The sequence below is a fragment of the Mesoplodon densirostris genome, chromosome 8, assembly GCF_025265405.1.
Source record: "Mesoplodon densirostris isolate mMesDen1 chromosome 8, mMesDen1 primary haplotype, whole genome shotgun sequence".
NCBI classification, from domain to species: domain Eukaryota; kingdom Metazoa; phylum Chordata; class Mammalia; order Artiodactyla; family Ziphiidae; genus Mesoplodon; species Mesoplodon densirostris.
Genome location: NC_082668.1, coordinates 14,783,125 through 14,903,800, shown reverse-complemented (window position 1 = coordinate 14,903,800; position 120,676 = coordinate 14,783,125). Strand labels below are relative to the sequence as shown.

General features: G+C 43.3%; 2 protein-coding genes and 1 long non-coding RNA gene across 4 annotated transcripts; 2 read left to right on the top strand and 1 right to left on the bottom strand.

Moving 5' to 3' along the window:
- Nucleotides 1–3,041: 3,041 nt before the first annotated feature.
- Nucleotides 3,042–9,601, top strand: MRPL44 (mitochondrial ribosomal protein L44). Its single transcript, XM_060106668.1, has 4 exons — nt 3,042–3,248; nt 5,068–5,536; nt 8,132–8,310; nt 9,134–9,601. The coding sequence occupies exons 1-4, from the start codon at nt 3,070–3,072 to the stop codon at nt 9,303–9,305; spliced, it is 999 nt and encodes a 332-aa protein (XP_059962651.1). The 5' UTR covers nt 3,042–3,069; the 3' UTR covers nt 9,306–9,601.
- An 8,732-nt stretch (nt 9,602–18,333) lies between these two features.
- Nucleotides 18,334–94,573, bottom strand: SERPINE2 (serpin family E member 2). The gene is made up of 9 exons (XM_060107155.1): nt 94,331–94,573; nt 47,659–47,939; nt 44,059–44,286; nt 38,051–38,248; nt 27,205–27,403; nt 24,702–24,802; nt 22,373–22,459; nt 19,919–20,002; nt 18,334–18,968 (listed from the first exon to the last, which is right to left on the bottom strand). Exons 2-9 carry the CDS (start codon nt 47,915–47,917, stop codon nt 18,931–18,933), a joined length of 1,194 nt encoding a protein of 397 aa, XP_059963138.1. The 5' UTR covers nt 47,918–47,939; nt 94,331–94,573; the 3' UTR covers nt 18,334–18,930.
- Nucleotides 94,574–94,684: 111 nt separating this feature from the next.
- On the top strand, nt 94,685–101,261 carry LOC132495362 (uncharacterized). 2 transcript variants are annotated; one of them, XR_009533235.1, is made up of 4 exons: nt 94,685–94,825; nt 95,929–96,073; nt 97,549–97,838; nt 98,620–101,261. It is a non-coding gene; the product is annotated as an uncharacterized LOC132495362 (long non-coding RNA). The 2 variants fall into 2 exon arrangements; XR_009533234.1 differs by lacking the exon at nt 94,685–94,825 and adding an exon at nt 94,901–95,363.
- Nucleotides 101,262–120,676: the final 19,415 nt, after the last annotated feature.

Sequence of the window (120,676 nt, the reverse complement as noted above, 5' to 3'; positions counted from 1 at the left end):
AAGTCTTCACATGGGTTATCTCAATACTGATAACAACCATAAGAGGTGGAGAGATAAGTGCTCTTTTAATCTCATTTTGGAGATGAGAAAACCGAACCATGGAGAAGTTAAGTCACTTGCTTAACAGTCACAAAGCTATGAGAAAGAGAAAAGCAGCCCTAGACCTCTAGGAGCTGGCCTGGTACTGTCAGTCAGACTTGGGTGTTGCTAAGAGCTTCTGGGTGCTCACAGCTGGTTCCTGTGGAACATAAATGTCACTGAACCGAACTTGGGTCCATTAGGCCGCAGCGCAGCAAAGCCAACCTACTGACAGCAGGTTGTGGTGAAGGAAAGTACAGCATTTACTTGCAGGGCACCAAGCAAGGAGAACAGGCAGCTCGTGCTCAAAAGACCCAACTCCCTGATGGCTTTCAGGGAAGGGTTTTTAAAGGCAACATTTGGGGTGCGGGTTGCAGTTTGTGGACTTTCCTCTGGTTGGTTGGTGGTGAGGTAACGGGTTATGTTTCAGAATCTTAAACATCAACCTCTGGTTCCAACTGGTCTGGAGTCTACGTGCTTTTGGTCAGCCTGTAGTCACCATCCTCCACCTGGATGGAGGGGAGGTCTTAGTTTCTGCAGAATACCTCAGAGATATGCATCAGACTGCTATGTCTCTTCCTTGAGAAGGAACAAGGACTATGTTTTATGGCTAAACTATTGTTTAAGCTATCATTACTTTCCTTGCTTGACTGCTATTCCTTTGTTTCTATCTATGTTCCTTCACTCCCCTAATTAGTAACTGAGTCTGCTCTTTGGAACTCAGGGAAGACCTAGTGACTAAAGCCTTTTTCTACCAACAAGAAATTGGGGACATGGAAGGGCTTTTTTGTCCTGCTTGGTTTCAATCCCCCCCTTTTCTTTAGTACTGCTCAATGAGAAACTTTCAATACAGAGACACTTCATTTAACATTATTGTGCTCCAACTAGATTATCAGATCATTTATTAGATTATTTCTCTCAAGTAATGGGATATTGCAAAAATACAGTTCCCTGTGCTTTCTTCCATTCCATTTATTCAATTGATATTCCATGAATTTTCAATACTTCACATTGCAGTGTAATACAAAGACCAATCACAATCCCCTCTCACCTTTTCTTAGAGAACTTGCTTCATCCAGAAATTCATCAGCTTGTTTTGTGATATGTACCAAATCCCTCTTTTCTTCTCTCCCTCCCTATAGGGAACCTTTTTACAAGCTGGAATGAACAGTTCAGATTCCTCCTCTTGAAAAGTTAAGCTAAGAGAACTAAACTGTTGTATGACTTGTCAAATAAAAATAACAGCTAGACAGTAGTTAATAACAGATTTTATTTAGGAACTGTTGCAATGAGGGAAAAGGGACCCCAGCATACAACTGGAATCAATTCCCAATATAGCAGGGACAAGTGGGGATTTGAGGCCAAGGAGCAGGGTGGGTGGTCAGTGGGTGGAAAAGTACTAAGAGGAAACATCAGGGGTAAAGGAGGAGTCTGGCTAAACCAAGTTGACAGAACTCTTGCAGAAGGCAGGCCAGGGTGATCAGACATCACTGGAGGATAGAGAGGCTTATAAGTTTGATTAGATATCAAGGGTGATGAGATAATGAGGATGGGGGAGCCTCTATAAACTGACTTAACAGGATTCTTTCTGAAACTGGGTGATGCAGGCCTGTCAAGTGGGGGACACTGGAACCTAAGATCAAAGCCTTGTTGAGGAGAGGGCTTACGGCAGCCTGACTGAACTTTGGTCAAGGGAGAATCTTTGCCAGATCCTCACATCAGAGATGCTTGAGCTAAGTAGTAACATGTTTGGGTCTGTGTTTCAGGGAGATGAATGTAGGTGAGATGTGTGAGGGAAGAGAGGAAGGTATAAGATTGATTACAATGAAGGCTGATTACACTAACCTCGGAGAGAGGTAGCCTAAGCCATCAGGTAGCTGCTTTCAGTCTGAACTGAAAAAGACTTGGCAACTAGACAAAAGAGGGTGTTTGTGGAAAAAGGAACAACTGAAGACATAGGAGCCCAATCTGGGTGAGGAGGGATTTTAACGCCATTAACAAGTAGAGAGACCACAGAAAGAGGTGCCCCCTTTCAACATCTAGATGTTCTGCACCCAACTCAAAATTGAGAATTCAGGGCTTCCCTGGTGGCGCAGTGGTTGAGAGTCCACCTGCCGATGCGGGGGACGCGGGTTCGTGCCCCAGTCCGGGAAGATCCCACATGCCGCGGCTGGGCCCGTGAGCCATGGCTGCTGAGCCTGAGCGTCCAGAGCCTGTGCTCCGCAACGGGAGAGGCCACAACAGTGAGAGGCCCACTTACCGCAAAAAAAAAAAAAAAAAAAAAAAAAAAAATTGAGAATTCAGACAAGATTTCCCTTGTGATTTAATATTAAATTTAAAATATATATTTACAGTTTGGTAAGAAAGCAATATAATGATATTGCTAAAAAGTGAAAGATTAAAAAAAGACATAAGTCCACTGTTCCCATCTTGATGTGTTTTTTTCCATTCTTTACCTTTTTTTTTCTGTAAAAAAGTTCGTACTTAGTTTTTAAATAAAAATGTTTATTTTGGATAAATCAGTATGTTTTAGCATAGGTGTCCTAAAACGAAGGCTTCTGGAGACATGCCAGGTAAATATTTGCTCATAAATAGCGGCTGGATTGATGGTCTGGAGCTCTAAGACATGTTGATAAGAAGTGTTTTCTTTTTTTGAGAATTTAAGTGTTTTCTTTAAACTAAACGTGAAACAACGTTTTTGTTTTACTTTAATTAGAACGGAAGGAACGAGAGCAACTGACAGGATGAAGAAACTTTTCCAGAAATTCCTGCACCCAAATACCCAGCAGGCCCTGTTCCCCCAAGAGAAATTCCCAGGCGCGCAAAAACACCAACGTTTGCGCATGCGCACTAAAACAGCCCAGTCGTCCCACCCGCCGCTCGCTGGCTCCGCCCCGGCCTCGCTCTCCTACCCCGGTTCCGGGGGAACTGTGTTACCGTGACGCTGGGCCGACTTTCTTCCTTCCGCCGTCCATTGCTTTCTTCTGCGCGATGGCATCCGGTTTGGTGAGGTTGCTGTTGTGGAGGCCTCGCTGCCTCCTGGCACCGGCCGTACCCGCTGTCGCCCCGCCGATTCGGGGAGTGAAGAAGGCATTCCGCGCCGCCTTCCGCTTCCAGAAGGAGTTAGAGCGGTGGCGCCTGCTTCGGTGCCCGCCACCGCCCGTGCGCCGGTAGGAGCCACCTCGGGACGGTGTTGGGGTGGCGGTTGGGGACCCTGGCCTCCCCTCCCCGCAGCTTCGGCCCGGCGGCGGGAAGGATTGCTCGTTGCTAGTGCGCCCCTGGCTTGACCCTAGTTGTGCGATAGGGACACCCGCGGGACGTGGACGCGTGGCCGAGGCAAAGGGAATGATGGATTTCTGCTAAGGGGTTGGGCGCGTGGCTGCCCCCGACGCTTTCGGAACTCCCATTTAGAATCCAAAAGTTGTGGGAAAGTTGTGAGAAATGAGGCCGGCTGGAGGGTAATCTTTATCTGGGCTTGGGTGTTGTAGCCCCTGCTTTGTGATGATGCCTGCGAACTCTTTGGGTACGGACAAGAGGGAAGAAAGCACTCTACAGTATTGCCCTAGCAAGAAAAAAATTACACAATCACAAGTCCACTGTCCAGAGAAAAAGGAAAACGGTTTGGCTTTAGATTTCTGCCGAAATTAATCTTGTTCCAGTAGTAGAAAATCTGGCAGGAGTAGACGGAGATCTTTATAGCTTCAAAAAAGACCTTACTATGCATGAGGTTTTGCACCTTTTTTTCTTTAATAATGTGTCTTTGACATGTAGTTGTGGCTATACAGGTTGATGCACCTCACTCTTTTATGACTCCATTTATGGTTGTTTGAGTTCCATACTGTTGCTATTACAACCGATGAAACAGTGTACATCTGTTAGTTACATTGATGTAGCAGCTTTGAAGTTATTACTCTTTTGGAAATTTAGTATGAAAATTTGATAGGTACTTTAATGTTGCCCTCCAAAAAAAAAGGTCGATCCGGTTTATACACCTACTAGGAGGTGTATACGTGTTCATAGTCCTATATACTTTCAACACAGAATATTAAGTTCTTTCTAAAGAGAAAAATAAAATAATGTTTCTTCTTAATTCACATTTGATTATTGTGAGGTTAGTCACTTTAGGCTTTTATAGTTGGAAGAAACTTTATGGATTGTATAGATTATATACATCGTATGACTTACAACCCATATCTTTATACTTTGCTGCACTTTTTTACTTAAAAGAGTTTTATTTTCGATTTATTGTCTTTATTTTATTTATTTATTTATGTTTGCGGTACACGGGCCTCTCACTGTTGTGGCCTCTCCCGTTGCGGAGCACAGGCTCCAGACGCAGAGGCTCAGCGGCCATGGCTCACGGGCCCAGCCGCTCCACGGCATGTGGGATCTTCCCGAACCGGGATACGAACCCGTGTCCCCTGCATCGGCAGGCGGACTCTCAACCACGGTGCCACCAGGGAAGCCCTATTGTCTTTATTTTTTAAAAGACCTATTAATCATTCTTGAGAATGATGATGAACTTTTAACCTATTTGTAATATTGATACTAGATTATTTAATTGCTAATTTAAATGGTTGCTTTCAAAACTTAAAATAATAAAATACAAGATAAATATAATATACTTACTGTTTATGGGTTGACCCTATGAAATTATAATTTGTATTTCATATCTAAGTATGAAGCGTAGTCCCATTTAGAGCAGAAGTAAAGAACCTAAAAGTTAGGATAATGGCTTAGTCTCTGATGTTGAAGAACCACTTTGATGTGGCATTTGACTCAAAGGGAGAATTAATCTGGCAAAGAACCACAAGTAATCATGAGACATAAGTTTTAATTTTCAGAAAATCAGAGTCTGGAATTTAAATGAAACTCAGTATTTTAAAATCTCCTTTATATAATTAATAAAATTGCATCACAATGAAAAATGTTTGCATCATAGTAACATCTTGTTCTCTTTCCCATCTATCTTCTGTTTTACATTTTCAGTTCAGAGAAGCCCAACTGGGATTACCATGCTGAAGTGCAAGCATTTGGCCATCGGTTACAGGAAACCTTTTCCTTAGATCTTCTCAAAACTGCATTTGTTAATAGCTGCTATATTAAAAGTGAGGAGGCCAGACGCCAAAAACTTGGAATAGAGAAAGAAGCTGTTCTTCTGAACCTTAAAGACAATCAAGAACTATCTGAACAAGGGACATCTTTTTCACGAACCTGCCTCACACAGTTTTTTGAGGATGCATTCTCAGACTTGCCCACTGAAGGCGTTAAAAGTCTAGTTGACTTTCTCACCAGTGAGGAAGTTGTGTGTCACATAGCTAGAAACTTGGCAGTGGAGCAGTTAACGTTGAGTGCAGAGTTCCCAGTCCCCCCAGCTGTGTTAAGGCAGACTTTCTTTGCAGTGATTGGAGTCCTGTTACAGAGCAGCGGACCTGAGAGGACGGCACTTTTCATCAGGGTAGGTGATCGTTAATTGCACACGCTGGGACATGCTTGAGGTAGACAGAAAGAGAAATTTATTTTTGTACTTAATGTCCTTGCTCTGTGACCTTGGCAGGTTACGTGTGAGTTTTTCTCCCTGCCCAAACTGAGAAAGACCTAAAGCTTTTTTATGGTAGTGTCTTAATTATTCCAGTTGTCTCTTACTGAGGGCAGCATCAGAGGTGAATACTAAATTCTGGGTTGTGAGTTCGTAAGCACTGCAAGCCCTGCCTTTAGCTTTACATCCTCAGGTACAAGGGTAGTGCCTACATGGTGGATGCTCAGTAGATGTTTAGTGAGTGAATGAGTCCAAAGACCACTATTGGAGGGGCTAGTATGTTTAGGGAGCACCATGCTTAAGTACTAGCTGCTGTTCTGTTCTTCTAAAGTGATAAAGTCTTAGATTTCTGAGTCCCTATGATGTATACCTAACTCCTTGTTAGCCAGTAGCTTGGCTAATTAAAATACTTAATAAATAATTGGTATGACTTAACTCCAGTGTCCTTTTAGAATTGTTAACTGGGAGAAGTTTCATCCTTTGCTTTTGGATGAAAACAAGAGTTTTTGGTCTTTCTTACATAATGGATAGTCCAGGCAATCACTTCAAGTCACAAAAACAGTCTTGATTCAGACCTTTGAATGTCAGGTGTTTTAAACCAGCATCCCTTACTGTTGGAATCTGTTTATTTAGTTTTGACACTGAGTTTGATCATTTTGATCAAGAAGGATACCTGTATTGACCAACACTCAGACTTCGTTCATAGATGAGACCTGTCTTCCTCCTTCCCCAACCAGGGCTTATAATAGGTAGACTACCTGTTTGCCTTTGGGAAGCAGGTATGTTAAGTGACCCCTCTGGAGTGGGAGCTGAGGGAAAAAAGGAAAGCAGAAGATATTTACTTGATGTCTGTAAACTGGTTTAGTGCTTTCTGAGCCTGATCAGTGTTTAAAACAGACTCTAGTGAGCATTTTGTTCCCTGATGGAACCTTGTAACCAGGTTCCTTTACATGGGTGTTGGCTGTCAGCTTCTAGCGTCCTGGGTGGGATTCCTTTCAAAAGGACATCCCTTCTGTGAGTTCCACGTCGGGTCTTAAGGATTTGTATACCTGTGAGATCAGGTGCAGACTTCCACCCCACCACTGCGGGCAGCTGCTGCCAGCCTGCTGAGCAGGCGTGTGTGTTGGCTGCCAGTTGACTGATCATCACTTGCCTCAGATTCAGAAGCCAGTGGACCCTGTGAAGCCCTCTAGGCTTAAGGTGAAAAGGGAAGCCTCTCCTGCCCCTTCCTCCCCCTGCAATTAAATAGCTTTTTCTAAAGAAATTCTGACAAAATCTTCCCTTGATTTCCATTCTCTCGCTATCACTATAGTTTATGTAGAGGCTAGAACTGCCTAGTTTTGGGTCACCTTTTTGAAATTTCACAGGGTAGTCATGAGACCATTTTGGAAATACTTGTTTATCATATTTTAGTGCCTCTGTTGACAATTCCAATTGTAGATCCTAGTAGAGTCAGATAATTCAGATAACCATTCCTAAGTCAAGAGCTTTGATATCTCCCATAGTAAAACTGACTGCATTGGTGGTGTAGTGGTGAGTGTAGCTGCCTTCCATAGTAGAACTGACAGGTTTGAATTGTCTTATTTCATTCATTTGTCCACCTAATATTTATTGTCTGCTGTGTGCCGGGCACTGTGCTGAGCACTGAAGCCCGAGCTTAGTAGCATTCGATCCTTGCCTTCATGGTCCTACTCACAGCTCATTAGACAGGTAGAGTGGAATATGGGCGGTGCTCCCAGTTATTGTAAGGAGGAGAGGGAGCCCAGGAGGCAACAACTAACTCTAGCAGGGCTGGGGCAGCTTTACGGAAGTGACACCTGCCCCAAGAAGGTCATTCCAGGAAGAAACCTTGAGGATGAGCTTCTGCTCTAGGAACTACAAGTAATTTTGTGTTGGCAGATCATTTTGTATCTGGGGAAATGATGGGAGATGGGTCTGGACCTTTTAGAGCCAGTGTGGGGAAGATCTTTTGAAACTGTGCCTCAGTATTACCATCACTGAGAACGTGGTAGAAATGCAGACTCTCAGGCACCACCTCAGACTGCTAATGAGAATCCCTGGGAGTATGGCCTAGGAATCTGTTTTAACTAGATCTCCAGCTGATCCTTAAGCACCCCAGAATTTGAACAGCACTATTTTTAGCCATGCTGAGGAGTCTGTATTTGATGGGCTAGTAAAGGCTAATGTGGAGACAGCTGGAGAAGCTCTAGGTAGGAGATCTTCATGATCAAATGTGCATTTACTTGTTTATTTTGATTTACAGTATGAATTTCAGGTGTGCAATATAGTGATTCAATATTTTTATAGATTATACTCCACTTAAAGTTATTATAAATTATTGACTATTTCCTGTGCCATACAGTATATCCTTGTGGTTTATTTATTTTATACATAGTAGTTCTTACCTCTTAATCCTGTTAAATTTTTAAATTTCTATAAAAAATATAATTTGAATTATGGCCCTTATTTTCTTTATACTAATTTAAATGTATCAATTGTATTTTTTATATGCAGGACTTCTTAATTACTCAAATGACTGGCAAAGAACTCTTTGAGATTTGGAAGATAATAAATCCCATGGGGCTACTGGTAGAAGAATTGAAGAAAAGGAATATCTCAGCTCCCGAATCTAGACTTACTAGGCAGTCTGGAAGCACCACAGCTTTGCCTGTGTATTTTGTTGGCTTATACTGGTTAGTAAAATTTTAATCTTAACTTCATAATATGGATCGGAAGCCTTCAAAACTGACTTTTCACAATTTCTTAGTATAACCTCTAATTGCATTAAAAGATTTTATAAAAATCTCATTCCCATGGTTATCTAGTCACTACTTCCTTTCCTGCTGGTCATCCTTAGAATAGTAGCTTTTGTTAACCAACTCTTCACTGTAGAATTTCATGGAGTATCTGCTAATCTAAATATTTCTGTAAAAAAATTTTGACTCATAAGTATTACAGATTTAACCCCAATCCACACTTGTAACAGCTTCAGTTGAGCCTAGAACTGGGAAAGAAAAGAAACTAAACGTTGTCCACCAAAAATGTATAATTCACCCATGCTGAGAACATTTTTGGTTTCTTAGTTAACAGTTGACCTGCCTCAAATTGATTTCAGGTGGATTGAAGTATTAAATGTAAACTGTGAATATCTAAGGTAACTAACCAAAATTTAGGTCAATATTTTTCTGATCTTTATGTGATGTAGGACTTTATAGGTATGAAAGCAATGGAAGACATTGCAAAGGAGAAAACTGATAATGTTTTAAGAAGTTTCTTCTTTAGTTTTAATTGAAGTGCAAAGCAAAATGAGATACTCTTGCTTATCAGATTGACAAGCTTTAAACACATCCTTTATCAGCAGTTCATACACTTGCTGGTAGAAAGAAAAAAAAGCGCAATATTTCTGTTACTTTTGGTGAATATCGTTGCCAAAATTAGATCAGGCAAAACTGATGTGTGCACTTTGTTTTATGATGCACCATGTAATTTTAGGCTACTGTTGGGTTGTTTTCCTAGTGATAAAAAGTTGATTGCAGAAGGACCTGGGGAGACAGTGATGGTTGCAGAAGAAGAAGCTGCTTGCGTGGCACTTAGGAAACTCTACGGGTTCACCGAGAATCGCCGGCCCTGGGACTATTCCAAGCCCAAAGAACATGTGAGAGCAGAAAAGACCATCACTGCCAGCTAGCCAGCCAGAGATGTGGCAGCCTGAAATTTGTAAGCAAAACAGCGAGACAAATGTCAAAAGACGTCCAAAGCTGGACATTTTTTAAATTGTAAAGAAGTATAGCTTATTCCTCATACTGAGTTCCTAAAATTAACAAGTATTGATATTTATCAGGTCACTTTTTTTTTCTTTTTAATCATTTTTGTTTTGTCAGAAGTCTTTTGTTATTTTTCTGATAAATTTTAACTAAAGTTCTTGATTTTATTATTGTAAATATTTAACTTGTACAGTTAGGTGTATCTTATTCCCTTCTAGCTTTGAAGTATCATAATTTGAATATATGTTTTATGTGAAGTTTGCTGTAATGCCAATAAAAAGTTACTCTTTAAGTGTTTCATTGTAGCTTAATTTGCTATACCCAGGTTAGTGAACTTTGCTTCCCTAGTATGGATTTAGCTAAAAAGTAATGTGATAACTCTTAACCTTTAGAAATGTAAGGGGCTGATTATAATAATTAGGCATTTACATGAACTCTAGATTCTGTCTAGGTTTAAAATTCTGTATACTAATTAATTTCATAGTTATTCAATATCTATAAAACAAATGAACAGCAGGGAACGTACATTTTATGCTTTTAAAATAAAATCAAAAGCAGCTTAAAATGTTGAAGCTAATGGAAAAGTAAGGTATGTATTTATCAATTAGTATTCCATAATCATCATCATACCTACCATGTACCAAGCACTCTTCTAAGTATTTTATTATAACACGTTTAATTCAGTAGAGGACAAATCTTAAGAGTGTGTCCTGGTTCTTTAATCCTTTGTGTTCAATTCAGTAATCCTTCTGCGAATTCCCTTTGATTTATTTCTTTTCAACTTTTTGGCAACAGTAATAATTTTTAGTTTCATTTTGCCAGTAGTCACTCCCAGAGGTTAACAAGAAAAGTGGGACTTGGGAGTTGAGAATAGAAAAGTGGTAAAATGTTTAAACTGACCGCACTTTTGCCATGAAATCTTTTTTATAAGGGAAGATGAAGGATCTTTGAAACTCCTTTCCTGAGACTGGTTAGGAAAGTGGACTTAATGTTATATGTAAGAGGGCTCACAGCTATGACAGCTAACACAGAGACTGCTTTTGGGGGGAAGTTTGAGAATGACCTAGTTGGCAGAATTAGTAGGCTAAATGTAAACTATGTCACCTTTCTTTTGAGAGTAACTGCAACTCCTAATAATTCAACACAGGGATAGAGGACCAAATCCAGTAGTAAAATGCTACTCTTATGCATATCATCCATGACAAGTAAACCTGACTTGATAAGCATCTCTTTGACACCATAGGAGGAAAGATTATAGAAAGTTTCTGGGACGCAAAAGATGGTACATGTCCTCCAACCACTTACTCATCCAGCATGTGCAAAATGTCAGATTCTAGCTAGAGCAGTGTTCTAATTTTATTTTAGTTGAATATTTTTTTGAAAAGTCTGGAGAACTCAGTTGCAAACTCAGTAATCCTTTTTTTCCCCCCATAAATTTGTGCTGATATTTCTCCTGTTCAGGGCAGTTTGTAGGACCTTAATCTACAAGGTTGGAGGGGAAGTATCCTCAGGTTTTCAAGCTTCTAAACTTGAATGCTTTTAGATTAACTTGTGGAACAAATCTAGCTCTAGTTCATGAAAACTGCTTTGCAAGAGATCCAAATCCCTTGAAAAAGAATGATTTCAACACAATTATAAAGTCTTAGAACCTAAATTAAGTTATACCTTTTAAAAGCACCCATTAAAACATGATGAACTAGAACACAGAAAACAAATAATATGCTTTTGCACTTCTGTGTGAAATAGCTTGAAACTTGGAACCAACCTGGACAACTACTTAATTTGCTGTATGAGAATAAATATTGCATACGTTTGATGCGTGGTCAACAGGAACATGTGGGTCTGAGGGTGTTGCCAAAGGGGGTTTGTACCCAAGAGCATTCAGTGACCATTCGGGGAACTCCTGTTTGACTAAAGTCTAATCCAGGTTGAGAAGACAGTCGTTATGACCATAGGAAGTTGGTGGGATATAAAAGCACTGATACTTAACCTTGGCAGCAGAGAAAGACATTTAAAGTCATTTGCTTTGAAATTCTGACACTCTTTCCCACCCTCCAGTTTCCTAAGCCCAAAATACAATTGCTCCAAAAAGATTCCTTAGCCAAAAATGTTAAGATTGATATCTACAGACTCAATTACACAAGGCTTATTCTTTTTAGTTCATATTATGTTTTTATTATATGCATATGTAAAATAGGCCATATTATTCTCGAAAGTGTTTTATGTGGTCATGAGAAAGTATTACTAGAAACTAGTAAACTATTACCCCAAGTAAGAATGGAACAAATGCGGCTTTTTGTGTTCGGCATGTGTTAGATTTTGGCCACAAGGTGGTGCCCTAACCCTACTTGCAGTGAAGTAATATATAAAATGCTATTATGGGGAACACCATTTTCTCCCTATACAGGAAAGATTGATTACATTTGATTACAGTGAAACATGACTTTTCTAGGCCCCTTACAGCTATAATATTTTATGACTATTTCTGCAGAAGCTAGTTTACCTCTTCCCTCAGGACGTAAAGTTAAGAGTTTCATGTATGAACAATTCATTTCTGATGCCAAGGTATGGATGTTTGAGCTCTTTTATCTTTACTGGAAAGAGGGAGAATTGCAGGGCTGCCATGGATAAAACTTTGAAAAGACTTTTTTTTTCCTCTTCTCTTTTTATGATGGCAGAAAATGCACTGCAGAGGCAAGGGAATCTCGCTGTCCATCTTGACACTTCATAAAACCAGATGTGGATATTCTTCTCATGGGGGGGGGTCCAGCTCACAACATTCCCCAGCTGAGGGTGGCCCCATGCTGCCCACGTCTGCATCCTTAAGCCCACTTTTTCTCTTCCCCTCAGCAGACCCCCGAGTCTTCTCTCAGTTGCTAAAGCCCTCCACCATTGTTGCTAGGCCCTAGAGCTGTGGTTCGCAACTTTGGGTGACTATCAGAGCACTTGAAAGCTACAGTTCTCTCTGTAGGATACCAGGAGTGATGGCTAGATTGAATCGCATCTTGCAAACAGAGAACAATTTTTCCAGGAGAAAATTCATGCAGTCACAAGTCATAATCACAAGCACACACGCTCCCGAAAAAAGAAAGCTGTCTCGGCATCAGTAGTGTCTGCTTTCCACTCAGCGCTCATTTGCTCCTGTTCAGTTATCCGGCTGCCTGTTAGTGCCCACCGATAACAGAAGACTAAGGGTTTTCAGAAAATTTTCTGAGAGAAAAACGATTGAGAAAATTAAATACATTAGCTTATTCCCCCTTCAACTGAGGAAGAACCCCATTAATTTGATTATTCACAGAACACCGTTTTACCATATCTGTTGTACATTAAAATTGCACAGTGAACTAGTGAGTTTGTTTTAATGAGTTTTGCAGGAGAGATGAGTAATGAGGTCATTGTCAGCTAGAGAAGGACATTTCTAGTCAGAGGAGGAAGGGTTTACCTGACTTTCTGATAACACTTCCTCTACATAAATTATTGATATCAGCGCCTCCACAGCAAGAAAACATGTCAGCAAGGGCCAGGAGATACTTACCAGCAGATGTTACAGTTAACAAGACACATACAATTAATCATTAGAGAAATGCAAATCAAAGCTACAATGAGATATCATCTCACACCAGTCAGAATGGCCATCATCAAAAAATCTAGAAACAGTGAATGCTGGAGAGGGTGTGGAGAAAAGGGAACACTCTTGCACTGTTGGTGGGAATGTAAATTGATAGAGCCACTATGGAGAACAGTATGGAGTTTCCTTAAAAAACTACAAATAGAACTACCATATGACCCAGCAATCCCACTGCTGGGCATATACCCTGAGAAAACCATAATTCAAAAAGAGTCATGTACCAAAATGTTCATTGCAGCTCTATTTACAATAGCCCGGAGATGGAAACAACCTAAGCGTCCATCATCCGATGAATGGATAAAGAAGATGTGGCACATATATACAATGGAATATTACTCAGCCATAAAAAGAAATGAAACTGAGCTATTTGTAATGAGGTGGATAGACCTAGAGTCTGTCATACAGAGTGAAGTAAGTCAGAAAGAGAAAGACAAATACCGTATGCTAACACATATATATGGAATTTAAGAAAAAAAATGTCATGAAGAACCTAGGGGTAAAACAGGAAAAAAGACACCGACCTACTTGAGAACGGACTTGAGGATATGGGGAGGGGGAAGGGTAAGCTGTGACAAAGCGAGAGAGAGGCATGGACATATATACACTACCAAACGTAAGGTAGATAGATAGTGGGAAACAGCCGCATACCAAAGGGAGATCAGCTCCGTGCTTTGTGACCGCCTGGAGGGGTGGGATAGGGAGGGTGGGAGGGAGGGAGACGCAAGAGGGAAGGGATAAGGGAACAGATGTATATGTATGACTGATTCACTTTGTTATAAAGCAGAAACTAATACACCATTGTGAAGCAATTATACTCCAATAAAGTTGTAAAAAAAAAAAAAAGACACATACAGTCAAAAATTAGCTGACCATCCACAGATGAACTTGGTAACTTGTTCCAGATGAACTTGGTAACCATTAGTTAGACCCCAGACAACCTGCCCCTAGGACTCAGGTTTTGGTCCTGGGATTGTTTTTTGTCTAGAAAGGACAAGCACAAAAGTCTGCCACCCTTCTCTTTACCTTTGGTAGCTGGGATTTTAAACTGCAGGCAAAGGAGGTATAACATTAAGGGATTAAAAAACTCCTTTCCATTTTACTACCTCATATACAACAATTTAATCTGCGAACAACATACCTGATATCGTGTAGAGGAGTGGTTTCTCACTTAGCAAATTTCTCCTTTAAATCACAACATCTGCATCCTTTTTTCTTCAAGGTTTGGAAGAGGGTCAAAGGGGCAGTTTGGGGAATCTTGAAACAGGGCTTTGGAGCCAGTGGTGTTGTCCACTCTTTGGCCGCCCGAAGTGGACTCTTGGTAGGACACAGTGTCTTTCAGCATTCACGGGAGGTCAAGGACACAGAGGTCGTCCAGCAGCTCACCCAAACCTCACCTCTACCGGGCAGTCACCGCCGACCCCAGTTACTCTGCCGGCTCTGAGCAAATCCCTGCCCTTCCGCCTTCAGTTTCTTAGGTCCCTTAATGTGGAGCACATGTGTCCTTCAGTTTTTTATTTTCAGGAAAACAAAGAGCTGCGGGTACAGAAGCCACTCCCTTGTGTCTTTCCGTAAAGTTCTCTTATGATTGGCATTTTTTTCAGGTCACCTGTCATCATTTCCTTTTTAAAACAAAGACTCGAAGGCCAACAAGACATAGCGCTTTCAACTTATTTGGGTCACTGCCTACTCTTTGTTTTCATTGTGTCTCAGGCAGAATTGAAAGGCCCAGCACTTCCCTGGTGGTCCAGTGGGTAAGACTCTGCACTCCCGATGCAGGGGGCCCGGGTTCGATCCCTGGTCGGGAAACTGATCCCGAATGCATGCCGCAACTAAAAGTTCACATGCTGCAACTTAAGAAGCCTGTCTGCCACAACTAAGACCTGGTGCAGCCAAAATAAGTAAATAAATAAAAATAAATTTAAAAAAAAGAATTGAAAGTCCCCATCTCATTAAGTGTCAAAGGAGTGAGTTTACTGGCTGTTGTCCTCAGCTTTTCCAGAAGTCTACCATATTGTTACTTTAGGGAAATTGCAGCCTGTCTCCTGTCCGAACTCAGTATGACATCTAATCCATGTGTAGATTGTTTGCTCAAATATCTACATAGCAAATAAAGATTCTGACACCCAATTCCAGTGTGTGTGTGTTTTCCCTGCACCAGCTGGGTGTCCTACAATTCAACTCAATTCCGACACTATCTACCCGGAGAGAGTATCCTCAGATTCCATAGGTTAAGGGCTCAGACCGGTAGGACTGCCTCCCACCTCGGATGCCAATTGCAAGCCCAGGTGGTTACCTGTGCTTCTGACCCACTGGCTATAAATCAGAGGTTTCCATGACCCCCTCCTTGGGTTCGATGAATTGGCTAGAGCAGCTCATACAATGCAGAGGAACATCTTATTTACTAGATTACTGGTTTCTTACAAAAGGATATAACTCAGGAACAGCCAAATGGAAGAGACAAATAGGGCAAGGTCTGGGGGAAGGTCAAGGGCAATGAGCATGCCGCTTTCCCTGTATCTCCATGTGTTCAGTTCACCAACCCAGAAGCTCTGCAAACTGTCATTTTGGATTTTCTCAGAGGCCTCATTTCATAAATACGACTGATTAGATCATTGGCCATCGGTGTGAACCCCTAGCCCCTCCCCCTGTCCCAGGAGGTCAGTGGGGGTGGGACTAAAAGTTCCACCCCCTCCAATCACGTGGTTGGGTCTCCTGGCGACCAACCCCCATCCTTGGGAGCAGGAAAAGTTACCTCATTAACATAACAAAAGACCCCTTTTTTGTGTTCCTCGCTTAAGAAATTCCAAAGGTTTTGGGAGTTCTGTGCCAGAAATGGGGATGAAGACCAAATATATAATTCTTATTATAAATCGCAGCAGCACAGCAAACATGATCTTTTACCCCAGTTATGTCATTTCTGTGGCAGTCTCCATATTTTAAATTTATTCGTTTCCCTCAAGTAAAGGAGTTTTCATAAACTTTATCATTTTGAAGACAAGGCCGACAGACCCACTAAGTATATCAAAAGATAAAAGTTGAATTTTAGAAAAACAATAATTTGAGAGGAAGTTTTTCCCTAAGTCCAGAGATTATAAACAGGGTCTAAGAGTCAGCCAGGGTCAGAATCTGGGTGTTGACTGGTAAGTGTAAAAAGTTAATAAACAGAAACTGCAACAGAGTCTGAAGACCAGAAGGGAGAGCTCTCACGCCCTGTGAAGACAGTTGAGTCCAACAGGGAAAACACAGACCCCTCTTCTTTCCCCGCAAGGACTCAGCCAATGGGAAGCCACGAACCCTTTGTTTATCACAGCCGCTCAACTTTCTTTTCTCCTCTCTAAAAGCATTTCCTTCTCTTGCCATGGGGGTGGACTGTATGAGGCTCCCGAAAGTTGCAGACCCCGAATTGTAATTCTCTGCTGATCTCAAATAAACCCATCTTTGCTGGAGAAACAGCTGGCATTCTACATGTTTTAGGTCAACATGAGGAAAGGCTAAAGATGAGTAGGTTGGGAGGATCAAATGAAAAATAGGAGATATATATATATATATATATGAGAACCTTGATATTATGAATTTTCCATGAGATGTTTCCAAGTTTTGTATATCATAAATTTGAAATGTTATAATCTATTGAAGAGGCGTTCAGAAATGGGACCAGATACTTCAAAATTTAATGTGCCCAGTAAAATTTGACTAATTATTTTACTGGGGAACCGACTACCTGTATCATGTAACAGGGCCACTATATTGAAAGGCAAACTCTTCCAGTCCTTTCTGGAATGAGCAGTGCTGGAGTCAAGAGCCCAGGGATCTAGTCTTGACCCTGCAGCCACTTTTTTTTTTTTTTTTTTTTTTTTTTTGCGGTATGCGGGCCTCTCACTGTTGTGGCCTCCCCCGTTGCGGAGCACAGGCTCCGGACGCGCAGGCTCCGGATGCGCAGGCTCAGCGGCCATGGCTCACGGGCCCAGCCGCTCCGCGGCATATGGGATCCTCCCAGACCGGGGCACGAACCCGTATCCCCTGCATCGGCAGGCGGACTCTCAACCACTTGCGCCACCAGGGAGGCCCCCTGCAGCCACTTTTATATCCTCTCTCCTGGACTAATGACCACTTGATCCTACTTCCACATCTTGTAAATACACTTGCAATAGTTAGATACTTTGCTGGCCTAGGATTCTCTCTTTCCCTTCCAAAATCAAGTCACTTTAGGAAAGGACATATTTGTCTTTGTACTGCCTGGTACTTGGTACCCCATAGGTATATAAACGAATGAATGAATGAAGTGTATAATTCTCGAATTACTGCTAACACTACTCCTTTTTTAAACTATTCAAAATAATATAACTGAATGGGATCAGAAAGCTGGAAAACCAGTAAAACTACTTTAGAGGCGTTAATAACTATACTAGCATGTTTGCTAGAATGCAAGTGGCCTCAGGTAACCCTTCAAAATAATTTTTTGGCATTTACTCTTGAATCAGTAAAACAATTGCCCCCTTTCTCCATTCTCTCTTGGTTAACCAAGGTATCCACACTTAAATAGCTGCAAACAGCAAAACTCAGTCCACTTGACGAATAAAAATTACAAATGGCAAACTGGTGGAGAGTTGAACGTGAGGTTTAAATGTATAAAGAGAGACAAACAGAGCTCAAAGGTTAAAAAAAAAAGTTCAAAGTTTTGATAAGAAATATTTTTAAAAGCATTTTGATTTAGATAAGACTACCCAAATCTTTAGGAAATTAGTAAAAAAACAAACAAAAAAACAGGCAAATAAAAAATGGTTCCATTATAATTGAGATGAGTTCTCCAAAAACACAAAAGACCAAAAGCTTGTCATTTCGAAAAACAAAAGCTCCAGCCTATCATCAAAAATGAAACAGTCACTCTTCACTAGGTAACTTCTTTCTGCTCTTGCTGCAAAATCCCTACCTTTGCTGAGAAGCCTCAGCCCTCACCTGAGGAACCACAGCTGACATCAGAGATGGATTTACTGTGACAGTGACTCTCCTGAGTGATCTGTAAACTGGCAAGTGCTGGGGCAGGGAACAGTGTCTGATTGCTAGGTTTAGAGGGAAGGGAAGGCAAGGCCAGGGGTTTCTTGCTGTTTGCCTAAGTGCAAAGGTTTTCTAGAAGAGACTGAGGTATTCTTAAAAGGCTATTTCTTTTGTTGTATTTTCAAATAGCAGAGAAATGGCTTTTTTTTCTTCTACTACTCATAACACTTTATTTTTACTTTGTACAAAATACAAAAATGCAAATCCAAAGAGTACAGAACAGTAGTGACAGGCACACTGCACAACAGCAAACCTTGTCTAGCAAGACATTAGTTTTTTAAACTTTATTTTAGTGAATACATGCATTATATAAAACAACAACAACAACAAAAACACACAAAGAGCCTAGAGATTTCGCTATTTCTATCCCCAAAGTAATTCTTACTATCAAGACTTTGGATGAGACAAAAAAAAAAAAAAATTTAAAAGGCCAATAATATTTTTTTCATATAAAAGTAAGAGCTACCGTAAAATGTCCTTTTTTCCCTCCCATCACACTGATTAATTTTTTTTTTCCTGAAAAGCCACACATATAAACAAAACAAAACAAAGATCCTGAACTGGACAGTAAATACTCAAGAGGGTTGTTGACCTAGGTAACCGCTCAGTAGTTTAAAGAATCTTTTAGACATTTTGAAGCCTTCTATTCACTTCTCAGTACAGTGTTCCAGCCATCTTGCCCTTTTTTCCCTTAACGCCCCCCAGAACAGGAATGCTGCATCATTGAGTCTCTGTTCCTAAGAACTAGTTTTGAAAAAGAAAGTAATGTACAAAAATATTTAACAGAACTATGAAAGATGTAGGAAAGGAGTCTTTTCTTCATAGCAAAGTAGTCTTTGCTTTGCATGGTTCCTTTTATATACTCTTCAAGGTTTGTTTATCTGCCCCATGAATAAAACAGCACCTAGAGAATTAAAAGGAAGCAACACATAATTCTATAAAAAACAATCCTTAAAATAAGATGGAAGGTATATTTAAGGGGAGGTTTCTGGGCTGTGTTTAACCCACTGCTCTTAAGCGGTGCTGTCCAATAGAACTTTCTGCAATGATGGGAATGTGTGTATCTTCATTGTCCAATATGGTAGCCATTGGTCACATGTGCCTATTGAGCCCTTGAAATGTGGCTAGTGTGATTAAGACACTGAATTTTTAATTACATTTCATTTTAACTAATTAAAGTTAAAAAGCTAAGTATCCACATGTGGCTAGAAGCTCCCATATTGGACTGTTTGGCTCGGGAGCACACTAATTATAACAATGAAGATGCAATGAGATAAAAGGATAAGGAACTAGCTTATGTTATTGATTAAAAGCAGAGTAAAAGCTAGACTATGTTAGTTTCTACTCTGTACCAACATGACGACAACGTCTCCACAAAGACAGTCTTAATTATTCTTCATAGCTGTATTAAGAGGTAGGAATTATTGTTATTCTAATTTTAAAGATGAAGCTAAAGGACGGAGCCAACTTTGAACCCATGACTCGTGGAGCTAAGATAGACTGAATGAACAATTCTCAGGTCATAACTGCAGGGTGCCCTTACAAAGGTTGAAGACAGGTAGCTTCCTGCAAAATTTACCTACTGCATTTATAAAAAAAAATCAGTAGACGTCAAAATGCCCCTAAGGGCTGCAGAGCTCTCGAGATGTTAACAAAACAAAACAAAACCTAAAATCCTGTGTTTGAAAAATGCCATCACACTCTGTAAAAACAGCCTGATTTTCCTCTCTCTGCGAGGGGCGTGGTACATTACTGAAAGCATTGGCACTTGTTGACACATGGGACAAGGATGAAAAGCAGCGCTGCTCGAGTTAACTAACAGCTAGCGAAAAACGGAGGAGGAGAATCACTTACCTGTAGGATTATGTCGGATGAAAAATAGAAAAGGTCTGTCTACTATAAACCAGGGAGGCGATGACCTTGCAATCAGAATCGCAGCTGCGGGAGGAAAAGGAAAATGCATTGTACGCCCAGCATGAGACCAGCAAGGCAGCACGTAATTCAAGGCAGGACATGATTCCTGTCCCACAGGCTAGCCATGTACTAACAGGCCCAGTGGTCACCACTGACTGCACACCTGCCACGGGCCAGGCCCTTTCCATCCTTCCTCCTTTAGTCCACACAAGCCCCATCTCCTTTAATAAACATACATACTCCTTGTAGGGTTTTTATTAGGATTAAATGAAACATATTACAGCTCTTAGAACGGTGTTTGCCACTTAATAAACACCCAACGCATATTCACCGTTATTATGAGCTGTTTTTCATTCATACCATCTTCCTAGCTGATGCCTGGTCCCTGGGCCTTTTAGCTTATCCAAATCCTGTATCAAGGACCCACTCACTTCTCATCCATTTTGTCTGTGCCCTCTTGGAGCACATCATTTAGATTGTCCTCTCACTGGCAATGTAGACTACTCATCTGGGACCTATTACCTTATACTGCTGTTCAACTCACCTGGTGTAGACATTGGACTTAGAAAACAAACTTATTTAGGCTTATGATCTTACACATGTTTACTCTGCTGTTTACCAATGGTAGGTTTGATGTATAAGCCAGTGATAAGGCCTTTAGGAGGGTAGATGCCTGGCATAACTGCCCCACGCTTGCTGCAGTGACCCAGTCTTCTTCCTCAATCCCCTGGGAAGCACTAATGACTTGGACTTGATGTTATAAGGGAAACATCAGCAGCTATGCTTGGGTAAACCACTCAACCCAGGGTTATTAAAATTAAATCAACAGTTAGCAAGTGTTATGGACTGAATTGTACCCCCTCAAAACCTGTATACTGAATCCCTAACCCCAAATGTGACTGTATTTTGAGACAGGGCCTTTAAGGAAGTCTTTAAGCTTAAATGAGGCCATGAAGGTAGGGTCCTAATCCAATAGGACTGGTGTCCTTATAAGAAGAGAGGGAGATGCCAGGGATGTGAGCACACAGAGAGAAGGCCATGTGAGGACACAGTGAGAAGGTGGCCGTCTGCAAGCCAAGGAGAGAGGCCTCAGGAGAAAGGAACCCTGCCAACACCTTGATCTTGGAATTCTATTCTCCAGAACTGTGAGAAATAAATTTCTGTTGCTTAAGCCTTCTAGTCTGTGATACCTTGCTATGGCAGCCCTAGCAGACTAATACAGCAGGGCTGGCCTCAAGCGCATGTGACCTGGGCAGTCACAAAAGCCCCACACTCACAATGGCCCTGCACTTGGTTTAGTGCTCTGCTACTGCTGTCTTGAAATTCTTAATACGTTTTGAACAAAGGGCTCCATATTTTCATGTTGCATAGGGCCCTGCATCTTAAGTAGTCAGTCCCGATAGTTATACCAATTGGCAAAAGTGCTCAATAACTTTGTCAAAATTTAGATGTCACTTTCTAGGTCTTTGTTTTAAACCCTATTTTAAAGGAATAAAAATTAAATGTTTATTCTAGAAAGGCAATAAAATGTCTATTTTGAGTATAAATGATACCTTTTAATGACCAGAAATATTTGACCTAGTTACAGATATAGCTAAGATATTCACTTTATGAATTCACAGAGTTTGGCCAGATCTACTCATCCAATCTCATGTGGATAATTAGGGGGTACAAAAACCAACCTAAAATTGTTCTATTTTCTCTAGCTTAATTATATAAGCTATTGAGGAGAAAGCAAATGTGGATGTTCTAATTATCAAGGAAGGCTGCATAGAAATCTTGCTGTAATTCAATAGTTGCTTGTTAATTCTTCACTTTGTCCTTCGTCCAGACCCAATTGGCTATTTTCCTATTAGTAGTTGCTATTATTTTAAGTTTTAATGTGAAGATGGGTCTTTTCTGTCAATAAGAATCCACAATATGTTTCATCCTTCTGAGAGCGGGGTCAGTAAACTACCATCCTTAGGCCAAGTCTGAGGGGCCCTGCTTTTATGAAGAAAGATTTATTGGAATACAGCCACGCCCATTTGCCTGTATAGTCTATGCTGCTTTCACATTGCAAGGGTAGAGTTGAGAAGTTGTGAGCAACCCTGTATAGCTCACAAAGCAGAAACTATATACTATCTAGCTCTTTATAGAAAAAGTTTGCCAACTCCTGTCCTAGAGGAATTTCTACTGAAGTGCTTTCCTTAATGTAACAGACTCTGAGCTTCGTGAATGCAGATCCTCCTAAACTCACCACTGTCTCCCGAGGGTCAATCCACAGTGCCTGGCTAGAAATAGGGCTCAGGATACATTAGTTAAGTTGATGAGTGGACCAGCATATACTTGCTCCCTTCACCAGGACCAGTCCTGCCCAGGGCTTACTTACTTGCTGACCCAGGGCTTACTTACTTGTTGCTGCTGAAGCTTTGGTTCCATCTTCACTGACTTCAATTTTTGCTTTTTGCAAGATGTGAGAAACATGAAGGTTTTCGGACCCTGTTTCCAGAAAATAAAACAAAAACAGCATTTATTTGATATGCAGGCCATCGGGTTAGTGGGGGAAGTAACCTCAAAGCCATGGCAAGTTCCAATTCTTAAAAGGTGTCAGAGGAAGTGACCTCTTACAGTCCTGGTGACCCACATGCCGCAGAGCGGCTGGGTCCGTGAGCCATGGCCGCTGAGCCTGCGCGTCGGGAGCCTGTGCTCCGCAACGGGAGAGGCCACAACAGTGAGAGGCCCGAGTACCGCAAACAAAAAAAAAAAAAAAGAAAAAAAACATTCGGAGCAGAGTTTAGGCGCTCCGGAGGGCCAGGCTCAGAAATGCAGCTGTGCCTCTGGGACCTTCTAGTGAATTCACTTTCCTTCTCAGCAAATCTTACCATTCCAGCAACGCCCACTGGGGTTAGCATTCAAGGAGAATGCAAACAGAAGTTAATGGTGACCTTGATGGGACACAGTTCTGATGCAAATGGAGAAAGTGCTTTTTGGGTCATCTGTACTGATGCTCGGCTCTAATGTGACCAATCATGAATGAGAGGCACGTTTGCAGGGACTACGTCACCTGCACGGTGAAACAGAGCCTCTCAGGAGAATTTCTAGCACCTCGTCCTCCCTCTGAACACCTGTGAACGCCCTGCGACTGCTATCTAGTATTTAAGCTACAAAGCTAATCCTGAAGGGGAAAGGGCAGGTTAAAACAGTGCTTCTCAGGGCTTCCCTGGTGGTGCAGTGGTGAGGAATCCGCCTGCCAGTGCAGGGGACACGGGCTCGAGCCCTGGTCTGGGAAGATCCCACATGCCGCGGAGCAACTGAGTCCGTGCGCCACAACCACTGAGCCTGCGCTCTAGAGCCTGTGAGCCACAACTACTGAGCCCGAGTGCCACAACTACTGAAGCCCGAGCGCCTCGAGCCTGTGCTCCGCAACAAGAGAAGCTGGTGCACTGCAAGGAAGAGTAGCCCCCGCTCGCCACAACTAGAGAAAGCCCACACGTAGCAGTGAAGACCGAATGCAGCCATAAATAAATAAATAAATTTATATTAAAAAAAAAAAACCAAAACAGTGCTTCTCAAACTTCATTGGGATGAGGAATCTTGTTAAAGCAAAGACGCTGATTCAGTAGGTCTGGGTTAGACCCAAAATTGTGAATTTCAAACAAGGTGATGCTAATGCCACTGGATGGGGGAAGAGAGTTTGGTTCAAAAGGGATGAGAGGGCCTCCCTGGTGGCGCAAGTGGTTGAGAGTCCGCCTGCCGATGCAGGGGATACAGGTTCGTGCCCCGGTCTGGGAGGATCCCATATGCCGCGGAGCGGCTGGGCCCGTGAGCCATGGCCGCTGAGCCTGCGCGTCCGGAGCCTGCGCGTCCGGAGCCTGTGCTCCGCAACGGGGGAGGCCACAACAGTGAGAGGCCCGCATACCGCAAAAAAAAAAAAAAAAAAAAAGGGATGAGAGTATCAGAACATCCATGGAGCTTCAGTTTCACCAGGGAAGTCGCCTTAATCCCCAGGACAGGTACTCAGGTGTTCACTAGTAGGCAGCTGAGGTTGGTAATGAACTGTTTCCTTATCACTCAGGAGAAAAACACAACATGGAGCACAAATCATGTTTCAGCCATGCCTTTGGCAGGAGGTGGCTATGCTCTAACTTAAAAAGACAAAGGACCGACCATTCAAATATGACTCTAGGAAAAAATTACATGTACTGGCAACTGAAGGGATATTATACCAGCTGTGTCCTAGATGGTTTGGCAAAGGAAAGCTCTAATCAGACTCCTTTGAATTTATATTATTTCAGATTAACGGGTGATGAGATGCCAAAATACCTATCTGAATATAGTGGTACCTGCTGTTGTTTGGGGGAAGTAAGCATTTGAGAGCTCAAAAATCTTGAGTTTGAAAATTTGAAAATACAGGGGAAACGCTTGCATTTGGAAAATGAGAGACATATCTAACGAAGAGCCAAATTTTTAGGTAACAGAGACAACACATGAAATGCTACTTTAAATGTGTGGGATCACGTGCGCTTCACATGAAATGTACATGTGAAATGTAGGGATGGATGACTTATGCTGATTTAAGTGATGAAGGCTCAACAGCATCATTTGGTGATATATCAGATTAAACCTTGGAGAGTTTTATGGCAGCATATTCCTAATTTTGACCTTTTCTTTCTGAACAAATCAGAGACTCAATTTGTAACATATTCCACAAGTTTAAGAGCAAGTTTTAAACTGAACATACTTGTTATTTTTGCAAAATTTGCCTTTGATGGATCAAACATATCGGTGATGCCAAGGACCTTCAGCGGCTCCTTCAAATCTGTTTGTGCTACAGCTGTGAACCTAGCACGAAAGCAGAAAATAGGGGGAAAATCAATACACTACAAATGATATAAAATGATATAATCAGTGCCAGTGGAAAAAAGGTTTACAAACATATCCTTTTTAAAGTACACTTTGAACATCTATATCTTTAATTTTAATCCCAAGATTTAAGTACCAGGTAAGTAGAGAACAACTCATCTCTCAAACACATACCTGGCAAAATAGCATGGTATCAGCAAGTAGGGGTGTCCTTACCCTCATGGGCAACAGGCTCTCCATTCTAGTCCTAGGAAGATCTACAGAAGCACTTTCTCTTATGCTGATGGGGAGATGCAGGGTTGCAATAGGGAAGAACCTTTGTGTGCTATTACAAGTTAATCATTAAAGGGATGTTGCTTATAAGCTTAAATTACACATAAATGGCCCATCTCTGGGAACCCTGCCTCCCAGGTAATGAGCATTAAGCTAAAATACTTTTGCTTAGCTCACAGTAACTATCCTGACCAGGCCCACCTGTGAATGACTGCAGGAAGGAAGAAATGAACACATCTGCTCTGGAGGCTGATGGGAACCAGGAAATGTTTGACTTTACTCCCTCTCCTTTTAGTATAAAAGAAGCCTGAACTCTAACTCAGGCAGGATGGTTCTTTGGGACACTAGTCCACCATCTTCTCAGTCTGTTGGTTTTCTGAATAAAGTTGCTATTCCTTGATATTGCTTGATTTACTGGTCTGTCATGCAGCGAGAAATACAAGCTTGGACTCGGTAACAGGGTGTTGATGAGTGTCTGGTATTCTGGAATATCTACAGTTCTTCCCCATACTCAACCACAGAGCCATGATCTTGGCTGCTATAAGAGCCACCATACTTACTGGGATCAGGGATGGTCAAAAGAGAGGAAATACATTCCTGCTAGTTCGTGTTGGGATTCTGGAAGCATTTCACCATTATAACAAGGGAAAACATTAGGAATGGTATTCACTTGGGTTTGATATGGATTTCTTGGATATTTGTGGACTATCTGGCATTATAGCTATAGATATGTAAATGTCAGTTATTAAATCTATCATCAGAGGATGTTTTACCAGATTTTATCACATCCTGTGGGAAAGCAGCAAGGCTAAGTGAGCAGATTCTCATCACAGATGGGCTATTATGGTAATTTATATGGTAATTTACCATTATAACTATAATTTATGTACATCACCAGCTTCTTCATTTATGGCAAGCACTGCCTATGTGAAGGCTTATTTTACAACAAAAAGAAATACTCGGGCTTCCCTGGTGGCACAGTGATTGAGAATCTGCCTGCTAATGCAGGGGACACGGGTTCGAGCCCTGGTCTGGGAAGATCCCACATGCCGCGGAGCAACTAAGCCCGTGAGCCACAACTACTGAGCCTGCGCATCTGGAGCCTGTGCTCCGCAACAAGAGAGGCCACGATAGTGAGAGGCCCACGTACCGCAATGAAGAGTGACCCCGGCTTGCCACCACTAGAGAAAGCCCTCGCACAGAAACGAAGACCCAACACAGCCAAAAAAAAAAAAGAAACACTCTTGGGAGAATTACTAATACTCATAAGAATTACTAATACTTATTATGAACGTACTCTTCTGATTACTTAACTCAGTGGCTAGAGAATTAAAAGCTATTAGAACTGGAAGGTGTTGCCACCACCACTGAGGCCTGGGTGGTTTAAAGCCCTGGGTACTGACAAAACAGTAATGTTGAAAAGTTTATAAAAAGGGGACATTCACTGCCTGCTTCACAGATCTGGGCAAAGTATCCTCTGACCTGTTAGAAATTTAGGAATCAGACAGAATTTGGGATTCCTTTCCCCTTGGTTTCAAGTCCTAACAGTTCAGGTTTCATTTATATTATACTTTTAGGGTATAATAGAAAAACTGCCCTAGATACTAATGTAAGAACTCTGCCTGGGTGGCTTCAGAATATTTCCTTATTACCTACCTTTTGGACCTTGACCTTTAGCAACTTCCAGCTAAAACTTAAGTACCTAAAGATGAAACTCCTTATCAAAACTCACGGAGCACTACTAAACTTTACTGTATTTTCAGCATACTATCAGATGATGATATGCATCTGCTTGTCAGTCTTTTGAACAGTGACCTATATTAAAAGCCCTTGTAGTGGCACAAGAGCTGTAGTCTTGGGGAGGCTTAGAGACCAGGCTGCCTTCTTTCCTTCCCCATCGTCACTACCCTGCCATATAAGAGGCACAGGGATTGAAAACCAACTTTTACAAAAGCACAGCCTTGTAGTCCCACCATCCTATTTCTGCAAAATAAGGCAGGTTTCATGATATGTCTATTTCAGCATTCAGCTGTCCAGTATCTGACACAATCACTCCCAGGGATCGAGTAGTCCTGTTGTTTTCTCTTTTAGGGAAAGGGGTTACTTACTTGGGCAGGATGACCTGCACCCTCTTGGGCACCATAGTGCTCATCCAGCTGTCTATGGTCTTGGTGCTGATGTGCGGGATGATGGCCGAAAGTGGGGTGGAGCTCTCTGTCGGCAGCGCAATCAGCATGCTGATGCTTTCCCCATGGTAGGGCAGCTCGATAAAGTTGTACCATAGGTCACTGGGGGTGCTTGTAGACCCTAAAGAAATCAGAGGCAGGTTCAGTGCATCCTTGGTGACTTCCAGAAGGGGCATGAATGGTTGCTGATCTCCAGGGTAGCTTCAGAGGGAAGAGAGCAATTCAGGTTGAGAACTTCCCTATTCTAAAAATAGCTTGCTTAAAAAATCCTCAACAAAATACTAGCAAAGAGAATCCAACAACATATTAAAAGGATCATACACCATGATCAAGTGGGATTTATCCCAGGGATGCAAGGATTCTTCAATATACACAAATCAATCAATGTGATAAACCACACTAACAAACTGAAGAATAAAAACCATAGGATCATATCAATAGATGCAGAAAAAGCTTCTGACAAAATTCAACACCCATTTATGATAAAAACTCTCCAGAAAGTGGGCATAGAGGGAAATTACCTCAACATAATAAAGGCCATACATGACAAACTCACAGCAAGCATTGTTCTTAATGGTGAAAAACTGAAAGCATTTCCTCTAAGATCAGGAAAAAGACAAGGATGTCCACTCTCACCACTATTATTTGACATAGTTTTGGAAGTCCTAGTCAAGGCAATCAGAGAAGAAAAAGAAATAAAAGGAATACAAATTGGAAAAGAAGAAGTAAAACTGTCACTGTTTGCAGATCGTATGATACTATACATAGAGAATCCTAAAGATGCCACCAGAAAACCACGAGAGCTAATCAGTGAATCTGGTAAAGTTGCAGGATACAAAATTAATGCACAGAAATCTCTTGCATTCCTATACAGTAACAATGAAAGATCAGAAAGAGAAATTAAGGAAACACTCCCATTTAGCATTGCAACAAAAGGAATAAAATACCTAGGAATAAACCTACTTAGGGAGACAAAAGACCTGTATGCAGAACACTATAAGACACTGATGAAAGAAATTAAAGATGATACAAACAGATGGAGAGATACACCACGTTCTTGGGTTGGAAGAATCAATACTGTGAAAATGCTACCCAAAGCAATCTACAGATTCAATGCAATCTCTATCAAATTACCAATGGCATTTTTTACAGAACTAGAACAAAAAATCTTAAAATTTGTATGGAGACACAAAAGACCCCAAGTAGCCAACACAATCTTGAGGGAAAAAAACGGAGCTGGAGGAATCAGACTCCCTGACTTCAGACTATACTACAAAGCTACAGTCATCAAGACAATATGGTACTGGCACAAAAACAGAAATATAGATCAATGGAACAGGATAGAAAGCCCAGAGATAAACCCACACACCTATGGTCAACTAGTCTATGACAAAGGAGGCAAGGATATACAATGGAGAAAAGACAGTCTCTTCAATAAGTGGTGGTGGGAAAAATGGACAGTTACATGTAAAAGAATGAAGTTAGAGCACTCCCTAACACCATACACAAAAACAAACTCAAAATGGATTAAAAACCTAATGTAAGACTGGACACTATAAAACTCTTAGAGGAAAACATAGGAAGAACAAACACTCTTTGACATAAATCACAGCAAGATCTTTTTTGATCCACCTCCTAGAGTAATGGAAATGAAAACAAAAATAAACAAATGGGACCTAATGAAACTTAAAAGCTTTTGCACAGCAAAGGAAACTACAAACAAGACAAAAAAGACAACCCTCAGAATGGGAGAAAATATCTGCAAATGAATCAACGGACAAAGGATTAATCTCCAAAATATATAAACAGCTCATGCAGCTCAATATTAAAAAAACAAACAACCCAATCCAAAAATGGGCAGAAGACCTAAAGAGACATTTCTCCAAAGAAGACATACAGATGGCCAAGAAGTACATGAAAATCTGCTCAACATCATTAATTATTAGAGAAATACAAATCAAAACTACAATGAGGTATCACCTCACACCAGTCAGAATGCGCATCATCAGAAAATGTACAAACAACAAATGCTGGAGGGGGTGTGTAGAAAAGGGAACCCTCTTGCACTGTTGGTGGGAATGTAAATTGATACAGCCACTATGGAGAACAGTATGGATGTTCCTTAAAAAACTAAAAATAGAATTACCATATGACCCAGCAATCCCATCACTGGGCATATATCCAGAGAAAACCATAATTCAAAAAGACACATGCACCCCAATGTTCATTGCAGCACTATTTACAATAGCCAGGTCATGGAAGCAACCTAAATGCCCATCGACAGATGAATGGATAAAGAAGATGTGGTACATCTATACAATGGAATATTACTTAGCCATAAAAAGGAATGACATTGGGTCATTTATAGAGACGTGGATGAATCTAGAGACTGTCATACAGAGTAAAGTAAGTCAGAAAGAGAAAAACAAATATCATATATTAACGCATATATGTGGAACCTAGAAAAATGGTACAGATGAACTGGTTTGCAGGGCAGAAATAAAGACATAGATGTAGAGAACAAACGTATGGACAGTAAGGGGGGAAAGCAGCAGGGGGTGGGGGTGGGGGTGAGATGAATTGGGCGATTGAGATTGACAGGTATACACTGATGTGTATAAAATGGGTGACTAATAAGAACCTGCATTATAAAAAAAAATAAAACAAAATTCAAAGAAAATAAATAAAAATAAAAATAGCTTGCTTACAAAGTCAAAAATAAGGGCAATTATTTCTTCCTTCCCTGGTAAAGAATTCTTTAGTCTAGACATGTCTTAACAGAATGTCTTTGGCGGTCACTAAAGTCATACAAATTCTGTTGAGTAGAATTTAACTAGATCACAAGGCACTTAGAATACAGTGCTTTGCAAGTTGACCCTTATCATATGGATGAAGGAATGAATCTGAGCTGCCTAAGAATGATTCTTTGGGTGGCGTCTCCGAAGGCATGTGAAGAGGAGGGAGGAAGGGTGGGGGTAAACAGCTTCCACTGTTTAGGGTCCACTCTGTTCCAGGCCCACACCAACAACCCCAATGCAATTAGCCTCTACAGTGCCCCACGAGGTAGGTATATGCAGTCCTATTTTACAGCTGGGGAGGCTACAATTAGAGAAGTTAAGTAACTTACCAAGGGACACATGGCTAAAAGGTGGACCAGGACTCAGTACGGACTCAGTACGTCTAATGCCAAAGATGATCCTCCTTCACTGCCTGACTTCCTACTCACTCTTCATTCATTCCAGTAACTACCATTACAGCTTTTTGATACTTTACGGTACTTGTGCTTACTGATGAAAACACAAGAAGGATTTAAACCAGCATTTCTCAGAATGTCATCTAGAGAACACACATCCTGCAAGATGTCCAGTAGACAAAACAGATTCCACATCCCAGGAAGTTGAGGAAGCACCAGACACTCGATTCTTCTTGCAGATTCATAATATACACCAATGCTAGAAAGGCTCTGAGATATCCTGAAGAAAACTGTTTAACTCTAGTTATTCTCAGGTTTCCAAAACTAATTTGATCTTAGAACCCTTTTATCCCCACGTAAAATGTTCAAAACATTTAGCAACTGAGCAGCACAGCTGAGCACTGACCATCCGAGTGGATGCAAGTGCAGACATGATAGGCACTGGAGAGAAGCCCAGGGCATGAGCATGGGGCCCAGAGGGGCCATGAACTCCCAGAAGAAAAAGCCTTCCACAGAGCATGCCTTAGGAGCCCACGGAACCTTTACCTTAGACATGCGAAGGGAAAGTTGTAAGAATTAACCAGGTGAATGGAAAACCAGCATTTCTAGATGACGGTGGATGTCTGAAGTGTTTTCTGAAACACTTCCAACTTTTGAAGAAGACCTCGGTGATCTTGCTGAGGTTACTTAACTTCTGTGTGCCTCCTGGTTTGGAGAATGGAGAGACCAGGGATATTGAACTGTGTAGCTCACAGGATTGTTGTGATGATGAGATTAGAAGACATATGCGTATAAGGTACTCAGCAGGGCCTGGCCCATGGTGGGTGCCCAGTGAACACTGGCTCCCTCTCCCTCCTCCTCTGAATGACCCAGAAGGGCAACATATTTAAGAACGAGAGAAAAGAGAAAGTGAGTTTCTCTCATGATTGTCACTTGTCTTTTCTTTGGGGATGACTTTGCTAATCACTGCAACTGAGACAAGGAACTTCAGTAAGCCAGGTGTCCATAGACAGGGGTTGGGAGGGAGGCACTGATGGAGAGAGAGAGAGAGAGAGAGACAGCGTACTGTGTCTTCGTTATGTAACAAACACTTTTAGCTGTAAAATATGATAAGAATGGTGAAGCTCTTAGAATACATGACACTACAGGATGACACAACAGCTTCTCCTTGAGGAAGAAATATGCGGGCAATTCATGGGGGTGCTTGGTGTCTCAGGTCCCCATGTGCCGTCCTCGCCTGCAGGGCTGCTCAGGTACCCAGAGTGCCTGGCCTCAGCTCCGGACACACGTGGACTCTCCTTCTCTCCCGGGTCCCATCTTGGGACTGCCTGAGAGTCCAAGATGGGAGTCTTCACTTTTACTTTTACCCGGCATGATAAAATGGTCTCAGCAGAAACTGAAAAATTGATGGGAAAGTGAGAAAAAAACCCACTTCCTAATAAGCCCTTTAATCCTCAAAGGAAACGTTAGGTTCCTACACTGGTAGAGCTCATTTTTAGAAACTGCGAAAAAGGGACTTCCTTGGTGGTGCAATGGTTAAGAATCCACCTGCCGGGCTTCCCTGGTGGCGCAGTGGTTGAGAATCTGCCTGCTAATACAGGGGACACGGGTTTGAGCCCTGGTCTGGGAGGATCCCACATGCCACGGAGCAACTAGGCCCATGAGCCATAGCTACTGAGCCTGCGCGTCTGGAGCCTGTGCTGCGCAACAAGAGAGGCCGCGATAGTGAGAGGCACACCACGATGAAGAGTGGCCCCCGCTTGCCACAACTAGAGAAAGCCCTCGCACAGAAACGAAGACTCAACACAGCAAAAATAAATAAATTAAATAAGAATCCACCTGCCAATGCAGGGCGCACAGGTTCGAGCCCTGGTCCAGGAAGATCCCACATGCCACGGAGCAGCTAAGCCCGTGCGCCACAACCACTGAGCCTGCGCTCTAGAGCTCGCGTTCCGCAACAAGAGAAGCCACCGCAATGAGAAACCCGTGCACTGCAACGAAGACCCAATGCAGCCAAAATAAATTAATTCATTTAAAAAAAAAGAGAGAGAAAAAAAAAGAAACTGCGAAATGTGGGAAGTTGTTAATAAATGACTGCTCCGGGGCATGAAATAAGGACCTGGAAGCATTCATTAGCCACTTCTAGAAATGTTTACTGTTCTGAAAGGTCAGGATCATGAAAACTGAAAAGTTAGAAGCTGGGGTGTGTTCGAGGTGGGGCGAGAGCTGCTGCTTCTACCAGGGAATCCAGCCTCGACAGGACCCATCATTAACGGATCAGTAACGTGAATAACTGCTAACCATTTTGCATCTCGTCACTCACATCTGCCTGACGGTCCATTTCTCCCTGGCTCCAGGTCTGCATCTGATCATGGGAGCTGATGACAAATGCTGGCTCAGCTGACTCCATACACACGCCTCTTCCATGCTTATCTTTACAAAACAACCCCTTTCCTGTCCGTCCACCCAATCACAGAGGTGCTGCTTTCATAGCATGGTTTTAGAGGACAAAGGTTAAAGACACAAGATCTGGAGTTACAGGACCTGGATTTAAATCCTGGCTCAGAAACACGCTAGCTCTGGGACTTCGGCAAGTTCCTGAACTCCAAGTCTTAGTTTCTCTATCTGTAAAATGGGACGTTAGTACCTACCTTACAGAGCTGTTGTGAAAATTAAATGAGATAATACACGCCCAGAGCTCAGCTCTGTGGCTGCACACAGCAAAAACCCTTCATCTATGGGCGTGAGCAGCTTTGTAAGATACTTTGCTTCTTGAGTGTCAGAATCGATCCACCAAGAGAAACCATACCCGCTGCATTGGGGCACAGCTCCTGGGCGGAATGAACCAGGCAGGGAAGGGGTACTTGGGAACCCTGTGTCAGAGCAGGAAGCCTGTCATCATCCCAGACCTCTTCCAGCCCCAGGCCCTCCATCCTTTAACATCTGGGAAGCAGACTGAGTGTTCTTTAATGAAAATAATTCCCGGGATATATAGAGATGTGAATGGAGCAGGCCCATTCATTCTAAAAAGAAGGGAAGAGGTGAAAGGGGAAAATCGGTCTTTTCTCTTAGATGAATCATGATCAACAAAAACCTTTAATGAGACATAACAGGCAAAGAATCAAGTATTGAAAATATGGAGAAGATTTAAAACTTTCTGTAGGTGGTGCTTTGAGGATGGTCCAGTTTTTCTGGAAAGCCCCCTAAAGTACTCTGATTCTTATTTTAAGTCCTACAAGGGAGGATGTATTGACAGCTAGGTTTGCTGAAGTGCAAAGAACTCTTCTCAGCCTGTAAAATCAGAGACAATATTTTAAATATTCAGTATCAGGAAAGCCTTAGAGATGAAAGTCCCTTTAATTACCTTCTACTACAAGGAGCTTTCTGGATTTCCGAGTCTTAAGAAACTGTTCAGGCTATACTTAAGTAGAAATTGAAATATACATTTGAAAAAAAGAACCACAACAAGGAGACCCATTGTATATAGTAGTCTATATTCAGGCTTCAGTGGAAAGGGAGTTTGGGGAGAGTTGATGGGGAAGGAGGAGTGATTTAAGCAACTGGGTGAGTGTGGGAGCCATTTGCTGGGTAAAGGAACACTGTGGGGAGAACTAGATGCCAAGGGCAGGAGTATATTTATCTGTGGAACCAGAACTTAATAGACAACTAATTAGCAACATAACATGGATATGTAGGTATGAGTTGGAAGATCAGAGAAGAGTGGAAGCTAGAAACATACTGTATATTCATAGACACACATGTATATACACATACATATGTATGTTTGGAATTCTTTGTGATCTTTTTCAAAGCAGAAAAGTCTCTTAAATCTAAATCCATTACCATAAAAACAGAAAATTTGTAACAAGGTTGATTCAGCAATTCCTATCCAAGGACATTACCTTTAGAAGTTCTGACACAAATATCTAAAGATTTATGTACAAGAATGCTCACTGTAGTGTTGTTATAGGAAAAAAAGTAAATGGCCATCCCTAAGGTATTATGATACATTTATAACATTATGGAGTGTTATGCAGCTGATAAAAGGATCAAGTAGTTCCACGAGAATTGACAATAAAAGGTTTTCCAAGATAGACTGTCTGATGAACAAACAGATTACAGAATAGAAATTATAGTGTAGGGCTTCCCTGGTGGCGCAGTGGTTGAGAGTCCGCCTTCCGATGCAGGGGACACGGGTTCATGCCCCGGTCTGGGAGGATCCCACATGCCACAGAGCGGCTGGGCCCGTGAGCCACAAACTACTGAGCCTGAGCATCCGGAGCCTGTGCTCTGCAACGGGAGAGGCCACAACAGTGAGAGGCCCGCGTACCACACACAAAAAAAGAAATTATAGTGTAATCCTATGTATGCAAAAAAGTTGGACAGACAGATTTTACATATCCATAGAAAAAGCCTCAAATGATATCCATAGAAAAAGTCTCAAAAAGCCTAGCACTTAATAGGGGTTTTTATGCTGGGAAATGGGAATATAGAGTAACATTTACTTTCTGCCTTATATACTGTTGTATTTGAGGACTTTGCAATGAATATGAAATACATTTCTACTAATTTTTAAGGCTTTTTTTTTAATGGAAAAGTCTCTGCCCTCAAAGTGCTTACACTTTATGGGGCTTAAGTCAGAAGAGTTTTCCCCTCCTATTTTCTACCCTCTCCCTTAATGTTATCAAGGAAATCCTCTCAGAGACCTTGATGATATCTTGGAGGAAAAGTCAGGAAGGCTGAAAAATAGGTAAATGGAAAGACAGTGTTTCAGCAAAGTGACCAAAGATGGCGAGGCTTGGCTGAGGTCTCACGAGGCGCTGGGCAGGTGGCACCAGAGTCTGAGTGAGTGAGTTCAGGCAGCGTGGCCTGGCTCAGCTATCAGGACCACCTGCCTCCCATCCCTGGCTGGTCGAGTGGGCCGGACTGCGATGAGACAGGACGAAAATGGGTGACCAGCTGTGTGGTCTATGGTCATGAAAACAAATGACTTCTTGGGGCCACCACAGACTGCTGAACTTTCTCCACAAGAAAAACCTGCCTCGTCTTTCCATGACAAACTGCTCTGCCGGCCAAAGGGGGAAACCTGGGAGCAGATGATACCACCGGACTCTGTCTCCTGGGCCACAAAGGAGCTGGGTTCCAGTCCCAAGTGACTCAGTAAAAACCCATGACACCGTAGAAAGGGGTGGGCAGGAAGGATGGTCCCAGACCACTTACAGTGTTTACTTGGCAGGGAATGAGAGCAAGGGGACTTTCACGTTCTGTTCTGAATTCAGTGCAGATCAATCAAGGTCTGACAGCTAACAGACAGGACACCAGACTGGGTCAATTCAGCAGAGTTTAATGAAGGGACCACTTATAAGGCAAGGATAGGGTACAGAGGAGCCATTAAGGATGGTACCCTGGGCTACAAACAGTGGGGCACCATTACCAGCCTTAGCCTGGGCGGGCCAAGGGTAGGGGCTGGTGGCCCAGAGAAAAAGGGCCCTTGGGCAGGTCCTGATGGCCGGAGACCTTGGTGGAGGGATGCTGCGGCCCTGGCGATGCAAGGAAGGGGCTGGGAAGCCAATGTCCAAGCCTGCTCTCCTCCCTTACCCCATCACCTGCTGGTTCACCCCACTAGCCAACCAACAGGAAGCCGGGGAAAAGGGAGCCCACTGATGCAGTCTACTGCGGGTGCAGAAGAGGGTGGAGAAGGGAGGGCATGAATCAGGGAAGGCGGGGGAAGAGATCTCCCACACTGTGCAGCTGTGGAGTTTGAATCTTGGACGATAAGAATGTATTTGTGTCTTACTTTCCATAAGGCACGCCACAAATTCTTAGACAAATCAGTTCTTAATTGAAAAGCCACCTGGATATGTAACTCCCTCTCTGGGAACATCCTATATACTCAAGAAAAGCATCTTCCATTCCTACAAATACAAACATTTTAATCTTTCATGGGAATACCTATAGAAGCCTTGCTGATTTATTCTTTACTGACTTATTCATTATTTTTCAGCAACAGAAACATACAGTAAATGAGGCCTTCTCGCGTTTTGTTTTATTAGATTGTGTACAAAGATTGACCTAAAATAAAATAACTGTGCTTCGGATAGGACCTGGTGGCCATGATAAAATTCCATGACGTCTTCCTGGGCAACGTAATCTGAGAATGAGTTCTGGACAAAAATAGCCTTTCATTGGTCTCAGTTACTTAGCATGCTACCTTTCTACAGGACTTTTTTAAAAAAATATTTATTTATTTATTTGGCTGCACCGGGTCTTAGTTGCGGCATGCGGGATCTAGTTCCCTGACCAGGGATCAAACCGGGGCCCCCTGCATCAGGAGCACAGAGTCTTAATCACTGGACTATCAGGGAAGTCCTTCTGCAGGGCTTTTAAATACATATTATCTTGAAAAAACTTATTAAGTGAATGACAAAATTCTACCTGGAAGTTTGATGAAAGACATGGGAGAAGGAAAACGACTTTACTGTGTCCCTAGTATGAGTCATTTCTTATTTTAAAGAATTAGGCAGCTGGAGAAATGTTGAGCAATGCTTTATCTAACATATACTGTATATGCAAAGGGAATACTTGGGACCCACACGTCCACATATAGATTGGAGACATAAAGGCTAACTTATAGAAGAAAATGAAGTTTAACTTAAACTGGACCACTGATACTTCAACGAAAGTAGGTTTAAAAAACAGTCACCAGCCTTAGTTACCTATGTGTGGTAATGACTACAGAGATGGGTCATTTTCTTTTTCCCCCAACTGTAAAACTGACACATGTTCCTTAAAAAAAATTTCAAACTCAAACAAAGAAAAATGATCATTTGAAATACTACCACTTATTTTATTGAACATCCTCCAAGACATGTCTGTATGAATATATAGAAAGTATTTTACATAAATGAGATGAAACAGCATCTGCTGTTCTGTAACTTGTTTTCTGAAATCAACCACATATTATATAACTTTCTACTTATATAAATCTAATTATCATGTGTGTTCCACTACATGTACATATATGGTTCTATTTATTTGCTAGTGTATGATTATCTTCATATTATAAATTCCTTGGCGTGAGACTGCTGAGGCGGGGCTTCTAGGAAGTCCTCCAGGCCATGGCTCCCCACCACCAACAGCACCCAAGGGTGCCACGTGCCCCCCATACCAGAGCCACGACTGGGCTTTGTCAATCTTCGTAATTTTTGCTAATCTGATCAGTGGAAAAGAAATCTAATTTTTACTTTTATTTTTGATTTGGTAATGTAAGATTGCTAATGATGACTTGATAATGCATGCAATACATTTCATGTCCATTTATACTTCTCATTTTGTGAACTGTCCTGTCATCTTTAAATTTCAACCTAAAAGCGTTACATGTGTTATACATTAATACATAACCTTTGTAAATAATGCAAAGACCTACCATGAGCTTTTAAAAAATCCTGCCCTCTCCTCCCCTGCCCTTTATAAAATATAAAAAGGCAGATTTGCTCTTGAACTAAGTGACAGCACCCGAGGGCCTTTCTGCGGCTGGCACATTCTAGGACAGAGCCTCACTGAGTGTGAACTTACCGCACCGGAACACGGAGAGTTGGGCCAGCATCGGCACTTGGTAGGATTTCCCATCAGCTGCCACAAACGTGCGCTTCTTTGTGTTCTCAGGCTGAAACCGTGATTTCCATAAACCCTTAAAATACACTGCATTGACCAGGACCAGTCTGGTGAGGACACCGTCGAGAAGATCCGGGGACAGCAGATTGTCGATCATACCTGTGCAGAGAACAGACACAGAGGACACTCAGGACTGGCAGTCCATTTGGGGGCAAAAGGCAGCTACAGGATCGGGGGGAATGAAAAATCTGAGACATTTTAAGATTCAAAGATTTGTAAAATTTAAAACTTCGAAGATTTTTAAAATTTAAAATTTCAAAGATTTTTAAAAGAATGTTTACAATATCCTCTTGTCCCTTCTACTTTTTTTCTCACTAAAAATTAAAAGCTGAAAACAAGTTAAAAATCAAAGAACCAGAAAAGACTTCAGAGACCCTCTATTTAGGGTTACCAAACTTTTCATCAAGAAATTCTTTTATAACTAATTTCCCATAAACCCCATATTTTAAGAACATTTTGCTCATCCGCATAAGCTATACTTAATTCATGATTAATTTATCTGTTTTTGATAATAACTGACATGTATGACTGCCAGTGAGGGCTTTTGGTCAGCACAAGATAAACAGTTGTCGTGTTGCTTTGTTGTAACCACTGGGTTGATTTAATCCCAGTTAAAAATAAAGGAACACTTCAGCCTGTGTAATGTTATCAAAGGCAAATGCTTACTTTCTCTTAAGATTTTAGGAATGTTGAGCATTAGTTTGGAATCCCTGATTATTATACAGCTACTTAAAGAAGAGTTGAGACTAAAATTGGTATCTATATTTATGGGTCAGGGATCCATTTAGGCTCATATTATAGAGATAAAAAGAAATGGGTTCTCTCCTAGAATAATTAATTGTTAAGGAAGATGCTCTTCACAAGATATCAGTATGGTCCAGCTTGTTTGTGCAGGAATTAGGCACACACAACTGCTGCAATTTCAGGATGTTCTTGTGAAGTCACAAACATCCTTCTAAAGTGCTACCTGTGCTTGAAGCTTTGAATTTTCATTTAGGTTCCTTTTGCTTGGATTTTGAAGATTCAACTGTGTGTTTGTGTTTGTGTGTGTGTGTGTGTGCGTGTGCGTATGGGTTTAAGAGAGATCACTAACATTAAAGCTATTAAAAATTAGTTCAGTGTAGCTTTTAGTCCAACTTTTTAAAAATTTCATAATATAAATGCAAGTTACAATACATTAAATGATGAGAATAAAACCAACAGCCTCTGAAGAAGCAAGAATATCTGATTCAGCAGAGAGAGCTTTAAATTCTTTGAAATGAAGCTCAAGAAGATTTGGAGGTACAATAAACAGATGTTTACATCAGTCATGGTAAAGAAGCACACTTGGAGGATTCCCTGACCCACAGGGCGCCCAGCAAGTCAGTGTCATCATTGCTCATTACTTACACAAGGGGGCACCAACGCCACCTTACATCAGGATCTGGAAGGAAAATACACACGATATAAATAGCCATCGCTCAAAGCAAAGCGACTTCTGTGAACAGACTCTGTCCTGTGGGAAGGAAGTGAGAACTCTGTGCTCCAGTGATAGCAAGCTCTTGAGAGTTGGTTTCCCAATAGCGAAGGCTGTGTTTTGCCTTTCTTGGGACCATTACCCAGTCCAATTCCTACTTGCCTTTGAGACATAGCTCAGTGGCCCCCTCTTCTTATATCTCTTCTCTGTCACTCCTCCCTATCTCCTAGAGTTTGCATAAAGCCCAATGCTCAGCACCACCGTTACACTGCGGTATTTTATTCTAGCCAAATGTAGCATCTGTCTCCCTCAACTAAACTGTGAGCTGCACAAGAGCAAGAACCCTGTCATTCATCTTTTAAAAATCACACCAAGATTCTAGGTTCACTATTCTGTTGTTGCACACCGAGAGTCTGAAGGAATCTCTTCTGCCCTTTTTTCCTAAGGTAAATAAAGCCTCTTGTCGCCACTGGTAGAACTAAGATATAATATAATAAGGGGGCACAAAGAAATAAACAGAAAGGATAAAAGAGAAGTGTAAGAAATGCATGGTTTAGAGGCAAGGAGGCACATGGGGGATCTGCCATCAATAACTGCCATAAACATGCATCCATCACCCATCCACCCATCCATCCACACACCTACTCATCCATCCATCCATGTATCCAGTCTTTGATGTCTACCTGAGAAAACAAAACAAAATAAAAATAAAACCCACCCTTCCAAAAGCTATAGATTAGAGGGAAGTGGAGGCTGATATAAGTGACTTGGAAATGCAATTGTAATAAATATCTTCAAGTGAAAGTACTTAAGGATGTGAGGGCAAATAAGAGGGGGATCTGGTCTGGTGGATGAGGTCAGGGATGGATGGATTCCTTGAGGAAGTATTACTTGAGCCAAAGGCTATAAAAATAGCTCACATTCGTTGAACATTTGCAAAGTGCCAACCACCTTGCTAAATGACTTATGCTTATTATTTATAGTCCCATAACAACCTTAATGTTATTCTAACAATTCTAGTAGGTACCACTACTATATCTCCATTTTACAGAGGAGGATGCTGACGCACAGGGAGGTTAAGTAACCTGCCTAATGGTACACAGCCAGCAGGTGGCAGAACTGAGGTTCAAACTGGGCACTCCTGCTTGTAACTATTACGCCATTCATGAGATAGTGTGAAATGAATAGGCAAAGGGCAACGGGGAAGGAAAGCATTCCAGATAGCAGGATGCACCGGGGCGGGGGAGGGGGCGGGGGGATGTTCTGTGACTGGAGAGAGGATGGCGAGTATGAGAGTTGGGAGGAAGCCCGCATGGTTGGGGCTGAGGCCGCAGAGCGGTGGCAGGGCAGCCCCAGCCAGGCCATCACCACATCCCTAGCACACTGGAAAGGCTCCCCCACTCTCCGTAGGGCAGGATCTGTCATCACGCAGCAGTCTTCCACACGTGGACAGTTTGATCACCAGGGTCCTTCTGACACCTCGCATATACACAAGCGCCTCTGAGCGGGCAGTTTGGAAATTTGTGGGAGTGTTTCTCGTTGCAAAGACAGTGGCCAGAGATGCTACACGTCCTGCAGTGTTCAAAACAGCCCAAACAATGAACTGTCCTGCTTTCAAATGCCCTGCTGCATAGTCACGTCCGTGAGAAACCTGCTGCTTGTCATCTGAGCCCAGAACCTTATTCTTTTTCCGGTGTAAACACAAAGTATCTTTTATTTTGCATACTTTTAATGTATGCTGAATTTGTCAGGAATGTGACTACCACGCAAACCAAGTGGAGCCTGTACTTGTTTTGCTCGGAAATTTACCAAGAGTTTTGCAGCGTTTTAGAAAAAACTGCCTCAACGATGGTAACACAGCCCGTGGTTTTTGTGTCGCCTGTGCAGTGTGCCTGTCTCGGTCTGCTTTTGTGGCTGTCAATTCACAGTCAATGTGAATGTCAATTCTTATTCTAAGAATTTGACTGTTGCGTATTCAGGAGTAGCTGTACCCAAGGGTTTACCTACTGAACTACATCTATAAATAACTTTTGTTTTTCCTGGTATTACAGTTTGGCATTATATTAATTTTTTAAAAATTTGTGTACATGTGCATAGGTTATATGAGCTATGAATTTCATTTCAAGAGAGTAAACAGAGTGAAAATCTTTGTTTAACAGCGGGAGTTAGGTCTGCAGGGTTGAAAATCACTTTTCTAGCCTCATCGTTTTCCCTTCCCCGGTTGCTGTGAGAAATGCATTGAGTCAGTGTGTGTTCAAGTGGTTTGAAATGGTCGGGCGGCATCCTGAGGGACTTACTACTCCCAGGACACAGCAAAGAAGAAGGCTGGGTGGGCGCTGACACGTCACATCATGCAGCTACCAGCATCTGAGGGCCATCAGCTTCCTACCTCTGTTCTTAGCCCTACAGGCTCAGAAAAACACACTGACCCCCTCCCATTTGCTGGTCTCCTGCATTTCTGTTGTGAAAGGCCTGGACCCACTGACTGCTCCGCCCTTTCTTTCTCAGAGCCCCATGGCTCAGTCCACCTGATCATTTCGTGGTTTCAGGAAGGGAGCCCAGGTTGCTCCGTGCAGGATCCTGTTGAAAAGGAATGTCACAGGTTTACCAAAACCACATGCTGGCTCTCCTCCACCTTCCAGAGCATTCTCCATCCGGCTCTTCTCTAGCCCCTCACATGGTTTGCAAATATTCACATCTACAAGTCTGGAGGGAGACTGGGGGAGGACTTGCTTCAGTGCAGAATGCTAGGTCCCTGCCTCAGAGACTTTGCCTCAGTAGATTGGGGTCCAGAGATCTGCATTCTTTTTTTTTTTTTTTTTTTTGCTTGGGATCTTACTTCCCTGACCAGGGATTCAATGCGGGCCCTCAGCAGTGAAAGTGCTTAGACCTAACCACTGGACAACCAAGGAATTCCCCAGAGATCTGCATTCTAAACACACCCCCCAGGAACCACGTTTGAGAGACATGACCCGAAAAGCCAGTTTCCCCAAGTTTTGTCTTTGGGCTTACTCTCCTTATTGAGTCCCTTTTGCTTCCACTCTTGTGACTTTAACTCTCCCCTTCGGTGAAAAATGGATCCCAAATCTCTATTTCTAGCCTTAAATTTCCTCCGATGTTCTGGACCTACCTCTCCCTCTGAATGTTTCCACCTGAACCTGAAGTTTACAAATCAACAGGCTAAAAACACTGATGTTAGACATTTCTTCACTTTCGTGGAGGGAGAGATGCACGTACACAAGTAATCACACAGTGTGGATGTGCTCTAACGAAGGGTGCAGTATGGATAAGCATATGCACATCATAACCGGAGGGGGCACCTACTTCCTGGGACAACAGAAGCAAGAAGCGAGGAAGGGGAGGGGAGAGGGAAGGGGGAGGGGCATCATAGGGGCAGGGGGTTAAGAGGAACAAACTATTATATATAAAACATGCTACAAGGGCTTCCCTGGTGGCACAGTCTGCCTGCTGATGCAAGGGACACAGGTTCGTGCCCCGGTCTGGGAAGATCCCACATGCCGCGGAGCGCCTGGGCCCGTGAGCCATGGTCGCTAAGCCTGCACGTCCGGAGCCTGTGCTCTGCAATAGGAGAGGCCACAACTGTGAGAGGCCCGCGTACCGCAAAAAAAAAAAAACAAGCTACAAGAATGTATTGTAGGGCTTCCCTAGTGGTGCAGTGGTTGAGAGTCCGCCTGCCGATGCAGGGGACACGGGTTCGTGCCCTGGTCTGGGAAGATCCCACATGCCGCGGAGCGGCTGGACCTGTGAGCCATGGCCGCTGAGCCTGCGCGTCCGGAGCGAAGAGGCCACAACAGTGAGAGGCCCGCATACCGCAAAAAAAAAAAAAAAAAAAAAAGAATGTATTGTATAACACAGGGAATATAGCCAGTATTCTCTAATAACTATAAATGGAGTATAACCTTTAAAAATTGTGAATCACTGCATTGTACACCTGTACCTTACATAATATTGTACATAAATTATACTTCAATGTAAAAAGAAAGTGGCAAGGAAGGTGTGGGGAGAGCTCAATCTCAAATCTTAAAGGCTGAGAAGCACATTCTGGGCAAAGGGAATGTGGATTCAGAGTAGGAAGGAATGAGCACTAAAACCTTTGAAACAAACAAGGGCCTGTGGGTAGGGACTCCGGAGATGAGATGCTGCCAAGAAAGAAGAGAGTCTGCAGAGAGGTATTCCGCCCTGCTGCCCGAGAGCCACAGGGAGACAAGTCCCCAGGGGGCACAGGTGATGGCGGCAGGAAAAGGGTAGGAAGGCGGACTGAGCCCTGGGGCTCTGAGAGAGAAAGGGCGGAGCAGTCAGTGGGTCCAGGCTTTTCACAACAGAAGGGCCACTGGACACGCAGGCCCCGGTGAGGGTCTCAGAGCCGAACTCAGCTTTCATTCACGAAGTGGAAAATGACGCCCGCTCATTCCCGGGAACCGTGGCCACTCACCCCTGGTCTCGTTCCTAACCCACACGTTGATGGAGTCACAGGCGGAGGCGGGGTCTTCGAAGTTCGCGTTCCGGACTTCACACTGAAACACGTCTTTGTTCCTCGTGACGAAAGGCACTTCCATCTTAAAGCCATTCTTCACAAACACGGCATTGGCCACCGTCACAATATCTTTATTCTTCTTGGAGACGATGGCCTTGTTGATCTTCTTTAACACTTTACCGACTCCTGAAGGAGAAAGGAGAAAATGCAGCAATATTTCCGCAAGAATGTAGGAAGGTTATTATTTTTTTTAATATCTTCTATATTATGACAAATAAGAACAGTATAAACAAAACTAGTACGAGTAGCAAGAGACGAAATCATCTGCTTTCTCAGTGGCCTTCTGTTAAGAAAAGGGAGGGCGTAGAATGAAGTATAACTATTAATAGCCCCTAAAGATCAATTGCACTTCCAGCCTCAAAGCAGGCAACTTCCAGGCCTTCTCCACAACTTCCCCAAGTAGACCTGGCTCTCCTGGAAGGCTTTCCTGGCACCAGGTCAATAGGGAGACCAGAAAGCTCTTCAGTTACGTAGCCACGGGGAAATAAACCAAAGGACTTTTCCTAATGCGTCTCTCTTTCTTAACAATCTTCAGTGCTATTTCCTTTCTTGCCGAAGATTCCACAACACGATTTTTCTCTATTTTGGGGAAAAAAAGGTATAAAGTTGAGCATCCGAAAGACTATAAAAAATGGCCATGTGCCACCATCCAAGAACAAGGTGATTTTTACTTGATACGAAGCTCACAAAGTAAGGGAATTCGTTTTATGGCAATGTAAGCTTTATTTTACACAGGCTATTCATACATGCTCCATTTAGTTTCAGAGCATGGAAAAGAGGGAAATAAGTTGTAAAGGATGAAATGTGTTCCTACAGAGAGCTCAAATTACAGATCTGTCTTACTCGCTTGGGGTCCTTTCAAAATGACACTGTCTTAAAACAACCGGCAGAGTAACCTTGACGATCCCCTGGAGAGCTGACCTGTCATTCTTTTTTTTTTTTTCCATCTTTATTGAAGTATAATTGCTTTACAGTGGTGTGTTAGTTTCTGCTTTATAACAAAGTAAATCAGTTATACATATACATATGTTCCCATATCTCTTCCCTCTTGCATCTCCCTCCCTCCCACCCTCCCTATCCCACCCCTCTAGGTGGTCACAAAGCACCGAACTGATCTCCCTGTGCTATGCGGCTACTTCCCACTAGCTATCTATTTTACATTTGGTAGTGTATATATGTCCATGCCATTCTCTCACTTTGTCCCAGCCTACCCTTCCCCCTCCCCATATCCTCAACTCCATTCTCTAGTCAGTCTGTGTCTTTATTTCTGTCATTCTTAAATAATGGCAGGTAAGAGCCCCAAAGGTTTGGCCTTTGTGAGGCCTCTGGAGACTGCACCCCTCACGGGTTCTGTGGGGGCAGGCCCAGTAGGAGGGGGCAGGCACGCTGTACAACGAAGGGACCAGCAGACTTCAGAGCCCAATCCCGGCACTTGTCCCTTTCAGCTCCTCCACGGTCCCCAGTCTCCTGCCCAGAAAAGATCAGGGCAGACCCTCCTCCTGTGCCCCAGACTGTCCTGCCTCTGCCCTCAACCAGAGTGCTGCTGTCTTGAGTTCTCAGAGGCCGAGCCCAAACCAGGACCTGAAAACCCACCCAGGCTCCCCCGAAGAGTCTGTCATGTGAACTGAAGTCATTCCACAACTCGACTGCTAGTGATTTTGGAGGAAGAAGAGATGGGGTTTGGGGGGAGTTGCCAACAGACCAATATTGTCAAAACTTTAGAAACACTGGTTAAAATGAATGTGGCTCAGCAGGAAGACACACAATGACAATCCAGTTGCTCTTTTGGAATGGTGCTGGCCGACAGGGCCTGGAGGGCACTGGGAGAGGCCAGGAGCCCCGTGGGTGATTCCCTATGAAGTTATAAATCACCAAGGTTTCTGTGGGCTTCCAAGCAAGGGCATAACGGTGTGTTCCGAATATTTAGTCCCCCAGTGCTTCCAACAGGTGAACAAACTGCAAACTCATGCAAGAGTTTAATGCCCTGTAAACAGAGCGGGGCGGGTGGGCATCTCGTGCTGGCAGCCCCCGGGGGCTACACTGAGAAGGATCGAACTGGGGTGCCAAGGGGAGCCCCGAAGTACGCAAACCCCCATCTCTCCTCCTCTCCCAGCAAAGGCGTCAACGTTGTCAAGATTCCTAGAACTTTATGGCCAGTGGGAATGGAGGAACGTGGGTGGGAAAACGTCCTCCCTTCCCAATAAAGCAACTAAAACCTGGATGTCAGATGTGACTTGTCAAGGTCACGGCGCAGGCTGGTGCCAAGGAAGGGCTCCAAGGCTAGCGCTGGCCCATGCCCAGCGCTGTGGAAGGGGCTCGGCTGAGAAACCTGAGCTAAAGCTGAGTGACAGCACTAGGAGATGTAAGCTCCTAAGCTTAAACACGTAATTAAAACGGGGCTTTCTTTCAAGAAAACGAAACCATTCCTATTGGACCTTACTATTTTTGTTTTAATTAATTAATTTAATTAATTTATTATTTTTGGCTGCGCCGGGGCTTCCTTGCTGCGCACGGGTTTTCTCTAGTTGCGGCGAGCGGGGGCTTCTCTTGTTGCGGAGCGCAGGCTCCAGGTGCGTGGGCTTCAGTAGTTGTGGTGCGCGGGCTCAGTAGTTGTGGCTCACGGGCTCTAGAGCGCAGGCTCAGTAGCTGTGGCGCACGGGCTTAGTTGCTCTGTGGCGTGTCAGATCTTCCTGGACCAGGGCTGGAACCCATGTCCCCTGCATTGGCAGGAGGATTCTTAACCACTGAGCCACCAGGGAAGCCCTGGGCCTTACTTTTAAACAAACTTCCTTTATAGCTTTTTATTTTGAAATAATGATAGAATCACGGGAAGTTGCAAAACAATATACAAGGTGGTCCCGTATATTTCCACTTTTCACCCAGTTTCCCCAATGGTAGTACCTTGCATGATGGTAGTACAGATCCACAGTGAGAAAACTGCCACTGGTGCAGTCCCCAGAGTTCATTCACTTGTTTTACACATGTATGCGTGTGCGTGTGTGTGCGTGTGTGTGTGTGTGTGGCTCTATGCAATTTTACCCCCCATGGAGATCCGTGTGTCCGCCACCTCAACTGAGACGCAGAGCGGTTCCATCAGCATAAGGCTGCCCCGGGCTGCCCTCCATGGTCACACCCACCCACCTCCCCAGATTACGGATTTAAAAGTACGTTCATAGCCATGATGCATTCTGAGCCCTGTACAACATAGAGGGGGGGCAGATGTGAAGTTTTCTTGTTAGACATGAGAAAACAGGGGCATTCAAGGGGTCAAGTGACTGCCCAAAGCCCCACAGCTACCGAACAGAGACCAGATCCCAGCTCTCCTAACTCCTAGCATTGCCACTGTGCCTTAGAGGAGACTGGCCCTCAAGCCCAGGGGGCACCAGCAAGACCCCTCCCTGCTGCTCTGCACCTCGGTGTGGTAAGCAAAGACCAAGCCTGGGGCCCTCCAGACTGGGACTCCCGCAAGGCCCGCCAGCCAGGCCCAGGCACACGCACCATTCACGCCGTATCTCATCACCGTGGTGAGCTGCTTCTTGGTCCTGCCGTCGGCTCCCAGCTGAAGCATCCCCAGGACGGACGCAATCCCGTGGGGGGAAACGATGATGTTGTCATGAGGCCGGGACTTGACAATCTGATTGAACACCTGGATTCCTGTATCCGAGCCTAGTTCCTCCAGAGACAGGGGGTTGAACTGGGAGCACACAGAGGGCAATGTCACGGTGGCCACGAGGACAAAGGGAAAATGCCAATTCATGATTCCTTCTGGCAAGTACAACCTGAAAAATGAAATCAAGAAAATATTTACATTCTACATTTAATGAATACTTTTTTTGGAGGCTACTTTGTACTCAGCTAGATAGGATTTACTCTACGCAGTGTAACTGAATGTCTTTAATATATGCAAGACACAACAGTGTAGATTAGATTGTTTTCCTTTATATATATTTTGTTAGGGGGATCGGGAGCGAGAGGAAGGAAGCTTCCACTTGCTGGTCCCAACTCTGTGCCAGACACAATTCTAATCATTATTTCATCTTTGTTACTACCCTTCATGCAATCGCACCAATATTTACTGAGAGCCTACTGTGTGCCAGGCACTTGTCTAAGTGCTGAGCATAGAAATGTAAGTAAGATGGCCAAGACCCCTGCCTTTCTGGAGTTTATATTCTAGAGGGGAGACAGAAAATAAACCAGGAGGCAATAAAGTCATTTCAGAGAGGGATCAGGCCACAACAATAAGACACGGTGATGTGAGTGAATGGAGTGGGAGAGCATGGGACAGGACAGGCAGGGAGGCCACCTCTACAGAGGGACACGCATGCCGAGAGCTGAGTGACGAGAAAGGGGAGAAGGATGTGCCAGGCAGAAGGACGGCAGGGCGGAGCCCCTGAGGTGGGAACCAAGGTGGATTGTTGGAGGTTGGTGTGGCAGCGATGTAAGGGACGTGAAGGGGAGAGGTTGGGGAGGAGGTGAAGAAGAAAAAGGGGCCAGATCCTGAAGGGCCTGTCACACCAGGTATGGCTGTTGCATTTCATTCTAGGGGTCATGAGAAACCACTGGAGGGAGCTCCCCGCCGGTGCAGTGGTTAAGACTCCGCGCTCCCGATGCAGGGGGCCCGGGTTCAATCCCTGGTCAGGGAACTAGATCCCAGATGCATGCCCCAACTAAGAGTTCGCATGCCACAACTCAGGAGGCTGCGTGCCGCAACTAAGGAGCTGGTGAGCCACAACTAAGGAGCCCACGAATCAAAACTAAGGAGTCCACGTGCTGCAACTGAGGAGCTGGTGAGCTGCAACTAAGACCCAGTGCGATCAAATAAATTAAGGAAAAAAAAAAGAAAGAAGGCACTGGAGAGTTAGAAATAAGGGAGTGAATCCCTTGGGTTGCTGTGATTATCTTATAACTACACGCTTTCTTTTTTTTTACCATATATATAACTTTCTTAATTAATGAATTGTTAATGAAAATAAACTTAAGTGACACCCTTAAATCTACAAGAGGGCAGAACAATTGGCAAATCCGTCAACTATGAAGATGGCATTGTTTACAGTGATATTCTCAATTACAGTGATTTTTTTTGAAATAGGCTTTCTTCCTTGATTACCACTTACTGAGCTTTCTTTGGCTGTGACAAGCAAGAGGTAGGAAATTTACATGTGTTTATGGAAAAGCAAATACTTTCATTAAATAAGAACTTAGAAGCGGCAGCTGGTAAAACAAAAGCAGAATTTGAGATGTGGCTAATTTGGTTCCTCCCTTATAGACCCAAGCTTCTGATCGGCACAAGTTTCCCTGGGAAACAGTTTGTCCTCCTGTTACGTGCATTTACATGGGGGAAGTTGGGGGTGTCTGCAGAGAACAAGAAAGAGGGGAACCTTTTAGAGAGGAGGCCTGGAGCGAGGGGAAACAACGTCCATGTGCTCCAGGGAAAGAAAGGGCACCAGGACAGCATTGGGCAAAATGGCACGTGTGTTCCCTTGCCTTCCTCTCTATGTACTTGTCCTCTTCCCACCCAAGTAGATGTTCAGTAAATGTGTGTGGGATTAAGCCTGATGGCTGATACACTTTCTATTTTTGTTCATTCTTTTTCATTGCATCAAAATAATGTTTACTGAGCGTGACTAATTTAGTCCTGAGCCTCGCTCACTCTTAGCTCCAAACACTTCTCAAGCAGAGTGACATTCACCGGGGTGGGAAGAGGCCCGTCAGCAGAGGCAGAGCTCCCCGCCGGCACCCTACCAAACACTCAGGGCCCCAAGGTGAACCATTAAGGCCATCGTTCAAGGTGATGGTGCAATTTTCTTATATGTTGGGAAAAAAGCACATTACAAAAAAGTTAGAACATTCAGAACTTATCCAGCGCTTAATTGTAAAATGATTGTATAAACGCAGCCTGTCTAAATGCAAAACATGTAAGTGACCTACATACACTCCCACTTGGGGCTTTCCTATGGCCAGAGTGGCCTGTTTTGACTTTGGCACCTTGGACTGTCTCTAATACCATGACAATCCCCTGAGTTACTTTCAGCCTGTTGGATAATGGAGCGCTTCCAAATCCTGAATGGAAGTTCTACTCATTTGGTCTAAAAATTAGACATTGGGGCTCCCTGGTGGCGCAAGTGGTTGAGAGTCCGCCTGCCGATGCAGGGGATACGGGTTCGTGCCCCGGTCTGGGAGGATCCCATATGCCGCGGAGCGGCTGGGCCCGTGAGCCATGGCCGCTGAGCCTGCGCGTCCGGAGCCTGCGCGTCCGGAGCCTGTGCTCCGCAACGGGGGAGGCCACAACAGTGAGAGGCCCGCATACCGCAAAAAAAAAAAAAAAAAGAAAGAAAAAAAATAAAAATTAGACATTGTGTCCACTCCCCTGCCTCTTTCTTTCTGGAAATAAACTTCCTCTTTAACATTTAATATACCACAAAACCATCATAAGTATAAAACAATTTGTACCTTCTTTGTCACAAATGGCCAAATTCCGTGACTGGCACCAACTTCTTCAATCTGAACTGTTGACCCTTGCATTACCATACCTTCTGGAATCTGCCTTCAGTATGCCATAAGCTATTCTCCCCAAGCTTCCCAAAGAAATCCTCCTGGATCAGCAAATATTTGAATAAATGTTTCAATCTGCATACTCAATAAATGTTTGAATCTCCATACTCATTGCTTTTGCCTCTAATAGCTTAAAGTTGATTCATCCACATACTGTAGACTTATGTAGAGATTGTAAAACGGGTAGAAAACAACGGTAAAGAGAGAAAGCTAAGTTCCAAGGTCTTGGAATCAGCAAAGACAGGCTCCCAAATAAATACACACCTTATTTAGCAGAATTTTTCTTGGTTGTGAATTTTTTGCTAAAAGAACAGTTTCATTATAAAGTGGGGGAAGGCTGCCAGGGGTGTTTTGCTTAGCTCCTTGGATTTGGGAAGTTTTTGTGAGATGTCTGTGTGTAGTTTCATAACAGTGCACTGGGACAGTGTCATGGGCTGTGCAGAACTCGAAATCAGAGCAGTTTTTCTTTCTTTAAATTTTTTTGAATTTTATTTATTTATTTATTTATACAGCAGGTTCTTATAGTTGTCTATTTTATACATATTAGTGTATACATGTCAATCCCAATCTCCCAGTTCATCCCCACCCCCACCCCCACCCCCGTGGCTTTTCCCCCATAGTGTCCATATGTTTGTTCTCTACATCTGTGTCTCAACTTCTGCCCTGCAGAACGGTTCATCTGTACCATTTTTCTAAACTCCACATATATGTGTTAATATACGATATTTGTTTTTCTCTTTCTGAATTACGTCACTCTGTATAACGGTCTCTAGGTCCATCCATGTCTCTGCAAATGACCTAATTTTGTTCTTTTTATGACAGAGTAATATTCCATTGTATATATGTACCACATCTTCTTTATCCATTCATCTATCGATGGGCATTTACGTTGCTTCCATGACCTGGCTATTGTAAACAGTGCTGCAATGAACATTGGGGTGCATGTGTCTTTTTGAATTATGGCTTTCTCTGGGTATATGCCCAGTAGTGGGATTGCTGGGTCATATGGTAATTCTATTTTTATCTTATTTACTTTTTTAAATTATTTATTTATTTATTTATTTTTGGCTCCATTGGGTCTTCATTGCTGCACATGGGCTTTCTCTAGTTGTGGTGAGCGGGGGCTACTCCTCATTGTGGTGCCTGGGCTTCTTATTGCAATGGCTTCTCTTGTTGCAGAGCAAGGGCTCTAGGCACACAGGCTTCAGTAGTTGTGGCACGTGGGCTAAGTAGTTGTGGCTCGTGGGCTCTAGAGTGCAGGCTCAGTAGTTCTGGCGCACGGGCATAATTGCTCCGCGGCATATGGAATCTTCCCGGACCAGGGCTCAAACCCGTGTCCCCTGCATTGGCAGGCGGATTCTTAACCACTGCATCACCAGGGAAGTCTGGTAATTCTATTTTTAGTTTTTTAAGGAACCTCCATACTGTTCTCCATAGTGACAGTATCAATTTACATTCCCACCAACAGTGCAAGAGGGTTTCCTTTTCTCCACACCCTCTCCAGCATTTATTGTTTGTACATTTTCTGATGATGCCCATTCTAATCGGTGTGAGGTGATACCTCGTAGTTTTGATTTGCATTTCTCTAATAATTAGTGATGTTGAGCAGCTTTTCATGTGCCTCTTGGCCATCTGTATGTCTTCTTGGGAGAAATATCTATTTAGGTCTTCTGCCCATTTTTTGATTGGGTTTTTTTTTTTTAACACTGAGCTGTATGAGCTGTTTATATATTTTGGAGATTAATCCTTTGTCCTTGATTTGTTTGCAAATATTTTCTGAGGGTTGTCTTTTCATCTTATTTATAGTTTCCTTTGTTTGTCATATATAACCTTTATTATATTAAGGTAGGTTCCCTCTATGCCCACTTTCTGGAGAGTTTTTATCATAAATGGGTGTTGAATTTTGTCCAAAGCTTTTTCTGCATCTATTGAGATGATCATATGGTTTTTATTCTTCAGTTTGTTCATATGGTGCATCACATTGATTGATTTGCATATATTAAAGAATCCTCGCATCCCTGGGATAAACCCCACTTGATCATGGTGTATGATCCTTTTAATGTGTTGTTGGATTCTGTTTGCTAGTATTTTGTTGAGGAATTTTGCAACTATATTCATCATTGATAATGGTCTATAATTTTCTTTTTTGGCAGTGCCTTTTTCTGGTTTTGGTATCAGCGTAATGGTGGCCTCATAGAATGTGTTTGGGAGTGTTCCTTCCTCTGCAATTTTTTGGAAGAGTTTGAGAAGGATGGGTGTTAGCTTTTCTCTAAAAGTTTGATAGTATTCACCTGTGAAGCCATCTGGTCCTGGACTTTTGTTTGTAGGAAGATTTTTAATCACAGTTTCAATTTCATTACTTGTGATTGGTCTGTTCATGTTTTCTGTTTCTTCCTGGTTCAGTCTTGGAAGGTTATACCTTTCTAATAATTTGTCCATTTCTTTCAGGTTGTCCATTTTATTGGCATAGAGTTGCTTGCTGTAGGTCTCTTAGGATGCTTTGTATTTCTGCGGTGTCTGTTGTAACTTCTCCCTTTTCATTTATCATTTTACTGATTTGAGTCCTCTCCCTCTTTTTTGTGATGAGTCTGGTTAAAGGTTTATCAATTTTGTTTACCTTCTCAAAGAACCAGCTTTTAGTTATGTTGATCTTTTATTGTTTTCTTTGTTTCTATTTCATTTATGTCTGCTCTGATATTTATGATTTCTTTCCTTCTACTAACTTTGTGTTTTGTTTGTTCTTTCTCTAGTTCCTTTAGGTGTAAGGTTAGATTGTTTATTTGAGATTTTTCTTGTTTCTTGAGGTAGGATTGTATTGCTATAAACTTGCCTCCTAGAACTGCTTTTGCTGCATCCCATAGGTTTTGGATTGTCATGTTTTCATTGTCATTCGTCTCCAGGTATTTTTTGATTTCTTGTTTGATTTCTTCAGTGATCTTTTGGTTATTTAGTAATGTATTGCTTAGTCTCCATGTATTTGTGTTTTTTACATTTTTTTCCCTGTAACTTATTTCTAATCTCATAGTGTTGAGGTCTGAAAAGATGCTTGATATGATTTCAATTTTCTTAAATTTACCAAGGCTTGATTTGTGACCCAAGATGTGGTCTATCCTGGAGAATGTTCCATGTGCACTTGAGAAGAAAGTGTAATCTGCTGTTTTCAGATGGAATGTCCTATAAATATCAATTAAAATCTATCTGGTCTATTGTGTCATTTAAAGCTTGTGTTTCCTTATTAATTTTCTGTCTGAATGATCTGTCCATTAGTGTAAGTGAGGTGTTACAGTCCCCCAGTATTACTGTCTTACTGTTGATTTCCTCTTTTATAGCTGTTAGCATTTGCCTTATGTATTGAGGTGATCCTATGTTGGGTGCATATATACATATACATTTATAATTGTTATATCTTCTTCTTGGATTGTTCCCTTGATCATTATGTAGTGTCCTTCCTTCTGTTGTAACATTCTTTATTTTAAAGTCTATTTTATTGATATGAGTATTGCTACTCCAGCTTTCTTTTGATTTCTGTTTGCATGGAATATCTTTTTCCATCCCCTCACTTTCAGTCTGTATTTGTCCCTTGGTCTGAAGTGGGTCTCTTGTAGACAGCATATATATGGGTCTTGTTTTTGTATCCATTCAGTGAGCCTGTGTCTTTTGATTAGAGCATTTAATCCATTCACATTTAAGGTAATTATCGATATATATGTTCCTATTACCATTATCTTAATTGTTTTGGGTTTTTTTCTGTAGGTCCTTTTCTTCTCTTGTGTTTCCCACTTAGAGAAGTTCCTTTAGCATTTGTTGTAGAGCTGGTTTGGTGGTGCTGAATTCTCTTAGATTCTGCTTGTCTATAAAGCTTTTGATTTCTATGTCAAATCTGAATGAGATCCTTGCTGGGTAGAGTAATCTTGGTTGCAGGTCCTTCCCTTTCATCACTCTAAGTATATCATGCCACTCCCTTCTGCTGAAAAATCAGCTGTTAACCTTACAGGAGTTCCCTTGTATGTTATTTGTCATTTTTCCTTTACTGATTTCAATAATTTTTCTTTGTCTTTAATTTTTGTCAATTTGATTACTATGTATCTCAGCATGTTTCTCCTTGGGTTTATCCTGCCTGGGACTGTGCTTCCTGGACTTGGGTGGCTACTTCTTTTCTGATGTTAAGGAAGTTTTCGACTATAATCTCTTCAAATATTTTCTCGGGTCCTTTCTCTCTCTTCTTCTGGGACCCCTATAATGCAAATGGTGGTGCATTTAATGTTGTCCCAGACATCTCTTAGGCTGTCTTCTTTTCTTCTCATTCTTTTTTCTTTATTCTGTTCTGTGGCAGGGAATTGCACCATTCTGTCTTCCAGGTCACTTATCTGTTCTTCTGCCTCAGTTATTCTGCTATTGATTCCTTCTCATTTATTTTTCATTTCAGTTATTGTATGGTTCATCTCTGTTTCTTTGTTCTTTTATTCTTCTAGGTGTTTGTTCTTTAATTCTTCTAGGTCTTTGTTAAACATTTCTTGCATCTTCTCGATCTTTGCCTCCATTTTTTTTCTGAGGTCCTGGATCATCTTCACTATCATTATAATGAATTTTTTTTCTGGAAGGTTGCCTATCTCTGCTTCATTTAGTTGTTTTTCTGGGGTTTTATCTTGTTCCTTTATTTGGTACATAGTCCTCTGCCTTTTTATTTTGTCTATCTTTCTGTAAATGTGGTTTTCATTCCACAGCCTGCAGGATTGTATTTCTTCTTGCTTCTGCTCTCTGCCCTCTGGTGGATGAGGCTATCTTGTGCAGGCTTCCTGACGGGAGGGAATGGTGGTGGGTAGAGCTGGGTATTGCTCTGGTGGGCAGAACTCAGTAAAATTTTAATCTGTTTGTCTGCTGATGGGTGGGGCTGAGTTCCCTCCCTGTTGGTTGTTTGGCTTGAGGCAACCCAACACTGGAGGCTACAGGCTCTTTGGTGGGGCTAATGGTGGACTCTGGGAGGGCTCATGCCAAGGAGTACTTCCCAGCACTTCTGCAGCCCATGTCCTTGTCCCTGCGGTAAGCCACAGCTGCCCCCCACCTCTGTAGGAGACCCTCCAACACTGGTAGGTAGGTCTGGTTCAGTCTCCTATGGGGTCACTGCTCCTTCCCCTGGGTCCTGATGTGCACACTACTTTTAGTTTGCCCTCCAAGAGTGTATCTGTTTCCCCCAGTCCTATCAAAGTCCTGCAATCAAATCCCGCTAGCCTTCAAGTCTGATTCTCTGGGAATTCCTCCTCCTGTTGCCGGACCCCCAGGTGGGGCTCAGAACCTTCACTCCAGTGGGTGGACTTCTGTGGTATAATTGTTCTCCAGTTTGTGAGTCACCCACCCAGCAGTTATGGGATTTGATTTTATTGTGCTTGCGCCCCTCCTGCCGTCTCATTGCAGCTTCTCCTTTGTTTTTGGATGTGGGGTATCTTTTTTGCTGAATTCCAGTGTCTTCCTGTCAATGATCATTCAGAAGTTAGTTGTGATTCTGGTGCCCTCGCAAGAGGGAGTGAGTGCACGTCCTTACACTCCACCATCTTGAACCAATCTCTGAATGAATCATCAGAGGTATTTTTTTTTTTTTTTTGCAGTATGCGGGCCTCTCAATGTTGTGGCCTCTCCCTCTGTGGAGCGCAGGCTCAGCGGCCATGGCTTATGGGCCCAGCCACTCCACGGCATGGGGGATCTTCCCGGACCGGGGCACGAACCCGCGTCCCCTGCATCAGCAGGCGGACTCTTAACCACTGCGTCACCAGGGAAGCCCCATCAGAGCTATTTTTGATTTATGTTCTGGGCATAACTTCTTCTTGGTCTCAGTTTCCTAGGCTAAATGTTCAGTGGTCTAAACTCACCTGGCTTGTGTACATGTCCAAGACTAAGCTTTCACTTCTCTCCAAAGTTCAGTAGCCAGGAAAGTGGGTATTAATCCATACATTATTATAGGCTGATAACATTCCTAATATTAACACATATTCATGTCCAAATAGATAGTCTTTTACATGAAATAACTGTTGGAGTTATCAGGCTTTGAAATGCTTATTCTCTAGAATGAAGAGATTCTCATTATGGAAAGAACATAATAACATCCTGTTTTATTTTTTAAGAGAAATTACACTTTAAACTTTCAAATAAGGGAAGGAATAAAGACGTTGCTCAAATGTATTACATAGCATTAATATGGACAATCATAATTTATATAATATTTCAATTTCTTGAATAATCTTAACAGTGAAAAAGTCTCTACTTTAGGCCATCCTTGGAGGGAGATCATATACCTATAAATAAAGCCATTACCACAGGTATATCCTTCCATATGTGGGCTTCTCTTTCCCCATGGACTTCTAGTTTCTCTTACTCCAAACCTTTCCTTTCCAGTGTGGGGAATGTTTTTGAAGTATTTTGGTGCTGCTTTGAGCTTTAAGTAAGATTTAGTGTTATAAACAATGGGTTGGTAGTTTTGAAATGTCAGACTCAGAAAGCATCCCTACCACCTATATAAATGTACCACCTGCCAATGGCAGGCATTAAAGAAACACACTCTCTACAGGCCCCATGACTTCAACCATCACTCCTAGACAGATGATACTCTGATCTGCTGCTCAGATCCTCAGCTGAGTTTCAGTGCCATGCTTTCCACTGTTTGCTGCCTATTTTCACCTGATTGTACAGAACACAATCTTGTCTTGAAACATCCTTCATGGGTGGGCTATGGAGGGCCACTGACTCTCCTCCTAAAGGGTTGGTTTCCTGTTGCTGGGCCTTGCTCTTGCCCATGTCCATGACATTACTTCTCTCCCTGGCTCTCCACCTAGAACACCAGGGCTTCCCCCAACTCCTTCTGTGGCCTGTGGGAAGCTTTCCCTAATTTCTCCAGATGGGGTTAGCCACCCCCTTCTCTGAATTCCCATAGCATTTCCTATCTACACCTCTCATTTTGTTTTTCAAGTATGTTTTTTTTTTTTTTTCCTCCCAACTAGACTGGAAGCTCATAGAAAGCAGGGCCAGGGCACTTTAGAATCCTGGTGTCCACAGGCTCTCATTTAGGGCCCTGCCACTGGGCAGACTAAATCAGAGGTCTAATCCAGCTGTGCAAGTGTTTGGTTTGGAAGACAAGGCATTGTAGAAATATTTTAAGCAACTAAAAGTTAGACAATGTCACATACGATCTAGATTTAGAGTTCTTCTCAGGAAAAAGGAAAATGAATGGATGTTCTGGTAACACAGGGCCCTCATTCCCACGGCAGACATCCTGCATAGCAACTGCCCCAGGAGCTGAGCGCCTGCTTTCCTACATGTCCCCTCTGCTCCCCACCAGTTGCCATCACTCACGTTACCTCCCCAGGCTGTGAAAAGCACTTGTGGCCAGACTCCTGCACTGAACAAACACTCATCGATTAAACAATTGGAGCCTAGTATAGTTGGTCACAAAAGATGAAGCTTATTTTCAACCTTATAAATTATTTTTTTACAAAACAAAATGTCTGTTACATATAACACATGAGCAAATGATAAATAATATGATATCTGTCAGCTCAAATGATAAATAATATGATATCTGTCGAGTCTACTTAGAATAACAAATAAGATGTATGAAAACAGTTTTGGGGAAAAAAACAGTGGAAAGACTCTTCTGGCGCCAACTCTTAGCCAGATAATTCCCACCAGTTTTAGGATGACCCAGGAGTGCCTAACAGAAAACACTCCATCCCTTCTTCTTCTCTAAAAAATATTTAAAGTGATCTATTTTGTAAAATGTATATATTTTAAAATTTTTTATGTCATAAATGATTTCAAATATATGCAAGATAAACCCTCAATACCCAATATCCAGAAAAAATAATTATCAACTTGTGGCTTATTTTATTTCTTTCAGAATCAAAGATTATTTTGAAGCAAATTCTAGATAGCATATAATCCAAAATATTTTCAGTATATACTCTAAACCTAAGGAATATACTCACACATAATATCATTACCCCATTCAAAAATTAATAACTCTTTATTATGTTAAATATCTAGTCAGTGTCCAAATTTTCCTGATTGCCTTCTATTTTACAGTTTATTTGAATCAGGATCTAAATAAGCTCCAAACATTGCAACTGGTTGATATGTCTCTTGTCTTTTAAAAACTCTTCCCCTAGTTGCTTTATTTTTAACTTTTTCCTTGGAACATTTTTACTGAAGAAACCAGCTTATTTGTCCTATAGAGTTTCCCAGTCTAGATTTTACTAATTGCTCTCATGAGATGCTGTTTAACAAGCTCATCTGTCTTCCTTACTTCCTGTAAACTGGTAGTTAGACCTAGAACAGCAGTCTGCAAACTCCTGGGCCAGATCTGGCCACACTTTTTGTTTTGTCTCTGGCTGCATTCAGGCTCCTACAGCGAGTTGAACAGACAGCTGCCCAGTTGGACTGCAAAGCCAGGAAACATTTACTACCTGGCCCTTCGCAGGAAGTTTGCCAACTTCTGCTCTAGAGGCTGATCAGATTCAAATTTCTTTTTTGCAAGAGTATTTCACCGAGGTACTGCCCAGGGGTCTGGAATCAGGAAACAGTGGCTGTCTGTCTCTTTTTTGTGATGTTAGCAGTTACTCATGATCATTGCCTAAGTGTATTGTTTTATTATGGCTTGCCAAATGGTGCTTTTGTAATTCTTTCTTTCTCCATTTATTGGTTGGAATATTTCTATAAAAAGAAATTTTCCATAACCAACGATTTGGTTGTCTTGAGGTTCAGTTTGTATAGCAAAGGTAAGATCCATTCCCTGTATCATTCTCCAAATAATGACTTGGTTACCCAGAATTCTTAGTGTTGACCAGAGGGGGTTTCTTTGTTTGTTTGCTTAGTATAATTATGAACTCATGTTTTTCAACATATTTTAAGGATTTTGATCTACTAATACGTTACTACTTTTATTGATGCTCAGAAGGAGCCTCTTCAGGTTGGCTCCTGAACCTTTTATGTGACCCTGTAGTCTCAATAGCTTCCTTGTTTCTGGTTTGGCAAGATGTTCCAGGCTCATTTTGCACACCCAGTTGGAATCAGACACTTCTCTAGGGAACTCTGGTTCCTTTCAGTGGGAGACAGTATTTAGAGACCACAATCTGAGTATCTTGACCAAATAAACCCTAAGTTAACTGTGGGGATACTGGGCAACAGACATGTAGAAAAATCCAAAATCCACTTACATCCCTCTCTGGACTATAGCCGAATACTGAAATTCAAGTTATGGAAGATAGACTGCTACCCTGTGAATTGGTTTGCCTCCCAGGGCTGTATGGCACAGGGGAGGCACACTAGATAATGAAAATATGGGGGAGTGAGCTGGGCATTAAAAGTTGGGCTAGGATAATCAAAATGAATCACCCTCATGTGAAGGCACTGAGTCTCCTGGATCAACCCCATCCTGAGTGAGGTCCTAACAATGCAAGCTCCTGGAATGAACTGGCCCACAGCATGACAAGGACAGACCCCCAGTTTATCTTGGTGGGGGGCAAGGTGTGACAACCAGTTCCCTCCCATCAATGAAAGCTGATATGTTCTCAGGCACTGGGAAACTGTTGATATCCTTCTGGTCTCTGTGTTCCTAGGATCCTGGTTCTTGGAAACTAAGATCCTTTATTAATCTACCTCTGGATTAACCAGTTCTTCTGGGGACGGGGGGCTACAGGAGGAGGAGAAAAAATAGCACATCAGATTATATTAGAATCATGACCTCTCCCAACAGCTTTTTTGACAGAGCTTCCCAAAGAAGTAAATGTGAAGGAAAGGCTGCCAAACTGAGACTTCTAAGTGGCCTTAAGTAGGACTGTGCTGCCCAGAAGTCAGGCCAAGTGCTTCTCACCAACACTCTGCCAACAGGCAAAGGCCTAACTGTTAAGGGTGTTTAGAAATAGGCATTCTGGGGACCTTCAGGAGTTGACCTATGGAAGTGAAGGCTGTATCTGCAAAGTGACTGCAGTTGCTAATGAACAAATAACTGGTTAAGCCTCAGGTCTGGTCCTATAATGGAGAGAGGAGGACTCTAGTCCCTCTAGCCTCTACAAACACCACTGAACTACATCCACCAGAACCTGTCCTCATTTCCAAATATCTACCACATTCTCTGAAGCCAGAAAATGAGATGAACAAGCAAAACTAAAGGGCATCCTGATACCCTTGGGAAGTGTACAGAGTATTATCTGAATGAGTTAGCATTCTTAAGACTTAGGAGAACAAACAGGAAATGCCAACTGATCAAAGTGACAGTAGCTTGGTGGTTCTAAAATGTCTTCTTTCAGGTTACTGGAGAGAGACTTAGAGACCTCTTTGGATTTTTTCTTACATTTTTATCAGACTTCAAAGTATATGCTTGATCTATGACACTAATTAATTTTGCCGGAAAGGAACCTAAAAATACCCAGGAAAGAAATGTTCAGCTACTGAAATATATGGCAACAATGTCTAAAAGGTTCCTTCAACAAAGAGATATAAGTACACTCTAACTGACATCCAAGTGTCTTTCATCCACATACCATTCATTCTGAAATCTCTTTTTCTTGTGTGTGTGTGGTACGCGGGTCTCTCACTGTTGTGGCCTCTCCCGTTGCAGAGCACAGGCTCCGGACGCGCAGGCTCAGCGGCCATGGCTCACAGGCCCAGCTGCTCCGTGGCATGTGGGATCTTCCCGGACCGGGGCACGAACCCGTGTCCCCTGCATCGGCAGGAGGACTCTCAACCACTGCACCACCAGGGAAACCCTGAAATCTCTTTTGAGGTGAAAGGGGAAGGTTAGGAGGAAGAAGGCAACTGGGGCTTTGTTACTTGTCCATCTTTTTTTAATGGTCTTTTTTAAATTGAGAGTTGTCCATCTTTTAAAATACAAGATTATGGGACATTTATTCTATTTTCCTCTAAGTGTCAGGGGAAATTCATGTAAGGTTCAAATCCCAATTTTACCGTCTACTAACCAAGAGATCCAAGGCAAGTCACGATCTTTATCAACCTCAGCTTTCTCCTTTACTGTATTAGAAATCAAATTTCAAGGGTGGTCATGGGAATTCCATATTCACAACAGAAAGGCAGACAGGAACTAGCACAGTATCTGGCTCAGAGTAGGGGCTCAGTAAATGTTACCCTTGTCTTCCTCAATGCTCAAGACCCGAAACAGTCTCTGATTTTTACTTCAACAGCTATTTAGAAAGCCTCAAGTATCGAGCTAAGAAAACAGGTCAAACAATACTTCCACCTTGATATAGCCCAGTCTGTGTCTTTATAATTTCTTTAGACTATTTAAAACACAGAATAAGACAATGTTGGTGTGTTCCCTTACCCCTATAAGAGAAAGAAGGGGTTCTATTATGGCGGGGGTGGAGGTAGGTAGGTATGTTCCAAAAAACCTTTAATGGTTCTGAGATGTGCTTTTTAGTCTGTTGACTTGGTCATTAAATCTGCTTTATATGTATGGTGCCAAGTCGTATAGACTTTCTTACTGACAAATCTTTAAGACAAAACAGTTTATATGGGTGATTTTCTAATCAATAGTCAAGACATGTCCTAAGACATCATAGTGATATTGACTCATGGTTCTCAATCTTTAAAACAAGGTAGCACCTTTTTGAGACCTAAAAAAAAGTATTACAGATGCTTCATGGCTAGTTATATTTTTAGTATTGGTGAAAATACATGATAAAATGCTACCATGAATGTATAAACACTAATAAAATGCAAATGCTTTTTATCTATACATAACAGCATCTTGATACATTTCAAAACAATCATATTTTGAGATATCATTTATTCAGTCTCTACTCAAAGCTAGACCAGTAACATGACTTTTCTGATCCCTGAGCATAACTCTGATGTTGTCTACAAGTCTTCAGTTCATAGGTGAGAAATCAATACTCTCTAGATTGTTGCTAAAAAAGAAAATGAACAGTAAGTGTTGGAAGTGTAAATTGATAAAAATATTTCTGAAAGGCAGTTTTTCATATGCATATTCTTTAAAATGTATATACCTATTGGAAAAGTAATACTCCTTCTATCTCTCAATTCTAAGGTAATAATAATAAAAAAGATTTGAGTCTAAAAATGTTCACTGTGGAGTTATTTCTAGTAGCAAAATCACTGCAATATTCTTTGCAATAGATAAATCGCAATATCAATGATCACTGCAACCTAAATTTCCAATGAAGGGACACTGTGGGTGACCTCTTATCAGCTTTGTGCACTTCTCCTCTAGCATCTGTGTGCTTTGTTGCTAATCATTTGCACCTGCTATTTTCAGAGGCTTGCTATTGTGAGTTAGAGCCCACGATCTTAGTGGGTTCTAAGTGGCTGGGAGTTTACATGCAGCATTCTGCCATCCAGGAGGTCACGAGCCACTGACTACTGGTCAGGAGTACAAAAGCCCAGCTTCTTTGCCTCAAGGTGGCACAGACCACCTGAAGGTGCAATAGACTCTCTAGAGCTCCCCGTGGGATTAGGCTGATGTAGGACTTCACCTGATATTGCCCCTTAATAGGCTGCTTCCCTTTCTAATGCCCACTTCTTCCATTCCCTTACTGTTTCATCTGGGAGCACTTCCTCAATAAATCAATTATACTTTATCCTTGACTCAGGGACTACATCTGGGAGGGCATAACTTACGACACCCAACAATAAAGGACAGTTCATGACATCTATCCAACACAGTATCATTCAGAAGCTAGGAAACTATCCTTGAAGAAAACTTAAAGATATGGTAATATATTCCAGATAGCTCAGCTGAGATGTGTACTAAGAGGGAGAAGAGAAGGCTACGGAACACAATTAAATCACAGTGGTTGAATCACAGGATCATAAAAACTTGAATAAAAAATGGTACTTATTGGAAAATGAGAGAGTTGAGAAATATGGTGGGACCCTTTTATCTACACTAAAATGAATGCAACACCCCATTACAACCCATGGACCATTTTATGTTGAGATTTTTCAGTAAGCGATGGCTTTATTTTGATGAACATGATTTGACCCATTTATGTGGCTAAATCTACATATTAGATATTTAATGGCAGGGATTACAGTTAACTTTTTTATTCCCTGAATATAGCATAGTACCTACTATATAGTTGGAACTCCATAATGTTTATGAAATAAGCTGTAATTCTATGGAAATTAACTGTTCCCATTACTATTTTAGGTAGCAGCAGCAACTGCTATTGCTAACTCAAAAAAAATAAATCCAATTTGTTTAAAACCTGTAAAATACATTCTTAAGTGCACACGAATACTAGCCATCATTTATGGAATGCCTACTATATGCCAGACACTGTACCTGGAGCTTTATATATTCAATGTGTAGCTGAATCCTCAAGTTAAGAAGTAGGCATTAGTACTTTTATTTTACAGATAATGAAAACTGAGGCCCAATTAAATGCCCTGCCCAGATCATACAAGGTGAAGAGATGTCTGAAAACCAACACTTTTAGTCAATATATCATGCTGACTCTTGTGCGGGAGTTTAAAGGGTCAACCAAGGAAAAAGTAAAGAAACACTGCCTTGTTTCTACCTCTCTGTCCTGTGCTTAAATCATCAAATACTTGGAGTAAACAAGTGACCACAGCTCTACAGGGCACAGGAATTGAACAGAAAGCTTGTTACTCTACTGCAGTGGTTCCAACTGGAAGGGGGAGTGGCACTGCCCTCCAAGAGGCATTTGGCAACGTCCAGAGGTGTTTTGGGTTGTCACACCTGGGACAGAGTGCTACTGGCTTCTCATGGGTTGAGGCCAGGGATGCTGCCAGACGTCCTACAGTACAGGAGACGGTCACCACCTCAAGGAATTATCCAGCCCCGAACGTTAGTTGTGCTGAGGATAAGGAAGGCTCTTCTAGATCACAAAAAAGCACACATATCCACTCTTCCCCAGCGCATCACAACTGACTTTCCTTAACTTAGAATCGAGGCTTCAGTCTGAAGTCACAGACCGTTTCTTGTCAAAGCAACAACTGTGCTGACACCGTCACAGTGGTCCTCCCTGGAACTTTTGACCCACGACAGAGGAAGGGATCCAGCCCATCCCTTTTGTGAGTCCCAGAAGGGAAGGTCTGTGGTACCAGTAGTTAAAGCTTTGGCCTGTCAGCCCATCTTATCAAATCAGGCTCTTCTACAGCCCGTGGATGCTCTGAGGCTGGAGTGGAGGATGCCTGCGTCATGCTGAGCCTCCTGCAAGGATCGGCAGGGAAGGTGTTTACAGCAGGCCCAGTTGTTCCTCCACGGTCGGGGGAGGACCAGCCCCGGCCTCCCTCTGCTGTGGCACCTCTGAGCACCAGTGAGACCCCTCCCATAAAGCAGCGGTAGGGAGCCGAGGCTGGCATACCCAGCTGTTACCCCCATCAGCCTCTCCTCCCCACCCACTGCCTGCTCCCCCATGCCCAGCAGCCCCTTTTTCCCCCCCTAAAGCAAAGCCAGCTCTATCATTCAGGGACCAAAACTGCCAGGTACAGAGAAAACCTAAAATGCTCACATATCCCTAAGTTATTCTTAACGACTACTATACTTACTCCCTGGGAACTTTCTGAACTAATTATATTCAGTTACATGCTTAGCTAAGCAAAACTGAGCCCAAATCTCTCTTTTCCTCCCTTTCCTCATGAAAAGGGAGCAGAGGCCAGAGAGGGAAGGAGACTCGGCAGACGAATGCTGAGCTGCATCTCCAGTAGAGCCAAATTTCCTGCAAAATGCCACCTGCAGGAGGTTCCCATTCTGCCAACAGGGATTTTCAGAGATCGTGGGAGGCCTCCCAGCCCTGTGAGTGATGGAGGTGCCCTGGCAGTGTTAACAGAGGACGTGGGCTTTAATCAGGCAGGAACTCGAAGACTCCTGCAGCATTATTTCAGGCAGCAGGGGAAGAGGGCACGGAAACTGTATTCAACTATGAAGAGAGGAACTCTAGATTTTGAGGCTCAGATTCACAATGAAACCCACTTGATTCTTTTGCAAGAACCAGGTGGTCTTTCCAAGGTTGCCATGTAAAGGACTGTTCGATAGCAGGTACTGTTTGTTCATTCATTTATTTCACAAATATTAATGAAGCACTAGTGTGTCAGGCACAGGGCTGGGGAGAGAACACGGACAAATGGGCTTGGCGCCTACTCTCCCAGAGCTGAGAGTCTAGGGCCGTGGTTCTCCACCTGGGCAGTTTGTCCCTCGGGGCACATCTGGCAACACCTGGAGACGTTTTCGGTTGTCACAACTGGGCGTAGGGGGAGGGTGCTACTGGCATATAGTGGATGGAGGCCAAGGATGCTGCTCAACACCCTACGAGGCTCAGGACAGCCATGCACAACAAGGACCTGTCACCTCCAAAATGTCAATAGGGTTGAGATTGAGAAACCTTGGTCTAGAGGGAAACAGACTTTAATGAAATCATCACAAATACTGAATGGATATTTACATTCATTTTGACACATTTGCTTGCAAGTGGTATGACAGCAAGTGGAATTTACAACAAAGGGAGCCATGAGACACACCTGGGGGGATGGCGGCAGGCAGGGGTTGATGAGGTGCTCTGAGGAAGGGCCTGGTAGGCCAGCTTTGGAGGAAGAACTTTATATGACAAAGCAGGAGGGGGCTGGGGGCAGAGGAGAGTGCTCCAGACAGAGGATCTCATGGGCAAAAAGGCCTTGTGTTAGAAGGTACCACGTATGGTTCTGGAAACTGAGATTTGGAAAGTTTTGCTTTACACCATCATCATCTTACAGTCTTTGTAGGACCAGGTCTACCCTGGGGCCATAATCTTGAGCAACAACTCATCAGGACACACACCGGAGTCCAAACTAGACAGAGGCTGGAAGAACAAGCCTTCACATTCCAGGGTCCATCCTGCCCCTGTGCCTTCTTTCTCATGATCAGACACTGCACATTAGAAGAGGCAGGAATCAAAACCCTACTTTGTCTCAGACTTGATACTAAAAGTCTGATCCCCAAAAAGGAAAAACTGATAAATCAACCTCATCAAAATTAAAAATATTTGCTCTAACTCTGCAAAGATGATGAGAAGACAAGCTACAGATTAGGAAAAAATATTTGCAAACCACATATCTGACACAAGGCTAATACACTATCTAGAATATACAAACAATTCTCACAACGTAAAGTAAAAAACACCAAACAAGTCAATCAGAAAATGGGCCAAAGACACAGACTGACATTTCATTGAAGAGAACATACAGAAGGCAAATATGCCCATGAAAAGATGTCCAACATCATTAGCCATTAGGGAAAGTCAAATTAAAACCACAACTGGCTGTCAATACACACCTACTGGAATGGCTAAAATAAAAATTAGTGATAATACCAAATGCTGGAGAAGATGCAGAGAAACTGGATCACTCACACATTGCTGGTGGGAATGTAAAATGGTACAGCCACTCCAGGATACAGTTTGGTAGTCTCTTACATGCATTTAACCATATGATCCAGCAATCTTAAGACATTTATTTCAGAGAAATGGAAACTCATCTTCACACGAAAACCTGCACCAATGTTGGTAGCAGCTTTATTTGTAATAGCTCCAAACTGGAAACAACCCAGATGTCCTTCAACAAGTGACTGGTTAAATAAACCATAGCACATCCATACATGGAACACACTCAGCAAGAAGAAGGGATGAGCTATTGATACATGTATCAGCTGGGATGGGTCTCAAAGGAATTATGCTGAGTGAAAAAGGTCAGTTCCAAAAGATAACATACTGGGGAATTCCCTGGTGTTCCAGTGGTTAGGACTTGGAGATTTCACTGCCGGGGCCCAGGTTCCATCCCTGGTCAGGGAACTAAGATCCCTGCAAGCCTTGCTGCACCACCAAACCAAACCAAACAAAACAAAACACAACAACAAACCCTCCCCCCAAAAAACCAAAAGGTTACATACTGTATGATTCCACTTATAAAATATTTTTTAAATGACAAAATTATAGAGATGGAGAACATATTAGTGGCAACCAGGAATTAGGGGGCCTGAGAGGGAGGTGGATGGATGTGACTATAAAAAGCTTGAATGAGGGGGTCCTGGTGATGAAACTCTTCTGTGTCTTGACCGTGGTGGTGACACAAATCTACAGTATGATAAAATTGCATAGAAATAAGTACACACACAAACACACACACACACACACACACACGAGTACATGTCAAACTGTTGACATCTGAACGAGGTGTATTATACAGTGTCAATGTCCTAGTTGTGGTATTTATTGCTAGTTGTGCAAGATGATACCTTTGGGGGAACTAGGTGAAGGGTTATATGGGATCTCCCTCTACCGTTTTTTATTACTGCATATCAATCTACAACTACCTTCCCACTAGCCATCCATTTTACATTTGGTAGTGTATATGTCAGTGCTACTCTTTCACTTCATCCCAGCTTCCCCTTTTCCCCCTGTGCCCTCAAGTCTGTTCTCTACGTCTGCGTCTTTATTCCTGTCCTGGCCCTAGGCTCATCAGAACCTTTTTTTTTTTTTTTTTTTTTTTAGGTTCTGTATATATGTGTTAGCATACGGTATTTGTTTTCCTCTTTCTGACTTACTTCACTCTGTATGACAGACTCTAGGTCCGTCCACCTCACTATAAATAACTCAATTCCATTTCTTTTTATGGCTGAGTAATATTCCATTGTATATATGTGCCACATCTTCTTTATCCATTCATCTGTTGTGGACACTTAGGTTGCTTCCATGTCCTGGCTATTGTGAATAGTGCTGCAATGAACATTGTGGTACATGTATCTTTTTGAATTATAGTTTTCTCAGGGTATATGCCAAGGAGTGGGATTGCTGCATCATATGCATAGCACAAGGAGATCAACTCGATGCTTTTTGATGACCTAGAAGGATGGGATAGGTAGGATAGGAGGGAGGGGATATGGGGATCTATGTATACATATAGCTGATTCACTTTGTTGTACAGCAGATACTAACACAACACTGTAAAGCATTTATACTCCAATAAAGATGTGGGGAAAAAATCTACAACTACTTTCAAATAAAAAGTGAAAAATAAAAACCCTTATTTAAAACTTTTGGTCAGCAAACAAATACACCTTAAGACAAATCTTTTTATTATTTACTTTCTTTTCCCAATTACTGCAGGCACATTAAAAATGTCAATATTCTAAAAAAGATACCAAAAATATGTTTTTGCATAATTGTGCCTTTTAATAACTCTTTGAGAGAGCACCAATTCTTAGGCATCTTGGCCTCTGTAGGCTCCTGAGACAAACCACTCAAGTTCAGACGAGGTCCCCCACCAATTCACTGCATGACTTTTGACAAGCACTGCACTTCACTGTGCCCACTGTACAACAGGTAAAACAGTAGTCCCTGCCTTATGGGCTGATGTGAGCAATAAAAATGGGTGCTACATCTCAGGTTCTTTGGACAGCTCTTGAACACCAAGGGCTCAACCAAGCTGGCTCTGCCATGACTGCCGTTATCACAGAGGGTCAAGGAGTCCTGGGGTCTCTCTCCTCAGCCTCTGAAGGTGGACTCGCCAGCCCAACCTAACAGTTTCCTCAGAGGCAAAATTTCCCCAAATTCCAATTTCTGAAAGTCAAAGGGAATTTTTAAGCTGCCTTTTCTATTTACTCGTGGTCTTTTTTCAACTGTGGGCCATTTCCTTCATGTTTCTGCTGCAGGTGGGCTTCAAGGGTCTACCATGTGACTATATCAGAGTTTCACCTCTGGTCACAAGTCTTCAGGGAAGGTGACCTGAGTGGCCTTGTCCTCCCGAGGCAGCAGCTGGGCCCCATGAAGCCTCCTTGAATGGCCCTGGTGTTGGCGTCAGGAAAGGACCAATGGTCACTGAGGGATCCAGGAAACGAGCATCATGCTCTGATGATTTCCTGGTGCTTCTTCCGAGACTGCTAGGCTCATGAATAAGGAAAAGTGTTTCCTACCAGCTGAAAATGAAATAGGGCAGGATAAGACTATCACAATTTTTAAAAAGTTTTAGTGTGGCAAAGCCAGACAAGCTGTGTCTCAGAAGCCTGGATGGTGAGCAGAGTCTCATTACTGTTTAATTTGCTTAGATGGAGAGAATATCTCACACAGAAAATGCTTGATGATTGCCCAAGGAAGCCATTTAGAAATAAGTCTGAGCTACATTGGAAAGCCTATTATGATGGGAACTGGAGAGAAGAGGTAATCCAGGAGAAATATCTTAGATTTTAGCTAACAGAGCTGACTCTAAAGCCCAATGCTTCTTTTCAAAAGAAACATTGTGTAGAAAGATATGGAGAAGTGCCCTTATTGGTTTTCATAGAAAGTCTGTAATGGGAGGAAAGATTATTCCTCCTCCCTAAACTTGCTGTTCCTCCAGGATCTACATCTCCGTAAGTGCGGCTCCCCACCCACTCAAGAATCTAAGTGGAGGGGCTTCCCTGGTGGCGCAGTGGTTGAGAATCTGCCTGCCAATGCAGGGGACAGGGGTTCGAGCCCTGGTCTGGGAAGATCCCACATGCCGCGGAGCAACTAGCCCCGTGAGCCACAAATACTGAGCCTGCGCGTCTGGAGCCTGTGCTCCGCAACGAGAGGCCGCGATAGTGAGAGGCCCGTGCACCGCGATGAGGAGTGGCCCCCACTTGCCGCAACTAGAGAAAGCCCTCACACAGAAACGAAGAGCCAACACAGCCATAAATAAATAAATAAATTAATTAATTAATTAAAAAAAAAAAAAAAAAAGAATCTAAGTGGAAAGTCTGGGAGTCGTCCTCCAGCCTCTCCCTGACCCCACTGAACCATCAACAAGCTCTGTCTCTCCACCTCTGAGACGGTTCCTGAATGGTTTACTCTCTCTGCCTTCTTTGTGCTAAGCAAGCCACCAACATTCCTGGAAGAAGACATCAGTCTCCCACACTGAACTCACCGTCTGCACTGCCCAGTGACCTTGCTGATAGGGAAGGCTGACCTTGCCTTTTGGCACCAAGACCTGCATCAAACCTGCAGTGGCTTCCCTGAACTCTTACCCTCCCACAGCCTACGACCTGGCCAGCCTGCTCAGATTTGGCTTCCTTTGACAGATACACTCTCCCCCTGGCAGTCTGTAGAAGCTGCCAGGTTCTTTCCCACCTCAAGCCTTCATAATCCTGCTCTTTCTGACTGTGGGTGGGGCGGGACATATTCTGTCCTGTTCACCAAGCTTCCCCAGTGTCCAGAGCGGCACAAGGGATACAAAGGGACTCTATGTGACCAGGGTATCGATGAAGGAGCCAGCCCTTTGGCGAGCACCTGAATTCACCTCACGTACTAATGTTGGTTGCAGAAGCCACCATCTTACAAGCAGTTTGGGATTGAGAAGTCTTTGGGGAAGGTACTTCTTTTTTTCTAGAGCAAGCTTTCACAGCTTGGCACTATTGACATGTGGGACTGGACAGTTGTGTGTTGTAGCGGCTGCCCTGTGTATTGTGAGATGTTTAGCTCTATCTCTGGCCTCCCCATTAAATGCCAGTAGCACCGCTCACCCAGTTGTGACAACCAAATGTCTGCAGGCATGGACAAATGTTCCTGGAAGAGAGGGGGATAGCCTCTGGCTAAGAACTGTTGATCCAGGGAAAAATTAAAAATTGGTGGTTAGGATTTTAATTCTGCACACAGAATGCCTAATTCACCCATGCTTTGATTGAATCACAGGAGCAAGAATGCATTTTTTTTTTTTTTTTTTTTTTTTTTTTTTGCGGTACGTGGGCCTCTCACTGCTGTGGCCTCTCCCGTTGCGGAGCACAGGCTCCGGACGCACAGGCCCAGTGGCCACGGCTCACGGGCCCAGCCGCTCCGTGGCATGTGGGATCCTCCCAGACTGGGGCACGAACCCGTGTCCCCTGCATCGGCAGGTGGACTCTCAACCACTGCGTCACAAGGGAAGCCCAAGAATGCATTTTAATACAGCATTACCTAACTACCATTTACAACATCCTTTCAGCAGGAACACGTATTCCAAATCCTTAGTAATGTTTATGAACCACCATGGAGGGGCTGGTTGGTCTATCCTGAGAGTCTCAAGCTAGCTTTCTGCCTTGGTGAGCTGGGTGACAGCTGATGTGAAACAGGGGGCAGAAGCATGGTAGGGAAGAAACAGGTAGTTGGCGAAGAATCAGGGGAAGGATGGGGCTCCTCACATATGATCGGACCTTCCATCTGTGTCTGGTACATGAAAACAGGAGAGAGAGACAAGAGAACACCTTACTGCTTTGGGTCCTTGCTGAGAACACCCTCTCACAGCATCCTTAGGCCAGGCGGTCTCTTTCTTTCCATGGTGTAGCATAGCCCGGGAATGAAATGGGAAGGATCGAATCTCAACACTGCTCTCACCCGCTGTCCACTGCCTGCCCCTTGGATTAACATAAGCCTATTGAGCTTGGAGGAATGCAAAATGACTTCCTACTTTTACCTGCCACACTGCAATAATATTTTCAATTATTGGTTAAATTGCAAATGCCCCATGAGTCATTTAAATAAATCTCACATGTATGAAATAGTCAGTTGTGTTTTCAGGGCAATTCCCAGCTGTAAAAATAGACCCACACTGAAGGTACTTTTTTCTGTAGCTAATTGAAAATACTGCACATATAATGCATGAGTTAAAGCACCCAGGAGGAATTTCAATGTGCATCCCCTGTTTTACCATGTACAATTAAGCGTTGTCACAAACTGTTCTGCACACTTAAGTCAACATTGCTTGGTGAGCCTCAACCATGCCTAAGTTTTCACACTAGGAATTGAGGTTTTTAATGCTCCAAGTGACTTTTAAAACAATGGATTTAAAAGGAATACAAACACTCCTAGACGTGACCGATTCAAACTTCTGTGGCCCAGAGAATATCTCCCAAAAGGCAGCGAGATGAGTTTGTAAACAAATAAAATCCCAAAGGAATATTTAAGATGACCACTCTATACTTACATGTTTTTGTTGTTGTTGTTTTTGTTTTTTCTTTTCCCAGCAAGCAACCATCTAACCAGCAAAGTTCTGAAAAGCTTAGAAACCACCTGAAGTTATGGGAAGCACAATTCCAAACTTGGCTTTAGTTACTCAAATACCAAGGTTCTTCCTTTAGCCTGACTTGATTTTTCTCACTGAGGTCTCCGCTGGTGCCTTCTGAAGGGATCTGGTAGGGGGAGGGGAGTTGCTCTAAGCTGTGTCCACTTTGAAACGATGGTGGAATAGGATTGTCTAGCCCTAGGCCTGCCTGTGTAGCATAAATCCCTGCTCTGCGTCTCAGCTTCCTGATCTATCAAATCAGTGATTATCCCTCTCCCCCATTCTTTACCTCAGAAGGTACACACATGAAACACTGTCCTGAGAAGCGATATGACAACTCTCAGGTCCCACAGAACTCTTCCTCCTAGGAACGGCCTTTATACAAAGCTCAGGTAGAACAAGGATTTCAGGAATTAAAAATCAATGACTTACAACGTTGTGTTAGTTTTTAGTTTCAGGTGTACAGCACTGTAAATCAACTATACTCCAACAAAATTAAAAGAAAAAAAAAAGAATCAATACCAGATATACAAAAAAAAAAAAAAATCAATGACAATGAAAGTTCTCACCGTTGCCTAACCTCTGCTATAAGGCACTGCACTGAGAAATCCTTTGGGATAGGAGGCTGAGCTTCTCTTTGTCAGGAAGTCACAGTTTTCAGGGGGAGAACGCCTCCCCCGTTTCTCAGGGCCAGTTATGGAGACAATGTTCCCCGACAGTGGAGCCGGCGAGTCGCTGCACAGGAGACGGGAGGCTGTTTATAAAGCTCTTCCTGTGTGTACAGCCCTGTGAGCACATTGTCTTACTGAATCGCACATGAGCCGTTCGGGATACGGTTGAGGTAACAGAAATGCAGAGAGGTTGAGGCATCTGCCTCACGTCACACAGCAAGAAAGGGGCGAGGACCACGTGGTTATGCCCACCTCGGCGCGACGGATGTTGCCAGAGGCTTCTTCCAGAGAGAGGGCAGAGATGCTCCCATCACGCTGTCAACTGCCTCCCCCTTTGTCCTATCCCTCCGGGTCTTCTTTCACCCATCTCCCCCACACCCCACCCCCTGTCAGAGCTCAGGATTGGCGTTGATCCCATCCCCCATCTTCGCCTCGCCTTCTGCTCCTGGTTGTAGAATGGTGCTCTGAGCACACCTGACGACCCTCTCCCAAGCTGCAAGAGGCGCCCCTTCTTTCATCATGAAAGTTTTTATTTTTTATGTTCTAATATGTGCTTAAATAGATGGTATCTCCCAGATACGACAGCCCTCTTCCCCAACAAGAAGATACCGACACCTCCTCCCCAGCCCACCCGAGTTTTGGTCCACAGGACTAAGTAAACTTTATGACTAATACGTGAAAGCACGTACATTGTGTGACTCCAGAAATAGAACCTTTCTTTCCATTTCCACCTTCTGTGAAGCAGTTTAGTCCCGCATTTTCCCCAGACATCTTCTACATGCCTGTCATCGCTTTCTGTGTTGTCTCACGATTTCCCCGAGCACGTTATCCACTTTTCTTCCAAGTTGCCTGTGATACCGCACTTTCCAAATCTATGTGTGACACTGCCATGGAAAAATCTATCCTAAGCCATAAGAAGTCCTTCACAGAGCATCAGGGCAGTGGCCCTCATAGGTAAAAAAATATATCTGTGATCCCCACAGCATATTACTGTGTTCCATTTTAAAGTGACCCTTTGTGGTTTTGATAAAATTTCAACTGACAGAATACCTACTCACTCAGCAAACCCATTTCCTCTTCTTCTGAAGAATGAAATGCAGTCAGAGAGATGGGAGTGGAAGTGATGTATGCTGCCCTCAGGCCTGGCCCACCAAGACCTGCCATGTGCAGTCTGCCATGACCTTTCTGCTTCCACCAGCTTGTTGCTGACAAGCATCATGCCCTGGGAACCCACATGTTAAATGAAGTGGAGCCACATGATGGAAGGAGGCTGAGTCACTGAATCACCAGGTCCGTACCAGGAAAGTGACACACACATTTGGGGATTTATGCGAATGGAGAATAACCTTCCATCATGTTTGAACCACGGTACACATTTGGGTTTATTTGTTATGGCAACTAGCATGACCTTAACTAATACAACATGCAACATTTGGCGACTGTGAAGTCATGACCTCTGTGGTAATGACTAAGTCTGTATTCGATTTCTCTGCCTTTTTTTAAAAAATATCTTTATTGGAGTATAATTGCTTTTAAATGGTGTGTTAGTTTCTGCTTTATAACAAAGTGAATCAGCTATACATATACACACATCCCCATATCTCGTTCCTCTTGTGTCTCCCTCCCTCCCACCTTCCCTATTCCACCCCTCGAGGTGGTCACAAAGTACAGAGTTGATCTCCCTGTGCTATGCAGCTGTTTCCCACTAGCTATCGGTTTTACATTTGGTAGTGTATATATGTACATGACACTCTCTCACTTTGGCCCAGCTTACCCTTCCCCCTCCCTGCGTCCTCAAGTCCATTCTCTAGTAGGTCTGTGTCTTTATTCCCGTCCTGCCCCTAGGTTCTTCATGACCTTTTTATTTTTTTTTAGATTCCATATATATGTGTTAGCATATGGTGTTCGTTTTTCCCTTTCTGACTTATTTCACTCTGTAGGACAGACTCTAGGTTCATCCACCTCACTATAAATAACTCAATTTTGTTTCTTTTCATGGCTAAGTAATATTCCATTGTATATATGTGCCACATCTTCTTTATTCATTCATCTGTTGGTGGACACATAGGTTGCTTCCATGTCCTGGCTATTGTAAATAGAGCTGCAATGAACATCGTGGTCCATGACTCTTTTTGAATTATAGTTTTCTCAGGGTATATGCCCAGGAGTGGGAGACTGGGTCATATGTTAGTTCTATTTTTAGGTTTTTTGTTTATTTGTTTGTTTGTTTTTAAGAATATGTTGGGGGTAGGAGTTTATTAAATTATATATTTATTTTTGCTGTGTTGGGTCTTCATTTCTGTGTGAGGGATTTCTCTAGTTGTGGCAAGCAGGGGCCGCTCTTCATCGCGGTGCGCAGGCCTCTCACTATCGCGGCCTCTTTTGTTGCAGAGCACAGGCTCCAGACGTGCAGGCTCAGTAGTTGAGGCTCACGGGCCTAGTTGCTCCGCTGCATGTGGGATACTCCAGACCAGGGCTCGAACCCGTGTCCCCTGCATTAGCAGGCAGATTCTCAACCACTGTGCCACCAGGGAAGCCCTATTTTTACCTTTTTAAGGAACCTCCATACTGTGCTCCATAGTGACTGTATCAATTTACATGCCCACCAGAAATGCAAGAGGGTTCCCTTTTCTCCACAGCCTCTCCAGCATTTATTGTTTGTAGATTTTTTGATGATGGCCATTCTGACTGGTGTGAGGTGATACCTCATTGTAGTTTTGATTTGCATTTCTCTAATGATTAATGATGCTGAGCATTCTTTCAAGTGTTTGTTGGCAATCTGTATATCTTCTTTGGAGAAATGTCTATTTAGGTCTACTGCCCATTTTTGGATTGGGTTGTTTATTTTTTTGATATTGAGCTGCACGAGATGCTTGTAGATTTTGGAGATTAATCCTTTGTCAGTTGCTTGGCTTGCAAATATTTTCTCCATTCTGAGGGCTGTCTTTTTGTCTTGTTTATGGTTTCCTTTGCTGTGCAAAAGCTTTTAAGTTTCATTAGCTCCTATTTGTTTATATTTGTTTTTATTTCCATTTCTCTAGGAGGTGGGTCAAAAGGATCTTCCTGTGATTTATGTAATAGAATGTGCTGCCTATGTTTTCCTCTAAGAGTTTTATAGCCTCTGGCCTTACATTTAGGTCTTTAATCCATTTTGAGCTTATTTTTGTGTATGGTGTTAGGGAGTGTTCTAATTTCATTCTTTTACATATAGCTGTCCAGTTTTCCCAGGACCACTTATTGAAGAGGCTGTCTTTTCTCCATTGTATATTCTTGCCTCCTTTATCAAAAATAAGGTGACCATATGTGTGTGGGTTTATCTTTGGGCTTTCTATCCTTCTCCATTGATCTATACTTCTGTTTTTGTGCCAGTACCATACTGTCTTGATTACTGTAGCTTTGTAGTATGGTCTGAAGTCAGGGAGTCTGATTCCTCCAGCTCTGTTTTTCTTTCTCAAAATTACTTTGGATATTCGGGGTCTTTTGTGTTTCCATACAAATTGTGAAATTTTTTGCTCTAGTACTGAGATGATCATATGGTTTTTATTCTTCAATTTGTTAATATGGTGTATTACATTGATTGATTTGTGTATATTTAAGAATCCTTGCATTCCTGGGATAAACCCCACTTGATCATGGTGTATAATCCTTTTAATGTGCTGCTGGATTCTGTTTGCTAGTATTTTGTTGAGGATTTTTGCACCTATGTTTATCAGTGATATTAGCCTGTAGTTTTCTTTCTTTGTGACATCTTTGTCTGGTTTTGGTATCAGGGCGATGGTGGCCTCGTAGAATGAGTTTCGGAGTTTTCTTCCTTCTGCTATATTTTGGAAGACTTTGAGAAGGATAGGTGTTAGCTCTTTTCTAAATGTTTGATAGAATTCTCCCGTGAAGCCATCTGGTCCTGGGCTTTTGTTTGTTGGAAGATTTTTAATCACAATCTCAATTTCAGTGCTTGTGATTGGTCTGTTTATATTTTCTATTTTTTCCTGGTTAGTCTCGGAGGGTTGTGCTTTTCTAAGAATATGTCCATTTCTTCCAGGCTGTCCATTTTATTGGCATACAGTTGCTTCTAGTAATCTCTCATGATCCTTCGTATTTCTGCAGTGTCAGTTGTTACTTCTTTTTCATTTCTTATTCTACTGATTTGAGTCTTCTCCCTTTTTTTCTTGATGAGTCTGGCTAATGGTTTATCAATTTTATTTATCTTCTCAAAAAAACAGCTTTTAGTTTTATTGATCTTTTCTATTGTTTCCTTCAATCCTTTTTCATTTATTTCTGATCTGATCTTTATGATTTCTTTCATTCTGCTAACTTTGGGGATTTTTGTTCATCTGTCTCTAATTGCTTTGGGTGTAAGGTTAGGTTGTTTATTTGAGATGTTTCTTGTTTCTTAACGTAGGATGGTACTGCTATAAACTTCCCTCTTAGAACTGCTTTTGCTGCATTCCATAGGTTTTGGGTCACCCTGTTTTCACTGTCATTTGTTTCTAGGCATTTTTAGATTTCCTCTTTTATTTTTTCAGTGATCTCTTGGTTATTAAGTAGTGTATTGTTTAGCCTCCATGTGTTTGTATTTTTTACAGTTTTTTCCTGTAACTGATATCTAGTGTCATACCATTGTGGTCAGAAAAGATACTTGATTCGATTTCAATTTTCTTAAATTTACCAAGGCTTGATTTGTGACCCAAGATATGATCTATCCTGGAGAATGTTCCATGAGCACTTGAGAAGAAAGTGTATTCTGTTGTTTTTGGATGGAATGTCCTATAAATATCAATTAAGTCCATCTTGTATAATGTATCATTTAAAGCTTGTGTTTCCTCATTTATTTTCATTTTGGATGATCTGTCCATTGGTGAAAGTCGGGTGTTAAAGTCCCGTACTATGATTGTGTTACTGTCAATTTCCCCTTTTATGGCTGTTTGCATTTGCCATATGTACTGAGGTGCTCCTATGTTGGGTGCATAAATATTTACAATTGTTATATCTTCTTCTTGGATTGATCCCTTGATCACTATATAGTGCCCTTCTTTGGCTCCTGTAATAGTCTTTGTTTTAAAGTCTATTTTGTCTGATATGAGTATTGCTACTCCAGCTTTCTTTTGATTTCCATTTGCATGGAATATCATTTTCCATGCACTCATTTTCAGTCTGTATGTATCCCTAGGTCTGAAGTGGGTCTCTTGTAGACAGCATATATATGGGTTTTGTTTTTGTATCCATTCAGCCAGTCTATGTCTTTTGGTTGGAGCATTTAGTCCATTTACATTTAAGGTAATTATCAATATGTATGTTCAAAGTACCATTTTCTTAATTGTTTTGGGTTTGTTATCATAGGTCTTTTTCTCCTCTTGTGTTTCCTGCCTAGAGAAGTTCATTTAGCATTTGTTGTTAAGCTGGTTTGGTGGTGCTGAATTCTCTTAGCTTTTGCTTGTCTGTAAAAGTTTTAATTTCTCTGTCGAATCTGAATGAGATCCTTGCTGGGTAGAGTAATCTTGGTTGTAGGTTTTTCCCTTTCATCACTTCAAATACGTCTTGCCACTCCCTTCTAGCTTGCAGAGTTTCTGCTGAAAGATCAGCTGTTAACCTAATGGGGATTCTGTTGTATGTTATTTGTTGTTTCTCCCTTGCTGCTTTTAATATGTTTTCTTTGTATTTAATTCTTGATAGTTTGATTAATATGTGCCTTGGCATGTTTCTCCTTGTATTTATCCGGTATGGGACTCTCTGCACTTCCTGGACTTGATTAACTATTTCCTTTCCCATATTAGGGAAGTTTTCAATTATAATCTCGTCTAATATTTTCTCAGTCCCTTTTTTTTTTTCTCTTCTGCTTCTGGGACCCCTATAATTCTAAGGTTGATGCGTTTAATATTGTCCCAGAGGTTTCTGAGACTGTCCTCAGTTCTTTTCATTCTTTTTTCTTTATTCTGCTCTATGGTAGTTATTTCCACTATTTTATCTTCCAGGTCACTTATCCGTTCTTCTCCCTCCGTTATTCTGCTATTGATTCCTTCTAGAGAATTTTAATTTTATTTATTGTGTTGTTCATCATTGTTTGTTTGCTCTTTAGCTCTTCTAGGTCCTGGTTAAACGTTTCGTGTATTTTCTCCATTGTATTTCCAAGATTTTGGATCATCTTTACTATCATTATTCTGAAATCTTTTTCAGGTAGACTGCCTATTTCTTCTTCAATTTTTGGTCTGGTTGGTTTTTACCTTGCTCCTTCATTTGCTGTGTTTTTGTGTCTTCTCATTTTCCTTAAGTTACTGTGTTTGGGCTCTCCTTTTTGCAGGCTGAAGGTTCGTAGTTCCTGTTGTTTTTGGTGTCTGCCCCAGTGGCTAAGGTTGGTTCAGTGGGTTGTGTAGGCTTCCTGGTGGATGGGACTAGTGTCTGTGTTCTGGTGGATGAGGCTGGATCTTGTCTTTCTGGTGGGCAGGTCTGCGTCTGGTGGTGTGTTTTGGGGTGTCTGTGACCTTATTGTGATTTTAGGCAGCCTCTCTGCTAATGGGTGGGGTTGTGTTCCTGTCTTCCTAGTTGTTTGGCATAGGCTGTCCAGCACTGTAGCTTGCTGGTAGTTGAGTGGAGCTGGGTCTTGGCATTGAGATGGAGATCTCTGGGAGATTTACGCCATTTGATATTATGTGGAGCTGGGAGGTCTGTGGTCGACCAATGTACTGAACTTGGCTCTTCCACCTCAGAGGCAGAGGGCTGATGTCCGGTCAGAACACAAAGACCCTGTCATCCACATGGCTCAGAATAAAAGGGAGAAAAAGAAAGAAAGAAAGAAAAAATAAAATAAAATAAAGTTATTAAAAGAAAAAATAATTATTAAAAATTTAAAAATAGAAAAAAAGAAAGGAAGAGCGTGACCAAACCAAAAGACAAATCCACCAATAACAAGTGCTAAAAACTATACAAAAACAAAAAAAACAACGGAAGACAGAACCCTAGGACAAATGGTAAAAAGCAAAGCTATACAGACAAAATCACACACAGAAGCATACACATACACACTAACAAAAAGAGAAAAAGGGAGAAAATATATATAAGTGTATATATATATATATATATATATATATATATATATATATATATATATACATATATATATATTGTTGCTCCCAAAGTCCACCTCCTCAATTTGGGATGACTCGTTGTCTATTCATGTATTCCATAGATGCAGGGTACATGAAGTTGATTGTGGAGATTTAATCCGCTGCTCCTGAGGCTGCTGGGAGAGATTTCCCTTTCTCTTCTTTGTTCGCACAGCTCCCAGGGTTCAGGTTTGGATTTAGCCCTGCCTCTGCGTGTAGGTTGCCTGAGGGCGTCTGTTCTTCGCTGAGACAGGACGAGGTTAAAGGAGCAGCTGACTCGGGGGCTCTGGCTCACTCAGGCCGCAAGGAGGGAGGGGTACGGGTGGGGGGCGAGCCTGCAGCGGCAGAGGCTGACATGACGTTGCACCAGCCCGAGGTGCGCCGTGCGTTCTCCCGGGGAAGTTGTCCCTGGATCCCAGGACCCTGGTGGTGGCGGGCTGCACAGGCTCCCGGGAAGGGGGGTGTGGATAGTGACCTGTGCTCGCACACAGCCTTCTTGGTGGCGGCAGCAGCAGCCTTAGCGTCTCTTGACCGTCTCTGGGGTCCACGCTTTTAGCTGTGGCTTGCGCCCGTCTCTGGAGCTCCTTTAAGCAGCACTCTTAATCCCCTCTCCTCGCGCACCAGGAAACAAAGAGGGAAGAAAAAGTCTCTTGCCTCTTCGGCAGGTCCAGACTTTTCCCAGACTCCCTCCTGGCTAGCCGAGGTGCACTGATCCCTTCAGGCTGTGTTCACGCCGCCAAGCCCAGTCCTCTCCCTGTGATCCGACCGAAGCCCGAGCCTCAGCTCCCAGCCCCGCCCGCCCCGGCGGCCATGCAGACAAGCCTCTCGGGCTGGTGAGTGCCGGTCGGCACCGATCCTCTGTGTGGGAATCTCTCTGCTTTGCCCTCTGCACCCCTGTTGCTGCACTCTTCTCCGCGGCTCCGAAGCTTTCCTCCTCTGCCACCCGCAGTCTCCGCCCACGAAGGGGCTTCTAGTGTGTGGAAACCTTTCCTCCTTCACGGCTCCCTCCCACTGGTGCAGGTCCCGTGCCTAGCCTTTTGTCTCTGTTTTTCCTTTTTTCTTTTGCCCTACCCAGGTACGTGGGGACTTTCTTGCCTTTTGGGAGGTCTGAGGTCTTCTGCCAGCATTCAGTAGGTGTTCTGTAGGAGTTGTTCCACATGTAGATGTATTTCTGATGTATCTGTGGGGAGGAAGGTGATCTCCGCATCTTACTCTTCCGTCATCTTCTCTGCCTTTTTTAAAAAAAACCCTTTTTCATCATGCAATCGCTAAAAGCATTCATAATAAGAACTGATACAGGGGATTTCAGGCTACTACGCCTTCCCCATGTGTTCTCATGAGTCTCGTCCATCCAGTGCTTTTGGTGAACTCTGACCAAAAACATATCAGGATCTTTGTAAAATGGAAGATTTTGTAAGGACCCTAATATATAGCAAATCTCTCTTTCTCTGAGGGACAATTTCAGATAAATTTTTCAATTCATATTCATGTACACGGTTTTTAAACTAGGACACTCTCTTTTTCACAGACAAAATTCCACCATTTTAGTGCTTTTTAGTGACTCATTAAGGCATCTCTCAGGCACCAATTCAGTGTGCATGCCTGACTCAGAAGAAAGTGGGCCTTACTGCAGTTTTGGACACTCCAGTGTCTTGTAGTCTTGAGTATTTAATGAAAGTAAAAGTTACATGCAAGTAATGTTTCACACTTTCCAAAGCTGTGCACTAAAACTGTCATAATTTTTATGAGATTTGATTTCTCCCCCACGGAGAAGTTATCTCCACATTTTTAGTCATAGAGAGCACATGAGAGACTAACCGGCCAATTAATTATTATTGATACAAATCAGTAAATAGCAATTCTACACAATTTAGATCAAAATGGTTTTCATGGAGAGTAAAATGAAAGAAAAAGAAAGGACTGCATTACCCCCGAGGGCTGTCTGGACATTTGTGCTTATTAGCTACAAGCCAACGCTTTACATTGTGCACAGACTTACCTCTACACATACATACACACACACACATGCACACACACACACACACACATCCACACGAACATGAACACACGATTAGTAGCGACTGACATTTAAGAAACTCTTATGTGTAAAGGGCTTTAGCATCAGCACAGCTGAGCCTCCCAGGCTCCTAGAAAGTGGGCATCACAGCCCTCATTTCACGTGGGAGGAAATCGAGAACTGGACACCGTCCATCACTCGCCTGCATTCCTGACCCTCACGGAGCCTCCAGGTCCCTCATCCATAGAACGACCTCGGGCCTCCAGCCTTTCAGGGCTGCCAAGTGGATTTAGGGAGGCAATGCACGGCCATGGCTTTGGGCTGGCACCAGTGGCCGCTCCGGTCACCAGGGCCACACACTGCGCTCCTAGAGTCCCTTCACACCAACAACTCAGCGCACACCGACCAGTCCAGTGGGACGTCCTGAGCATCTCATCCATGGCTCTCATTACACAGCAGTGGATACGTGAGCCAGAACAGTACTGAGGGGCAGGGTGATGGTCTGGTCCAGGGGAGGAATAGTTATCACCATGGCGCACAGTGATAATAAAAAGCAAACCAAGCCTGAGGTAACTTCCCTATTACATTTAAATCCTCTACAGACAGTGCCTCCCCCGAATGCCCCTGCTGCCACCCCACTACGGTGTACCGCTGTTCTAGACTATCTTCAATTGCTAAAGTCTCACGGATGTGCCTTTTCTACTACATAGAGAAGATCCTCAAAGGTCAACCTATTTTGTGGCTACTTCTGTGTCTCGCAGAGCACCTATCGCCGAGTAAGCACTCAAAAAGTAGCTCTCACACTGAATGCCACCCACATACAACAGAGCTGCTACATCGTGCTCCTTTGAAGTCCTGTGTGGGGCAGACTCATCAAGAGTAAGCGTTGGGAAATCCTTTTTCTCTCGGGGAATAATCCTCTTTGAGAACATGGGCCTGAACAACAAAGAGAAAGGGAGACATGAACCAGCCAGTGGCCCTAAGAAATGAGTGGCAACAGTCCCCAGGTCAGTGGGGTACCCTGGGGGCTAACGAGGGGTGAGTGACAGGTCATGTCGGTCTGTTACCAAACTGTACCTAGACTTGCGTCTGGAGAGGTGACGAATGATAGGAGCAGAGAGGTGAGTCCTCACTCGGCCACAGCCCTGACCTTGTCAAGTGACCTAAGTCACAGCCCTGACCCAGTGACTGACATTTAAGAAACTTTTATGTGTAAAGGGCTTTCGCATCAGCATGGCTGACCCTCTCGGGCTCCTGGCGAGCCAGGCATCAAAGCCCTCAGTTCACGTGGGAGGAAACTGAGACCTGGACACAGTCCATCACTTGCCCATGTTCCTGACCCTCATGGAGCCTCCGAGTTCCTCATCTACAGAATGACCTCAGGCGTGTCAAGTGACCTAATTCATGATACTTCCTATTTCCCTGGGTGTAAGACAGGAGCAATACTATCTCCCTCTGCAAGGCAGGTGCATCCTCATCACCTCCATTCTCTAGCTTTGGAAATGGAGCACACTGGGGTGGGTAGTATTTTGCAGACACAAAACTACTAAGCCTAGAAGAGTCATTTAAACCCAGGTCCATCTGACTCCCCAAGTCATTCTCCATCTGGCAATGGTCTGTGGTTCCCTGCACTGTTGCTCCATCACCACAGTTTAGCCTCAGTCATTCCCTGAAAAAAAGGTTTCAGAATCAAAAATCTCCTCTGCAAGACACCCAGCCCTGGAGAGAACATCCCCATGGGCGGGAATCTCAGAAGGGTGCTCCACACACCTGCATCTCAGTTTTCTCACCTGTAAACTAGGTCTAATTTCTACCTTACAAGGGCTGTTTAGATTCAACAAGATCATGTATAAAATGTGCCTCACAGCCCTTGACACCCTGATGATCCAATGATCTTGCACTTCATTCTCCCCTTTCAAGTGTCTTTTGGGCTCCTCTGTGTCAGGTACTGTGAAAGGAGCCCAGAGGAGTAAGAGAGACCACAAAGTCCTGGCGGTTTCCTAGTGGGGTGGATAAGACACACACATAACTAGAACACACGGTAGAGAGTAAGAGAAAAGCACATTTTTGCCATTGTATACATAAAAAATATATTGTTCTCAAAGAAATTTTACACTAATAAGTGATATACACGCATGGAACAACTCTGTTTTCAGTAATTGCTGAATTAATTCACATTAGTATGATTAGCACTTTGATAGTCATGATTTACCACCTTGCTGTGCAAGAACAGAGAACAGAATTTACTTGATAGACTCATATCATCTCTGGCCAATCCTCCAAGTTGCTAGAAATGAACACAGGTTTGGCAAGAGATGATATGAGTCTATCAAGTAAATTAATTTCAGAGAGAAAATCCACACCTTTAGAAAGAAAACACTCTTTATAATTAAGTCATCACATAGAATCTCCCTGGCATCTCCCATCCCATTGTATGAGCAATAATTCACCTGTGGGCATACACTGAGTGCTGTATAAAGTCCCATACGGATATCTGCCAGTAAAATCCTAAAAAAATCATACTAATGGCAGCAGAAAATACGTTTCCTATCTAATGATGTTGGCAGTGGTTAATCCAACATTCATAGAACTCTTTTGTATATTGAAGGAATAATTAAACGTGTTTTAAATACATTCAGCGTGTGTTTAAAATGGTTATTTCTAGGTATATGGACATCACTGGATACAGTAGAATGACTTTTTCACAACCGGAAAAATGAGAACAAAAAGAGAAGACTCTGGATGCTACATTTTCAAAAACCTAAATAGATTATTTTTCCTACTGCACAGACAATTTATTCATTCTTCATAACTAACAAAAAAACAAAACAAAAAAAGACAGCACCCAGCCTGACAGGGCTAGCCTGCAATGTGCCTCTAGAAAGAACTTCTGGTAACACTGCTGTTTACATTTCCTCATAAGTTGGAGTAAAAGGGAGTTTACTTCATGCATCAGCCATCCTTTGCTCCATGGCCAGTACTGGAGGAGCTGGAAGCCTGTGGAAAGGACAGATGACCAGTTGATCACTGGGAGTGCTGCCCACTGAGAGTTTTACAGAAAAGGGGTCTGGCAACTAGGTATGCAAACACAGAGAGCAAGTCACTCATTCATCAGGTCAAAGGCAAAATGAAAACACCAGTCCCAGAAGAGTTAAATGTTTGCCTGGAACCCCACTGCCACCTCGTGCCCTGGAAGTCAGCTCCATTCTAGACCCTGTGCTCAGCACCTAAAGCATACTCTCCACGGCACCCTCACAACACCTAAGATGTGGTTACCTTCATGCCCAACTCACAGATGATGAAACTGAGGCTTGGAGAAGTCTAGGCAATTGGCTATGGCCTCCTGGCCTCCAACTAGTAACCGATATAATCTAGATTCAGGCCAAAGCCCGTCGGTCTCTACATCCTCCATACTCTTTTTTTTTTTTTTTTTTTTTTTTTTGCTGTACGCGGGCCTCTCACTGCTGTGGCCTCTCCCGTTGCGGAGCACAGGCTCCGGACACACAGGCTCCGCGGCCATGGCTCGCGGGCCCAGCCGCTCCGCGGCATGTGGGATCTTCCGGGATCGGGGCACGAACCCGTGTCCGCTGCATCGGCAGGCGGACTCTCAACCACTGCGCCACCAGGGAAGCCCCATCCTCCATACTCTTAATGACTACACTACACTAAGGAAGAGGGGGAGGAGGAGAGCATGTACCATTTGATGTGACAAACTTTGAAATAAAGTTAAATGTAAAAAAAAACTATAGGGGCTTCCCTGGTGGTGCAGTGGTTGAGAGTCCGCCTGCCGATGCAGGGGACACGGGTTCGTGCCCCAGTCCGGGAAGATCCCACATGCCGCGGAGTGGCTGGGCCCGTGAGCCATGGCCGCTGAGCCTGCGCATCCAGAGCCTGTGCTCCGCAGCGGGAGAGGCCACAACAGTGAGAGGCCCGCGTACCACAAAAAAATAAATAAATAAAAATTAAAATTAAAAAAAACTATAAAAAGAAAAGTTAAACCTCTATGTTTTAAGCTAAGTCTCCACACATTTGTGGAGTTCAATTAGACATCTTTTAAAAATCATGTCACACTTGTTCTTCAGTTGAGTTTTATCCAGCTCAGCCTAAATTATTCCCCTGGACTCTGGGTATATGTACTCTACCTTTTCAATCCAAAGGTCAGTACTAATTTTAGCATCTGAGTCCCAGGAAAAAAACAAGGATCTAAGGAACAACTGGGCCCAGGGGCCAAAAGGCATAAAAACATTACTTCAAACATAACACAAAAATATTAGTCTCTTTCCATCTCTGTTTTGGTTGTCTTACTGAAGCCGAGCATACAGCAAAGTGAGAAGCTGGTCTCTTGAAAGGAGGCCCGTTGTTTGACTGGAATTTCCTTTTGAGAGGTTATAAATATTGACGAGTCATAAATCTCTGACAGCTCATGGTAGCAGCTCACAGCACACACATTTACAGACCTGGGTGCAGGCTCTGGCACTGACACATATAGGTTGTATGAATAACCATGGACACCTGGGCAGCTCCACATTCTTCTTCACAACTGTCCGAGTGGGAATATTAGTATCTGTCCAACAAGCAAACATGAGGCTGGAGGAGGTAACACAGTGCCTCTCTCAACTGCAAACAAATACTAATGACAGTTGAGGTAACTTGCCTGTCCAGCACACCCTCTCAGTACTCCCTCCTCCCCTGACTGCAAGCTTGAACATGTGACTCAGAATCTGGCCAGTCATAGCATCCCATTCCCCTGACCACAGCCATTGGTCCAGGGAAAGACACATGACCCAACCTGAGCCAATCAGAGTGCCTCCATACGATTTTTCCCACTGGAACTGACAGGAAGCTCATCTTTCCTCTTTGATCCTAAGGCTGTAGGGAGATAAGCCTGAAGGTGCCTGCAGTCATGTCATGGTCCAGAGACAAGAGACATGAAGGGAGAGAAAAGAGGCCCAAGGCCCTGAGTCTCTAGTTCCAGTCACCTCCAAGGCCAAAGCACCTCCGCCATGGCTCGGGCTCGGCAGCATAAGCCAGTAGCTCCCCCCATGCTCTCCGTGTTTCTGAGTCAGTTATTTTGATTGGGGTTTCTGCCCTTACAACCAAAAGATAAGACAGTAGTTAAAGCTCATATAATCCAATCAGTGACCAAATGCTCAACAAAAATAATTTCTTCCTAAGTGGATTCCTCAGTTAAAAAAAGAAAAAAACGGGCTTCCCTGGTGGCGCAGTGGCTGAGAGTCCGCCTGCCGATGCAGGGGACACGGGTTCGTGCCCCGGTCCGGTAAGATCCCACATGCCGCTGAGCAGCTGGGCCCGTGAGCCATGACCGCTGAGCCTACGCGTCTGGAGCCTGTGCTCCGCAACGGGAGAGGCCACAACAGTGAGAGGCCCGCGTACCGCAAAAAAAAAAAAAAAAAGAAAGAAAAAAAAAGAAAAAACTCTTTAGTAGAGGATGCAAACACTGCCATTTTCTATATAGCATTTTCGCAAAAGAAAGAAAGAAAAATCTATTTTCATTTGCAGTCGCCGTATACATTTTCCATTGGGCTTCGTATTTGGGGTTAAACTCTCCCACATACCCACACCCACTTTCAAGATCTGGTCTATAAAAGCTTAGGCCAAAAACAAGTAGTTAATTTTTCTATAGCTGTATTAGTTGGCACTAAATGGAGCGGGTAAGGGAAGGGGGAGAAACTACTGATGCTGTTTTTAGTATGTTCTTAGAAATTCCCCGGGTTACTGGACTTCTCACTGCTGCAAGGTGGGGACAAAAACAAAACAAAGTACATTCACCAAGATTTGCAGTCACTAGAAGAAATCCTTTCTGCCTTTTCATAGGAGTTTTCCTGTTTTATATTAAGACCCCCAACTTTATCTTTCTCCCAAGAACTAACTGATAAAAATAGAAAGGCACAGTGGATTCCAATTATCTTTTGAGACAAAGGGCAAAGTCTGAGGTCAGACTGAAGCAGGAGCATGGGGTATTCCTCATCTGATCTTGAATTTGGGTGTCCACCCCAACCTTTGAAGGAATTCAAGGATGAAGTAGAGATGAAATGTTTGTCCACATGCATGAATGGAATTACAAATAGAGGATTGCTTAGGCTCAGTGGCCATCCCCATGCACAAAAAGAGTCGCAGAAGGAACGCCAACTTCTCTGGGCTGGGCTTCCATCCAGACCTAGAAATCTAACAGCCGAATAAGGGGAGAATCATTTACTGTGTAAATTGACTTGGCCCATTGGGTGAAAGGTAGCGTTTCTCAAAAGAGAAATAAAATTGTCCTAGTCTTGCAGTGTTCTTAGACAAACTGTGAACTTAATAGATAAGAAATAACCTAAAGATGTAGTTTATTGCATTTCACTCCATTTCATACCTAAGGGTATTCTTTTTTAAACCCAATATTGATTTTTAGATCAGGTGTGCAATCTACTCACGAGGAAAGATGGTTTTGGAAAGAGAAGACAGGCACATTTATGGTTGGAAACAGTGGTTTACAAAGAAGATCCAAGTATATGGGACCCAATTTATTTAACGTTTTTATAAATGCCTCCAAGTGGGAATACAAACTAAATAAATCTTCATGTTGGGCCTCAATGCTATTTCTAAGTCCTGAAGAACCAAACTGAACATATATTTCTTAGGTTTAAAAGAGAGCAAAAATGAGAGAGAAGAATTTCATGTAGATAAACATAAAACAATGCATTTAAGAAAAAAATTCACCTAGGCCTGATATTTATGAGAAAGCTGGATCAGAAAGGAAAATAAGCCAAGAAGTTAAATTGTTTTTTTAAACAAGACAGCTTTGAGATCACTATTTCAACACACCCATTGTATAGGCAAGGAGATTAAGTTCTAGATAGTCAACCATGTAAATCGTTTGCGGCATAGCCCAGACCCTCTCCCAACCCAGGGCTCTTTCCACCAAACCTGGCTTAAGACATTAGCCAAAAAACTGCCCTGGCAAAAATTGAAAAACAAAACAAAACAAAAAACAAGGGTCAGCAAGAGGGCATGTATCACCCTCACCGAGAAGGTTAATGGAAATAAATCAGAAGGTATTCTCCTACCTTGTATAAACTGTGAAATACGAAGTACAGCCAGTGGACTTCAAGGAAGACAGAATGAAGCCAAAGAGGGTTCGGATGAGGGTAACTGAAGTGAACACAGACACAGAAGCACTTCTGTATTAGACTTCTGCTTTTTTCTAAGTAATGTTCTGTCTTAGAAGACATGGTTGATCAAAGATTTTTTTTTAAATGTGAAGATACATATTAAATGCAGAAGTACCCGGCACCAGGGGTAGAGGCCTGGGAGGAGAGCTCCCCTTTAAGCCCCAAAGACAAGCTCTCTTTCATAAAGTGTGCAGCCAACTTATGAAAAATATGAATATGGTTTAGTTCAACATCCATTAAATGCCTTTGGGTCACGCACCACTGCTGGTACGAATGAAACCAGAGCACAGGCACGAGTTCACGGCACTAAGAATCTGGTGGGTAGTGTATGTTGCTATGACACAGTAACCGCCATCAGAGAGGCACCCACTTGGTAGGATGTACATGTGTGTGCACATACCACACGTGTGCCACAGAGGACTGGGAGATACTGATCTTCAGGAAAGACTTTTTGGAACAGGTGATACTAGACATGAGTCTTGAAAAAGGGCAAGTTGGCCAGACAATGAATGCAGAAGATGGAGAAAGAGAATTCCAGGCAGAGGGCCCATAGGAGCCAAGGCGGGGAGCAAGGGCACCGCCATGGTGTGAGAAGTCTGCAGGGAGTTCAGTTTTGCAAGAGAATAAAGTTTGCAGAAGGGTACAAGGCAGGGAGGTGGGAAAGGGTTGACGAAAGCTTGGACTCTGTCATTACAAATGGCCAGCAGTCTGGGGAGTTGCTAGGGAGGAGAGCAGGGCACTGTGGAAAGTTCCCTGGCTGAGTGCTGAGGACTTCTGGGACAGGACTGCCCAAAGGCAGCTGAGTGAACCTGGGGACATACTGTATGACTCTGGGCACCATGTGAAATGGGCTCCGCCATGTTCCAAGGGCTGAGGTCTTCTGGGGCAGCCCGTGCCTTGGGATGTGGAATCAACCCTGCCCCGTCTCCTTCCAGAGTGGTTATGAGGCAGTGGGAAGGTGGTGAGGTCTGTGGAAATGGTTTATAAACAGAAGAGACTGCATCTCAGTCAAGGTGAGATAACACTGGAATTATATATTAGCGACCCTCCTTATAGAGGTTCAAAAGCATCTTGAGAAATGCAGGTACATCACCTTAAAAAGTCAATAGAAAGCTCACCTTTCTATCTGAGATAACTAGCTTGTGATGCAACACAGCTACTCCTTCAGAGTCGGGGTCTGTCCCCAAGGCAAGAGGGAGGCACTGAGTTTTTATCAGGAGGGACGGAAGCAGATTCGGATTTGAGGGCCCTGAGGTAAGTGGCCCCAGAAGCAATGTGGCTGATGGTTTGAAAGGGGTGCAAAGCTAGTGCAACAGACCAGGCAGGAAACGGTGCAGTCAGCCACTCAGCATTCCCGGGCTGCTGATGGTCCCCCAGCCTATGGTTAGAAGCCCACGGGAGCTAGGAAGCTGCTGTAAATGGGGACCATGGGTGCAAGGGGAAGCGGAAAGCAAGCAGCCTCCAGCATAGCCTGGCACTGGGAGCTCCATGCCAGCCAAGTGCTGCCACGTGGGAATGTAGGCCTCCTGTTCCAGGCCTCCTGATTTTTAAGAGGAGCTATAAATCCAAGTGATATCTTAACATTTCCAAATATTCACACGATTTTTGTATACTTGTGTTCAAGCCAGCAATACATCTGCCAGCTGGAATTGGCACACTGGCCACCATTTTGTCACTTCTGGGCTCTAAAGCAGGGCAGGGCCATGGTGACTAGAGCAGAGGTTTATGGGATTTCACAGCACGAGAAGCAGCAGGACTCGGTGGCTGGATGCGGGCAGCAGGCGGTCGCTGGAGAAGCCCAGCATCCCTGGGAGGGAGGCTCCTGCTTTAGCACCTTGGTAAACAGCCGAGTCACCAGCAAAAAAAAAAAAAAAAAAAAAAAGGACAAATTTTGGTCAAGGCTGAAGCAGGTATGGAGTGGGTGATGAGAACTAAAATCAGTTTTCGACTTACTGTGGGTTTTTCTGCCTAAAGGGCATAGACTGTAGGTAACTAGCTGCAGGTACCAATCTGGGATTCACTTCATACTGGTGAAAGTGGAAGCTGTTGGAATGTGGTATCCCAAACATTCCACATGAAGCTGAAGAGGGGTAAGAACAGAGCCCTGGGTCACCCCAGGAGGTAGTGGAGGTGCCAGGGTGGCAGAAGGCAAACCAGGAGGAGGTGGCAACTAGGGAAGGAGGAAAGCATCCACCAGAAAAAGAGGAAAGATCCGTATCCGATGCTGCAGAGAGGTCTAGAACACATGCTCAGGACCACTCATGCAGGAGTTGTGGGGTCTTCTCCTACTTTGGGGAGTCTCTGGCCAGCTTGCAGAGAGTTAAGAAGAAAGGGAAGCCTGGGGAAGTGTTAACTCATTTAAGAAGCCTGGGAGACAGGTGGTGGCTGTAGGTGAGTTGGGTATGCATGGACAAGGCATTTTAAAAACACTGTTAAAAAAGAAAAGAGTTCACTGGGAGACATGAGGCACTGCCACAGGAAAGTCCTCTCTCTAACCTTCTCTAAGTCCCTGCCCCAACTTGATTTTTCTTCTATTATTCTGCCTTATTCCTATTTTATCAGAGCATAGTTAGGTTTCTTTGTGTCTGTTTGCTGCCACTGTTCCAAGAGAACAGTGACCTGCTATACTTACCATACACCAGGGCCTAGCAAAGTGCCTGGACACAACAGATGCTTAAGAAGATTTCTTGGATGTGGGTAAATCTGGAAAAGTCTGTAGGAAGGAAATGGGGTAGGACGTGGGGAGACTTCAACCCGGTGACCCTAACTTTCTCATTAGAGTTGGCCATGAAAGTCACCTGCCAAACTGGAAGGAGGGAAGGGAATAGATCTCTTGTGTTCGAGAAGAGTTGCCATGGGAGTACCAGCTTGCAACCTGGAAGGAAGGAGCCTGTGGTGCAGAGACACTGAGATGCTGATTTCAGAAGCTGAGCATCTCTGGGTGAGGGCAAGACTTGGATGTAGAGGACCCAGTAGCTGGAGTGGGTGGAGGTCACTGGAGTCGAGATGGTTAAGGAAGCAGGAATCGGACTACATGGACTGTGGGACTAGGGGAGGAGAGAAAGCCCACGGGCCAAAGTCTCTCATGCTGTGGGAGAGTGACTGGCTGGCAGAGAACGGCCACAGAGAAGTGTAGCCGGGACCTGGCTAGGTCACCACTCGTTTCCCACTCTGCCACCTCAAACAATCTCTGACTAGTGTTTAGTCACTCGTGTGGAACTGAAAATTACTGTCCTTTGGAGACAATCATTTCTGTGCTTTTCAAATTACACTAATATGTGAAATTCATGGGAGGCAGAAATTTTCTGCATAGATTCATTTTTTTAAAGAATAAGAGATAGGTGACATCTTGATGACCTTCAGTAATTGCCCTGCACTGTACAATATTTTTGAACATGATTTTAAGAAAGCCTCAAAACTTGGGGTTGAGAGAAGCCTTCGATGGTTTAGGCTAACACCTTCATTTGCATAGCTGAAGAAAATTTTTTGCTGAAATACTGCAAACAGCACATACTTACTGATTTAGATATGCAGTCAGCATTGAAAGTACCTTCAATTTTTGAAGTGTGCTTTAGATATACAAATTAGCAATGCTTACATTTTCCCCCCAGTTATCTGTGTTCAACTTTCCGATATAAAATCTCCGAAGCATAAAATTATCACGTAAATTGTTCCTGAACAGTTCAGAGGAGCAAACTGCTTCCTGGCTTGAAAGAGGAAGTCAAACCTTCAAACAGCTTTTTATGTTGATGCTAAATATAAATAATATAAATATAAAAACGTTCCCTGCGAAGAAGTCAAAGCAAGACACAGAAGCATTCGAGCTTTCTCAAGAGAGACACACACGAAGACTATTTTTCGCTCATTAAAACACTAAAACCTTCAATAGCATCTTCCATAATACCTGAAGGTGGAGTGCTGTCTTATGTAATAGAAGCCTTCCCTCCGCACTCAGTTTGTAGGCAAATTAAACACCTAATTCCGCCCAGAATTTCTGAGTACCTTCACCTTATCTGTAGGCACTGATCAGCATTGCAATTCCCATTTCTACAGACGATGAAAATGGCAAAGATCAGCTCCATGAGGTTACATCGGTTGCCAGAAGCCAATTTAAAGGCTCTCCCCCAAACCACCGGTTACCCCCAGCCCGCTCAGGCAGCGGTAACAAGTAGGAGTCCGTTTGTCTTTCGCGAACAGGCGGCGCACACGCAAAGTACGGGGTAGGGGACGCCCGCGAGTACCTGGGTGCCCCAGGTTCAGGGTCACGGGCGCCCGCTAGGATGGACCGGCGGCAGCAGCAGACACGCTGGCCCCAGGACTCCCGGCCGTGCGGACACCTGGCCCGCCGGCGCGGCCCCTCCGCGCCCCGCCCGGGTCCTATTCGGGCTCCCCGCGGGCCGGACACGGGTGCCGGGCGCGCACTCAGCTTTGACCGAGGCAGCCCGGCTGAGGGAGGCTGAGAAAGTTCCTCCTCCTCGACACCGGCGCCCCCGGCCCCGCTGGCCCCGCAGCCTCCCGGCCCGGCGCAAGATCGCCGCGCGGAGCCGGCGGCGCGCCGAGCCCCGGGACCGTCCCCGGCGTGGCGGGCAGCGCCTGCCGCGCCCCTCCCGCCCCAGGAGCCCGGGATCGGTCGCGGGGCGCGCAGCCCGTACTCACCGCCCCTCGCTCGGGATCCCCAGGTGGCGGCCGCGCAGCGCGGCGCGGCTCGAGCCGGAGCCGGGTGTCGGCGGGGCGGGGGAGTCGGAGGAGGAAGAGCGGCGGCGGCGGCGGCGGCGGCGGCGGCGGCGGCGGCGGCGGGGAGGAGGGGCAGCGGAGGAAAGAGGCGGCGACGCCTGCACACGCCGCGAAGCCCGAGCAGCCCGGCAGTCCCACAGCGCTAGCGGGCCGGCCCCGGCGGCGGGGGCTTTATCGCGGCGCGCGCGGCCCCCGCCCCTTCCTGCCGCCCCCGCCCCCGGCCCGCCCCGCCCCGCCTTCCCGCCGCCTCCTTTGTGTGCCAGCGGCCGCCGCGTCCCCGCGCCCGCACTCCGGGGCGCCCCCGCTCCCGCCGCCGTCCCGCCGAGGCCGCCCCCCGCGGGTCCCCGTCCCGGGGCTGTGCCCAGAAAGAGCCGGGAGACGCGCCGACCCCGAGTTGCGGCACCAGCCCGGCCTGAGGTGCACGTGGGTCGCCGGGCTCGGAGGCGTGGGGGGGGGCGAGGGGGGAGGTGTGGGAGGGGCAGGGACCCAAGGGCTCGCGGCGCGTCCCTGGGACGCAGGGCTAGTCGGCTGGGCTGCCCCCCTCCCCGGGAGAAACAGGGGGACGCCCGGGCACAGTGCCTACCGGTCCGGGTGATGGGGATAACGGTGCCAGGTCGCGGCCGGGGAGGGACAGATCACCCCTCGAACCGCTTCGCCGGATGCCCCAGAGCCGACTTCTCCCGGCCTCGCGAACAGAGGAGCCGCAGCAGGTCGCCTTAGGCAAAAGGCAGATCAGGGGATCCAGAAAACTGGATTCCTGGTTGCGGTGACAGCGTGAGGTACCCCGCAGAGACCTGGGAATCCGGCCCTTCCCAACCGGTTACTACAGCCGATGGGACCTCGTGCGCCGCAGAGAAGCACAGACCCCAGAGGCCGGCGGCAAATTACCGTCCTGCTCCCAGCTGCATGACCCAGATCTCCCGTATGCGGCCCGCCTTTGCATCAGCTTAGTTTTGTAGGTACCCAACTTTAATGGCATAATTTATGTTGCCCTTAGACAGTGCAGACCCCTCACCAGCAGGCCCACGGCCCCGACTGTGAGAAAGAAATATGGTAAATCTCCTAAAACACAGCCTTGAATTAAGCTTGCATCTACTCATTAGAGCAACTTGGAATCTTGGAAGGGTATTCACAGCCTCTCATATAGGGAAACATGCTATGGGAGTTTTGGCCCTAAAATTAAAAGGAAACACAGTCCACAAAAAGAAAACCCATTTCATTGCTTTACACTCATGCCCAGTATTCATAGTCAGTTACAGGCAGGATAAAAATCCTTCTTCCTTGTTGTTGTTCCCTCTGCCTGAAATGCTTTGTTTCTCCCCACCATCCTCCTGATGACTGCTTCCTTTTACTTCAGGTCAACAACTCAAATGTCACCTTCTCTAGAAACCCTTTCCTGGTCACTTGAGCTAAAGTCACCCGCCTTTCTCCAACCCATGACGTTCTTCATAGTCCTCATCATGATTTGATTTTTTTTTTAACTTGTTTCTTGACTAGTTTTTTCCACACTTCCTCATTAGAATGTATGCTCCCAGAAAGGAAGGAAGAGAAACCAGTTGAATGTGGTTTCTAACTCACCTGGTTCCTAGTGCCTGGAGCCATACTCCACCTATAGTCTTTGCTCAAGAAATATTTGTGGACAAGTGCCAAGTGACTGTTAACATGGTAAGGACTGCTCCAGGGACAGTGTTATCATTTGGTCTCATCTGGGAAGGCAAGCTGGAGCTGGGAAGAATGCGGTGGGGATGGGAGAAGCTACAGAAGAAAGCCCAGAGGTGGGACTGAGCTTGGTGTGTTTGAGAAGCTAGGATCAGTGTCTTCCAGATGGAAGGGAGTCATTCAGGGGACTAGTGGAGAAACAAACTGTTATAGAACCAAGAAGTGGGTGAAGCCAGGTTATGAAAGCCTGCCCGATTCCCTGCATCCACTTCTATCTTTATCACTTTTTAAAATTGAACATTTTTATTGAGATAATTGTAGGTTCACATGCAGGTGTAGGAAGTAACACAGAGAGGTCCCTTGTATGCTTTGTCCAGTTTGCCCCAAGGGTAGCATTTTGCAAAACTACTGTGTAATATCACAATCAGTATATCAACATGTATACATTGATTCATGTCTCAAACACTTTGGGTAATTATTTGCCATTTTAAATTTTTAGTAAAGTTACTCTAAAATTTTGAAAGAAATGAACAAATATTATTATTTTTTATAAATTTATTTATTTTATTTATTTATTTTTGGCTGCATTGGGTCTTTGTTGCTGCGCTCAGGCTTTCTCTAGCTGTGGAGAGCGAGGGCTACTCTTCGTTGCCTTGCACGGCCTTCTTGTTTCAGTGGCTTCTCGTTGTGGAACACGGGCTCTAGGGCGCATGGGCTTCAGTAGTTGCAGCACGTGGGCTTAGTAGTTGTGGCTCACGGACTCTAGAGCGCAGGCTCAGTAGTTGTGGCACATGGGCTTAGTTGCTTTGCGACATGTGGGATCTTCCTGGACCAGGACTCAAACCCATGTTCCCTGCATGGGCAGGCAGATTCTTAACCACTGTGCCACCAGGGAAGCACAGAAATTAACAAATATTATGTTAAAGTGTTTCGGTCTCTTGTTTTAATGGAACCAACTTTTTCTTTTTCTTTTTTTTTTTTTTTTTTGGCTGTATGCGGGCCTCTCACTGTTGTGGCCTCTCCCGTTGCGGAGCACAGGCTCCGGACGCGCAGGCTCAGTGGCCATGGCTTACGGGCCCAGCCGCTCCGTGGTATGTGGGATCCTCCTGGACCGGGACACAAACCAGTGTCCCCTGCATGGGCAGGCGGACTCTCAACCACTGCGCCACCAGGGAAGCCCGGAACCAACTTTTTTTTAAGTGGGAAGAATGTTTTATTTTCCCAGTTAGAGCATAATGAGGGTCCAGATTCTTCATCTGTAAAAGACAGTCAGAAATATTTGGGACTTACCTCTGACTGTTCACTTCCCTGCCCTACCCAGTACTGTTGAAGGAACATTTTGAGCAATACTGTACATGACTTGTCAATTCTGAAATCAGACAGGATGCAGTGTTAACTAATATGCTAAACTATGCCTAACCACTAATGGGCCTTTCTCTCTCCTTGGACATTGGATGGGACTGCCACTGAGTGTCTCCCAGAGGGAAGTGATTCAAGACAAAGACCCATTCTGCCAGTGGGCTATGCTGGGAATACCAACTATGCTTGTTACAGAATGTGCACGGTGACTGCTGACCGGCCTTCCCTATGCCAGCAAGAGGGTACAGAAGCAATCTCCCAAGCATTCCACGACCTTCAAGTGACCAGGCACTTTGACCCCCATCATTAGGGGCTGCCCCAAAGAAGCTGTGTTCCTACCTCACTTGGTGCCCCAAATGGCAGTTCAGACACCAGAGGGTGTATGACCCTTGTTGAAATGGATTTGTCGTAGGTGTGCGCTTTCAATTGGCGTTTCCCTCCTGTCTTGTTGGAGAAATCCAAATCGTTTAACACTCCTACCTGCTTCTTTTTTTTACAACTTCACATTCACAGCAGAATTTCATTTTGTCCTTCAATTGTGTGGCTTGCCTTAATCCTCTGATAGAGCTTTAAATGGTTTATTCCTGAATTTTTTTTTTTAAGTGACCTGGAGTTTAGCCAGCTCCAGCCAGTCTCTGAGTTTGGCTTTGTGTCCATAAGCCGCAGTTGGGAGAAACGCAAGAAATGCCCAAACAGAATAAAACAAATGATCTATTTAGTCTCATTTCCTCTCTTGGAAGAGGTCCAGCTTTGAGTGCTTTGGAAGAAGATGAAAATCCCCCCACCCCACCCCCACTGCTCCCTCATACACCCAAACAGTATGACCTTGTATTTAAGTAAAAGCTATCCTTACCTCCCAATGGGTGATGATGTTTTGTCTGGAAGAGCTACTGATGTTTCTATAATAAGATAATAATAGTTGCTCCTCTCCTATCTAACCCCTATTTAAAATGCATTTCACCACAAGACGACTTGTTACACAACTCTATAGATGCAAATGCTGTTTTGTAAGGTTTCAACCAGGGGAAAGGAGACTGGTTATAACAGTTCACTTAGACAATTAGTTTCTGGGACTATTGCGTTGGTATGATTTTTTTTTTAAGCTTATAATAGGTATTTTTTGTCTTTTTATTTCCCCTTCAAGTTGGCTTTCAAGTAAATCCAGTTTCCTCTTTCTGTAACTTCTGAAACAGATTCAACCAGAGCATCAGTTCACACTTTCCCACTATCGTCGCTCCTTTTCACCAAGGGCTTCAGAGAAAAGACGTCAGTAAGTGCTGGGCTGAGGATTATTTTCTACTTATATTTGACCAAAGAAGATGGGAAGCCCTCGGTGCTGAGGATCATTGTGATACTGACCCCTTCAAAGAACAACCCAGCTCTTCCTCCTTTTACCACCAAACATGGATGCCGCCTCCCCCCTTTTTTTTTTTTTTTTTTTTTGCAGTACGTGGACCTCTCACTGTTGTGGTCTCTCCTATTGCGGAGCACAGGCTCTGGACTCGCAGGCTCAGCGGCCATGGCTCACAGGCCCAGCCGCTCCACGGCATGTGGGATCCTCCCGGACCGGGGCACGAACCCGTGTCCCCTGCATCGGCAGGCGGACTCTCAACCACTGCGCCACCAGGGAAGCCCGCCTCCCTTTCTTTTATACTCTCTCTGCCCTCGCTTCTTACCTGCGTCACTGTGTCTCCTCCCTCTCTCTCTTCCTCCACCCCACCCGCCCCCTGTCTCTCTCAAAGGTTACCAAAAACTTCCAATGCCAACCCCAGTGGTTTTTCATCATTCTTTATCACCCTTGATCTCTTGGCAGCATATAACTCTGGTGTTTTGCCCATTTTTGAAATTCCTTTGCCTGTTTTCTCTCTTCTCCAATTCCTTAGCCAGCCTTTATCTTTCCCTCATCAAATCCTCTGCCTCCCACATGTGGGTGCTGTATTATTGTCTGCCCTCAGCTCTCTCCTCTCCTTCACACACTCCCTCCCAGTGGAGTGACCATTGATTGGTTTGTGGCCACCCAGCATCTATTCTCTGTCTTTTGATTGCCAGGTCTGTTTTCCTTTGGAGAATCACTTCTGCTTTATGTCACCCTGTTGGGAATGGATGACAAGGTGTCTTTACTTCTTCTAGCCAAGGGATGGGCATATGACCAAGCTCACTGGATTCCCTCCCAGGACTTTGAATACTTGAAGGGAATGGGGAAAGTTGCTGGAGCTGACTCATCCTAGCTTGATAAGATTGTTTATGAATTCTTCCCATCTGGATCCCCAGAACCACCCTGCCTCTTCTGAGTAGAAGTCCACGCTGGACTCTTTTCTAGCCAGATTTGGTTTCTGTTGCTTGTAATCAAGAATCTTTAACAGATACATCCTAGATGCATGTAACTCTGCTTAGTTCTGGATGAGTTCCAAGGCTGTATTTACAGATGACCTTGACCCCTGTTCAAGTTCCTACTCACATATCTCCAAATGCTTGGCAGATACTTCTACGTAATATCCCACTGTCAGGGACTTCCCTCGTGGTCCACTGGGTAAGACTCCATGCTCCCAATGCAGGGGGCCCGGGTTCGATCCCTGGTCAGGGAACTAGATCCCGCATGCATGCCACAACTAAGACGTCAGCATGCAGCAACTAAAAGAACCTGTGTGCGCAACGAAGATCCCGCGCGATAAAACTAAGACCCAGCGCAGCCCAAATAAACAAATAAATGAACGAATAAATAAATAAATATTCCACCATCACCTCCTACCTAACAAGTCTAAAGCAATTTATTATCTCCTTCCTGAAGCAGTTCTTCCTCCTGAACTCCATAAGGATTTTAGAGGGATGAGTGCCGCCTCAGTCACTGAAACCAGAAGGATGGGAATGAGTTCTGACGACTCCTCTTCCCTTTATCCTATATCCAGCCATTGCCTGGTGCTATTAATAGTTCCTTGCCTAAGTCCCTCTTATTCATCCCTTTCCTATTTTTTTTTTTCAGATTAGTTCAGACCCTTATCACTTCATCCCTGGACCACTGCAGTATACCCTAACCATTCTTTCAGCTTCCAGATTCTATCCACCACTGCCAGCTTAATCTTTCTAAGGCACTGCTTCAGTTATGCCACTCCAACGCTTAAAATAATGTCATGTTTATCATTAATGTCTGAATTCATTGGCTTAGGCAGTCTTTTGTAGAGGTTGGGGTCACAGGTTCTGGAGTTAGATTGCCTGTATTCAAGTACCAGCCTCATCACTACATAATTTTTTTTCAATTAACTAAACCTCTGAGCCTCAGTTTCCTTATCAGTAAAATGGGGGATACTAGTCGTATAACCTACATATAGAGTTATGTAACAATCTGTGAAAAGGGTTTAGCTGAATGTAAATAGTAGGTGCTCGATAAAAAATTATTACAGTGAAAGCTCTCCACAGTCTAACTCTAACCTACCTTGCTAGCCTTGTCCTCTCATTTTCTCTAATATGTTCATAAAGGCTTTACCAACCAGAATTACTCATCAACATTTCTATTGTATTTTTCTACTATTGTGCCATTGTTTAAACCATTCTGCCCCAAATACCCCTTCTTTCACTCCACCTGTATCAATATCTAGTCTTGTATTATAAACTATCCCAATTTTAATGGCTTAAAGTACCTATTTTATTTGTTCATGATTTTATGGGTTGGCTGGGCAGGGTTCAGCTGGGATGGTTCATCTCTGATTCACCCAATGTTGTCTGACCTGCACAGCTGCAGGATTCAAGATGGCTCCACTCCCATGTGTGAACCCTGAGCAGGCGTGGCTGGAACTCTGTTTTCTCTTTGATCCAGTTTTTTCATCTTTATGGGCCTTTTCCCCCCTTGTCATATTTCAAACTGAGAGGCTTCTCTCTGCATTGGTTTTCCAACAATACACAGATTGCCTTTTTGTTTGTTTGTTTTAAAATTTTTGTTGAAGTATAATTTACATAGCCACTGTTTTATTTATTTATTTATATTTCAGCCACACCATGCAGCATACAGGATCTTAGTTCCCCAACTAGGGATCAAACCCATGCCCCCTTCATTGGGAGCACAACGTCTTAACCACTGGACCACCAGGGAAGTCCCTACACAGACTTCTTTACAGGATAGCTCAAGACTCTGAGAGGGTAAAACCAGAACTTGCAAGACCTCTTAAGGACTAGCCTTGGATTTAGTATAATGTCATTTCTGTTGGATTCAAAGCAGGTCACAGAACTATCTCAAATGCGGAAGGAGATGTAGTCTCTACTTCTTGATGAGAGATGTAGCAGTCACCTAGGGCTGCCATAATAAGACACCACAGACTCGGTAGCTTAAACAACAGACATTTATTCTCTCACAGTTCTGAAGGCTAGAAATCTGAGATCAAGGTACCCTTAGGGTTGGTTTCTGGTGAGACCTCCCTTCCGGTCTTGTAAGTGGCTGCCTTCTCACTGTGTCCTAATGCGGTCTCTCCATGTGCACATAGAGAGAGAGAGAGAGATCTCTGGTGTCGTTTCTTTTCATAAGGACACTGGTCCTTCTGGAGAAGAGCCCCACACATTTGTCCTCATTTAACCTTAATTACCTCCTTGAAAGCCCTATCTTCAAATACAGTCACACTGGGGGCTGGGGCTTCAACATATGAATTTTGGAGGAACACAGCTTAGTCTATAACAAGAGGAGTAGAAAAATCACATTGCAAAAGGGGCTGCAGGAGGGGAGGGGTCATTGCACCAATTTTTGGACTTAATTCACCACCCTGCTCCGCCACTGAAATAATAATTTTCATGCTTCACAATTTTCCCCTCTCAGCCTCGCCGGTGTTGATATCTCCTCACTCAGCACTCCTGTAGCTCTAAGTATGTGTTGTTTATTTCACATGACCACATCCTTCCTTGGATGTAAGCATTTGGTTTAGGCTCTAACCTCAAGGCAGTAGCCTTTTTTTTTTTTTCATATCTTTGAGTTTTCATGTGGTGCCTTGCACAGAGGGGGCCATAATAAATGTTTATTGAATGAAGAAAAATACAATTAATTTTACTGTTCCCTAAAGTGACAGCCACTGACAGATCAACTAGGTTTGGCACCTGGGCAGTTTGCACACTTCACTGCTTCTTCTGGGTCCTCAGTCCTCCACCTTTTCCGATACTCTAGACAACTGCATGTGGAAGAACTAGAAGACTGGACACAGAGAGCCAAAATGCCTAGGTTACTGTCCCATTCTGCCTCGTCTTAATTGTGTTTGTGAGCAAGTCATTTGATTTCTCCAAGGCTCAGTCTGATAGAAGAAGAATAATACCTTTTAAAGGTTGTCATGAGAAAGGAGTATGATATTTAGGTGAAAGCACTTTGTGAAATCAAAAGAGCTTCACAGATATTATTACTTGCATTAGTCTAGTGGGGCTGTCATTAACAAAGTACCATAGACTGTATGGCTTAAAGAATAGAAATTTATTTTCTCCCAGTTCTGGAGGCTGGAAATCCAAGATCAGGGTGCCATCATGGTCAGTTTCTGGAGAGACTCTCCCCTCCTTTGGTTCTGGATGGCCTCCTTCTCACTGTGTACTCACATGACCTCTTCTTTGTGCATATGAATGGGAGAGAGAAAGAGAGAACTTTGATGTCTCTTCTTATAAGGAAACTAATCCTATTGGATCAGGGCCCCACCTGCATGCATTTAACCTTAATTTCTTCCATAAAGACCCTGTTTCCAAATTTTGTCACATTGGGGGATAGGGCTACAACAGATAAAATTTGCAAGGACAAATATTCATTCCATAACTTTACTGTTGTTAATTCTGAGGGAACATAAACATTCAGCCATAACACTACTATTGTTAATTCTGAAGCACACAACTGATCTTCATTGGTTCCTTGCAGATTCTGCTCTATACCAACCCTTCTGGTGTGTCTTCTGTAGTGCTTGGCACATCATAGAAATCAATAGATAATAGCATTTATTATTGTTTTCCCAGTCCCTATGGACAGATGTTGGGGGAGTGGAAAGTAAAGACAAGTGTTCTGAGATTTCCAGTTCTAAATAGAAGGAATGAATTTGTCTGTTTAGGTTCCCAACTTCATACCAGGTTAGAAAGCTGTCTTCAAATGCTCAGGAAGACCCCTGAATTCTCAAAGGCAGCTCAGATTGCAGAGTGAGAATAACCAGGCTTTGAAATCTCAAGAATGGCTTCTGAGTGAAAAAGAAAAAAAAAATTTTTTAAATCACAGGTTGCTTAATCTTTTTTTTTTTTTTTTTTGCCATACGGCATGGCGTGCAAGATCCAGGAATTGAACCCATGCCCTCTGTGGTGGAAGTACAGCATCCTAACCACTGGACTGCCAGGGAAGTCCCTGCTTAATCATCTTTGTGGTGGTTACAGGACAGGAGCTGATATGCTCTGCATCTTGCCTCCCCTTAGAACGGTTCTCGCTGTTCCAGGCCCCCAACATCTCCACTGTGGGGAAAGACTCTGTGTTCCACCCTCTCTCAGCTTCCCCTTATCACCTCTCCTTACACACAATTTTAGATTTAATGAAGATAACCATGTCCCATCCTTATGAAACCTTGAGAAAAGACTGGTTATTATTAAAGAAAAAGACAAAGCCCAGACATAGAGATCCATTGTCACTTTTTAAGCAATAATTCCATAAAGGGCCACTGGAGAACCCTCTTTAGTCTCTCCAGTCTACACTTTGTACACTTCTACCCTAAACGATCTAGGAAAAAGTGACTGAACCTCGAAGAATCTGTAAGTGTGAGCTTTGTCTAACTGTATCTATTAACACACGCTGTTGATGCCTGTGTCATTTTAACATTGAACATCTCTTCAAAGATTTCTAAAGTGAGGAAGGAACCTTATAGATCAACAGCCCAGCATTTCTTAAAGTGTAGTCCAAAGATGGCCTGCAAGATTATCTTTGAGATTCTTGTTAAAAATGCACCTGGGAATCCATCTCAAGATCTACTCATTCGGCAGCTATTTATTTCTCACAGTTCTGGAGGCTGGAAGTCTGAGATAAGGGTGCCAGCATGGTTAGGCAAGGGCTGTCTTCCAGACTGCAGATGTCTTGCTGTGTCTTCACATGGTGGAAGAGGGTAGGGAGCTCTGTGGGTCCTCTTTCATAAGGGTACGAATCCCATTCATGAAGTTTCTACACTCATGACTTAATCATCTCTAATGCCATCACCTTGGTCATTAGGATTTCAACATACGAATATTTTTTTAAATTTCTATTGAAGTATAGTTGATTTACAATATTGTGTTAGTTTCGGGTGTAGAGCAAAGTGATTCAGTTATACATAAACACACACACACAGATATATGTGTGTGTGTTCTTTTCCAGATTCTTTTCCATTATATTATAAGATATTGAGTATAGTTCCCTGTGCTATAGAGTAGGTCCTTGTTGGTTATCTATTTTATATACAGTGGTGTGTATATGTTGATCACAAACTCCTAATTTATCCCTCCTCCACCCCCACCTTTGCCTTTTGGTAATCATAAGTTTGTTTTCTATGTCTGTGAGTCTATTTCTGTTTTGTAAATAGTTCATTTGTATCATTTTTTTTTAGATTCCACATATAATGTGGAATATCATGTGATATTTGTTTTTCTCTGTCTGGCTTATTTCACTTAGTTTGCTAATTTCTAGGTCCATCCATGTTGCTGCAAATGGCATTATTTCATGATTTTTTTAATGTCTGAATAATATTCCATTATATATATATATATGTATACATGTGCCACATCCATGGACATTTACATAGCTTCCATGTCTTGGCAATTGTAAATAGTGCTGCTATGAACATTGTGGCAAATGTATCTTTTTGAATTACAGCTTTCTCCCCATGTGTGCCTAGAAATGGGATCACGGGATCATACAGTATTTCTATTTTTAGTTTTTTAAGGAACCTCCATACTGTTCTCCATAGAGGTTGCACCAAGTTACATTCCCACCAACAGTGTAGGAGGGTTTCTTTTTCTCCACACCCTCTCCAGCATTTATTATTTGTAGAGATTTTGATGTTGGCCACCCTGACTGGTGTGAGGTGATACCTCATTGTAGCTTTGATTTGCATTTCTCTAATAATTAGTAATCAACATATGAATTTTGAGGGACACAAACATTCAGACAACAGCAATACCCCTTAATATGAGTTGATGGAATTATACCGAATCACCATCAGAAAATTTTATAATGGAGAGAGTGAAGGCAGAGTAGCAACACCATTTGCTTCAGGAACCCAGGCAATCCAGTTCTTTGATATTGTTGCCTAATCCAAGCATAGATTTTAGAATAATTGTTCTCAACCTGTTTTTTTTAATTACACTTTTAAAAAATTAATTTTGAATTTTGGAATAATTGTAGGCTTACAGAAAAGTTGCAGAGATAATATGGAAAGTCCATCTTACATTTGTGGAAACATAGAAATTAACACTGGCACATTATCATTAACTAAACTGCGGACTTTATTTGGATTTCATGCCTCCCGCCACCTCCTCTTTCTGTCCCAGGGTCCCATGCAGGATATCCATTGCATTTAGTTATCATGTTTCCTTAGTCTCTTCTGGTCTGTGACAGATCTCAGTTTTTCCTTACTTTTCATGACTTTGACAGTTTTGAGGAGCCCTGGTCAGGTGCTTTGTAGAATTTACTTCTTCTTCTGTTTATTTGATGTTTTCCTCATAATTAGATTGGAATTATGGGTTTGGAGGAAGAGGACCACATAGGCCAAGTGCCCTTCTCATCACATTAGATCCGGGCTGCATTCTTCAATATCATCAGTGAAGTTAACTTTGTTTATGTTGTTAAGGTGTTATTTGCCTTTTCTCCACTGAAAAGTTACTATTTTCCCCCTTTCTATGTACTATTAGGGTGCAATTCACTAAGTCCAGCTCGCACTCAAGGAGGTCAAAGTCCACCTTCTGGAGGTGGGAATGTCTCCGTATATTAAATGGGATTCTTCTGAAGGGAAGGTTTATCTCTTCTTCCCCAGGTATTTATTTAATTCATTTATTTATTTATATCAAGATGAACTTATGTATGTTTATTTTACATTTTGGATCATAATGCAATACCACACTAGTCGTTTTGTTGCTCCAGATTTAGCTCCTGGGAGCTTTTCCTGTGTCCCTTTGATATGCCTCCATCTTTTTGTTTTTTGATTACTTCTTTGCTTTCTGGAACTACAGGATGCTGTAGGCTGATCTTATATTTTCTCTCCTCAGCCCTAGAATCAGTCATTTCTTGAAGGAGCCCTCATTCCTTTTATTAGGGAACGCCATTTATTGTAGAAACCAAGATCTGGTTACTGTGTATGTTTGTTGCTACTGAGGCATGGGACACTCCCAGAGCCCCTATGCTGAAGTTTTAGTACCTAAGTTATATCCATATGTATGATCAGGCCACCCAGATAGCCGTTCTCTTGCTCAATGTACATCCCCTGCTCAACCAGCCCCTGCTTCACCTACACTCTACTCTCTACTCACTTGACTGACCTTCCCTCTTACTCATAGAGCCTAATCAGTGAATGCCAGCATACTTGCCCTTAACCTCAGCTAGTGATTGTTCTAATCTTTAGATCAGAACTATGTCCACCACAATAGTTTATCAAAGGGGCGTGCCTCTCTGTTGGCTTCCCTGGCATCAATTTTCTCTATAACTGGTACCTTCCCTCTCTCCCTTCTCCCACTCCCCAGCAAAGACTACTGCCATGTCCTGCCCACCATTTGCCTCACACGGGTGGAATGTCACTCCGAGACCTTGCTTCCGATGTGTAAGATCCTCCTTATCCATTAAACTGTCGCTGACTCTGGGCTCTTTGTTCGGGCTTGAGGCTGGGCAAGTAGAGCTTGCAGGCCTGTGGGGTGCAGCCCAACACCATAGATATGAAATAATCCACTTGATGCCTCTTTAGACCTATGTCTCCATTGTCCTGGACATTTACTCTGATTTACTCATGAGAAAACACTTTTCATGTGTTCCAGCATACATATCTTTGTAACATTTGACACCTCCTGACTCTTACTCATGTGAAAATATACCCTGTACCGTACCACAGCAATACAATTAACTCAACATAGCATTTTTATCTGACACCTATTAATATATCAAGATAAGTATTCATATAACACATTCTATACTCAGATCAAAATTTGGCAATACATCTGTAAAGTTGCCAACCAATGTGTAACAGATATGTTTGTTTATCTGTTAATGCCATCCCTCTTTCTTGCTATCAGAATCGGGATTTTGGTCAGTTACCCATCCATCTATCTGATACCTGTTTTAGGAGTAAATCCTCATGAATCTAGACCAGTAATAATAATTTTATTCTCTTTTCCAATGCTTGGTTTAGAGGTAGAAATGATCTGTAAGGAAGTCAGTTGGCAGGGAAGCATCTGAAAAAGGTTGTCTTGATGATAAAAGAAGTTCATACTGAAAGAGGAGATCACTTCTTCTACTTGTTTCCCAGAACTACAGGAGCCACCTTGTGACTATGGGAGGAAATAAGCTACATGCTGAGGGTGGAAGAGACAAGAGATGAAAAGAACCTGGGTCTTTGATGATGTCACTGAGCTGCTGAATTAACCAACCCAGGAAGTCCCCTATCTAGGAAACCCTCATTATATAAGATAGTAAATAGCCCATATTGTCTTGGGAATTTTGAATTGTTATTTCTTTTACTTGCAGCCAAAAGCATCATAATGAATACATCTTTTAGAATACTGTAAAGCAATTAACTTTTTGGGGAATCCAAAGTCTTTTTTAGAATTTACCCATTCATTCATTCATTTTTAATAAATACAATATTACTGAGAAATGGCAGTAAAAAAGAGAGATTGATTAAATAATCACATGCACATAGAAAGACAAACTACGATAAGTAATAAGAAGGGAAAGTATAAGAAACTATGTGAGAATAACTGAAGGATACAATTTAGACTGGGAAGGAATGGTATTAAGGTTAAGACTTTACTTAGCAAGTGGTGGGTGTGAACTGAGGTCTGAAAGCAGGTGTAAGAGGAGGAAGGTATGGGGATGGAGTACTGTGTGTGCAAAGCAGCAGCATAATGCCCTGGAGGAAACTGAAGAAGATCTATGGGATGGGGGAGAGAGACTGGGGGAGAAAGTGTCACATCTAAGACCAAAGAGGTTGGCAGGGTCCAGATGACATAGGATAGATCTTGGAGAGCATAATGATTTTTCTCTTTCTCCTAAGAGAAAACAAAGAAAGAAAATAAAGGTCTCTAATCTGGGCATGATGTGATTATATAACCTAACCAGTCCCTTCTGGGCACCCTAAGGCTCAGTATTGCCACAGCACCTCATTTAAATGCAAAACACTGTCGTCAATGAAATGCAACCAAATGTCCTTCTAGTCATTACTTGTGCCTTTAAGGAGGATCTTTGGCAGAGCATTAGAGGTCATTGGGTATCTATGTGCTCTCCTTCATTTTCCAGCCTGCCTTGCACCTTGGTTGGGACCATGAGACTGGGTTTGGCAGTAAAGATGGAAGTCATTTTCAGGTCTGGTTTTCAAAAACATTTTGTGTGATCTTTCAGTCCTCGCTCTACCAGCAACAATGATCTTGGAGGTCATCTTTCTGGAATGTAAGGTGGAATAGGACTGGAGACCTGCCTCAGAATTTGGGTGAGTGAGAAATCACCCCCTTTTTAAGGCCCTGAGGCTTCAGGATTTGTTTCTTGCCACGCTGTAATACGACTGTATTAGCTTCCTAGGGCTGCTGTAACAAAGTACCACAAACCCAGGGGCAGCAGGAATTTACACTCTCAGCTCTGGAGGCTAGAAGTATGAAATCAAGGTGTCAGCTGGGCCAGGCTTCCTCTGAAGGGTCTAGGGACAAATTCTCTGTTGCCTCTTCCCAGCTTCTCGTAGCTGTTGGTAATCCTTGGTACTCCTTGGCTTGTACTTCGTCACTCCAAATTCTGCCTCCATCTTCACATGGCCTCTTTCTCTGTGTGTATCTGCATCTTTCTGTGTCTTCAGATGGCCTTCTTATAAGGATACCAGTGCTGTATTAGAGCCCACACTAATCCAGCATAACCTCATCCTAACTAATCACATCTGCCAAGACCCTAGTTCCTAATAAGGTCACATTCTGAGGTTCTGGGTTGACATACATTTTGGGGGGACATTGTTCAACCCACCACAATGACTAATACACAGTGTAATTTATAACACACAGCAGCCCTTCTTAAAACCACCGTGTCTATCCTCCACAATTCCAGAGCAGCTCTGGAACCCCTCATGTCTTCATTCCCCCTTTCCTCTTTCACCCTTACTCTTCCCCAGCTTTCAGCCTACAGGGCCATGGCTTTACCATGACCTCACCCTTTTCTCCTACTCTCTATGTACCATCTCGCCAAATATTCATCTTGATTCAGGATCACAATAATCACAGGAATTGGGCTGGCAAAAGCAGAACACCCATAGAGGGTAGAGCAAAGGGGAAGAAATAAAGCAGCAAAAGCAAAATATTTTAGTGGATGACTGGAAGTGGAAGGATAGAACCCTCTAAGTTAACAGGCTGCCCCCATCAACTCTGCATTTTAAAACATCATTCTGGCCCTAGTTTGAGTCTGATGGTTGAGCATCGGCAAGACCATAGATCAGGAGGCCACTGGGAAGTTATTGCAGCAGTTTTTTTTTTTTTGTTTTTTTTTTTTTGGCCATGCCACGTGGCAGGCGTGATCCCCAATCAGGGGTCAAATCCATGCCCCCTGCAGTGGAAGCACAGAGTCTTAACCACTGGACCACCAGGGAAGTCCCTATTGCAGCAGTTCTGATAGCTTGAACTACGGTGATGGAGAAGGAATGCAGGTGCAGGTATAATCCAGGACCAATATTGACAGAACGTAGGAAGGATGGGTGAGGGGGAGAATCTGATCAAAGCTGTGGACCCTATTTTCAGGAAAATGCACATTCAAAACATTTTATATAAATACAGTTATTCCTGTTGCGGACTCCTGAAACCCACTCTCATTCCTGAGGTTAACAGTCCTGGCTCAAGGGGAAGAGTTACAGACCTTTGGAAAAACTACTTCCTTCATCCGAGCTTCTGATAAGCAACAGCCAAGCTGATGTTATTCTTTGTGAGGTTTGCCTGGAGTGGTTCAATGTTGCCTGACATGAGTGAAGCCATCAGCTTCAATAGCCCGGTGCCTGAAGTACCAGGGCCCCACCTGCGTGGAGACCCTGTCTAAGGGGACAGCCGCAGAAAGGGCTCTCGTAACTATTTTTTTTTTCAGAAACAATACTCATTAAAGAAATGCAGTTTCAAAATGGGAAAAGCCAGTGGGTATCTAGGGGACTTCTGGGCAAGGGTAAGAGGAGGCAGGTCCCCAATAATAGAACATCCAGTACAGATGCCGAGAAGTGGGAGGGCATGCAAGAGGGAGTGAGGTCACGCGAGGCCCTGTGACTCCCAGCCCTGCTTTTGTGGATCCAGCTAGCTCACAATGGCCCTTATCCTGGTGACCTGTGCTGCAGGAGAGGGCATCAAACCGGACTTCTGTTTTGCAACCTGTGTTATGATGACATGTTCCAGCTTGGTTCCCAAGTATGTGTGGACCCCATCCATAGGCTGGTAGGGAAGGAGAGTAAGCAGACTCAGACTGGGCTAGAGCTGCAGGGACCGATACAATTGGGAGTGACCATTTGGGAGCTCCTGCCCAAGAACGTAGCCAGCCATCTTAATTACCAGAAAGACTGAGTTTAATCATGCCTGGCATCAGCAGCCAACTGGTCCAGTTTGGGGACCGAGAGTAGAGTAATAAGATCTCTGAGTAGTCGTGGTAACCAGCATCAATGGTTAGTAGTATTTTGAATCCAGGGGGGATGTATTTGGAATGAAACAGTGTTACTGACAAATAGATGCTGGGTTAAGGAACAGGGTTCAGCTCACTGGAGAGAAAAGAGGACAAGAAGGGGCTGAGCAGGTTTTTAGGGTTCTGGTCATCAGGGAATGGATCGGGACCTGGCTGGATACAGTGACTGGGCACACACGGTACTGGCTGTGAGCAGGGCTGCAGGGAGTGCATAGGTTCTGGTTCTGGCTCTGGTCTCTTAGGTGACTGTTTATCCAGGCTCGGGGCCAGACACTGAGCATGGCCCTAATGGTTTGGCAACTGGATATGTTGCCAAGCTCATCTCTCATTGGCTTGTGAGCTTGGCCTGAACAACACCCATCAGGTAACAAGTCTCTGGTCTTCATCCTGGACTTGCTTGAGGCAGTCAGACATGGACCCTGGCGTATGGATTTTTGCTGAGACTTAACACCAGGCCCGCAACCATTTGACCCTCCTCCCAGCAGGATTTCCCATAGCCTGCCCAGTCCAGAAATCCTCCTCTTGTGGTGCTGGCCTTTCACCTCCTTCCCCCAGAACCCTCAGGCAGCTGCATGCCACAGTGGGCACTCTATCTCCACCTCCAACATTGGGTATCATCCTTATGGGGACAGCCATTTCTAATCTGGGTCCTGGAGCCAGATTACCTGGTCTGAATTCTGGCTCTGGTACTTCCTACAAAGTGTAATCTTGAATATATTTCTCCACCCTCTGAGCCCTAGTTTCTTCATCTGTAGGTGATAAAAATAACCTGAAAGCCAGAGTGGATAAGAGAATTAAATGAGACCATGCATGTAAGTCACTTGACCTGAGGTCCAGCACATGTGAATACTACCTGGTATTATTATTATATTTCATGATTGGCTGATTTGGTTGGGGGCTGGTCTTACAGCTGGGGCTGCTTGCTGCCCTTGCCCCGGCTCCTTCTTATTATGGCTTCTGTCCTTTCTCCACCAAACTAGGATGCTGAGATGCTAACGTATCTCAGGCTGAGATGCCTTAATGTGCTCTAGAGAAGCTCTGCCATTGCATTCGTGTGAGAGGATATTCACATGCATATATTTAAAAGGAAGGATGGGCATCAAATTCCATCCATTCAGTATGATTCTTCCTTTTAAAAAAATCATTTCCGGGGCTTCCCTCATGGTGCAGTGGATAAGACTCCATGCCGCCAATGCAGGGGGCCCAGGTCTGACCCCTGGTCAGGGAACTAGAGCCCATGTGCATGCTGCAACTAAGAGTTCACATGCCACAACTAAGGAGCCGGTGCAACCAAATAAATAAATATTTATAAAACAATCATTTCCACTCTGAATGGAGAACAGATAGACCTCTGCCTCTTCTGAGAAACCAGTGAAGGTGACACCCCTTCTTTCAGAAAAGCTTGTTTAGGGCTGAGTACATAGGACTAATGGTAGAATGTCGTTTGATCGTTTGGCTTGGTTCACAGCAGGGTTGGGATTGGTTTAAGAATGGTAAGCATGTGAGGGCATATGAGGAGATGTTTATAGGAAGGGTAGTACCATATTATTCTCTACCATCACTAATAATAGTACAAGATTAAGTTAAATTAATTATAAGAGGAAAAAGTCAGTTTAGGTACAAAGAAGAGAGGACAGAGGTAGTTCTAGGATGATCAGTTTAGGAAATACAAAACTCATAGTTGTTCTAGGTATCTTTGAAGTCACATTTAAGCAGCAGAATACAGCGATGTTACCACAGGCAAGCACCCATTCTGGGTCTGTTTAGTCTATATGGTCTCATAGGGAAGGAATAACTATCATGGCATTTTTTTCCCTCATAACGGATTTATTTCCTTCCTCTCCACTTTTTAAAAATTAAATTATTTTTTAAATTTAAGTATAGTTTCTGTACAGTATTATATAAGTTTCAGGTGTACAATATAGTGATTCACAAGTTTTAAAGGTTATATTCCATTTATAGTTATTGCAAAATATTGGCTATCTTCCCTGTGTTGTACAATATATCCTTGTAGCTTATTTTATACCTTATAGTCTGTATCTCTTAATGCCCTACCCCAATGGTAACCCCACTTGTCTCTCTCCACTGGTAGCCACTAGTTTGTTCTCTATATCTATGAGTCTGCTTCTTTTTTGTTATCTCCTTTGCTTTTCATTGTTTATGTGTGTTTTTGCTTCCCCATATTCTCTACTCCCTTTTTCACTTTGCCTTAGTGACTAAAGCAAGATCTTTTTTATGCCCAATTAAGTTGAAAGCTAATACCCTCTCTCCTTTCAAATTGCCCTTAAAATATTATATCTTCCACCTTCACCCCAGGCTTTGTCTATGGAGTTTTTTTTAACAATATTTTTAAGCCTCTAGATAGATCTGAAGAGGATAGAGCAATGGGGAGGGATCTTTATGTTTTCTTCGGCTTCCCAAAGTGTTTTTTTTTTTTTTTTTTTTTTTTTTTTCAGTACGTGGGCCTCTCACTGTTGTGGCCTCTCCCGTTGCGGAGCACAGGCTCCGGATGCGCAGGCTCAGCGGCCATGGCTCACGGGCCCAGCCGCTCCAGGGCATGTGGGATCTTCCCGGACCGGGGCACGAACCCGTGTCCCCTGCATCGGCAGGCGGACTCTCAACCACTGCGCCACCAGGGAAGCCCCCAAAGTGTTTTAAGCATGGACGTCTGTGTAAACGTCTGTTGTTTGATCTCTCAGCACCCATTTTTTATTCTTCAGATTATGGAAACCCTGATGTTGCTTTGAAGACCTACCTCCTTTCCTTCTACACATACTCTGTCCCATTGAATGCAGTCCTGATGGGACTGTCAATTGACGTGCCCTAGCCCTCCCTTGGGCAAAATTGAGTAGGTGACACAAGTTAGGCCAAGTAGATACTCTCTTCCTGGAAATGAAATCATAAAGAAAATGGCACAAAAAGACGAGAACAGCCAGAGGTTGTTCATCATGACAATGGCAATTTGAACAGGTGACATTAAATAGTGCCTGACCCCTCATACCTGGAGCCTACTCTGTTCCCTGTCCTTTCAGGTGTCTGTGGGGTTTTTCTGTTTGTTTGTTTTAGCTTTACTTTTGATTGTGAGAGTCATCCCATATTCTTCTCAATAAGTTCCTTTTTGCTTAATTTAGTTACAGCTGATTTCTGTGTTCTAAGCAAAGAACTCCCAAAGACACTCCAATACACTGTTCTTTAATAGATTATCAAATATTACAAAACAATTCCCATATGTCCTGTTAAAAAATCATCTTTTCTTGCTTTAAGGCACTAATAAAATGTTGATTATTGGCATGGAGATAGTTGTAACATTTTGGGGAAGTCACCAGATGGTGACATTACATACTATTTTCTAATCCAATTTATCTTGGAATGTGTATTTGTTAAATCTTGAGGAAATGCCTTATCATCATTACTATGTTATAGCTCTGCTTTTTTAAAGAAAAACCAGCTATAGAATATCTCATGGGGATAGAATGTGGATGTGATGGAAGCAGTTCTTTGGCAATATCTCAGAGGTATGTACCCTATCTTCAAAACAATCTATGTCCAAAATGTCTGAAAGCAAACAAATATCCTTAGAAGGGTAATATTTCCTAAGTGGATGCAGCCAATATGTAGATTTTATTACAGCTCTGTCAGGAAACAATGACTTATACATTGCTGTTGCTCACACATAAATCTTTCACAGATTATGATAAATGCTTCTTTGATATGTAGGCACTGCTCTCAGCAAAACCCTCAAGCAGTGGACTCTGACCAGAAGCCATGGGTCTGATAGAAAAAGACCTTTGCTTTGGATTATAAGGAAAATTGCAGATTAAATTGTTATGATCAAGTGGAGGCTAGAGAAGATTTTTACATTTGTAATAGGAAGGCCATGGATACTTTTTTTTTTGACCAGAGTTATTTTGGTAGATTGGACCAAAAGAAGAAGAAAATGATAACACTGAAGCCAGTATCGCTGACTGTTAGAAACTCTCACTGATAAATATCAGCTTCTGCCAGAAGGAAACAAAATTTATTTATGAGTATTTTCTATTTCCCTTCTGCTTCCAGCTTTGATTTCCCTCTTTCACTAATGCATCAGTTAGCTATTGCTGTGTAACAAACCACTCGAAAAGGCAGTGGCTTAAAGCAGCAAACATTAATTAGTTCATGAATTTGAGTGTTAGTCGGGTGGCTCTTCTGGTCTTGGCTGGGCTTGCTCGTGCATAGGTGATGGGTTGGTGGGCTGGCTGCTGGCTGGCTTTGCTGATATTGGCTATACTGTCACATGTTTGGTGGTTGGTTGGCTGTATGTTTGTCTAGGATGTTCTCAGATGGAACAACAAGGTTCTCCTCCAGTCATCTTCCAGAAGGCTAACCTGTGCTTGTTCACATAGTCATGTCAGGGCTGAGAGAGAGAGAGAGAGAGAGAGAGAGAGAGAGAGAGAGAGAGGGAGAGAGGGAACGGACAAGGTAATTTTTGAAGTCTAATCTCAGAATTGGCACACAGTCACTTCTACCTCAACAAGAGGATCTACAAAATCACATTGCAACAGGTACAGATATAGAGAGGCATAAAACGTTGTGGCCAGGACTTCCCTGGTGGTCCAGTGGTTAATACTCCATGCTCCCAATGCAGGGGGCCCGGGTTCAATCCCTGGTCAGGGAACTAGATCCCACTTGCCACAACTAAGAGTTTGCATGCTGCAAGTAAAAATCCCACATGTGGCATAAAAGATCCCTCATGCCACAACTAAGACCCAGTACAGCCAAATAAATAAATAAAATATTTTTTAAAAAAGTTGTGGCTATTTTTAATTTCCCACACTTAAGAATGTTGCAACTCTGCTAGTCTGGTTTTGTGTGTGTGTGTGTGGGGTGTCAAATGAGAAGAATGGGTGGAGAGGAATAGTGGACCAGAGAGGCGGGTGGAAGAGAAAGAGAGTTCACGTGGGTTGAATGTTAGAAAGAATTTCAGGATTTGGTAAATGAGAGGCTTCAAAACAGCTTCAGAGTAGAAGAGAAATAGGTGTAAGAGGAAATAGGATTCGGATATGTGTTCCTATGATTTAGGAATTTGATCTCTTTTGATATTCTATAAGAGATGCAAGTAAAGAATGAAATTTCCATTAAGTGATTTTTTTGCCTATTGAGCCATGCATTTTTTAAATGCAACTGTGTAAGATGAAGCTCTGCGGGGTCCCAGGACTTATTTTGTTTAAGCATTTAGACTTCTAAAGGAAGATCTTAAAAAAAAAAAAGGCTCTATCAAACTAGAGGAAAAGTAAAATGTTACTCCCTCCCCCCTCCCCCCCAGAGAAGACAATCAATCATATTTAGATGTTGAATATCTCCTGAGCACTCTTAGGTTCAGCAAGCCAAAATTTTGAGTGAATGTGGTGTTCTCTGAAAAGTTTGTGATTTGAGTTTTTTCAAATATCCATGGGAATGTAAAGAAATAATATATTGACTAATTCCTAGGTGTATGATGCTGCCAGTTTGTTTGAACATTTGACAGTCAGCTCCTCTGAGCCCACACCCTTTTGTTCACCCATGTCTATAATAATGGTGTTGGTGCTTATGATCTTTAATACCTACAAAATGAATTGGAGATGCTTTGAAAGTTAGCCCAGCCTGTAATTCAAATCCTGACTAACTACGTGAACTTGGGCACATTTCTTACCTGACTAAGCTTTTCTAAACTCTTAGAATAAGGATAACAATCCTTTTGCATAAGTTTGTAGTAATGATTAAAGATACTGTATAATCAGTGTTAAGCACATACATGTTTATTTTTGACTCCTCAGAAAGAGGCTACAAACCAGCTCTTATTGAGACAGTGTCAAGATACTACAGATTTCCCAACTTTGGTCAAATAAACTTGTCTAAAGTCCAGTATCAGGAAGTCACTGAACCAACAAAGACCCCTCTTCTTCTAGTTGCTTATAAGAGAGAGCCAAAGGCATAACTATGAACTTAGGAGTTAGTGTTAAGTGTTATGCCACTGGGACCATTTACAAATAAATCTTCAGGTATAGTTTTTATCTTCCATACAAATGTTCAAGATCTCAAGGCACTTACAATTTACTTGGGAAAAAAAACACAACAGAAAAGTTTAAAATGCAGTAAGTATATAATGAAATGATAAATTTGGAATTTTGGGGCCTTTAAGGAAAGATCAATAAAGGCTGAAGAGGATCTTGAAGGTGAGGCGAACTTCAGGGTATAGACATGGCAAAGGGAGCATCTAAAAGTATGCCTGGAGGAGGATGTAGACCAGAAAGGAAGGTAGAAATTAGAGAGATGGGTGGGTGGAGGCTGATCTGGTGGGGAAAAAGTAGATGATGGAAGGTTTTGAAAGCCAGGCAGAAGACTCTTGATGGGGCCAAGGCTAAATTATCACTACAATTACTGAACAAGTGAAAGGAATCGTGAAGATTAGTGCCTGGCAGGGACCTCCAGATTCCTGAGGCAGAGCCTGGAATCAAGTGTCAGTTGGCAGGGAGTCAGGTACATGATGATGGAACCCTGCCTAATGTAGTGGTGGGGCAGAGGAAAGTCACAAGGACTCTTCACTATTGGAATGTTGGAGAGCTTTGGAGTTTCGGGTTCTTCTGAGCCCCATTTAGTCAACTGACCACCAGTGTGGTCTTGGCTCGAATATCTGCTTTGGGTAAAGATTCAGAAGGCAAAAGCTGCCCTGTTGGGTGCAAGAAAGATGAACTGAGATTCTCGTTCCTTGTTGTCAACTTTGCAGATCCCAGGGTACCTGCCTATTAGATGTTTCCAAATGATGCCTCATCCTTCAAGTGCTAGACAAATAGGAACGAGAACAGTAGGCCTTAGCCAGCAGCTGGTATAACAGCTACAATTTTCACTCTACCTGAACTCTATAATAAAACAAAGACAATTATCTCCCTATCCCCACACAAGGGACAAATAGAAAACTGGAACATGGGATGAAATAATGTGGGTCATCCCCTTAATTACTAGTGTTCATTTTTGTCTTCCCCAGATTGTCAATTACAGATAAATTGGTCCACAGGACACCTCAGGAAAACTCAAGGTCAAACGAGTCCTCTAATTCATGTATCAGTGGGACTTGACTGTCAGACAGAGAAAGACAAATATGGTATGATCTCACTCCTATGCAGTATCTAAAAAACAAAACAAAACAAAACAAAATTAAAAGAGACTCATAGATACAGAGAACAAACGGGTGGTTGCCAGAGAGGAGGGGTATAGGATGAGCAAAATATTAAAGGGGATTAAGGGGTACAAACCTCCAGTTATAAAATAAATAAGCCACAGGGATGTAATACACAGCATAAGGAATACTGTCAAAAATGTTGTAATAACTTTGTATGGGGACAGATGGCTACTAGACTTACTGTGGTGATCATTCCATAACATATGCAAATGTTGAATCACTACATAGTACACCTGAAACTAACATAATATTGTATATCAACTGTATTAAAAAAAAGAACTTCCATGTTTCTAAGTTGGCATTCAGCATGGAACAAAGAAGGGAAAAGATTCAAGTGATGAAGCCCAAGAATCAAGGTAAATCCCCTTCTTGCTTGAGATATTTTCATATTGAGGGAGTCTGTCATGATGGGTGAAGGGGAGGTGAGAGGGAGTATTATCCTTGAAGGAGAACAATATTAAAATTTAAAACTTAAATTCTTACCTGCAAATCATCTCTATAGAAATCAACAATTTAAAGCAAATTATAAGCTATTAAAATTTATTTATTTAACAAGTAGTTACTAAGGGCCTATCCTGTGCCAGACTCTGTCCCTGGAATGAGAAAAATGTCAGTAAATGAAACAAGTTCCCACTCATATGGGGTGGATGTGCAAGGTGGGGAAGATGGACAATAGCCTATAAAAATACTCTCTGTCAGGTTGTCATAAGTACTAAGAAGAAGAATTAGGCTGGGAATGGGGATTGAGAGGGATGGAGTTGATGGTGATGTGCCCTTTTAGACAGAGTGCCAAGAGTGGGCCTCTCTAATGGGGTGATATCTGAGGGAAGTGAGGGACTGAGCCATGTAGATGCCCTGGGAAAGCATGGTCTGTGAAGAGGAATCACCACGTAGGGTAGCCAGATAAAATACAGGATGCCCAGTTCAAGTGGAACTTCAGATAAAAAAAATATTTTTAGTCTAAGTATATCCCCAATATAGCATGGGACATACTTATATACTAAAAAAGAATTCTAAAATTAAACTTGAGCTAAGCATGCTCTATTTTATTTGCTAAATCTGGGAAGCCATGTTAGGGCTTGAAGAAAGAGTATGCTTGGTGTGTTCAAGGAAACAGAAGACCAGAGATATGAGCAAGGGGAAGACTGATAGGAGATGAGGTCCTACAGGTGGCAGATGGCTGGGTCACAGGGGGCCTTTGGGCTACTGTAATGACTTTGGCCTTGGCCTTTGAGCGTGATAGGAAGTCAGCAGGAGGCTTTGAGCAGAAGTGTCAAGATTCATTCATTTTTTCCAATTGTTTAATGAATTTCATTCAATAATCATTCAAACAAATTATTGAATATCTATTAGATTTCCTGGGCTAGGACAATGTTAGGATCCTGTCCCTGCTTCCCAAGGAGATAACACTTAACAAGGTGGTAACAATATAGACATTTGGGTTGGCATGGGTGGATCAGCCCAGAGTATCATAGGTGGATGGATTACTTGGGCCAGAAAAGTCTGGGAAGCATTTTGGAGGAGGTAGACTAAATGGTCCAGGAAGAATGGGTGGGAAGGATTATATTTTCTTTTCTTTTTTTTAATTATTATTTTTTAAAATTTTATTTATTTTTGGCTGTGTTGGGTCTTCGTTGCTGCCCGCAGGCTTTCTCTAGTTGCAGTGAGCAGGGGCCACTCTGCGTTGTGGTGCATGGGCTTCTCATTGCAGGGGCTTCTCTTGTTGCACAGCACAGGCTCTAGGTGCACAGGTTCAGTAGTTGTGGCCCACGGGCTTAGTTGGTCTGCAGCATGTGGGATCTTCCCGGCCCAGGGCTCGAACCCGTGTCCCCTGCATTGACAGGCGGTTTTTTAACCACTGTGCCACAGGGGAAGTCCCAGATCATATTTTCCTGTTTCAAACCTGTAGATGTTGTTCTCTAGAATGTGAAAGGAGCTTTGGGGGGCATTGTAGCCTCTGCATCCAGTGTCCCCTAGGGACAGTTCTCCCCCGCTACCTCATGCCAAGACAGCACATTCAGAACAAAATGGATCACAGGAGGAGCATCAATCCCCAACTAACAGGTCAGAGGGCCAGAATTCTGAGCAGAGTCAAAAACGGATCTTTGCCATGTTGACACACCACATGCACAGACTTTGTCTGGAGTGGGAATATGGACTTCAATCAATGTGCAATTTATAAAACAATCATTGCTTTTCCCTAAGGATTCCTATC

Bases quoted from the DNA above. Each gene is read 5' to 3' on its own strand.
- MRPL44 (XM_060106668.1), top strand. From the start codon at position 3,070: ATGGCATCCGGTTTGGTGAGGTTGCTGTTGTGGAGGCCTCGCTGCCTC. The intron at 3,249-5,067 runs GTAGGAGCCACC...TTACATTTTCAG, and splicing joins CCGCCACCGCCCGTGCGCCG to TTCAGAGAAGCCCAACTGGG. The intron at 5,537-8,131 runs GTAGGTGATCGT...TTTTATATGCAG, and splicing joins GGACGGCACTTTTCATCAGG to GACTTCTTAATTACTCAAAT.
- SERPINE2 (XM_060107155.1), bottom strand. From the start codon at position 47,917: ATGAATTGGCATTTTCCCTTTGTCCTCGTGGCCACCGTGACATTGCCC. The intron at 24,803-27,204 runs GTAAGTAACCCC...CTTTCGTGCTAG, and splicing joins GTGCAGGTCATCCTGCCCAA to GTTCACAGCTGTAGCACAAA. The intron at 20,003-22,372 runs GTAAGTAAGCCC...TTCCTCCCGCAG, and splicing joins CAAAGCTTCAGCAGCAACAA to CTGCGATTCTGATTGCAAGG.